Here is a 144,179-nt window from a genome sequence, read left to right on the forward strand (position 1 = left end):
TGACCAAATCTACAATAAGTTAAACAATGAGTAGCGAATAGCTGTAATGAACAGTTTGAGAAACAACCTGCAGTCTGAAAATTATCCAGTTTACAAGTGTATTAGTTACAAACAATTGATATATTTGCAGATGACAAATCAGGAATGGTTTGTGATGCAACAAGAAAAACAAAAAGCTTTGGCAATTAGGTATACAGGTCCTACAAGGCATGTGAGGGGAATCACCCTGGAGCCAGCTCTACCCTATACTGGGGTTATCTCTGAAAATGCTTATGGGAACGGGAATGTGGTCACTGAGGGAGGACGCGGACTCAGGGAATGTGTTGACATTTAGAATAATGGCCATGCTGCTGATGCTGGCTTTAGAGTCAAAGCCAGAGTTTCATGAGCAGGGTGAGCTACAACTCCTCTCTTCTCTCAGTGCTGAGGGATGGGGGGCATAGATCAGTGTTCACATTGCATTCCCCTTCAGTACCCGGCCCAAACTGGGGAAGCTAATGATTCAACCAGTGGACCAAATTCGGTGATGAATCCTGGTCAAGTGCCACCTGAGGCACAGTTGTGCATATGCTAAGACGAAGTGGTGAGGGATCAATGCGGTTCTCTTCCAAAACCAAGAGACCAGGGCAGGCTGGGAAATGTAGTGCCTAATGCAGTCCTGTTGTAGTCCTATGCTGGGACAGAGCATGCTGGGAATGTAAAAAAACCTGCCCTTCCCACAGGGGAGAGACACCTGGAAAGAGGTAGCCTATTTACATGTTAATGGCATCTCCTGGAAGCTGTAGGTGAGTGAACCCATTTCTTTGTTTGTTTGGGTCTTTTTTCTTGACAGTGGGTTTGTGGCAGACGTCTCTGATGAGGGTCTAAAACAATTTTTAAAAAACTGTGGCTACACTCTACTGTTTTTTCCACTGAAATGAAATAAAGGCCTGGCAGAGAAAGTTTTTTTTTCTTTTTTTTTTTCTGTTTGTAACCTTCATTGTCACCCTGCTGTTTTGTTTGAACTGCTATAGGCCTAAGTTAATAATGTCTTTTTTTTCTTTTCTTTTTAAAGAAAGTTTGACACTTCAAAAAGTCATTATTAGTCTTCAGAGATAATATGCCATTGAGATACATGAGGACAGTTCACATTTCTCTTAAAACCACTGTTTCAGATTACCCAAGACAGTGCTATATTAGTTCACACCCAGAAGGTTTACTTTGCAACTCTATAGGACAGTGTGTTTTGTTTTTTTCTCTCTCTCTGCAGAATCATGGATATGTTTGTTGATCTGTTAGTACCCTTCTTTTCACCTCACTTTATAGATTCATTAGAAGTAGATGAAAAAGTAATTCAGTCCTTCTTTACTGGAATAGAACTGGAACTGCACAGACACATTTAGCATGAAGAAAAGAGAGGGTAAGAAATGTTTTAGCTCTAGCACATGTGGGAAAATGTAACTACTACAATGCTTTAAAAGATTCTTTCTGAAGTGTTTATAGAACCCCAAGCACTGGGCAAGCTAGGCTCTGAAGATGGCAAGAAGGCATAACAAAGATATGAAGCCATTTTTTTAAGGGGGCAACAGAGAAAAAGACTGTAATCACTTCATATAAATAAAATGAAGAATTCCATGGATGTTACATTTTGTTAACTATTATGTGTTTACTACAAGGAAAAGAGGAGACAAGAGGAACTCTCTCAGGGGCTTGAGGAATTGTATGCTCCCCATGTAGGTGACACAGGGACATATAAAAAGAGACTGCCCCTAGCTGGACTGTGGGCTGGCTGAATTTTGTGGTTGGACTGGGACACTGGTGGAGTGGTGAAAAAGAAAAATGCCAATTGTCTCTGAAGGTGGGAGGAGATGGGAACAAGGCCTGGTGGACACTGCCTCAGGATGTTTGCTGACCAGAAAAGATGTGACAAAACCACACAGGATTCTGCCAGGGGAGAGGCTGAGGTTGGAGTGCATTCATTGGAGTCCATCTGCCCAATGGCTGAGATACACCTGGAAGCAGGTTGGGGAAGTTTTGATGGAAGCGGGTTGGGGTAGTAGGTAGGTTGCCCCATCCAGTAGTGCTAGGGCCTGACTGGAGCCCCTTCCCAGGGATGAGACCAGGTGTCTGGGGTTTACACTGAGAAACAGAGCATTGAAGGAAGATGAAAAGGAGGTGCAAAGTAGAGCAGTGTTTCTTATATCTGGCCACTCTGTGATAAGGTATTGTAATAGGTGGACAACTAGTCTGGTGCATAGGGCAATTTATATGTTCCTACTTACTAGCATCCTGAAAATACTGAGTCTAATACAGATGCAATTTTCCTGCCTGTGGTAGTTTTGCCAAGTCAGATGCTGGGAATCTTCTTTCCTGTGATGGACAATTATGCCAGCGTGAAATAAAACCCCAGTGTTCTGAATACAGGCTAATTGCAAAATGCCCCAAAGGTTTCTATATTAGCTGAAAGACTTATATTCAATGTAACTAGTTAAATGCCTCATCTGTGTTATATTCTTACATTTAAGGCCACACTGCTACCCTTCATGCAGTGTTTGATTGTCTCCAGGAGCACTCCGTGAATCTCTCACTACCTTTCAGTTGTTAGCTCAGCTTGACCCTGAAAACAAACACTAATTTCTATAAATGTTTGTGCGGTAACTGACAGAAATATTCTACTGTGTTGGCCCTTACAGTTCAAAATTGTCCTTTTAACTAATTCTTTGGAATTGGCTCCAAAGCTGAAAGGGTTTCAGTCTCGTTATAGTTAAATTCTAAGCAAATGAAGAAAAAATACATAGAGGTTGATTACCATTATAAATCCATCAGTGGGTGATGGGTGGGTAAGTAGGTGACTAATACTGGTTATAGCTCATTACTTTTTTTTTAAAGTGCTTCCCGAAAAGAACTCCTCAGACTGTTATGGTAAGTCTTTGTCTCTTACAAATTTTAAAGAAAGTACTAGAAGGAGGCATGTCAGTCTTAGGATGCTGTTGTACAAGGACAGGCCAACCTTTGACCCAGCTAATTCTCTCCTGAGGATGTGATCAGTCTCTTCTGCATTTCAGTTCCACTGGACAGATCATGATCACACCATCCATGGGGGAATCCCCCCACCTTCTATGGAAAGAGGTTCCACCACCTAAGCAGCAGAGTTCATAATACCCCCATGGTTACAGTCCATGTGTTGGACTGTGGGTAACCCCAACAGATCCTGGTCATCAGCAAGCAGGGTCGAACCTGTGACCTCTGAAGCTTAGTGTATGAGCCTTTATTGAATGAGTTAAAGCCACATACCTTTTAGCCAAGGCTGTAGCAGATTCATCAATCTCTAGATGGTCTAGATGCCACTAGAGGGGGACAAATTAGCACACCAACCAGGCACGGGTTACATGTGCATCTTCTTAAGTCAGTGGAGGTTCATCAGGGCTAAACCTAGACCACTGTCCCTATTCTACAGCTGGAGAAACAGGCAGAGATTTATGGAATTATAGTCTGGACAAACTTGTCCCAGTACTTAAAAGTATTCCATTATTTCATGTAGCCCAAAAGCACTTACCATTGTTGTAAACTGGCATAACTCCACTGGAGTTAATGGAGAGGGACTAGCTTGCACCCTCTGTGAATTTGTCCCCATATCATCACATTTAATGGTTTACCAAGGAACCTGAAATGAGTTCTTACTGAGACAACTGTTAGTCAGAGTATATTGACTAAGAACGCAGTTCAATGTCAGTCTAGCAAACATACATCTGGGAGGATAACAGTGTCAGGATTTTATATAAATATCTTGCTCATTCCAATAACGTAGATCTTTCCAACCTGCCTTTTGCAATCTTAGGGTATGTCTACACTACCAGAGTAGTTCGATTTTACTTAACTCGAATTTGTGGAACCGACCTTACAAAGTCGAACATGTGTATCCACACTAAGGACAGTAATTCGACTTTGTGAGTCCACAGTAACGGGGCAAGCGTCGACATTGGAAGCGGTGCACTGTGGGTAGCTATCCCACAGTTCCCGCAGTCCCCGCTGCCCATTGGAATTCTGGGTATAGCCCCCAATGCCTGCTGGGGGAAAAATGTGTCGAGGGTGGTTTTGGGTAACTGTCGTCATTCAACCGTCACTCCCACCGGCGGGCAATCAGTTCGCGCACTTTTCTGGTGAGTGACAGCGCGGACGCCACAGCACTGCGAGCATGGAGCCCGCTGCGATCATCGCTGCACTTATGGCCGTAGTCAACTCCTCGCACCTTATCGTCCACCTTTTTCACAGTGAGATGCTGAGAAATCGGGCGAGGAGGCTCTGGCAGTGTGGTGAGGACATGAAGTGTGAGAGTGGCACAGACCTCTCACAAAGCATGGGACCCCGCGCCGTGGACATCATGGTGGCAATGGGTTATGTTCATGCTGTGGAACAGCGATTCTGGGCCCGGGAAACAAGCATGGACTGGTGGGACTGCCTAATGCTGCAGGTCTGGGATGAATCACAGTGGCTGTGAAACTTTCGCATGCGTAAGGGCACTTTCCTTGAACTGTGTGACTTGCTGTCCCCTGCCCTGAAGCACAAGGACACCCGGATGCGAGCAGCCCTGACTGTGCAGAAGCGAGTGGCCATAGCCCTCTGGAAACTTGCAACGCCAGACAGGTACCGGTCAGTAGCGAACCACTTTGGCGTGGGCAAATCTACCGTAGGGGTTGCTGTGATGCAAGTTGCCAACGCAATCGTTGAGCTACTGCTCTCAAAGGTAGTGACCCTGGGAAACGTTCAGGTCATCATAGATGGCTTCGCCGCGATGGGATTCCCAAACTGCGGTGGGGGCTATAGATGGAACTCACATCCCTATCCTGGGACCGGACCACCAGGCCAGCCAGTATATTAACCAAAAGGGCTACTTTTCAATGGTGCTGAAAGCACTGGTGGACCATAGGGGACGTTTTACCAACATCAACGTCGGATGGCTGGGCAAGGTTCATGACGCGCGTGTTTTCAGGAACTCTGGTCTGTTTAGATGCCTGCAGGAAGGTACTTTCTTCCTGGACCACAAAATAACTGTTGGGGATGTGGAGATGCCTACAGTGATCCTCGGGGACCCAGCCTACCCGCTAATGCCCTGGCTCATGAAGCCCTATACAGGCGCCCTGGACAGTGACAAAGAACTCTTCAACTACCGGCTGAGCAAGTGCAGAATGGTGGTGGAGTGTGCTTTCGGACGTCTCAAGGGGAGATGGCGAAGCTTACTGACTCGCTCAGATCTCAGCGAAACCAATATCCCCATTGTTATTGCAGCTTGCTGTGTGCTCCACAATCTCTGTGAGAGCAAGGGGGAGACCTTTATGGCGGGATGGGAGGTTGAGGCAAATAGCCTGGCTGCTGATTACGCCCAGCCAGACAGCCGTGTGATTAGAAGAGCCCAGCGGGAAGCGCTGTGCATCCGGGAGGCTTTGAAAGCTAGGTTCCTCAGAGAGCAGGTTAACCCGTGGCTATTAAGTTTGTTTACAGAGAAGCTGAACCTGCCCCCGTTTCTTTACCCAGTTAATGTTGACTATCCTCTGCAGTTACATACCCCGTTCACCCCGTTCCCCCCCTTCTAACACACGTTTAAAAATAAAATACATGGAACTTTGTTAATAAACACCGTTTTCTATAGTACTGATTTCGTGGTAAAGGGTTAAAACTGGGACGCAGACTGTGGTGGGTAGGGTGTGTAGTGCTGCAAAGACCGCTTCTAAACTCGAGGAATGACAGGCTCCTGCTCCTAGAGCGGTGCGCGGTGGTGGACTAGTTGTTTCAACAGAGCCTGCCACCCCTCCTTCTCGGGACTCTGTGTGTGGGGGCTATGTGACTTTGTGGCGGGGGAGGACGGTTACAGATCAGCTGCTGCGTGGCTCTGTGATCCAGGAGAAGGACCGCTGCATAAGATCTCTAACCACCCTCCCCAGCCACAAAGTCACATAGCCCCCCCACACACAGAACATGGAAACCACCTCCCAGACTGACCAGGGTGCCTAGTGACTGCGCTGTGTGTGTGACCTGCTGCTGATCCTGCCCCCGTGTCTGTACCCTGGTAAAGGTGACTGTCCTGTCCAATTACCAGCCCCCTTCCCCCCTTCAAACACAGTCTCCTCTAAAAGAACATGACGGAAACAGTAATTAACAGAAAAGTATTTTTTATTATCACCTAGACAGTTAGGGGATGAAACTGGGATGGGGGCTTGGCTGAGGCAGGAAGGAAAGGACTTCTCAGAATTTAGGGAATGAGAGCCTTCCTGTAATTGAGCACTGTGCAGGGGTGGAGTGACAGTTTTCACGGCCCCTGGTGCCCCTCCTTCTGGTTATTTTGGGTGAGGGGGGTATGGGACTTTGTGGTGGGGGAGGGTGGTTACAGATACACTGCAGTGGGGCTCTGTCCTCCTGCCTGCGGTCCTGCAGAACATCCACAAGGCTCCGGAGCGTGTCCGTTTGCTCCCTCATTAGTCCAAGCAGCGTTTGAGTCGCCTGCTGGTCCTCCAGACGCCACCTGTCCTCCCGTTCACTGTGTGAGTGCTGGTACTGAGAGAGGTTCTCCCTCACTGGGTCTGCTGTGCCGCCTTGGCTCGGGAGCAGCCCATAAGTTCAGAGAACATCTGGTCCCGTGTCCATTTCTTTCGCCGCCTAATCCGCGCCAGCCTCTGTGAGGGGGATGCCGGGGCAGGTCGGGAAATAGTCGCAGCTGTGTGATGGGAAAAAGGGAGTGAATTCCTTACAAAGATACATTTTTGCGAACAATGAACATAGTCTAGTCTGTCTCTGTGAACAAGACCATGCACAGCACCTATCTCATGCGCACTCAGGACAAGTTCGAATTTTTGGCCTTCGCATTCATTGCCTGGGGTCTTGCAGTGGAGATCAGACAAGTGGGGCAGGACAGCAGAATTCGTGTAGCAGGCAGACATGGTAAGCCGTAGACTTTTGGCTGCTTAAAACTTAATGTATAGCAGTGCCCTCCTTTCACGCTCAAAGCAATGCTCCTAGCGTTTGCAAGTTCCTGCTGCCGGCAATCCGGAAAGCATGAACTCTGCCCCTGTTCCACCCCCTCGCGGCTGTCCCCGGGAAAGATCCCTGTATGCTGCCCCTCTACCGCCTCCACCACCTGGCTGTAAACCGCCGCTTATTGTTATGTAAAGGAACAGTCAAGCATTCCCAATACTAACATTCCCCTAATTCAAAGCAGGATGCCCTGAGCGAGATCACCCTGAGGAGGATCACTGACAGAGATAGAGACCGCATGCTGCGTGAAAGCCAGCACAAACCAGGGGCCTATGCCACCATGCTCATCGAGTCAATGCTCCCAGAGTACCTGATGATAGCCTGGCGCGAAAAAGTGTCCTACCACGGAGCACCCAATAAGGCCGCTCTCCCCAGGAACCGCCTGCGGAGACTTTTTGATTACCTCCAGGAGAGCTTCGTGGAGATCTCCCAAGAGGATTTCTGTTCTATCCCCATATATATTGACCTTCTTTTCACATAGTTAATATTCCTGCTCTATTAAAAATAAATGTTTACATGTTTAAAGCATGTACCGACTGATCCTTCCCCTGATTCAGGGTCCGGGTTAACAGCTGGGGAGGGTTGGTAGGGGATCTCAGTGAGGGTGATGAAGAGATCCTGGCTGTCGGGGAAATCAGCGTTGTAAGCGCTGTTGACTGCCTCGTCCTCCTCATCTGCTTCCTCATCTTCCCCGTCCGCGAACATCTCAGAGGAACCGTCCGTCGACACTATCCCATCCTAAGAGTCCACAGTCAGTGGTGGGATAGTGGTGGAGGCCGCACCTAGAATGGAATGCAGTGCCTCGTAGAAGCGGCATGTCTGGGGCTGGGATCCGGAGCATCCGTTTGCCGCTTTGATCTTTTGGTAGCCTTGTCTCAGGTCCTTGATTTTCATGCGGCACTGCGTTGTATCCCGGCTGTATCCTCTGTCTGTCATGGCTTTGGAGACCTTCTCGTAGGTCTTTGCATTCCGTTTTTTGGAGCGCAGCTCCGAAAGCACAGACTCATCGCCCCACACAGCGATCAGATCCAAGACTTCCCGGTCAGTCCATGCTGGGGCCCTCTTTCTATTCTGAGATTGCATGGACACCTCTGCTGGAGAACTCTGCATCGCTGCCAGTGCTGCTGAGCTCGCCACGATGTCCAAACAGGAAATGAGATTCAAACTGGCCAGACAGGAAAAGGAATTCAAATTTTCCCAGGGCTTTTCCTGTGTGGCTGGTCAGAGCATCCGAGCTCGGACTGCTGTCGAGAGCGTCAACAGAGTGGTGCACTGTGGGATAGCTCCCGGAGCTATTAACGTCGAATTCCATCCACACCTAGCCTAATTTGACATGGCCATGTCGAATTTAGCGCTACTCCCCTCGTCGGGGAGGAGTACAGAAATCGAACTAAAGAGACCTGTATGTCAAACTAAATAGCTTCATTGTGTGGATGGGTGCAGGGTTAATTCGATTTAACGCTGCTAAATTCGACATAACCTCCTAGTGTAGACCAGGCCTTAGTGCAATAACTCTTAGTGTTGCAGGCTCTCATGCCACATATCTAACAGCGCTAGTCAATTAAAATGTAATATTCAAACCTGCCCTTTACCAAAAGCTCAGCTGTATTATGCATTCTGCTAGAAGGAGATAAATATCAATAATGTGAAACAAATTTGAGAAAGGAAATGTAGCTAGTTTCACTCTGATGTTGAAGATAAGCACCAAATTATGCCCTTACTTCAGTGCAAACACATTTACTTCCATACTTGCTTTATAGACAAAGTCTCCTTCAGTAGGGTTTTGTTTGTGCACCTGAAGATAGCATTTGCCCCTCTGTTCCAGTAACTTATCATGTTGGAGAACTTACTAAATACAGTCCATTTGTGCTGTTAGATCCTGTACATGATGCTGCATGGCATAAGAGCTCAGATTATTGCGTTCTAAAAAAACCCTGGTTTTCAGATTCTGCCCTTCAATTAGTCTGACTTCCACATAACTTCTCAAACAACTTTCTACATTGTTTTCTATATGAATTAATGCAACTTCATTATTGATGCTAAATTCTGGCCTTTTTGTTGTCTCTTTAAGACATGCCCTATTTCTATCTATTGGACCACACAGTGTCTAAATGTCTTATTGCATATTATGAGTTCCTATATTATACAGCCCCTTTCCACCCAATCCCAGAATAAATACTACATAATCTACTGATTGATTGTGCCATGAGTGACGATTAATCTGGGGGGTGGGGCGATGTAAATTCTGTGAGCCAGCAGAGAAAGAAAACTGAATTATTTTCTTATGTTGAAGCTAGTAAAGGGAGAGGTGTATGTTTCTTTGATTTATAGGGGCTGCAGGGATTGGATGACACACTTGTAATTCCTCTATATCAGGAAGCAAAGCTAAGACGCCTTGGTGACTTTTAATTTAAAATGTCATGTTTAGTTTTGGAAATGGATTCTCTTTTTCTAAAAAAGTATGTATCAAGCTGTTTTTATAAAGTGGCCTAAAACACAAGACTGAACAGGAGGTATTCTGCTCAATGCAATTCTGCCCTCTGTAGTGTGGATTGTGTAATTTTTCACATTCAGAATTCTATTCATGTAAAAACCCACCATTCTTTATCTTGACTGAACACAGCTCACCAACATGTACTGTATCGTCTTTTCTAATGCTACTTGAGACTGCTGACAGCACACTGTAATATAATATAGAAACCTGTGGGGAAAGTTATACATGTCTGATTTAGTAGGCATTTTTTTCTGTGTTCAAAGTGAAATTCACTTCACCCACAAAGCAGGGACTGTTGCTTTTCTGTGTTTGTACAGCACCCAGCACAATGGGCCCTCAAGCCTGACTGGGCCTTCTGGGCACTACCATAACATTTAAAACTACTAGTTTTATGACGGTGAACTGCATCTTTATATGTTGAGGAAACAAAATGTGTCACAAACCAAAGCCAGGGCATGGGGAGTCAGTGTGGCCTCTTCCTGCCACTCAGACAGCATGTTAGGGCCACTGGATTTTGGTAGCAGCAGATGCAGTGATTCCTTTCCTGAAAAATAAATCTCTGATGGCCTAGAGACCCCTGTGATACGTTATACAACTCCCCACACTAGGTAACACAGGGTTGAAGAACTCTGCCCTGCCACACTCGTGAAAGATGTCAGACTTAGAAAAGCAAACACGGCACAGGTGGGGGCAGACTAAGAGGAGAGCAGGCTTCTAGACTTCAGTACCTGGAGAAGGGCAAGAGCATCTTGAGTAACTGCTGCCTTGAGGGCCCCCTCCTTGAAGGAAGGGAAGGCCTGATGCTAAACTGCCATTGTGGTTGCTCCAATCTGGCTCACGAGCTAACTAGGAGCCCTACTGTGCCTGTGGGACAGTTCACTTGTGTTTATTGACAACCCAGGAAGGGCATGGTATCTGGGACTCAGCTGGAGGGCTGTTTCTTATGACTGCAGTAGTGTGGTGGAAGGCCTGGATACTGCAGACCAGAGACTGGGTGTGTGCAAAGGCCCCATTTTGGTCCCTGTGGGTGCCTCTGAAGAGGAACTTAGTGATACATGTCCCTTTATGCTGTACAAAGAAGCTCTGGCTTCACAACGGCTTTGGCTATAGTCTCTCTGCATAGGCACCGGAGTGGCCCTTTGCACAAAGATGTTTTAATCTGAGAAAGTGGGTCAAATTCTGCTCTCAATGCATGCAACCTCCGTGCCTTCAGTGGAGCTATATGGATGTAACAATAGAATGTGCCCAATGTCTTTGGCTAACCCATGTACTATTTATAAACCACTACTAATTTAATAGGTTCTGCTTTGCAGGATAAGACGCAGAATGCGATGTGACTATGATTACTTTATACAGTTGCTGTCCTCTTCTCCCTCCCACTTGGGCAGCAGTCTGTGTAGATTATATCTAGGAATTGGCCTCTTGTATCACTATCTTACCAGATAATTTTCTAGATGTTTATTTAACATCCTCTCCCACAGAAATAATTTGGGGCAGCATTTTACTTTTATCGGGCTCTGTTTGATAGGAAGAGCACAGCAGGGCTTATTTTACAAGTTGCAGGCTGCCTTCTGATGTACTAATTTCCCCCAATCTGCTAAATTAATATCCAATAGTCGTTTAATATTTTTCAAAGCCATTCAGTTCAAAACCCTCAAAAGCAGGAGCATGTTATCTGTGCTGGGGAGTGATCTGAACAAAACAGAAGTCCTATGCTTTCTTCTTGCCTTTTCCAGAGGTATAAGCAGTAACATTTCTTTCTTCCAAAGCTACAGTTGAGGGAAGACAAAGGTCACGCTTATATTAGTCAGTGTTTCTCTGTAACACAGCCATTTAACCAAATACAAAATGGGAGACTGACTGAATGACATTTTTAAATGAGTAACTTTTTATATCCTCTGGTTATAAACTCCACCCAGAAAGAAGCTAAATTTGGGAAAGACCAAACCACATGAAGCATGATCCCTTTCTTGGTTTTATATCTAGATCAGAGGGGAGAAGCTTCCTCTGAGAAGAAGGGTAATTTTGCAGGGGAGAAACAATTCCTATGTAAGATGCTGAAAATAACCTATGCTTAGAGCTATGTTCTACCTTGGATTATTTCCACAGGTCTGATGCTAAGATTCATTACATCAGTCTATAAGAAAATCCTTGGCTATTGTTCTGTTATCTGTTTCATGCATTGTGTTTCCAATGGAAGCACACATGCTGTACACCAATTCTCTGTTTGTTTTAAATAAAGCACTTTTCCAGACCTGGGGGATTTAGGAATTAGCCTGCACTTTACACGCTAATTAGGTGCTTTACATAGAGATATTAACAAAAAGCTGGGATATATGAAGTATCTTAAGACTGCACATGGATTGGACTGTCACTCTTCAAGAATTACCACTCCAGCCTAACAGTCTGAGCATCCTCCCCCTTCAAAGAGAACTAAGAATTAGTTTTTTAAATTGCAGATGTAGTAACTATTCCCAAATCTAAAACTACATGAAATGTTGTAACTGTAAATAAAAGCAGTTATACAAATCAAAATGCAGTAACACTGTTTTTGTAAATACTGTACCTATATTTCACTTGTGATGAGCTCTTAGATCTGCCATTCTAACCAAGGCCACAGACAAGTAGCTAGACTCCTTGAGGAAGAAACTATGAATGGTAGGAGTCTTTCATTTGAGTATTCAGGCTTCTAACCACATCTTTAAGAAGAGGCCACCCGTGCCCCCACTATTCTTCTAGAAGTTTCACTGTTTCTTGCATGCTTGCAGCATATCCTTGCTGGTACTAGCTGGTGCTATTAGCTGATAGTTGCCTCCACCCAGAAATAAGACACCATTTTCGCAATGCTTTTAGCTTGCAAGAGGATAAAGTGTAGGGTGACCTGTGAGAAGAGCTAATTTGTACTGTAAATAGATTCATCCTTCACTCTCCTGAAGATTAAAGTTTTCCTTCTTACATTCAGTCACATTTCCCTTTTCCTCCCTGTCTGTAGCCTCCACTTTCCAGTTACATTGTTAGTCACTGCTGTAATAACTGGGCCTACAAATTTACCCTAATTGTGAGCTCAATTGTGAAAAGTGAGTGCAAGTTCATAAAATGCCACAATAATAAATGATGATGGGGAAAGGTGCAAGGACAGACTGAATTAGTCCAGATGAAGAGGTCTACTGCTTATAATTCAAGGATTGTATATGAAGAACATGCCTGGTTAACAAAAACAGTGTGAGATGGAAATCAATGAACCAAAACTGGTGTGTTAGAAATTAGGCCTAACTCATGGACAAAATGAGGGTACGTCTACACTACGGGACTATTCCGAATTTGCATAAACCAGTTTTGTAAAACAGATTTTATAAACACTAAACACATTAAATCGTGCACTGTGGGTAGCTATCGGTTGAGATCCCAGTGCCTGATGGGGCAAAACTCATTTGGTTCTGGGTACAGCCTCACCCCTCCCTCCCTTCCTCGGAGAACTGTGCAGGCGCCATAGCACAGCAGCATGGGACCGGCTCAGCTCAATACCGCAATCGTGGATGTTCAGTATATGCTGAACCAGGACATCCTGATGGTAATGGGGCAGATTCTATCCATTGATTTTGGGGCCGGAAACAAGCACTGACTGGTGGGACCACATTGTGTTGCAGGTGGGCACTTTCATGGAACTTTGTGACTTGCTTGCCCCTGCCCTGAAACGCCATAATACCAAGATGAGAGCAGCCCTCACAGTAGAGCCAGACAGCTACTGGTCAGTCGGGAATCAATTTGGAGTTGGAAAATCGCAATCACTAAGCTGCTGCTACTAAAGGTTGTGACTCAGGCCATAGTGGATGGCTTTGCTGCAATGGGATTCCCTAACTGCGGGGCGATAGATGGAACCCATATCCCTATCTAGACCAGAAAATAACCGTTTGGGGGATTTTGAAATGCCTGTCGTTATCTGGGGACCCAGCCTACCCCTTGATGCCATGGCTCATGAAGCCATACACAGGCAGCCTGGACAGTGGTCAGGATCTGTTCAATTACAGGCTGAGCAAGTGCAGAATGGTGGTGGAATGTGCATTTGCAGACCTCAGCCAAACCAATGTCCCCTATATATTGCTGCTGCTTGTATTTCTCACAATCTCTGTGAGAGTAGGGTGAGACCTTTATGGCGGGGTGGGAGGCTGAGTGAGCTTCATCAATGGCCAGGGTACAGTGTGACTGCTGTGTTTGTTGATGAACACCACTCCCCTTGATTGACTCAGTCCAAATAAAGTCACTCATTTTAAAAGCATGAATTCTTTATTGATTCATTATAATGTGCTTTGGGAGGAGGATAGGAGGGATGGAGAAGGCCATTAAAAAGGAACATGGTGAGGGCTGCAGAGGCACTCTGTGATCTGCTGCCCGTCCTGAAGCTCCACAAGCATGTCAGTTTGATCAGCAGCAGCCCCAGAGTTGCATCCCGCCACCGCTGATCTTCCTGCCGCCACCGCTGATTTTCCTGCCGGTCTTCCTGCCGCCACCTCTCATCTCGGTTGTCCCTCCTGTCCTCACGTTCACTGGCCTCTTTCCTGTAATTTGAAACCACGTCCTTGCACTCATTCAGATGAGCTCTTTTATCTGTGCTAGCCTTTGGGATGGAGGAGGCAGCTGCATGAGGGAGATAAATATTTAGAAAGATACATTTTACAGAACAATGGTTATACTGTTTCACAGTGAACATCACTATTCACCTAGCACATGTGATTTCGATCTCACAGACACATCAGGTCCAGGCATCAGAATTCAGCTTGCATGCCACTGTCTCAGTGATTTACCCCTCCCCCCCCAACGCATGGCTAATACCACGCTAGCTCCCTGCTAATCAACAACTGACCAAACAGAAAAGATCATCGGCATTTCAGGAAAGTGTTTTTTTGCTGCATTTCATAAAAACCCAGTAAAAAAAAACACCCCCTTACTTTTAAATTCTGATTTTAACCCAGGTTATCCTGAACGATATCACTTTGCTGAGGATAACAGAACAAGATAAAGAGCGGATGCTTCTTGAATGCCAGCAGTCAAATGATACCTGATTACTTGCTACATGCATGGCATGGTAAAGTGTCCTACCATGGTGGGCGGAACAAGGATGCCTTGCCCAGAAACCTTCTGCAAAGGCTTCTGAGTACCTACAGGCGCTTCATCGAGATGTCCCTGGAGGATTTCCTCTCAATCCCGGACATGTTAACAAACTTAAGTCCTCAGGGCAAATCAATCATTAAAAAGGCTTGCTTAAAAACACTGTTTGCTATTTGCAGAGCTCCCTTCCATGGCGTCATTCTGTGGAATAGTTTCTTCCTCTTCTTCTTCCTCTTCATCTTCCCGCCTGCATAAATCCAGAGACATGGCAGAGATTAAACCCCACCTCGGAATCCACGGTCAGGTGGTTTTGGGTAGGCTTGTCTGAGCCTTAACTTTCACTCTGCACTGCACTCAGATCCAGTACCTCGATTCTCAGGAGCATTGTTAACTGTGTGCTGATGGCTGTGCGTGGTCACCTGTGATGATGAGCCTCCACGCTGGCCAAACAGGAAATGAATTTCAAACCTGTCTACCTGGCCAGTGCATCCGAGTTGAGAATGCTGTCCGGTCAGTGGTGCACTGTCCATTAAAATATATATATAGGTGCCTCCTAGTGTGTGTTTTTTTTTTTAAAAAAATTTTTTCGCTCCTAAAACCGATTTAAACGCCTAGTGTAGACCAGGCCTGAGAAGATGGGCTATTCTGCCGATCACTTCCCTTTTGGACTCCTCAAAAAAAAATAATAAAAAAATAAAAAAAAAATAAAAGAGACTTTGGGGGGGAGGAAATATGGCTTACTGTGAAGCTGGCTGACTGTGAGACATGAGAAGAGGAAGGAGCGAGCTTCACCTTTGTCAGAGGTTAGGGGGTCTATTACAGGAGTGGATGAGTGAGTGTTCTGTGGCCTGCAACGTGAAGGAGTTTAGATTAGAGTATCATGATGGACCCTTCTGACCTTAGAGTCTGAGTCTGCTATCCCACTATGTGCTAGGGCCCCAGGCCTTTGTCATTCTGATCCTCAGAGATGTCTTGACCAGACCAGGGCAGAGAGAGGGACCCAGATGACACCACCACATCTACTGGCTCTGGCTGAAACTCAGCCAACACCCGGGATATGAGAGTTTGTCCCCTCTCACCCATCTGTTCTTTTCCTTCTCCACTTTATTTCTTCTCTCCTCTTTGTTCCTGTCTAACAAAAAGTCTGGCTTAGCTGGCCAAGGCTACGTACACCTCTGCCCTGATATAACGCTGTCCTCGGGACCCAAACAATCTTACTGTGTTATAGGTGAAACCATGTTATATTGAACTTGCTTTGATCCGCCGGAGTGTGCAGTCCCGCCCCCCTCCCAGAGCGCTGCTTTACCGCCTTACATCCGAATTCGTGTTATATCAGGTTGCATTATATCGGGGTAGAGGTGCATTTTGCAACACTGTTGTAAGCCTTTGACCAGACAAGCAGCTAAAAGCAATGTCCTAAACAGCCCGATGCTGGTACAAGTTTGCCAAGACTCAGAGTGGTTGATAAGACAGTGTGCTGTGCTTGTGTTTCTCAAGCAGCGAGGTCACAAGTAAAGTTAGCACCCGAGAAGCTACATCTTCTGTCTTTCTCTCTCCCTTTTTGGGTGCTTGTTTTCTGAGGAAGCAGGACTGGGCTTGCACAACAGTTGCAACCCATCTCCACTAACTTCTATTTTCCCCAAAAGGGACAGTTATGACCATCTTTGATATAATCTAAAAGACTGTCATGCAAGGGGCTTTTTCCCTTTTAATAACTTTTTCTGGTTAAAGAAAAGGGAACAAGGGATGTTGTTAAAATGAGACCATGTTTAATTCTTTACGTTTCAAATGCTTTAACTGTTTTCCCTTCTTTTCTGTATCTTTAATAATAGGTTAAGAGGATTTCTAATGAATTTGCCATGGTCTGAAGCAGGCTGAGGTCTCTGTATACCAAACCTTAGCACCTTTGACTCTTTAGGCCTATATTTTTCATCTAAATTAACACATCATTTTTCCTTGTTTCTGCTTGCTAGCACTGAAAGCAATGACTGGGGTTCCCTGTTCATTACTGGCTTAGCATCACACATACAGCTCCCTGCCAGATGTTGCTGAATCTGGAAACAAGAGACCAGTCAGCAAACCAACATCTCCCAGAGCATTACTACTGGGTCAGCTTAATAGCTGTGTATCTTGCATATCATTATCAGAAATAAAAGTCTTGAATATTTGGTTCCATATAGGAGAGGTGCCTTCCAAATACTGGGTAGCAAAGACTTAGGGGAAGTTTCTCTAAAATCATTTTGAATTAGGCAAACAAAACCAAAGCAATTCATCACTTGTTGAAATGCAGAGCTGACCTGAACTCCCTCTAAAGGAAGAATGGAAAGTAGTTTCCTTCTCCTAAAGAACTCTTCAATAAATCATGGTCTGATCGTAGGTTTCTTCTTACCCCAACCCATCACTCAACTCATCTGAAGAAAACCCAGGAATACTTACCCCTTACAAATCCAAACGAGGATGGTGAAGCTCTTCGTATTGGGTTGTCAGGTACAGGGCCGGCTCCAGACCCCAGCGCGCCAAGCGCGTGCTTGGGGCGGCATGCCGCAGGGGGCGCTCTGCCTGTCGCCGGGAGGGCGGCAGGCGGCTTCGGTGGACCTCCCGCAGGCATGCCTGTGGATGCTCCACCAGAGCCGCGGGACCAGTGGACCCTCCGCAGGCACGTCTGCAGGAGGTCCACTGGAGCCGCGGGACCGGCGACCGCCAGAGCGCCCCCCGCGGCGTGCCGCCGTGCTTGGGGCGGCGAAATTCCTAGAGCCGCCCCTGGTCAGGTAAGCAGAGTTTCTACGAGCTGTTTCAGAACTAGTCCATCAACTGATCTCTAGGTTTGCCTATTTTCTGAAACCTGCAGTTGTATATTCTCTAAAAGCTGGAACTTTGCCTTGAAATACCAGTGAACTTGCAGATGATACACACTCATTAGGAGTTTTCTTAGGAAATTTTTCTAAGGACCGAATGATCAACTCTATAGCAGGGAGACCCAGCAGAAAACTTACCAAATTTTACTTGCAACCCAACATACCACAGACAATTTGGCCAAGGATGTGAAAAGACTGTCTTTAGTAGTTAGATGAAGATGACAATACAGCATCATCAGAAGAGCCAAGAAAATTCTCTTTGCTAATAAGGGAAGATTTACATTTATTAGAACCACCTATCCAGAATTTTAGATTCATGACAATTGTTATAAGATTGGTTAAGAGGATTTCTTAATTACAACCCTCCCAAGAAATTAATGACAGTAATATCCAATCTTTTTGAGTTGCTTCATTCATCTGCTTACTGCAGAATGCTCCTCATATTTCTCCTGATGTAATTAAAGTATGACAGGTGTTTAAAAACCAGTTACCACTTTGTATACGTGGAATTGCATAAGTCAAGTAATTCTGAATTAATCCTTAGAATACTATTTTATTGAATAGTAAAAATATTTTCAGTACAGTGTTTTCATTCCATTTTCTTTTACATCACTGTATGAAATGATCCCATCCCCTTTGCCAAAATTCAATTATAGTCCATTTTTCAATATGATAATTTCCAGTGCTGAAACAAAACAAGCCATACATAATACTTGTGCATATTTTAAATATGCGGGTAGTGAAGAAAACAAGGACTTATTAGCTGCTATGACATTAATATTAAATCAAAACATCTCATCAACTAACGTGATACTGGGAGCTGTTTTAAGGGGGAATGCAATGGGCAAGTCACACTTTTGGGGGGTGGAGTATTTCTGAAATGAAGCTTTTAACTGAAAAGCCCAAACACGAGGACAGTTGGGATATATCTTGTAGCACTCTTAAATGTGAACATCTTTGTTAACTGTTGCAGAGGTAATATTTCCCCAACTTATCTTATTGAATATTGTTAAATAATTCAGGGACATACTGTCCTCCCTCCTGCAGTGAAACCAAAAGAGCGAGGAGAGACCAGGCCAAGAAACTACGTGGTAAACCTCAGTTTCCACAGAATGTCACACTCTGGACAGAGGAAACCAAAGAGTAGTGAGTACTAAGGAGCTTGGATGGGAGTCTCCAAAATCTGCAGTTCTTGGGAATTTGAGGGTAAAGGAAAGTGAAGCCCTGTGTGGTGACAGCTGGTCTTGTTCTCATCCATTTGGATCCCTCACTCCTTGAGCTGCAAACCTTGGCACCTCTGCATAAGGCTACAGGCAGAGTGGGAGGAGGAGCATTAATTCCCATGTGGATATCCACCCATCTCTGAAAGAGTGAGTGCCATAGGGCATGGCTGCTCCCCATCTCCAGGGAGTCAAAGATCTTGTACAGACTTCTGCTGGCTCACGGGGCTGTGCCTAGGGGCTCTTGCTCTTCCCTTTTGCTGTGACCCATTCGGTTTCATTGGCTTCTTCTCCCTCCATTGGCACTAGGGGAGGGGCTCTTCAAGCCCACTTATCATTGACACTTCTAAGCTGGCTGTTTCCTCTATGAATTCCCTTAATTCATGAGACAGCTACAGTGAGGAAAAATGTTCAGTTTTGAATTCAGTGTCACTATCTAGCTCTAGATAACACATTCGGGTTCCTTTCTGTTCTCAGAAAATGGAGTGGGAAATGCATGCTAAAAGGAAGTCAGTTTGACTTGAAAGTCTGTTTTCACACAGGAACGCATACCAAACATGTGAGAAGACTTCATTCTACATGTTTACCACAGACCCAACGAAGCTGCCGGTCTGTTCGGAGGTCAGTTAGTTCATCAATGGATCTCCAGCTGCACTGACAAGCATAAGCCCGTGATCCCTTCTTCTTCATCATCTTTGCTCTTAATTTACTGAGTTCAGGCATGTTATTCCTGTCAATCAAATAAGTTCACTTTAGTATCATGTGAGTTAGTTTTTTCTATAAAATAAGCACTTAGCACTATGGGGCCAAATTCTGACATTGGATGTGCGTACACTGGGACTGACTTCAGCGGGAGTTGAGTGTGAAGCTGCGAAAAGATCTTAGCCCATGCATTCTGCTGAAACCACTCTAACAGACTAGCTTTATAAAGACACCTTATTACATCTGTGGGTTTTTTACACAAATTTTTAGCATCCTAGGTGCATTACACTTTAATGTGATTGCTAGACAGCTGTTGCTTCTATGGCAGTCGTTATGCATGCAGGAAACTGCCAGTGAGAACAGTAGTGTTACTCCTCTCTAGCTACTCTACGGGCTCCTGGTCCTGTTGCCTACATCTACTTATCTTCTTCCAACCCACAAGCTCTCAAGACTGTTTTTCCCTCTCCTTGCCTCCTTCTTCCACTATCATGAGATCTGAAGTGAGAAATCACATACACTTTAAGAACATGTGTAGTGGTTGTGGTCCTTTATCTGCTGGTGCCAGAGCAGTTGCTAAGAATCCTCTTCCTTACCTGAAGGAGGACCAGAAGCACACAGCCCCCACACCCCCAGTAAATGCAGCACTGCTGCCCTCAGAACCAGTTCCCTGTCAGTTAATGGACTGTCATTGTAGGAGCTTTGACTATAGCTTTTAAAGGCTACCAAAAGATCAAAGCGGCAAACGGACACTCCGGATCCCCTGCTCAGGGAGCCGAGAAGCCCAGGTGGCTGCCCCTCGCTCCAAGTGGGATGCTGCCTGGAGGCTCCTCATTCCCTGCTATAGGGGTGCCGAGAAGCCCAGGAGGCTGTCCCTTGCTCCCAGCCAGGAGCGGGGAGCCAAGAAGCCTGGGGGAGCTGGTTTCCAGTAGGGAGCTGAGAGTCCTGGCCTTCAGCCTCCCACACTATCCCTCTTCCGTCAGTGGAAGCTCTCCTAGTGAGGAGGCACACCACCAACAGAAGAAGGGTAGTGTGGACATCAGCCTCTGCAGTAATTATTGTGGTGACTGTAAGTCAACCTGACATATGTCAACTTAAGTCTGTAGTGTAGACATGCCCTACGTATATTTGTCCTCTGTCTATTCTGCTTGGTATGTAACCGGTTCATTCTCACTTTTAATCCCCTAATTTGCTTTAATTCCAGGTTAGCCTAAATTGCTGAACATCATGTTGAGGATTACACATTATAATCAAATTAGAAATAGTTGATAACAATGCCTTTCATTTGATTAGATTCTTCATTTTATTCATTCAAAATCTCAGGAACAGAATAACTTGTACATTAAATAATATACATTCTTCCCTTTAGTCCATGAAACTCTCTAGTTACAAAAGAGTCATATCAAAAACTTATCAGTGCAGAGTATTTTTAATAATTTGTATTAATAAAAAAAGGGTCTCTATTGTCAATTCTTAAGATCAGAGAGAACAAGGAAGAGACTATTAATAACAAGATGACTTACTAATGTGTTATTATAAGGTGTTAGTGTTCTTTATAAACTACAATACACCCCCTGGTGTTCACACAAACAATCTGAACATCCAATTAGCCTGATCAATGTATTTTAAGAGAACAAAATCTGTTTTGATCAAAAGTTTATCAAAATAAATGGAATGCACTGTATTTAAATTCCCTGTATGAATCAGGAATAAACTTCTTATTTGTAATTACAATCCAACCTAGGAAAGGTTTTAGAGAAATTAGAAGTCAAGTGGCTAAAGGATAAATTCAGGGACTTCAAATCCCCATTGTGGTGGGGAAGAGGGAGAAATACCACAATTTAACAAAAAAAAAAAAGAAAAAAAAATTATTTTGAAAGTGATTGGTCCAAGGTTTTTTCCCCTGGAAAGTCTTGCATTTAGTCAAGCTTCTGCATTTTTAAAAAAAGGCTTTTAAACTGCTTGAGTCTCACTGAACAGCTTATACACACAGCATGAACACAGTACTTAACAGTGGAGAGAAAAATCCTGACAGAAGCAATAAGTCTATGTCACCCAAAACATGGTGGCAAATATACATAAGGACAATCATATTTTTACTTTATTCATAAATGAGACATCCTGCAGTAGAACGCAAGAGGCCAAATTAATCACTAGTGAAAGTGACACTGATTATGCCAGCAATAAATATGGCTCTTTATCTATTAAAATGTACATTTCTGATAAGCATATTACCCCCCAAATACTAATTTCAAGTCTACCTGAGGCATACCTGAAAAAGAGATAATCACATGACTTATCCCATTGGTAGTCATTGTAATGAGACACATGGAAGTCACAGGCAGTACAACGTAGCTGATCACATGTTCTGTTCAAAGTAAAATAATTAAATATCAGTGATTTATTACAAAGATACATTAAGATTTCAAAATCAAGTGCTCAAAGGTGCTCAAAATGCCAGAACTAAGGTTCCCTCTCATGCATAGGCATTCTACATGCTTTAATTGCGTGAGCCCATACCATACCTTCCAATGCCTCATTCAGTGCACCAGCTGGATGGTACGCTGGGAACTAACTAGGTTAATACAGTTTATGTAGTCTTTTGTCTCAACTCCTGCCTCATTTGGAAGGTGAAGGTGGAAGATGTGTAGTGAATGAGGCAGGGGATTGTAGGAAGAGAAAGGATGGTCTCATGGCTAAGGAAGCGAAATGCTTCCCTGGATTCTATGCCCGCCTTTGCCAGAGAGTTCCTCGATGATGCTGAGTATATCCCTTAAATCAAAAATTTCACAGTTGGCTATTGTGTGTTCCTCATTTTCTGGGTGCCTAATTTGCAGAAGTGCTGAGCACTCAACTGATGTCAATGGGAGCTGTGCTTTAAACATACAAAGTGCTATGCAATTCTAATTTCTCTGAAAAATCAGACCCTAGGTGCCTCAAGTTGGGCACTTAAAATTGGTAGACACTTCTGATAATGTTGGTCTTAATCTCTCTGTGCCTCAGTTCCCCACCTGTAAAAATAAGAATACCATCACCTCCCTTCACAAGGGTGCTGTAAGGATTGATGTTTGTGAAGCATTCAGATACAATGGTGATAAGTGTCTAAAAGGAATTATTAATTCTGTATTCAGTGCAGATTTGGATGGTACACAGTAAATAAGGTATGGGACCATACACTGAATGGGAATAGAAATAAATAAATGCTTGACTTGACAACCATAACGTTCTCTTAACATAATTTTTTGCATGTAATTTACTGGGTTTTTTAAAGCAAACTGAACAAACAAATTCCATCCATACTGACCTCCACAGTTGGAATCTTTAGACACACAGCACAAGCACTCTCATTTGAGCTAACAGAATAACTAACTGGCGATAGTAATAATTTTAGGTGGTTATCTGCAGGACAGCCACAAGAGGAGGGTGAGACACATACTTTGTCAGCAGGCTTCACACATGTTGGCTAACAGCAGAGGTCTGTAGGGAATTCAGATTCCTGGGTTCTGCTCCAGATTCTGGAGGAGAGTGATCTCTAGCTGTTACAGACACTTCTATCCAGGGCCGCCGAGAGCGGGTTCGGGCCCTGGTGAAAATTTTTTTCAGGCCCCCCAGCAAGGGCGGACCAGCTAAACAGGGCCGACGAAGCCGGTCCCTGGTCCCCCTTCCAGACCGCCGGGCCCCAGTAATTTGTACCAGCTTCCCCCCTCTTCTTGTCGGCCCTGCTTCTATCCCAGTCCCCAACCATGTCTTCCTCTCCCAGGGGTGCTATTTCTATCTCCACCTGCCCCTGTTCCCCTCCCTGGAGCAGGGTCCCCATTCCCCCATTTCTTATCCCCAGCTCTTCCATCTGCTTCTCATTCCTCAGCACTCGAAACAGGCTGATTCCTCTTCCACACTGCCTGGGCACCAGCAGGGGAGCAATAAGAGCACAGGAGAGAGGCTCCCTGATCTCAGTTGTGGTGCCTGGCAAGTTTGGGTAAATGTTTACAGGGGCAGCAAAGGTACCATTCTGACCCCACCGGGACCATTCCCCACCCTCAGAAACATATAGAGACCCTGCTCTGAATTATGGAGGCATTAGAGCTCAATAAAATGGTGAACTTGTTCTGCCAAATATTAAAAAAAGTTATTTTCCCTTGTTCTCAGAAATGGCTAAACTAATTTTTCTAAATGTAAAAATAAATAAATAAATAAATAAATTCAGCCTGAGGCAGACATTCAACATGGAAAACGTCAGTCTAAACAGTTAGCTTCACAACCAAAAACTGAGTCTTATAATGGAAGGTTTTAGGTAACCCTAACTCAAGGCAGTTCTAACTATAACATTTAAAGACAAAAAGTAATAATTGTAGCTTTTTGAAGAGAAATCCATATATTAAAAGGTCATATGCCAGTGGTCTTCTATTTGGTCTTCAGTTTTATTTCCCTTCACTCCCCACTTAGATGTACTCACCAGTAACCTAAGCCCTTGTAAGATTCCTATGTTTCATCGTGGATGTATGTCCTTACAGTTGGAAACAATATATGGTATAAAAAAATAGAGAGAGAAAGCCTTAGAACTTGCAGATGAAAAATCCACTACCATGTGCCTGATCCTGCAAACCCTCACTTGTGAGCAGTTCTACTGGCCTCAACAGGATGGCCTGTACGTGTAACTTCCAGTGGGACTACTCCTGTGCTTAAAGGTCCACATGTGTTTAAGTACCCTACCAACTTGGGGCTTTTAGGACTATTAATGTAAGAACTGCAGGAACAGGACCTAATATAAAGGAGTTCGTTAACATACTGCTTAACTTTAAACAACAAAAATACCGTAAGCAAGTGAGTAGTTAGCAAAGCAGTTTTGCATTTGCCAACTAATCTGAAGATAGCCTTTTCAGTTTTAAAACTCCTGGGGAAAAATGGATAGTAATATACTTAAACTGAAGTATTAGGTAAATTATTTAACAGTGGAGAATGCTGGTATTTTAAAAGCTTATTTTTTCACAATGATTTTTAGGCTAGATAAGTGGTTCTGAAACGCTGGGTTGTGACCCCAAAGTGGGTTGTGACCCCTTTTTACTGAGGTTGCCAGGGCTGGTGTTAGACTTGCTGGGGTCTGGGTCCAAAGTTGAAGACTTGAGTCCCACTGCCTGGGGTGGAAGCCCAAGGGCTTCAGCCCTGGGTAGTGGGGCTCAGGTTTTGGCTTCAGTCCTGGATGGCAGGGCTCAGGTTACAGCCCCCTCAGGGCTGAAGCCCTGGTGCTTTGCCCCCCCCCCCTTCCCAGGGCAGTGGGGCTAGGGCAGACTCAGGCTTCAGTCCCCGACTCCTGGGGTCTTGTAGTAATTTTTTTTGTCAGAAGGAATCGCGGTGCAATTAAGTTTGAGAGCTCTTGGGCTAGATTGCCAGTTTTTCCTGATGAAAAATATGGAAGACTACATTTAGGCTACTAGATTGTAGACCTATGCTAGTGCAGTGCAGTAGGATAATATGCTGCAGAGGGCTCAAAAGCAGCTGAACTGCTACACATACACTATTACAGGTCACACTGGAAAAGGCCACTGAGGAAGATTGCTTCCCCTGTGCACTAAGGAGCAATACTCCACAATTCCTCTTTCTAAGCACGTTTGAGTGGTTGCATGGCGTGTGTAACCACAACTAAGTAGGTCCACTAAACAAAACTGCCTTTTGAGGTAAGGGGTGTAAAGGTCATATACACAACTGAAGCTAGTGGGCACCAAATTAGCTTTACAGGGAAAGATTTGGTCTCCCACATAAAATCCCTGTGCAAATCCTTAGCATAGGAATCAAGATCTGGCCCATAATTCTGGTTGTGAAGATGCTGTTTGTTATAAGCACTTTAAAAACACGATTTAGAAGAAAATTCCGTTTAGGCTGAAATTTTTTGTGACTTGCTGTAAGTTGATGGGTTTTGTTTTTTTTTAAATGTTACCTGCAAAGGAAAAAGGTTGCCTTACATGCTTTTTCCTTCCTTAAAATGTCTAAAGATGGCCTGAAACTTTAATTGATTTTTTTTTAAATTAAAAATCCAAGTCCGGCCTAGGCTGGATAACTATAACTAAAGAACTAATGAAATGGTAAAATCATAAGAGCAAGCATACCCTACTTTTATAAAAAGGGCCATAGAATCTTTAGTGTCAAGACTGAGCAGATAAACTCTCAAGGGGTCTCTAAAACATACTCAACATGTAACTCAATTTCTCAAAATCTCTTACATGTTTAGGTAAGGTAGGTTTAACCCACTTATTAAAACGCTCAACAGAAACTGTACATAAGCACCTTATCTTGGATCAAGACTGAAATAATGCAAATAGAACAGTATCTTTTAGATTTCCTACCTCTGTGAAATATTTGTTCCTATACCACGTGGTGTAGAGCTTCCGCCAAGATACACTGGACAACAGCTACATGAATTCAACAGAGAAATAGTAAAATTAGTTGAAGTCATTTGGGAAAAGTAGCATAATAATAACCTACGTTGATTTGACCTAGTCTGTCATGTGCCAATGAGCATATGTACCTTTTCAGCAAGTCCATTACTTTCATTAGAATGGCAAAGTACAGTATTTGTAAAATAAGTGTTACTCTATTGGACTTATGCTGAACACCCAGGAGCATATAAGGAGTTAAAGGTTTTTCAGCATGTGCATAAGCAAGAGTCACAGAAACACTCTACTATATGCAACGTGTTCACCAAATAGTATAGGGACTTAAAATAAACACAGAAAAGTAAAACAGAACATTAATTTTGAACTGTTAATGCTTTTTCATGTGGCAGAACATTATTTACAACTGGAGTCATCTTTAGTACTTTAATTTAGCATTAGACAACATGCCTTATACTGATAGACTCAAGGAGCTCAATCTGTTTATCTTAACAAAGAGAAGCCTAAGGGGAGATTTGATCACAGGATACAAGTACCTACATGAGGAACAGATATTTGATAATGAGCTCTTCAATCTAGCAGACAAAGGTATAACAAGATCCAGTGGCTGGAAGCTGAAGCTAGATAAATTCAGAATGGAAATAAAGTGTAAGTTATTAATGGTAATTAACCATTGGAACAATTTACCAAGATTGTGATGGTTTCTTTGGAATCAGAAAATTGTCAAAATGCTGAATTATTTGTCCTTTCTCCTATGAAAGCTCCCCATAATACTTAGTAATTCAGTGTCATCATCGTTTAAATAGTATACATTACTAGACTGATTATAGAATTTACACAATAGTTTATTCAGTTGAGCATTCTTCACATACCTTTTACCATGAGCCTGAATGGAAACACTATTTCTTTCAGATGTGGGACTTGCAGATTTAGATTTCAGTTTCTATTCCAAAAGAGAGAGAGAACCAGGCAGCATTACAACAACATACATAGCTATGCAGTTTGGCTTAAGAAGCAAGGGCCAGAAACCTCTCTGATGGAAGCTGGAATGAGGGTAGAAAAACTGCAAGTTGCCCATCACAGTGATCTGGCTCTTCTCAAAAAGCATCACAATTTTAACAGATACCCACTCGCATTGGTGGATAGGGAACCAGGCTCATAAAACACTTATACTCATCCAATTTCCTCCCCAAATGCAGATTCCCCCACTCTGCAGAGAGCTCTGTGAGAAGCCTGTGCAATGGAGGCAGCAGATTCTGCCCCTCTCCATACAAATCTATTTGGGTGTTGTGGGGCAGGAGGGAATGATGATCTGGCCCAGGATAGTAATCAAATAACTTGAATTCAAAACGTACATCTTTCAAATCCAGCCAACTGGAATTGTGGGTGCACAGCCCCCCCCCCCCACCTTTAAGCACATCCTAGATGTCTCAAGCGTGGCACTGAAAATTAGTAGACACTTAAAAATTGAAGCCTACGTGATTTTCCCAAAGTCATACAGTAAATGCATAGCATAGCTAGGTTTAACTCTGATTCCCAGTTCTGTGCGCTAACCACCAGACAATGCTTCCATGAAACACTAACACACCAAACTGCAACATCAGTTAATAAAATGGCAAAAGGAGGTAGACTGAAGAAGAGAAAGCTTCTGTTTAGACAAGTAATGACAGAAAAAGAAATTAGAAAGTACAAGACCATTTAATTGGAATTTTTGAAGTTTTCCCTAATAGCAGCTCATATAGGGTTTATTTACTGAGTTATTGGATATTCTGATACTGGCCTTGTGACCCAGGGTCTTCTTGGTGCCAAACGGCAGAAGGCATGGGGGATGCACAGGGTTTTACAGGGATCCTCTGGGTTGGATATAAGCATAACAGTTCACCAAAGAGTGGCATGTGAGGTCTCTACCAAGAGCCAGTAGCCCACTGGTCACTGTCATCACTGCAAAAAGTATGTGTGGATAATATTTAAGGTGTTATGTATCTATTCTAAAATATATGTTGTTAAGGTCTTGGAGTTAAGGATGGTCACCAAGAGGTGAAACACCTCAAATAATTTCCTTTCAGACAGGAGGCAGCAGACACCTATCACCCTGGGCTGGTCATTTGTGTATTGCAGGGGTCGGCAACCTTTCAGAAGTGGTGTGCCAAGTCTTCATTTATTCACTCTAATTTAAGGTTTTGCGTGCCAGTAATACATTTTAACATTTTTAGAAGGTCTCTTTCTATGACTATAATATATAACTAAACTATTGTTGTATGTAAAGTAAAAAAGGTTTTTAAAATGTTAAAGCAGTTTCATTTAAAATTAAATTAAAATGCAGAGCCCCCCCCCGACCGGTGGTCAGGACCCGGGCAGTGTGAGTGCCACTGAAAATCAGCTTGTGTGCCACCTTCGGCACGCATGCCATAGGTTGCCTACCCCTGGTGTATTGTATGGCTCACAATGTAGGCCTATTTGCATACTGAGCCACAGGCAAAAGAAGAGATTGTGAAATCTACAAGAGAGGAAATTCACAGGATGAAACAATGAGCAGGGGGTGCCCTGTCTACGAATAAAGACAAGGATGGGACTGATATATCTGGGGGGCCAGAGGGGAAGAACACATGGAATCCTTCATACAGGAGTCAAGCTGACAGCATACTTGTCTCATGAAAGGAGTATCACAGCTAAGCTGGCTAAAAAGCGCTGCAAGGATTTTGGGTGAGCCAAACTCTACAAGACATGAGAGTATCTTGGTAATTAAGTCTAAGCTCAAGAATGCATTATAACTATTTTATATGTAAATATTTGTTCCCAATACTACTTGCTATTACTTGAATCTGTGCTTTGTTAAATAAACTTATATTTGTAGTAAAATCAAGTACATCAAAAGGCTATGTGTTGAGTGGCGAGGTGATATGAGAGAGAACTGGTAAGCTGGTGAGTACTGTTTCTTTGGAAGCAACGAATCTGTGAATACTGCAGATACCAGTGGACCAGGGGCTGGAGGGCTCAAAGGTTGGACTGTATCTATCACTAACCTGTAGAGTAACAGTGGGGCCTGTAAGGCCTAGAGGGGAGTGCTTGTGTTGCCTCTGGCTGGAGGAGTTGGGGATTACCATGGCAGGCACAGATAAGGCAGGTGGTAGCAAGGTGCCTCATAACCCTGGGTATCCCTAGGCAATGTGTCAGGGCTCTCTCAATATCTCCTGCTAAAGAAAGAGAGAGAGAGAGAGAGAATGACTGTGTAGCCTGGTGGTTAGGGCACTCATCTGGGAGGTGGGAGACCAAGGTCCAGTTCCCCTGCTCCAATGACTCTTTTACTACTTATTCATAATGGAACAGCTTCAACAGGAAAGACTGGGAGCCCCACACCAGAATATCGCATAACTCAGTAGTTAGAGCATTTTTGTGGCAGGTTGGAGATACCTGTTAAAATCCTTTCTCCTCCTTTGGCAAAGGCTGGGGGGGAATTAAACCTTGATCTCCCACATCCCAGGCAAGTGCTCTAACCTCTGTGCTAAAAATTATAAACACCATCACTGTCTCCTCTTCCCACCATTTTCTGTGGAACTTATTCCTGCAAAAAAATACTTAGGACCCTAAGGCCTTGGCTACACTTAAGAGTTATAGCGCTGTTAGTGGCTTTATAGCACTGTAACTCACTCCCCGTCCACACTGGCAAGGCACATACAGCGCTGTATCTCCCTGGCTACAGCGCTGCTTGTACTCCACCTCCATGAGAGGAATAAAGAGTATAGCGCTGCTGCTGCAGCGCTGGGGTGCCAGTGTAAACAGGGAATAATCTTAGTACACTGTAACTGACCTCCGGAAGCTTCCCATAATCCTTTTAAGTAAAGATTACTCTCTTTGTTTTGTTGTGATGCCTCTCTTTGTTTTGTTGTGAACTCCGGGCTCCTGAAGCTGCTTATCAAAAAAACAAACACAGCTAGTGTTTGCTGTGAATGGGCAGAGGCAGGCAGGGGGGCTCCCTTTGGAACGCCCACAGCTAGTGTTTGCTTGAAGAGATGGGGAGGGAAGGGGCTTGAGGAGAGAAGCGGCATGGCGCGCGGGAGGGAGGGAGCGGGGGGTCCATTTCAGGGAGGCTGCTTATCAGCTGCTGTTTGCTTTCAGTGAGTGAGAAAGGGGTGCGGGAGGGGTTCGGAACTTGCAAAGCAGCTGCTGACAGAGTGTCGGCTCCAAAAATCCACTCTCTCTCTCCCCCATGCTCCCTGTCACACTCCACTCCACCCCCCCTTTTGAAAAGCATGTTGCAGCCACTTGAACGCTGGGATAGCTGCCCATAATGCACTGCTCCCAATGCCACTGCAAATGCTGCAAATGTGGCCACGACAGTGTGCTGGTAGCTGTCAGTGTGGCCAGACTGCAGCGCTTTCCCTACTCAGCTGTACGAAGACAGGTTTAACTCCCAGTGCTGTACAGCTGCAAGTGTAGCCATACCCTAAGGGTACGTCCATACTACCCGCCTGGATCGGCGGGTAGCAATCGACTTCTCGGAGTTCGATATATCGCGTCTCATCTAGATGCGATATATCGAACTCCGAACGCGCTCCCGTCGACTCCGGAACTCCACCACCACGAACGGCGGTGGCGGAGTCGACGGGGGAGCCACGGACATCGATCCCGCGCCGTGAGGACGGGTAAGTAGTTCGAACTAAGGTAGTTCGAGTTCAGCTACGCTATTTGCGTAGCTGAAGTTGCGTACCTTAGTTCGACCCCCCACCCACCCCAGTGTAGACCAGGCCTAAGTTACTTGACTCCAGGAGATGGGTTTTTAATCGTGGATTACTAGCAGAGATAGGAGGGATAGCTCAGTGGTTTGAGCACTGGCCTGCTAAACCAGAGTTGTGAGCCCAATCCTTGGGGGGGCATTTAGGGATCTGGGGCAAAAAAAAATAGTTGTGGATTGGTCCTGTTCTGAGCAGGGGGTTGGACTAGATGACCTCCTGAGGTCCCTTCCAACCCTGATATTCTATGATAGGTACCTGTCTCTGCCAGAGCAGTATGGTTTAGGACACACACTTCTCCTTAGAATTTCCCATGGGTTAGCATTGCCAGCTCCCTGACTACCATGCTGGCTTCTGTGATCTCCCCAGTCATTGTATAGGGAGCCAAGGTACCTAACTCAGGCTTTGTGAATTGCAGTGTTGATCCTGTGACTTTCTAGATGTCTAAAAGTTAGGCACTACAATGCCTAAATCCCTTTCTGGATCTGGGCCATAGCTTCCATAATTTCTTGTCCATGCTGCACCACTTATTGAGGAAGAGAGTCTGGTTCTTGGACTCTCTGAACCTCCACACAGTTCTCACATCCTGAGCTCCCAAGTTCACTAAACCCACCTACTCTCTCACAATTAAAAAACAAACAAATAAAAACCTCCCCAAAACTCCCTTTTCTGAAAATTTTCTGACTGAACCTCCTCATGCATTTTTCAGAACTCTACTTACCATAGGTTTTTTGGAAAAACTGCTTTCATCAATGATATCTTTAATTACGTCATCTATGTCCTCTTCATCAATGACAGCCTTTGTTAGTATTTTAGCTGATCTGAAAAATGTAGAGGAAAATCCATCATTGTGTAAAATGAGCAGTCAAACTAGTTTCAACGGTTTCAACCATACCTACCTAGGTTTCAAGAAACATTTAAAAAACATTCATCTATTTTCCCTCTAACATATCTTTCATATCTAAGGCATGAAATGTTAGTGGCATAAGAGCAGAGGAAAATTACAGATCAGCCTGAACATTCGCACACACTACTGAATTGTCAATGCAATGTAGAGTATATAAGTCTGTCTGCTTATGATTCCTGACTCTTTTCAGACAGATCAAAATACAGTAGTTTCTGAAGCACAATTTTAATTTGTGTTTCAAAATTTTGATACACAACACTGCATGATTTTACAGACATATTTATAGTATAGTATATAGCTACATATGGAACCATTAATGACAGCTTTGGTGTTCGCCGAATGTCCTTGCTTATATATATATTTGAGACAATACCTTAACATTCAATGCTAAATTCATACCTTGTGTAAACCAGTTCAATTTGCTGTTGAAGACACGGATCTGTGACTGTTTAAATCATGTCTGAATTTGGCTCTAAATTAACACAAATTAAAAAATACAACTACAAAACTTTGATCCTGCATCAAACACAAGTGCTAAACAATGGCTTTAAAACCTAATTATTGTAATGGGTTGACAAAACCTACAATATGAAAGTTCCTTAAGAATATAAATTGAAATGGAAAAAGCAAAGAATAGTTCAGAGTAGTTATGGTACTGTATTTCAGGAAATACAGAATACAGTAATAAGAATCTAACATTAAACCCACTGAAAATCTGCTTAGATTTGTGAATATTTCTATTTAAGGGCTTAAATTATCAATTACAACATTACAGTTTAGCAATTACAGAAAAATAAGGATCAAATGATCAATTAGAGAAAAGGATTTAATGCATTTTTACATCTCTTATCTCCACCATGGTTGCCTCTAGGTTGGCATTTATCACCAGTGGTTGTGTCTCTCTCTCTCTCGCTGAGAAACAAAGACAAACTGACAATCCTTGGTTTAAATGACAATTTGGGAGGTAAGGATGGTGGAGATGAGAGATTAAAAATGCCTATGTTGTTCTGAAGAAACTGAATGAGTTATTTACAGACTCAGTAACATGCAGTCTTGGGTTTTTTTGGGAATGATATGAGCGATTTCAACATTCTGCATACTGTAGAATAAGCTAGTGTTTAACCACTAAAAGTCAGGTTACATACTTCATGTAGACAGTACATACTTCACTGTATATTACAACAATAGCATAGGGATCTTTTTACATAGCTTGCTAATAAATATTGTATTGCTGTAGTTCATATTCATGTTTGCACAGAATGTTTGTTTATTTTACTAATCAAAATTAGGTGACACTGATTTTTGTACAGTTTATAGGCTAGTTAATTTCCAAGTATGGTATCTTGCTAGTCCACTATTAATAATCAATAAAGTATATCAAATAACATTTGTTTACCACAATGCACTGGCCTTGAGTGACACCCTTAGCCTTTGGTTCAACTTCAACTTCCAAATAAGATACCACTAACTTTACTAGTGGTTAGCATCACACTCCAACTTATGTGTTAAGGGAGGGCCCAGAGTACTTTCAAAATCATGGAATGGAGTATTTTTAGTCCTGGTACTTTTACAGACAAATTGAAGCTTGTCTTTCCTCATGTGCCCCTGGGGAAGAGGGTTGCGGTGCAGGGGAGGTATGGGCTCTGGGCTGGGAGTGTGGGCTCCGGGGGAGGGCAGAAATGAGGGGTTCGGGGTGCAGGAGACACCACTGGGCTGGGGCAGGAGTTTGGGGGTCGCGGGCTCCGGCTGGGGGTGCAGGCTCTGGGGTGGGACCAGAGATGAGGGATCTGGGGTGCAGGAGGCAGCTCCAGGTTGGGGCAGGGGTTTGGGGTGAGGGCTCTGGCTGGGGTATGGGCTTTGGGGTGGGGCCGGGGATGAGGGGTTTGAGGTGCGGGCTCCGGGAGGGAGTTTGGGTGCGGGAAGAGGCTCAGGGCTGGGACAGGGATGCGGGAGGGGGTGCGGGCTCCGGGAGGGAGTTTGGGTTGCTGGAGGGGACTCTAGGCTGGGGCAGAGGGTTGGGGTACGGGACAAGGTGTGGGGTCCCAGCAGCACTTACCACAGCTCTCAGGAAGCGTCCGCCAGGTCCTGCAACCCCTTGGTGCATGGATGGCCAGGGAGGCTCTGGATGCTGCCCATGCGCCCACAGATGCCGCCCCGGCAGTTCCCAGCAGTTGTGGTTCCCAGCCAATGGGAGTTGCAGAGCCGGCTCTTGGGGCGGGGGCTGCGTAGGGAGCTTCCCTGGCTGCCCATGAACCTGGGGGCTGCAGGGACCTGGTGGCCACTTCCGGGAGCTGCACGGAGCCAGGACAAGCAGGGAGCCTGGCTTAGCCCCGGGCCCCCACTGTGATGTTGACCGGAGTTTTAACACCCCGGGGCAGGGGAGGCCACAGGGGGCGCGGGCACGCGCGGCGCCCCGGGGACAGGGGAGGCCGCCGGGGGCGCGGGCACGCGCAGCGCCCCGGGGACGGGGGAGGCCACAGGGGGCGCGGGCACGCGCAGCGCCCCGGGGACGGGGGAGGCCGCAGGGGATACACGCGACGCCCAAGGCAGGGACGGAGCCCGGGGCCTGGACGGAGGGGCCGGGAAGCCGCACCGGGCTCTCCAGAGCGCAGCGAGGCGCACCCACTCCCGCCGCTAACCTGTCCCTCTCCCCGGCCGCCTCCTCGCCTCCGCCGCGGTCTCTCTGCCCGACCGCCCCCAGCGCCTGTAGGCGGCAGAACTTGGTCTCCACTTCGTCCAACAGCGCGTCCAGATCCTCCGCCATCGCCGGGCCGCGCCGTCGGCGGTTGCCAAAGAGCCCGCGGGCACGCGCGCCACGGCGGGAGGGGGGGCCCGGGCCGGGCGCGCCTCCGCGGAAAGGCTTCGAGCCCGGCCGGTACGGCTGCCGCCCCGCCTCGCTTCTCCAGCAAACTAATAAAACATTCCCGACCTCCGCGTCACCCGCACGAACAGGGAGGCGCTGCAGGGGCCCCGCCAAAAAAAAGTACTGGCCGCTCGTAGTCGGCAGGATTCGAACCTGCGCGGGGAGACCCCAATGGATTTCTAGTCCATCGCCTTAACCACTCGGCCACGACTACTCATGGTGGTTGAGGCTGGCGTAGCACTATAAGAAGCATAGTCAACACCTACCTTAGTTCCTTTCTGCACTGGCTGGACTTGTTCTGGTTCTTGGATCACTTTGCTCCATTGGGACAGGCCTTTGCAAGAACTATATTGTGTATGGTCTGTAATGTAATTCTTATTTATTTCATTGATTTATTTGTTAATCAGTGGTTCCTGCAGGTTCAGCACTATGACTGCCAGATCATTAGCTATGGGCATGACCCACAAAAGCCTGTCTTCGGTGCTAGTCCCATTTTTGCCCCCCCAGGCCACTTGCACCCGCAGAGGGTTTTTTGCAGCTGTGCCTATCACACATATATTTTTGCCACCTGCAAAGCTGTTTGCACCTACACAGGTATTTTTCTGTTTGCAGCTGCACCTGTCATGTCCATATTTTTACACTCACAAGCCCCATTTATTCATACAAACTTGTTTTTTTTCCGTAGGTGCACTTATCACGCTGGATCCAATGCTCTCTAAGGGGGACAGGACCACCAAATCCACCCCCCATCCAAGACAGCCTTAGGCGGTGACAGTTTTGGCCTTGCCTGGCAGTCCCCTGGCTAGTTCACTGAGTGGAGAATGGTGTATGAGGACTGCAGGTCTCCGTTTCCCTGGAGATGGCCATTGGCTAAAGCATGTGGGGATGAGGAAGGTGGGCCCAGTGAAGTACATTTGGACGGGCAGCAGTGCTGGATGTAGGGTTGCCAACTTTCTAATCCCACAAAACCCAACATACTTGCCCCGCCCCTTTCCCGAGGCACTGCCCCTGCCCCCACTCACTCCACCCCCCCTCCCTCTGTCATGGAGTGTGGGGTGCAGGCTCCAGAAAGGAGTTTGGGTACAGAAGGGGGCTCAGGTTGCAGTGTTGGAGGATTTCAGGGTGCGGGCTCCAGCCAGCCAGCGCTTACCTCAGGCGGCTCCTGGTCAGCGGCACAGCGGGGCTAAGGCAGGCTCCCTGCCAACCCTGGCTCCTGGAAGCAGCTGGCATGTCTGGCTCCTAGGCCAGCATTTCTCAAATGAGGCTACTGTGTCCACCAGGGGCTTTTCTTGTGGCCACAACCTCCTGGGCTATGATTGGGGGGAGGGAGCAAAGCAGCAGCCCTTCCCCCTCCCTCTTGCTCATGGATGCACCGCCTTGGTGTTGATTGCTGGGGCTGCTACCAGAGGTTGGGCCCAGCCCCCATCTGGAAAGACCGGGGGCACAATGCTGTTGGAGCAGGCAACAGGTGAGTTCCCCACCTTCCCAGGGGTGGTGGGGCTCAGGCTTTGGGCTTCAGCTAGGACATGCTAGGAAGTAAGGGAGAGCATTTGGGCCAAACCCAAATTTTTGCTTCCCAGGGGTGCATGACCCCAACTAGTTCTTATTCACTCACTCTCATCTGCAAAACATGGCATCCTCAAAACATAGCATTTGACAGAGGAAGAAGTGTGACCAGCAGGTGAGCACCAATGATTATAATTACAAACTTGTAGAATTAAATCCCTTTTATAGTTATGGACAAAAGCAGGAAGATTAAAATATAAATTGCATCTTTGTGGCTATAAGTTCTGCCCATGGTGCTTTAGAGCAGTATGACTGAGTAGCTTTTGGGGTATGTCTCCATTTAGAGGCAACATGAATCATATAAAATGAATAGTACAGTTCAGTATTTTATATATTGGTCCTTTTAAACTAAAAAATGTGAGCTTTTCATATGTTGCAATTTTGAGAAAATGGTCCAATTTCGCTAAAAACCTATGAGGTTTCACTTGGAATAGAACCACTTTGGGGGTGAAAGTGGGCCCGATCTCTTTAATAAACAGCTATGGTTTTGAGTGAAAATCTCAGCATTTTGAAAATTCATGGCCAGATTCATAGCCTTGCTCTGGCCAAGTTACCATGGTCCACTAGTGCAAAATGGTAGTATACTCCACTGAGTAGGGGAATCGTCTGGTGGTACATAGCCACCACTGCAGTTCCTATGTCAACCCCCTCCTTGTATTTGCTATAAGGGGTATGGCTGTGATCCCACAGCACCCACCTGTTCCCCTGATGCTGATACAGACTTTGTGGCTTACTCTGGGGACCAGGCCAATGCTTAGCAGCTCCAGGATTGACGACTGTAATGGAGGCTTAAAAATGTGATGCTAAAACCATACAAAGTAGTTAAGCACAGGAATAAATTTCCTAGGGAGGTTGTGGAATCTCCATCATTGGAGATTTTTAAGAGCATGTTGACAAACACCTGTCGGGGATGGTTCTGCCATAAGTGCAGGGGACTGGACTCGATGACCTCTCAAGGTCCCTTCCAGTCCTATGATTCTATGAAATTGGCAGTGGTAATCTGGGAGAGTTTAACTACTGATAGTACTTATAATACAATTTTAGAAATTGATACATTTTGAATTGATGGTACCCCCTTAAACACGTCATTTATTTATTTTTAAATAGTTTTTTTTAGAAGATATCTTAAACAGGTGGGGGATTTTTGCACTGTTTTTATCATATTTTTGAAGTGCTTCCTGTAAAAATGGAATATTGCCTATTTCTTTATTAATAAATCCAGGCAAATGTATGTGATGTGAATCACTGGTCTCCCAACATGTGCTGTATGTTCCTCCATCTTCAAACACGCATGGAAGATCAAATGTTTCATGTTGGCACAAGGCCAGTTTGCTCGGTTGTAACACATTAAGAAAAATGATGGAGTTGAACGCTGTATGTTATGTTTGATTGGTAACTCGAGGAAGCAATTTAGAGAGAAAGAGAGAGAAATAAAATAAGCAGTGCTGTCTCTTCTAGCAAGTTGACAAAAAGCTCATTGCTGGCTTCTCTTGCAAGCGCTTTTCAGAATTTGTCAGCCTGTGATGAAGTGAGGGCTACAGTCCTTAACAGCTCCAGGCAAAGCCTCTGGGTTACAAGGTGTTTTATAATTCTCCTGGTACTACAAGTAATGAATTGCAAGTCGTCTTTGAATTCCCTTGTACTTAAGCTTTTATTTCAGAGCTCCATTTTCCTTCCCACACATCTCTGGACTCTTTGAATACAACCAGCTTATAATGACAGCACTGCTGGGAGATGTGTTAGGTAGAACAGTTGTGAGCCTCCCCGTGGTCAATGCTATGGAAGAAATGGAATAGCATTGATCCTGCTCCAGCTCTTTTAAGTAGTCCCTTGGTTAGGAGTTGGTGTCATGTAGGTAAATTTAGTCCAGAAGTGGATTCTTTAGTGGAATTTTTACATTTGTCTTTCACAGCTGTGGAGAGTTTAGACTAATCACAATTCTCCCTGGTATACTATCATCTCTGTAATTTGAAAAAGGATCAGGAGCCTGCAGGCTTGGAAAATCTTGAAGAAACTCTTGTCTTGAAATACATCATCACATGTGGAAAGATCACTTGCTGCACCATCATAAGGAGCTTAAGAATGCTGAAATCAAGTACTTTTCTGGCATTCTTTCAAATGGCCTTAGAAATCTAAGTACATTTTCTTTTGATTGCAAAACAGCTTCTTTCCCCTTCCATCAACCCTGTGGCTGTCAATGTGTTTATCTGTTGTTAGGTGTCAGAAATGTATGGAGTCACTACAGGATAACTATGCCAAAGTCAGGACTGCTGAAGGGCTTCTCTCATGAATCTACTGAAGTTTTGCTCAGTTGAACAGCATTTGAAGGCCTGTTCCTTCTTTTCCAAAATTCATTGAACTGAAGAGATTGCTTTTATAAGATTTCTTGCCTGCTGCTGCCTTGCCATTCTAAACTTGGCCTGCTGCAATCATATAGACCTACTGGGCCACATTAATTACTGGTATAATAGTCAATGGACTTACACTAGGGTGAATCTGACCTATTGGGCCAGATTCCTCATTTTGGCCAAGCTATGCTTGGCACAGGAATGAGGGTATGGGGAAAGGAATCAAGATGGCTTTAAGCCACCTCTGCAATGTTACTCCCAGCATAAGCTGGAGCACCTTCAGGGCTGCTGTAACTTATACTCACAACTAACTGCCATCATGGGTTTTCCACAGCTGAGATAGTCAGAGTGTGGTGTACTTCAGCCATGCCACCACCCTCCCCCAATATGCCTCTGATGCTGGGGACTGCAAGAGAGGATGGTGTAGAGTCATTCTGGCAGCTTTTCTCCACTTATGCAGGGGGTATTTCTTGGGGGGCGTTTCTGCCAAGTTTCTGGCCCCTATACATCACTGGAGTAGTGGTAGGAATAGAGTTAGGCCATTCTAGGTATTTCTTATGTGTCAGTCACTCTGCAGGCCTGCAAGCGACATACCTTATGGGAGAAGGCTCCTTAGTCCATGTGCTTTTGATTGGGGATCTTGAGCAGAATGCACTTCAGACACACTTGCTTTACTCCCTCTTCATAGGAATGGAAGGTTGTTTCACCTTTCACTTCATTGGGGCTTCTGCAGGAAACTCTCAAACAGTGGTCTAAGACTCATATGGTTTAATTAGAAACAGGATTGGGAATAAAAAGAAAATCAGATTAAAACAAAAGAAATGGTTTGTAACATAACTAGACATGGGCCTTATCTATGATGAGTACTAGCCCTTGATTCAAGCCATCAGTGGCCAACAACTTGCATAGCTGGGCTGGTGTGAACCCCTACTATAGACAAAGAAAGCTGTGATTTACATTGATGAAGCTTGCTTGATTTAAAGCAGGGATAAGATCTACAGGTGCAAATCATGGTTTGCGGTGTCTACAGTAGGGGTCCATACAGCTACAACATTTGCTGGCTATTGATGGCTTGAATGGTGCTAATCTCAAGTATAGACCAGGCTTCTTGACAGTGATGTGCACTTAAATAATCATTTCAATGACTCTTCCACAATATTCCTCAAATCCTTTTCCTGATCAGTGGGTCCAATGAATCATTTTGAATGATGGCGCACTTACTTCCCAATAATGTTCCAATGCACAAATGTAAGAAAATTAAGACATAATGCAGACTCTTAATTGTAGACTAATCTAAAATATATATTTCTGTGTTAACTTAATACTCAGTAAAGTATTAGATCTGGAGACTCTGTTCCGCTAAAGAACATTTGTAGCATGGGTAGCAGTAAGTGCAAAATTCCTCATGCCATGCTGTCAATGTATCTCATCAGTGATGCTGAGGGACTAGCACTAGAGATGAGAGGACAATTTAAGTTTGAGGCTGATTCAGTGTTTGACTTGTCTGCCAAGCCTTCCAACAAAGGAGCTGAGCCAGTTGTAATGGTGGATTGTTGGTTTGATTTTTTGGTGCCAACTGAATTGTCCACTGGGGATTAGACTCGGATCAGAAATCTAGGCCATCAAACAGACTTTGAACTGTAACAACTTTCACTCACTTCCCACCTTGATTTGAACCGATAACTTCAAGACTCTTTATCCCATTATCAGTCCTCTGAGCCATCCAGTCCTCCTGAATGTTAAAATTTTCCTAAAAAGTGTTGGAAAACTTCCAAAGTGAAGTGCTGGGTCTGTCTTGCTGAGGAGCTAATGTGTTTTCAAATGTTTAGAGCCACACCAGCCAATTTTTAGATAAGTACGTCAACAGCGTGATAATTCAGGTGTTAGCAAGGGAAGGAAAGATTTTTAAATAAATATTGTGATGCAAAAAAAATCTACCCATTGGGCCATTATCCTTTTAATTAATCTGGCGTAGTGTTGAAAATTCTGCCTATAACCATGATATTTTGATCTCTGTGAGGCATAACAAACATCGTAAAGTAGTTTCTGGAAAATCTGTTGGCTTGTAATGCTGTGTATCAAAAAGGTTGTACTTCCAAATCAACAATAATAATGAGTAACTTCAAATAAACAGTGCATTGCCAGGCACTGTGTAGATCACTGCATCTGTGTTCTCTGGCACCAGGGGTGTCTGTTCCTGTAAATTAGGGTGGAAGGAAGGAAGGAGCGACAAAGCAGATTGGTGCAGAGGAAACATCTCAGACCAAGGAAAAAATGGTTCTATCTGAAAGATAAAAATAATAATTAGTAGTAAATATAATATAATTGGACTGGGAGGAAAGGGCAAAGCAGTGGAATATGAGTTTTATGGAACAGCCATCCAGCACACTGATCTTGAAAAAGACTGGAGGCTCTTGTGGAAAAATCATTCAGATTATCAGCCCACTGCACAGCTGCACTGAGAGAGACCAACAACATATGAGACTAGGTTAGCAGAGGGACAGAAGGGATAAAAATCAAAACAGCGATACTATTACATAACGTAGTAGCCAACACTGGAAAATATTTTCCAGGGATGAGTCTCCAGATAAGCTGGGGGGTTGGGGTTAAGCACCAAACCACTAGAAGATTGTGGGTGTGGAGGGCTGTGTGAGTGGGAGATAGTGGTTCCAGTGAACTCTGCTTTTATTTGTTTTGTTAAAGTATCTTTATTATCAGGCTCTTAAACCAGATATAGTTTTCACACTGTTCTTAAATATCTGCTCTTCTAGCAGACCAAAACACTAGGAAATCCTACATTCTCTTACCCAGCTATTGCCCGCCCCCCGAAGTCTTGTCCTCCGGCGGGGCTGCTGTACAGACAGAGAAGACGCAGCTCTGTAGAAGGGCAGGGGGCGGGGCTGGGGGCGGGCTCCTCCTTTATCTTTCCAGTATACCATACCAGCTATAAATATCTTACTGGTATGGCGTACTGGAACATACCACTGTACTTGCACTACTGGTTATGATGGTTATTTGTGTTAGAGTAGCACTTAGAGGACCCCAAATTACGCTAGGCACTGTACACACACACATAGTAAGAGACAGTCATGGCCCTGAAGAGCTCCCACTTCAAACAGACAAGGGATGGGAGAGGAAACTGAGGCACGGAGGGAGGAAGTGACTTATCCAAGGTCACTCAGCAGGCCAGTAGCAGAGCTGGAAAGAGAACCCAAGTCTCCTGATTGCGTGTCCTCTGGATCACACTGCCTTTCACTGATTAGTTAGGTATTCCCTTGCTCTCTCCTATATAGGGTTCATCCTTCCTGCTCCCAAGGAGTTTTCCCCACTTCCTCTGCTCCACAAAGTGAGGTTGTAATTTCTTCTTTTCTACACTGTGGGGTTCCCTCTTCTTATTCTTCTCCATTGACTTCCCCCTTCCTCTGCCCCAGGACTGTGAGATCCTCCCATTCCTCTCCCTATGTGGGGTTATACATTCCTCTCTTTGCTGGCCTAGTGATATAGCACATAGTGAGCCATTAAGTCTTTCAAACCAGGCCAACCGTTTACGACTACCAGATTCTAGGGACACATAATACATTTAGGACCTCTCATATTCACAGTGTGGATTGTACCTGGTTTGTCCTCTTAGGGGAAAATCAAGCAACTGCCTCTTCAGTTGTCAAAGCCCCTCAGGCAGTGGACACAGTGCAGTGATACTGCAGAAGGGAGTGGTCTGTATAGGGGGGTTCTGTAAGGCGTTCACATCTGCATGTTATGTAGCCCAGCTCTGAAGAGACTCCCTGTTCAGCAGCACACAGGTAGGGGCAGGATATGGGTGATCGGAGGGAGGTCAGTGGTAAAGCCAGAGAATCTGCCACAGCATAGATTCTCCAATCCTTCTCATCACATCAAGGCCTTGTTGAGATGGAATGGCTCCATAGCTATCCCATGGACTTTAGGGGAGGATGTCTCTCATGCCTGTCCCCCAGATTCCTAGCTAGTTTCTCAGGGTGACTGCTGGGCCAAGGATTTCCCCCTGTCTGGACAGAATAAGAAAGTCCTTTTTTTACATGAATAAAAAAAATTAGTAATATTTCTTTAAGTTTTTTTATGGATATATTTAAAGGGCCTTCTGAATAATGTTGTAATCCTGCTTTAAAGTTTTATTGATTTAATTAACTCTGAGATATTTTCCTTCATTTTTTCCTTTCTGGCAAAGATCCTTCGTTATAGCTTTAGCAGTTTAGGATAAATAATTCTGGTTATTGCATCAGGTTCCATATGTATTTCCTTCTTTGTCTTCTTGCATTGTGTTTGTTTGAGTCTTTTCTTCAGCATCTGAATCTTGCTCATTGTATATTTTACAAGGTAGATTAGCATGTGGGTTATGTATGAATGTTGTTTCAAACAAGCTTTTATGTTTAATTAGTTTATAAACATAAAGAGAAATAATGTCTCTGTTCTGTGCTCCCTTCAAATCTGTATCTTTCAATGGGTTTGCACTAGTTCATGTACATAACAAAAGAGAATTATTTAATATCCTTAACAATAAAAGCAATAGCGGGATTATCACTCATATTTAAAATAACTAGCTAATCCAGCTATTTTTTTCAGACTGATAAGTAACGTACTTTCCTGAGAGAGAGAAAGAGAGAGAGAGAGAGAGAGATCCTGACCTCTCTGAAGTCAATGGCAAAACTCCCATTAACTTCAGTGGCCCAGGATTTCACCCTAAAAATGAAAATCCACCTCTTCTCATTAAATAATATCTTGTTTCTTACTAGAAAACACAGATAAATAGGTTTTGTTCAAACTTTAGCTCATCTCTACCAGCAGAGGACACTGCAGGGTGAGATTGTTTTTTAAGGAAAAGGTAATGGAAAGGAAATTGTACTTGAAGCAACCATTTTGCAGGTCTAAAGTTTATTTTAATGATCTTCAGAGGGGCAATGGATTATCTGTAAATTTAAGCCAAGAGTTGTTTTTAGTGAGATTAATATAGGGACAGATGGATAAAGACATTTTGTGGTGTAAGAATGAAGGAAAACAAATTCTAATGAAAACAGTTTATCCTCTAGTGCTGCAGACAGTACACAACTACACAACTTCTATTCCTGTTTCTGAAGGATACTCCAGTCTGAACTGAGAAGGCATGGCTTTAGGCAAAGAGACTCTTGACTGTGTTATCAGCTGTAGAGAAAAGTTAAAAAGGGAGTCATAATGCTTGCCATCAGTAAAAGCAGTGTAGAAAGTAACAGAAAGAGAGAGAGTAAGTATGAGCTATGGTGGAAAGTAAATTGTAATTACAAATATAATTAAAAAAAAAGAAAATAGAAGGAAATATTATAATTTAAACAAAATTATGCTGCACATCAAAGACACAAAGGAATGCTTGGCTCTCAATAAATACCTTGTGTAGATGTGGTTGTAGGAAATAGCAACAAAATAAAGGGAAGATACAAATGTAACATGATAGATGTAATTTAAATGAGAAGTACAGATCAGAAGTAAAAGTAAAGCATGCACGTGAGGATGAGAAGTGTAAACAAGTTAAAGAAAAGAAATATTGGGGAAAACATTTAAAAAATTAAAAAAAAGAAAATACTCAGGTCCCAATTCAGGAAAGCATCCCTTTTCAGGAGAGCATTTAAGGATATGTTTAACATTAAACACATGCTTACGTCCCACTGATGCTTAAATTCAGCAGGTTCTTAAGTGCTGCTCTGAATTGGGGCCTCAATGAATGATTAGGAGGAAGTGTTTTGGCTTCTTTATAAAAACGTTTGTTTAACCTAATAGATATTCTGCTTTGTAGAACAAAAAAGGGCCTCCCTCACAATTTAACACATTCTCTCATAAATCCAATTTAAGAAAAATTCCCAGCATTCCCATGCTGAATACTTAACAGTCTTCTCAAACTTATGCTATAGCAATAAATGTGTTATATGACCATAAAATTAGGGTTATGTGGGCTTGTAACTTTTTAGTTTATGCTGGCTCTGTGAGTCTCTAGCAAATTTTATAAGGTTTACTGTCCTAGAGTTTGCAATGAACCTCAGCTACAATGTAAAATAACAGAAAACAAACAAACAAACAAAAACCCAAACAAATAAAAAACCCAATGAATAACTCATAGGTTTTACCTAGGTGCTTAAAGAAAAAAAAAGCATGGAATTCACTGTTTTTCTAGATCTAGGATCTTCTCAGTGTTGCCTGACTCTTTTTAAGGTTGATAATGTTAGATTAATGACCAATTATTCTGACTGTAGTAAGGTTCTTCCCCCTGAATCAGGCTACATAGAATTCACACTATGGAGTTCAATATTTTACGGGAATTCTGAGGGTGGACAACAAGGATACTCAAACTGAGGACAAAGTAAAACCTTAGATACCTTTATTAAAATAATAGAGAAAGCTAGAAAATATCTAAGGTACATAACAAGATAAAGATAATACAGGATCTGTGGTATCATTCTATGCATAAGTTTTTAGCATTGCATACTCAGTCCTTAGTTGAGGACCTGGTGGTAAGAGACAAAGGACCAGCCCTGTCTCTGGCATGCAGTGTCCGATAGTCCAAGTTCCCCAACAAGTTGAAGGGTGAAGTAGAAAAGAAGCAGATAGCAAGGGGAAGAGTCCCAGGAAAGAACAGCCCCGGACCACATGGTAACTGCCTTGTTATCGGACCCCCGCCAACATACTGTCTTGTTCTGGCTTTTGTTTATTTCACTCAGCCTGCCAGCCCAACAATAGCTTGCTAGAATTGGTTGGTGTCTGATGGTGACCTGAGATGCCGGCTTCAAGATTTGCCAGGCTGAAAATGACCAACTTGGTTTTAAAGTGCTGGCTCTGGTTTGCGAGGAGTTGGTAAGGCCTGTTTACCTTTTTCCTTTATAGCTTGTTCTAGAGTCCGTGGAGGATACACAGCTGCTTGGCAATGCCACAGCTAATTCCTTGGCTGCAAAGTCTAAAAAAGTAAAGCCTCTGATGATGATGCTGACAGGTAATGTACAAGAGTAGTGTACAGTACATATGTACACTGCATACTTATCTGTACACTGTACATAAATATGCAGGGTTTATGAGGTGTTTCATTAATCTTTGGCTAACAAGAAAAGCTAATTTATATAGATAGCAGTATCTCACTGGTCCTGGTCTACACCAATTTTGAATCTGTTCCAGGACCCCCTGCCCTATATCACTGATGCTGTCTAGAGTGAATTAAACTAAAAATCCCTCCAAACCTTTTTTGCATTTTTGTAATTACAGTTTTCTGGGAAACAGTAAGCTGTTGTTCTGAAGCTTTCTTAATTGATGTTCTGATTCCAAATGACTTAACATTTTTCCTGTTTACATTGCTTATAGTTTAACTGGCCACATTTTGTTTTCTCTGGATTATGGTTTTTTATGGGCTTTCTTTTGTACTTTTGCCTGAGCAAACCAGTGGAAAAAATGTGTACACAGAAAAATTAAGAGGGCATGAATTGGCTTGATTGTCATTCCATCCATATCAAGACACAAGAATGGCCATACTGGGTCTCCAGTATCCTGTCTTCTGACGGTGACCAATGCCAGATGCTTCAGAGGGAATTAACAGAACAGGACAATTATCAAGTGATCCACCCACTGCCATTCAGTCCCAGCTTTTGGAAGACAGAGGTTTCGGGACACCCAGAGCATAGAATTGCATCTCTGTCCATCTTCAATAATCCTCCATGAACTTATCTTAATATTTTTTGAATCCAGTTATACTTTTGGCCTTGACAGCATCCCCTGGCCATGAATTCCATCAGTTGACTGTGTTGTGTAAAAAAGTATTTCCTTATGTTTGTTTTAAACCTCCTGCCTATTAATTTCATTGTGTGACCCCTGGTTTGTTGTTATATGAAGGGTTAAATAACACTTCCTTATTCATTTTCTGCACACCATTCATGATTTCAGCGACCTCTATCATATCCCTGCTTAGTCATCTCTTTTCTAAGCTGAACAGTCCCAAGTTTTTTTAATCTTTCCTGTTCCATACACCTACTCTTTTTTGTTGCCCTTCTCTGTATCGTTTCCATTTCTCATGTATCTTTCTTGGGATGGGGCAACCAGAACTGCACACAGTATTCCAGGACTGGGCAGACTCCATACTAAACCAGAGCACCTATTGAAATCTGGAAGGTGGGTGGACGCAAGCCAGCTTTTGTCTGACGGCCTCCACCCCAGCCTAAGGGGAAGAGCTACAGGACCAAGGGTTCAAAAAAATACTGTCTGCTCATAGTCAGCAGGATTCAAACCTGCCTGGGGTGATCCCAATGGATTTCTAATCTAGAACCTCAGCCACTCAGCCACAATTATCTATTGCTAAAGTAGAGCAAACAAGAAGCAGTACTGGGCCAGAGACACCCCGCCCCCTCAATAGCTGCAGGGCATGCACCAGCTGGAGGAACTGTTTAAAAAGGGCATTGGTAGCCTGGAGGCAGGAGTTACAGACTGCACAAGGAAGTGAGACTGATGCCTAGGGCAATTGACAGACTGACTGCAGCTTTGGTAAGGGCACTCTGGGGAAATGATCCATATTTCCACCCACCTTTGGTGCTGAGAACCCACAAAAGGCATTGAAGAATGGGATGTTGTTCCCTGGCAGATGAAGCAGATACTACTAAAACTCTGACCCTGCCTCAAATGGAGAAGCTGTGATGTTATTGATATAAACTGGGACCATATAGAACATGGTTTGCAACCAAGGTCCTGTAGTGGCACCAAATCTTATGTAAAAGGGGTCATATGAGGTGTCTAAGACCAGGTTATGGGTTCCTGGTTATGATTATGCTGTCTGTATGTCTGTATCATTTTGTAGTTGAAGTTATGAGTATTGGCTGTATACTGTCTGTATTTCAAATTTGTGCTTGTGCTTCTGGGGAAAATTCCAGACAAGTTGGTGTTAGCTTTGCCTAGCCTGCTTGATGGCCCATTAAGGACCATCAGCTACACAATTGACCCATCAAGAGGAGGCAGATATGCCTTGTAACTCAGCAGGGTGTGCAGGAACTTGCCCATGTGACTGCAGACTCCATTTTGCTGTAATTTTCCACAGTAAGAACAAAGAAGTGTTCTTACACCTGGAAGAGCCTATATAAGACTGATGCCTCGTCTCCATCTTGTTTTCAATCCTGCTTCTTACCTCTGGAGGGACTTTGCTACAAGCTGAAGCTCTACACAAGGGACTGATGACCCATCCCAGCTGGGGATGTACTCCAGAGACTTGATTTGAACCTGCAGTTTATTCCATCACTGATACAAGCCTGAACTAAGAACTTTGCCATTACTGTATGTAATTGATTCCATTTAACCAATTCTAGCTCTCATCTCTACCTTTTTCCCTTTATGAATAAACCTTTAGATTCTTAAAGGATTGGCAACAGCGTGATTTGTGGGTAAGATCTGATGTGTATATTGACCTGGGTCTGGGGCTTGATTCTTTGGGCTCGAGAGAACCTTTTTCTTTTATTGGGGTGTTGGTTTTCATAACCATTCATCCCCAGGACGAGTGACACTGGTGGTGAGACTGGAGTGTCTAAGGAAATTGCTTGTGTGACTTGTGGTTAGCCACTGGGGTGAAACCAAAGTCATTTTTGTCTGGCTGGTTTGGTTTGCCTTAGAGGTGGAAAAACCCCAGCCTTGGGCTGTAACTGCCCTGTTTGAGCAATTGGTCCTGAATTGGCACTCTCAGTTGGGTCCCGCCAGAACCGCATCGTCACAGAAGCCACAGCCTGGTGGGCAGCAACCCAGGGCAGAGTGTAATTTAGGGTGGATCAACTAGGGCCGCCCAGAGGAGGGGGGGGAGGGGGCAAATGAGGCAATTTGCCCCAGGACCTGCAGGGGCCCCCATGAGAATATAATCTATAATTTTTCAACTTTTTTTATGGAAGGGGCCCCCAAAATTGCTTTGCCCCAGGCCCCCTGAATCCTCTGGACAATAAGTAGCCTGGACATTACAATGCCCCTTTAGGGTCTTAGGTTGGGACCCACTGTAGTGGGAGAGCTTGGGTCCTCATCCCCTGTTCCCCCTCCCCTTCCTTTCTATCATGACTAAGGATAAGATTATGTCAGAGGTCAAGGATTCTGTGACTTTCAGAGATCTCCATGACATTTTCCCTTCAGCCCCAGGACAGCAGGGCCTGAGCTGCTGTGGGTGGTGGGGGCACCTGGAGACCTGAGCTGCCACAGCAGGAGCCATGCAGCTGTCAGCTGTGGTGATAGCAGATGCTGGATCCCCACTCCTTCCTGCACCAGGGCTTGGGCTCTTTCCCTTCCATGGAGCTCTGGCTTCAGTCTTTCCCCTGCTATTCCTCCCCTTTATCTTTTTATCAATTACTAATCTATGAGAAGACCTTCCCTCTTCTCCCATGACTGCTCACTTAGCTTAAAAGCCTTTGCTGTGGGACCTTGTCAAAAGCTTTCCACTGCATCACTCGTGTCCAGATGCTTATTGACACCTTCAGAGAATTCTAATAGCTTGGTGAGGCATGGTTTCCCTTTACTAAAGCTGTGTTGACTCTTCCCCAACATATTGTGTCCATCTACGTGGCTGACAATTCTGTTCTTTACTATAATTTCAACCACTTATCCTGGTACTGAAGTTTGGCTTACCAGCCTGTAATTCCCAGGATTGCCTGTGGAGCCTCTTTAAAACAAACAAACAAACAAACAAAAACAACTAGTGTAATGCTGATTTTTTTTTATCTGCCAGTCATCTGGTACAGAGGCTGGATTAAGTGACAGATTACATGCCACAGTTAGTAGTTCTGCAATTTCATATTTGAATTCAGAATTGAATACCACCTTGTTCCAGTGACTTACTACTATTTAATTTATCAGTTTGTTCCAAAACCACCTCTATTGACAACTCAGTCTGGGACAGTTCCTCGGATTTATCACCTAAAAAGGCTAATTGAGGTGTGGGAATCTCCCTGACATTCTCTGCAGTGAAGACTGATGCAAAGAATTAATTTAGCTTCTCTGCAACAGCCTTGACTTCGGTGAGTGTTCCTTTAGCACCTTGATTATTCAGTAGCTCCATGTATTGTTGGGTAGGCTTCTTACTTCTGATATACTTAAAGACATTCTGGTAAAGTCCACAACTGAGAACAAAGGCTTTGGCTACACTTACACTTCAAAGCGCTGCCGTGGCAGCGCTTTGAAGCGCTAAGTGTAGTCAAAGCGCCAGCGCTGGGAGAAAACTCTCCCAGCGCTGTCCGTACTCCACCTCCCTGTGGGGAATAACGGACAGCGCTGGGAGCCGCGCTCCCAGCGCTGGGGCTTTGACCACACTGGCGCTTTGCAGCGCGGCAATTTGCAGCGCTGGAGAGGGTGTGTTTTCACACCCTGCTGCAGCGCTGCAAATTTGTAAGTGTAGCCAAGCCCAAAGGATGTAATCTGTTGATTAGCTGAAGGTGGTATTTCTGGCCACTGCTCCTCTTTGGGAATCTGGGAGTCACAGCCTAAGACTGCAAACCTCTTTGACAATAGTTTGGACAAATACGCTCATTTGAAAGAGAGTGAACAGTCATACAGATTTTGCCAGTTCCCCACAATGTTTCCCACTGCCAACTGATAGCCACTGTCTTCTATAAATTGAATCTAGGTCAGCACTCACACACATAGTCACGGAGCCCACCCACCCAGAACCATGTACCTCCGTCACTTGCTCAGAGATGGAACCATTCATCATTCCCACTGGTGTGTCATTCATCCAGCACTCTTCTCCATTTACCTTGCTGTGATCCTGATTCTCATCCATGACTGCCTTCCTGATTGAATTGGGATTGAGGCGTTCCCCATGATACTCAATCTCCGACGTCTCCAAACAAAATCTAAGATCTTGAGAATTAGCATTGCTGACTTTCAGTATGTAGATGACTGCATCATTCTCGCACAGAGAGGCCAACCTGCAATGTACCCTAAATCTTTTTGTGGATGCCTATCACAGCCTGGATGTCTCTCTCATCATCGGGGGAAAAACAAGGTACTCTACCACCCCTCACCTGCACAAACTACTCTTTGTACTCCACAAATCACCATCAGCAGGGAGCCCCTGGAAAATGTGGACCATTTTCCATACCTTGGCAGCCACCTCTCCCAAACAACCAGCATTGACACAGAAATTGAATACAAGATCCGCTCTGCCAGCACATCCTTTGGAAGACTACTCAAATGAGTCTTCAATGATAGGGATCTGCCAACAGGTACCAAGATCCTGGTTTACACGGCAGTTGTCATCTCCACCCTTCTCTATGGATGTGAGACCTGGGTAACCTATAGACAACATCTCAAGCAGTTGGAATGGTTCCAGCAGCGCTGCCTCAGGAGGATTTTTAGGATCAGCTGGGAAGACTGACGCCCTAACATCAGCGTTCTCTCTGCAGCCAACATCAGCAGTATAGAGGTGCAGGTTATGAAACATCAACTCTGCTGGACTGGCCACTGTGTACGTATGCCTGACACTCACCTCCTGAAGCAAGTACTCTTCTCTCAGTTAAATCAGGGAAGAAGGGCTTGTGGAGGGCAGCAGAAGCACTTCAAAGACATACTGAAAGTACACCTTAAAAAAGGAGGCATCAACCCAACAAACTGGGAGAAATGACACGGAACAGAACACAGTGGTACCACACCATACACCAAGTCACAACTCACTTTGAGGAGAACAGATGTGCTCATGAGACAGAGAAGCAACAAAAGAGGAAAGAAAGGGCACAACAGTCCAGCCAACAACACTGTCTCCTTCAACATTACACCTGGCACTTCTGTGGGAAAATCTGCAAGGCACGAATTGGGCTCCTCAGCTACTTAAAACACACCAACCCGGCAGACATCCTCGCATCGAGGGATAGCCGAAATAGGAGAAGAAACATCTCGGAACCCATTAGCCATCCTCACACTCACACAAATGCACCTGTTTACTCACTCAGCCACCCTCCCCACACCTGTGCATCCAGTCACTCACTTGGTCCCCTCATCCATGCACTAATGCACCCAGCACTCTTTGATTTCCCCAGATAAACACCATGCACTCCTTGATTCATCTCCGACCCTAACTTGACATACACCTGCACATTCACTCATATCCCTTTCACTCAGCAATACATCCACTCACTCAGCCTTCCAGGCCCTATACAACCACCATAGCAGCATGAATAGGAAGATGTATCTGTATTGGATCCAAAATTGTAGGTGATTGTGTGGATCTGTACCCAGAATCTAAGCACCTGCAATAATTAAGAGGTTTTTATATGCAAGAGGCTAGTTCTGGTGCAGTTTTAGATTTGCCTACATTTAATTGTGCTTACAAATGTTTTTGTTATAGATCAGCTGTGGGAAAATAGGATTAGCCAGGACAGATTACTTGTTAAAACTGAGCTGACTAAGGATAAAACGGTGATTTTTATATATATATAATCATGATGAATGGTGTTTGTTTTCTAGAGAAAAGATAATATATGTAAAGCTGCACCTGCAGCAAGGCTATATTTTTTTGTATGGCTCTGACAGGAAATGTGAATTATGGATTATTACAGATTTTTTTTTCTGGGTACATCATGGGTTTACCATTATTTATTACAATTCCTTAGGATTTAACTGAGGCCTTGAGTAATAAGTGTGCTCGTATGTTCTAGGATTCATGCATACAATGGACAGACAATTTTTGAAAAAGAGAAGTATTTTAGGTGGCTAAACTCTGCAGCCACTGGCAGCTGAAAGGAAGAAAACTCTTATATCTAGATCTTGGTTAGTGCGCCAACTTCTAATTTCAGTTATATCAGTGTAGTAGTGGAGCTACTTTGGATTTATATTGGTGCAAATGAGATTAGAATCTGTCTCTAGACCTAATTCTGCCCTGTTATACTCCTGTTAATTCCTTTGGAGTCCCTGTTCCAAATTCAGTCTAATGTAACCAAATTCAGTGGGTACAACAGTACAGTACATGGACCTATAAGAAAAAACATATATAATGAAAACATTTAAAATTAAAATCCATGTGTATTAAATACCATAAGTCAAGTTGCCAGCAGTTGCCAAACACAGCACAGGTAGGAAATGAAGGAAAACTAATAGAACATTGAGGAATAAACAATAGGCACTGAGCATATGGCATTTCAGAGTTTGCCTTTCCCATTGGTGTGCCTGTCGCCATGGAAGAACAAATCCCATAGGAAAATTATAAAAAAAAAATTTCATACCCTAGCACCACTATCCCTGGCATGCGTTCCATGTTTAGTTTAAAATGTGTTGCATGGACTTACAGTACTTTCTTTGATTTGTTGTGAACATTTACTGAAGCAAATTGAAGAGTTCACGCTCCACTACAGTAGAAAGAATGATAAACTGCAAAAATGCTGTACATTTTAAATATCTATTTTTTTCATAAAAATTCTGATCAACTTTAGCTCATGGATAATGATTTTGATTAAAAGAAAAGAATAACATGAGAAGTGAGCTATTATTACTGCTGGAGCATAACCCAAAGTCAATAACAAGGGTTTCTGACAGTAGTTAGGCAGATTCAAATGTGTACAATACCTGAAAATATATGAACAATGTATTTTCAGTTAATTCACTTTCTGCAATAAAATAGTCTGAGTTTAAGCAGCATATATAAAGTTTTATCAAAAGTTGTATTCAAATAGGCCAAATCTCACTTGCAAATATACACATGAAGCCCAAATAGACTTCAGGACAGAATTTTGCCTCGAGTGGTTTTGTTTTGCCATATTGTTTGCTTTTTGCCAAATATTTTTCACTGACTTTCCAGTGTAGATATTCTGTAACTTATACAGCCGTTTAATAAGTAAAGCCTTCCAGCACATGCTGTTAGAGATGATCCTGAACCAAAACCCTGGATAGTATTAACCTTGAACTTTGGGACATTCGAAATCTAGATTGGGATAGAAATTTTGCTGCTTAGGTGCATCTCTCTACTTGTGAACGGTGAGATTAAATTTCATATTTATTGTTTAACCTTATAAAAATAATCATAATAATGTTGCATAAGTTAACTAATGTACAAGGCAATGGCGTATATTCTGATCCTTTGGAATTAAGTTTGTGTATCTTTGATTTGCGTATCCAAACACTATTAAAAATCCAAGGATGCATAAATTATTTAGTTTGCATTACAGCCAGGTAAATACCATGTAAGAGTATTTGTACAGATTTGTTTTGAATAAAAACAAATGAACTCCAACAGTATTCCCAACCCTTTAAAAATCACTTTCTGTTAACATTCTGATGTGTAATTCTTTATCTGAAAGAACATACTTGTGCAAAATGTGTGTTTGCACAAAGGTTCATGTCAGAAGTGTTTGGGTGCCCATCTTGAAACTTTGATTTTATTTCTGTTCTTAAAAGTGTCACTTATTCAAAGAACAGGTAGAAATAATACTACGTGACTTGGGGAGCCAATTACTGCCCATGAATAACATATAACAAACAGCAGAGAAAGAGATGAAGTGAATCATTTAAGAACAATCTAATCAGTTAAATAACCTTTCAAGTGAATATAGTTTAACAATTATTTTCTATGAATAGTTTGCCTAGCTCTAGATCATATACTACAAAAGGATACTACAGAATATACTTTACTGCCAGACCCAGATATGGATATAGGGAAACATTTACTGAGAACTTAATTAAGGTAGCTGTCGTGGGGTATGCACGCCCAGTCCCCCTTTTGGGATGGGGTAGGGTTGTGATACCACTGCTGTTACAGTCCCCCCCACCCCCAACAGCCAAAAGGGGCCAGAGTAAATTCCGGCAGCCCTTGTGTTCAGGGCAGCGTGGCCTAGTGGCCAGAGTAAATTATGGCAGCCCTTGCGTTCAGGGCAGCACAGTCTAGCCAGTGGTTCTCAAACTATTGTACTGGTGACCCCTTTCACACAGCAAGCCTTTGAGTGTGACCCCCCACATAAATTAAAAACCCTTGTTTATATATTTAACACCATTATAAATGCTGGTGGCAAAGCGGGGTTTGGAGTGGAGGCTGACCACTGGTGACCCCCCTCCCCCATGTAATAACCTCACAACCCCCTGAGGGGTCTTGACCCCCAGTTTGAGAACCTCTGGTCTAGCGGCTAGAGTCAATATAACTGAGGGCAATATGACCTAGCAGCCAGGGTCCATATAACAGCCCTCTGATACAGGTTAATGTGGCCCAATGGCTGGAGTTAATGTCGCAGCCCCTAGGTGCAGGGCAGTGAGGCCCAATGGCCAGTATCCAGGGAGGAGGAAGTGGCTGCCACCAGGGGAGTGGCGGTCCGGGTAGGGAGGCCTGAGTCCACCCGGCCTCGGCCCAGGGTCCTGATAGTGGCAGAGTGGTCCACCACTGGGTCAGCATGGACTCCCACCAAAACATGCTGACCTCACTCAGGTGGGAGGTACCACTCACGCATCCTCCCTGGGTCACTTCCTACTGCATTTCCAGGCATTGTTGGCCATTGACCATCGGGGTTCCCGGACTCCTCAGCATGGGTGATTCCCTGCAGTTCCATCGGCCGCAGCCCTCTGGTCTGGCTTTTAGGGTCTCCAATTCCCACAGGCAAAGGCTGTGACAGCTCTTCGGCTGGAGCCTCTGCCCCTCTGGCGGTCAGCCTAGAATGAGCTGGGCTGCTCCCTTTTATACTGAGGCAGTAGTTGAAACATGTCCAGCATGGTCTGAGGGGTGGGACTTCTGCCACCCATAGTGTGGGCTTACCCCCTCTTGTCCAGTGTGGGGTATGCACACCCCATCACAGTAGCCCAGGAACTAAACATTAGAGGAAATATGACCAATAGATTTAAGTTTTCCATTTTTTTTTTTTTTTGGCTTTTAAGGACTGGAAGAGGATGTAATTGACGGAACTGTGAGGAGAAGGACAGACAGTCAACAGCAAATGAAAGCAAAATATAAACCAGCTTTTGGCAAGTTTAGTTTATTTTGATTTTTAATTTGGAGGAAAGAAGAGGTGCTAGAGACATGTTTTCCCCCTCCCCCCTTTCCATTGTGTAATGATTTTCATCCTTTTTTCTTAGGGCCGGCTCCAGGCACCAGCTGACCAAGCATGTGCTTGGGGCGGCACCTTGGGGCGGGGCGGTGCTTGGGTGGTTTTTTTTTTTGGTTCAGCCAGGCGGTGCTGGAGGGTTTGTTTGTTTGTTTGTTTCAGCCAGGTGGTGCTCAGGGAAGGGGGGCTTGGGCTGCACTGTACTCGGGGGTGGTGAGGGCTTGGGCAGCGCAGCATGGCGCTGGGGGGGGGCTTGGGCGGTGTGATGCTTGGGGGGGCTTGGGCGGTGCAGCGCTCGGGGGGGGGGTTCGGCGGGGCGGCGCTCTTTTTTTTTTTTTGCTTGGGGCGGCAAAAAAGTTAGAGCCAGCCCTGTTTTTTCTTCTGTACTCTGTTTTAATAGGCACATATTACTAATGGTGTGTATAAACTGAAAGCTTTTATGACTTGGCAAAATGTGGCACCTAACTCTGATTCAAATCTATAACATTTAATGGTTATGGATTCACAAGCAACCTTGTTTCTGCAGAGCTTCAGGGTATTCCTCCTCCCATTCCCTAAAGAATGTGTCCTTATCGTCCTTACTTCTTTAAGGTTACATTGAGCATAACTAGTGAATCCACTGGCTGAGCCTGTAATCCTCATGGGACTGGAGTATTTTTGAGGATGTTTAATAGCAATTCTCTGTCAGATCCCCCTGAAGAGCCTTAAATAGAAAATTGTTAATTTTTTTGCATATAATGTACAAGGGAATGTTTATCAGCAATGTAGTAGCCTCTGTTTGACACAGGAAAACCTGCTCCTAGCAGGATATCAGAGACACAGTATTCCCAGTTCTCACAATCTTATGACCGCTCTAGTGATTTTTGGGTATTTTTTACTTGTCACATGAAAACATAATGAAAGGTTGCCACTTCACAAATTTTTCTTTATTTAAAATGGCCATCATCTCCTATCACTGTCAATGGCAAGATGGCTGCCATTTCCCTACAACCATTCATGCACGTTTCATTTGCAAAGAGTGAAGCTGAACACAGGTTAGGTTGAGCAAGAGGAACTTTATTAAAGCCTTCTCTGTCCACGTGGCTGCGTTGCTTCCAGCCTAACTCCCCACTTTTCGTTTTCCTTATGTCTTGTCAATAACATGGGCCCTCTGATTCCAGTTCCACTGATTATGATACATCTTCCTTATTTTAAAAGCATTTTAATGCGCAGGCCCCCACCCCATGTCTTTCAGCCCTAAGTTGCTAGTGCATAGCCAAGTTGGAGTCTTGCCTTTTCCACAGACTCAGCTAGCTAGTCTTTGAGATAGTTTAGTCTCCTCAACAGATGACTACAGTGGGGTGGCCTATCTCTGTCTTCCTGTCACTTGTCTCCAAGTCTAGCCAACTATCTGTGAAGGCTCCCCTCCCTATGGAGTTGGCTTCTAGTTGGTTCTTTGTCTCTTTGTTCTGTTATGATCTCTATCTCTGAAGGCAAACTCTGGGTCCTGTCTGTTGGCTCTTGTCTCCTATTCCTTTGGATCACTTGTTCGTCTTGCATAGTCCTCTTCTTAGCGTATGCACAACGAGCCTCAGGTGGCATGTCACCAGGATTCATCTCTCAATTTGACCTACTGGTTGGATCATTCGCTTCCCCAGCCCAGGCAGGGTACTGACAGGAAGCACAACGTGAATGCTGATCCATGCCCTCCTCTTTCATTGTCGTATGACCTGGGTTTTACCACACTCCTTCAGTCCATCCCTTCTGGTGTCTTTCTAATGGCCAGATCCTCACAGGAATGCCTATCTCAAAGGCTATTAGATCCTTGGCTTACTTCTGTACTGTAGTTCCTGCTCTGCCATCTCTTTTTGATGGTATCTCCATCCTTACAACAGGTGTCCCTTCATTGGTATTGGGTTTTGGTTCTGAATCCCATCAGTGCCTGTACTGGACTGTTTTGGCACCCCTGTGATGGGGTATTCCTATATGCCAAAAAATACTAACAAGGTCTGAAGTAAAAGAAACAACCTTGTGTAACAGTTTCTTATCTTTTCCATAGCTGATTCTACCTTATTTTGTGGGTGTGCTGGGGAGGAGGACCAATGGTCAAACTTCCATTTGTGTTCAAATTCCTTGCAATCTTCCAAAGCAAACTGGGGTCCGTTGTCAGAGCATACCATATTTGGAATGCCATGGCCGCCTTTGTGAGATTTCATTGTGTTAATCACTGAATTGCTTCTTGTATCAGGCAGAGCATTGACCTCCCAAAAGTTTGACTAGTAGCCCACTGTCATCAAGTACTGCTTTTACTTGAAGGTTAAATAAGTCTGCTTCCACCTTTTTCCATAGTGGGCTGAGAAACACATATGATAATGGTCTCTCTTTACTGGTGGGTATCACATGAGTAGCAGGTGTCAACTCCACTCCTGATAGTAGGGTGTATGTATTCATTACCAGACAATAAACACACTCTTGAGCCAGTCTAAAACAGCTGTCAATGCCAGGGTGTGAGGCATGTATTTTTTGCATGTCATCCTTACCTAATGAGGCAGGAACAACAAATCTCTGCCCTTATAATGTGATTCTGTCCTGCACACTCAGTTCATCTTTAATTTGAAAATATGGTTTTGCTCTTATTGGTACTTGGCTTTTGTTGTCTGTCCATCTTGCTGGTATCACTCTCTTGACTGCCTGTCATTGGATGTCTTTTTCTGTAGCCTCTTTGCATTCTGTCAGCATCACTATTGAAACTGGGACATAGTGCAGCATGTTAATGGCTTCAGTATCCTGATCCCCTCTCCACAGCTCACTGATGCTTGCTCAGGGTGTCAGCTAACAGCAATAATCATCCTCGTTACTGATCTCTACTTTGTAACGCTGAAGGCGCATCAACATTGCACAGCAATCCCTTTGGAGCACTAAGCAGGTGCTTTGCCATGTGGAAGCAGGGAAAGAATTAATAAGGATTTGAAGGGGATCTTAATACATGTCAGTCAGTTAGCAAGAGTTAGCCCAGCTGTAACCCTAATGACGTGAAGCAAGGATAGTGTGAGACATAGGGAAAGAACTGTGTACAAAGTTATTACGACCTTGTAACTGATAACCAAATATGCAGGCTTGCTTTTCTTAGGAGTGAGACAAACAAGATAGCAGAATGGCTTATGTATAAACAAAATGCAGTTGTTGCTCTATATTGTCTTTTCTGATTGTTAGTTATTGTCTGTAACAAAAGTATAAAGCAGGGGTGTCCAAACTACGGCCCACGGGCCAACTGCGGCCCGCGGGTCAGTTTTTATTGGCCCGCAGCAAATTCTGAAAATATAATTGAATATGGCCCGCACATGGCGCTTGAGCTCAACTCTGTTGCACTTCTCAGTTTCAACACTAGATGGAGCCAGTCACAGAAAAGGTGCTTCTCCACTAAACAAAATTAAGCAAAGAAAAATAGTTACCACGAGTCACCAGAAATGGCAGCACCGAAGAAACGCAAGATAGCAAGTGAGTGTAGAACAGGGGTGGGCAAACTATGGCCTGCAGGCCACATCCGACCCGCGGGACCGTCCTGCTGAGCCCCCGAGCTTCTAGCCCGAGACGCTCGCTCCCGGCCCCTCCCACACTGTTCCCCCTCGCCCACAGCCTCAGCTCGCTCGCTCGCTCCACTGCCGGAGCCGGCACAAGGCTCTGCTGTGAGCTCCTTGGGCAGTGCAGCTGCAGAGCCCGGCCTGACCCAGTGCTCTGAGCTGCGCGGTGGCGGTGGTGGCATGTCCCGGCTCCAGCCGGGTGGCGCGGCTGTAACCCTGCCCGCCACGGGTGCACCAGGCCGCACGGTAAGGAGGCCGGGTGCAGGGTGGGTTGGATAGCGGGCAGGACAGTCCGGGGTGGTGGTCGGGGGGGGGGGGTGGGGTTTGGGGTGGGGGGTAACTGGGGGTTGAATGGGGGCAGGGGTCCCGGGGGATAGTCAGGAAGGAGGGGGGTTGGATGGGGTGGCAGGGGGCAGTGAGGGGCAGGGGTTCTGGGGGCAGTCGGGGACAGGGAGAAGGGGTGGGTGGATGGGGCAGGGGTTGGCAGGGGCAGTGAGGGGCAGGGGTTCTGGGGCAGTCGGGGACAGGGAGAAGGGGTGTGGATGGGGCAGGGGTCCCGGGAGGGCCGTCAGGAATGAGAGGAGGGGTTGGATGGGGCGGCAGGGGCCCAGGGGCAGTCAGGGGACAGGGAGCAGGTGTGTGTGGATGGGGCAGGGGTCCCAGAGGGACCATCAGGGAATGGGGCAGTTGGATGGGGCAGGAGTCCTGGCCGGGGGGGGGGGGTGGTAGATAGGAGGTGGGGGCTGGGCCATGACCCCCTCCCCTAACCGGCCCTCCATACAATTTACGAAACCCAATGCGGCCCTCAGGCCAAAAAGTTTGCCCGCCCCTGGTATAAAGGCTTGCTGTAATTGTTTACCAGTTGAGAGACCTGTCCAGGACTGGGGCGACCCTGTGTCCTATGGCACTCTCTCCCTCCATTGTAATTACTGGAGAAATAATAAAGTATTTGATTTTGCTGCACTCAAACGAAAAAGCGAGAACTGAGTTTTTCTCCGACAGCCATGATTGTCTCTAGGGGTTTGTGGTCTGCACAATTACTGGGTGGCCATAGATGTGCTGATGGAATTCTTCCACTCCCCAGCCAGAAGCTCTGTTTCTGTTTGAGCATACCCCCATTCAGTCTCTGTCAGGGCTCTGTTGACATAAACAATTGGCTACTCCTGCAAAATAACTACAGCCAGTCCTTTCTCTGATGCATCACACTGGTGTGTCAATGGCTCTTCTGCCTGGTAGTACACCAGAACAGGGGCATCCATTATCATTTGTTTCAGTGTGTCAAATGCTTGCTGTTGGAGATCTCCCCAGTGCCACTCAACATCCTGCTACTGGACAGAACTTGGGTGGAAAATTTATCATTTGTATGAAGTGCTGCACCCCTTGCACTTTCCCTGTCTCTGATTGACTTGACGTTGTTGGGATCTGCTTTTAGTCCCTCTGCTGTGAGCAGATGTCCAGTGTATGTCTCCTCACACTATTTGAGCTGCATTTTTCTGGGTTGCATTTTATGTTTTTGTCTCTGCATTGCTGTAGAAAAGCTAATAGTTTTCTGTCATGTTCTCATTCAAATTCTGTATTCCTGCTCTTTTCATTACAATGAGGATATCATGTGCAATGATTTTCACCTCAGGCATTCTTTCATCCTCTGGTGCTGTGATTATGCCCATTGGCATGGACAGCCATTCGTTGTGACCAAATGGTGTCGGAAAGGTGGTCAGCATGCTGGATTGTTTATCCAGGCTTATGTGCCAAAACCATTCCTCACATCACAGAGCATAAAGATTCTGGCTTTGGAAAGTTCTAGCAGCATGCCATCAATTCTGGGCAGTGAATAGTGGCAGCTTTTCAATACCTGATTCAGTGGCTTTAGATCTATGCAGATGCATAGTTCCGCACCCCCCTTTATTTTTATGACCACCATGCTGCTTACTCAGACTGTATTGGCCTCTACAGGTTCTATGATACCCTTGCTCTGAGGACTTTCAAGCTCCTTGCGTACTGGGCTATTTAGTGTCACTGGAATGTTCCTTTGTGGTAAGCACACAGGTTCCACTGTCAGGTTTTCTTGCAGGTGCAGCTTTTCTTCCAGGCCCTGGTTTCCTTTGAAAATATCCCTATATGCCTTTAAAATGGCCTCCATTGTCCATGGGATTCCAGCTTTTGCTTCTTGAACTGCAACTATAAAATTCTGAGGCTGCACCTTGAGAAGATCCATGGCTTTTATGGCTGTATTGCCCAAGTGGGATTTGTGGCACTTCTATCCACCCCCACAAACATCAGGTTGTACTCTGTTATTTTTTTGGGTTAGTTTCTACAAGGTCCCATTTTCCCATGGGCTGCATGATCTTCTCATTGTACGTTATTAGATTGCATCTGAGTCCAATTTACCCTGAGGAATCACATTTCAGGAGGCCCCACTATCCAGCTGATATCACACAGCGTGTTTCTCTATTAACATTGCTGCATGCATGGAGGTTGGTATCGTACTATGATGCTTTCCTGTCCTGACGGCCTGAACCTGGTATGCTCTTGGACTCAAGGAGTCAAGATATTATCACCTGTCTCATGTACTTTCCTCCTCTTGTACGAACCTGACTTGTGGGGTCTGGGCATTATTTATTTGGTTTTAATATTTATTTTTAAATGTTTGTAAAGTAGGGAAGATGTATCAGATTGATACTAAATTTAAAGTTCTTTAATATGCAGGTCTGTAACTCATCAACTCTAAAAAGTAGTATAAGTTCTATGGACATGTGAATCACGATACATTAATTAGGTCAGAGGTTCTCAAACTATTTACCATCCACCCATCCTTTTAGCAAAGGAAATAAACTAGGAGGGGAGAGAGTGAAGGCAGTAATAGGCAATGGATGGCACCTCCCCTTTCTGAGGGGTGAGAAGGTGGTAAATGGAATCTCTATCGGAGCTCCCAGGGAGAGATGTGCATTAAAGGTTGATCTTCCAATCTGAAATTATCACACGTACATTGGCAGAGGTGTAGAGGGGAGTGAAAAAGTCAAAGAACAGACTAAAAAACATGATTTGAAGGGTATTTTAAGTATCATGATTTTTGGGGCCAAACTCATGATTTGTGGATGCCGGACTCATGATCTTTGATATCTTGAGGGGCTCCAGCTCCTTACTTTTGATCTCTTGAGGTTGGCAATACCGCTTCCACCAACTCCATAATCTGTGTGTACAGATTGATGAATTAGAATGAATCCATTGCTGTGCAGGACTCCATGATTGTCATTTATTCCACATTCAGTGGCTTCACGGACTTCAGGTCATAACTGGTGACGAAATGCAGGGCCCCTACAAGTAGAGCTTCATTCACTGTAGTTACATTAAGGTATATTTCTTCTGTGGGGCAGCCACTAGAGGGCAACAGGGTCTTAAACACTTGGACAGGCTACAGTGGCTCATTGGCATTAGCTAGTATCATATACCATGCGTGTGTACTCAGAGGGGATGAGACTGATTACTAGAGGCTAGAACACCCTGTCTTGTGAGTAGGTAGGAGGAAATCTAGAGGGAGGAAATCTGAGGATTTCTCTCATGAAATCTCCCCAAAATTATTCCCTTGGGAAGGGAGCAAAGTGGGTTTTGTAAAAGCAGCAAAGAATCCTATGGCACCTTATAGACTAACAGACGTTTTGCAGCATGAGCTTTCGTGGGTGAATGCCCACTTCGTCGGATGCAAGAGTGGAAATCTCCAGGGGCAGGTAAATATAAGCAAGCAAGAAGCAAGCTAGAGATAATGAGGTTAGATCAATCAGGGAGGATGAGGCCCTGTTCTAGCAGTTGAGGTGTGAAAACCAAGGGAGGAGAAACTGGTTCTGTAGTTGGCAAGCCATTCACAGTCTTTGTTTAATCCTAAACTGATGGTGTCAAATTTGCAAATGAACTGAAGCTCAGCAGTTTCTCTTAGAAACTTAGTGGGTTTTGCCACCATTGAATTGGCAGCAGTTCCACCCACAAACCCCAAGATCTGGGGTATCTGCTGGGCTTTCTTGCTGTCTCGGAGGCTTCCCAGCTCCCTCCATATGGGATGAGGTGGTCTGCACAGAAGGGCCTGTCCACATTGTTAGTGTTTGAGGATCTAGTGTTAGGGAGGAACTGCCTATTGCAGACGAGGATGGGGAGATACTGGATTCTAGTTCTATGTTCTTTTTCACTTGGCTTTGTGATTAACATGTGACCCTGAGCTTTCTTTCTCCCATACATGGCTTCCAAATTAATCCATTCTTCATTCAGTGTGCACATGCAGCTTCTAGTAATATTAAAGGCTAGTGATGACATAGATACCTACAGAGAGTAGAAGAGATTCCAGAGCCTGCACTTCTTTCTTTTATCTTAGGTACCCACAGAATCTGTCTTTATGGCTTCTAAATTTTGGGAGGAAATAGGTCAACCAAGTAGAAAAAACAAAACAACAACAAAATCTCAACAACACCTAAACCGTTCTGTGACCTTTTACAGTGGGAGTTGAAGAAACCTTAGAAACTGAGGTCATGTCTGCTTTGTCTACACATTAAAGATCCTGTAGTGCTTTTCATAATAGGGATTTACTCCAGTGACCTGCCCAAAATGTAACTTTTCCCCAGAGCTGAGCAGTGTACTAAGCTCTGGTTAGCTGCCATTCTCTACCTCTGTGGTTTCGGGGTGTGCGTGTGCGTATGCGTGTGCGTCCCCTAATCCTACAAAGAGCTTTCCATTTGCGGGGAATCCTGTGTTTGCACAGAGGTGCTTACAGGTCAGGGCCATAGTTTGCAACGTCCTTTGAAATCTTTTATAAATGTCGTCATTATTTATTATTATGATAGATGAATGGCTAGCATTACAAGCTTGAAAGTGCAACACACACTGGGCTCAGTCCTGCAAATACTTAGATAGGTGAGTAATTTTACTCATGTGAGTAGTTCTTTTGACTTTAATGCAAGTGTTTCAAGATCAGTAATTCTTATCAAATGTTTAAACTCACCGGGGGAAATAATTTTGGTGAGAAAATGAATTCATATGTAAATGGTTAAATTTCAAATGGCAAGAATATTTGCCAGCACACATAACTTTAATTCATCATTAGTTTTTGCCAAATGTGTGAATGGATCAGAATTTTGTCTCCCCCCCCCGATTTTTTTTTTGGGGGGGAAGGGGGGTGGCAGGGTGAAGGGGAGAAAAATCATCCTTTAAAGCACTTTGACTCTAGGGACCAAAAGAGCCTGGACTTATATACCAGCTTATACTGTTACACTGTAGCATAGATGCTGAATAGTTGCTGTTAAACAGAAAAATAAAAATCATTCAGTTAATGTGTAATTAATAGTTTGGCATTTCCCAAAGGCTTTACCCAGGACCCTTTCTGTTTCTGCTTTGTATTACTGAACTCCTTTGCTAAGTATTTCCAGATCATATAGATTTAGATAAGACATGTTCCAGAACTTATAACATTTTTTATTTTGACTTTACAGTATGTATTAGTGTAATGAAAACAATACTTTGACAAGTCCCCAAATAAATGGTAATTTTCATCCTGGATAGTAAAGTGAAATGTTCAGTGGCTCTCGTCCATCAGCTCTCCAACCATTCCTTCGTTATACACATAAAAATAATTACAAAAATCTTTTTGCAGATTCCCTTTAACAAACTAATTTGATTAAGGCCCTGATCCTGCAATCTGATCCACGTAGGCGGACCCTTGTACCCATGAGGAGTCCCTCTGAAGTCAATGGAGCTCTGTACGGGTTAAAGGATTGTAGGATTAGAGCCTAAAATATTAATTATGTAGCTAGATATAAATTTAATTCATGTGCTTTAGTCTGTGGCCTAATGTTATCTTGTTTCTATGTCTGCATAGTAAAAATGTGTGCATGGGATATTTAGTACAATGACCACAATTCTTAAATGGAATAACTGGGAAAATAATAGATGAGATTAATGATCCATATGCTTAATAGATTAATAGATTTTAAGGCCAGAAGGATCATTGATGATGATGATATAGTCTGGGCTCCTGCATAACACTGGCCAAAGAACCTCACCCATATTGACATGAACATCACCATTTGTATGAAATAATTATTAGGGTTTCATTTACACCCCTGCAATGTCTCCCAAGTGGGTGCCAGGGACAACTCCTGCATAACAAATGGCAGGATTGGAGTTTTGGATTGTGAAACCTTCAGGGCAGAAGTAGTTTTCTTCACTGTCCGTAAAGCAAGTACCACACTGAGACCATTCAAATAATAAATAGTAATACGCAGTCTTGAGAAGTCAGATTGTGACCCAGTGCAAAAGAGAAGGCTGGCTATGAGTGCAGTGGTTGGTCTAACTGCAGTCTCAGTACATCTCCCCATCATATCAGGCAACACATCTTAGCTCCCAGATCTCTTAGGGTTTGTCTACACAGCAAAGAAAGACCCGTGGCCGTCGGCAGGATCTACAGACTCGGGCTTGTGGGGCTCACACTATGGCGCTAAAAATAGCTGTGTAGGTGTTCCTGCTTAGGTTGGAGTTTGGACTCTCAAACCCGGCAAAAGAGCCCTGTTGCAGTCAGTGGAGCTTTTCCAATTTACATCCCCTGTGGACCTGGCCCCTTGGTGTTAAAGCCAGAAGCGGTCACATTCTTCCCCTCAAATCCTGCATTCTGGTGCTTGGGTTTGGTTTTTACTTCTAAGTCCTGAGAAGTACATAATCTTAGCAAGGCTGATGGGCACAAGGGTGTTTTCTTTACAAGGTATTTTAAATAATTTTCAAATCATGTTTTCCTCTTTGGTGTTTATAATAACCCCTTTTAATCTTACACAGAAATCTATTAACTCTTCCCTTCCTGATGGATCTGATCCTGCTCCCATTGAAATCCATGCCAAAGCATCATTCACTTGGAGCAGAACTGGGCTTGTACATTCACAGTAGTTCATTGTTGTGCTCATATGTGCTGGGATGGATCCTGCATTGTTGGTTTTTTGGCAAGCTTGCAAAAGTAATTGAAAGAACTCCTCCCCCATCTCTTCCTTGCACATATGCTATGTTTCTATATACACATTTGTGCAGCTATTGCTACACGAACACGTGGGGGGGCACAGGGAGCAATTGTGTGGAAGCTTAAGTTTGAGATGAAGATCTGTATCTACAGTATCTTGTTTCTTTCCCCAGTAATTAATAAAGAGGCCAGATCCTCAGCTGTTGTAAAAGAGCATACATAGATCAACACCATCTGAGAATCTGTCTCAGTGACCTTAGAGCTTTCTGTATGCTTTTTTCTTTAATTTTACAAACCACTGAACAGTACATACTAATACTTAGATTACTCTAACATCCAACCTTCTAAGAACAGATTGTGTTTGCAATCTGGGGTCTTCATATCTCTTTGTAAATGCTGTCCAACCTGCAAACTAATTGAGCCTGAATGTAATGAATTTGAGGACAAATTTGTAATCCATTATGTGTACAGCTGACTACCGTATTTGTGTAACATCCAGGTTTTATCGTCTTTCTTCTGCTGATTCTTTGGATAGTACAATGCAAGTGATGACTACCATGTGTTGATATATGGAGTGCTCCTGGGACCTAATGCATTACAGTTCAGGGTGATTAAATGTATTTTTCTATGATTAAGAAGCTAAATGGTAGATCATTCTTATCTACGTGTATGTGAAAGGTTATTTATATTTTTGATCAGGCGAAGGGTTCTTAAGGACCTTAAAATGATTAAGTCCTTAATGTTTAGAGCTGTCAATAGTGCTGACACTTGTCAAGTTCTCTTTTGAAAAGCAAGGTTTTTAAATGTTGTGTTAAAATAAAGGAAACCTCTTTGGGGTTTTCTTTATTAGCACTTTAAAAAAGACCCTGAATTCAGAACTGCACAAGTTCTACCTTTCTTGCCTCATTTTTGCCTTCTAACATTTCCTGACTCTTAGCATAGTGAGACATTTGGGGATGGGGGTATGTGGGGGTATTTGGAGAAGGGAAGGAGACTATGAAGGAGCTGGCCAATGAAAGGGGGCAGAAGAATGATAATGAAGGGGGGGGGGAAGAGGAGCTGCCATTTCCCCCCATCTTTAAAGAGAGAGGAAGTGAAGTTCCCTTCTTAGCAACCTAGCTCCTCTACCCACTTTCTTATGTGTACAATTGTGTGGGATTTTCAAAAGTGTTCCATATTAGCCTAACTCGGTTCCTATTTAAGCCAGCAGTAAAACTCCCATGGCTTCAATGGGAGCAGTATTAGGCAATCCTGAATGCTTCTGAAAAATCCCATCTTTTGTGTGTATTTAAGATTATATTTCCCCCCTGGAATGATCAGACACAAACTAGGATGGGACATTCCCCCCCCCTAATGTTTCAAAAGGTAGAAGAATGACCCACATTTAATGCAATTTATTATGCTTTAAATAGCTCAGAATTTTAAGCCAAATCTCTTCTGTTTTTGTTTTTAGTTTGTTTTTTTGAGGGGAAGGGAGCATATTCATGACTCTAATTCTTGGGTCTTGCAATACTGATATTTTAGCTAGGGGCATAGCTATACTGATGGCTGGGTGTCTTCAGCTCCCCTAAAGTTTCTGTGACCTCAGTGAAGTTGCATTCACATGTCTGTGAGGAGACTTGGATCCATTTGGTGTAAAAGTTGCTGCTAGTGCTGTGCTGGCCTGGGCTTACCTGTGGAAGAGTTGCTGGGTGAGCATGCTGTTAAGGGACATGCTCCTCATGGAAGAGGGAGTCTTGCCAGAGTCAAACTAAAAAGAGAGCCTGAGAGTCCCCTTAGGAAGGGGAAGAGAGGACTCAGAGAAATGGCTTCACTTCCACAGGAGCAACAGACAGTCTACAGCAGTTCTGTATCAGCCACCATGGAGACGAGGGTGGGGAAGGGGAGTGGAGGGGTTATAACTGCTCTGTCTGCAGTTACCCAAGTCTGTGACCACAGAACCTTGCAGAGTGTGTGCAACCCCAACCTATGATAGAGGTGCTTTGGAGCTGCCCTGCCTGCAGATCAGGTTTGTGTAGGGTGACCAGACAGCAAGTGTGAAAAATCAGGATGGGGTGAGGGGTAATAGGAGCCTATAGAAGAAAGACCCAAAAATCGGGATTGTCCCTATAACATAGGGACATCTGGTAACCCTAGGTTTGTGGGTGTTCTGGATTCCTTCTTCACCTACACCTGCATAGCTGCCTGCACAGAGCTTATTTCCTCTGGCTTCAGGCCAGGCTGGGGGTGGTAGGCAGGAGTATACAGGTGGGGAGAGCAGAACAAGAGGTTGATGAGGCAAGATTGTTTCCATTTCAGCTCACATTTTGTGTTTTCTCTTTATTTTATTCACCTTCAAGGAGTGTGTGGAAGAATTGTAGTCCTATGGTGCAAGCTATAGAGTAGAAGTCAAGACAGTGCTTTTCAGGGAAGTTCATGTCTCAGACAGTTGCATGTGCTGTAGGCACCAAATCAGCCACACAATTAAAACAAGTCTAGAGGCAGCCTTAATTTTAAAAACATTCACAGAACAAAATGCACATGGACAAACAGTCAGGTAATTGATTCCCCTCTGGGGTTTTGTTTTTAAAAAGCCTCTCACTCTGGCTCCTGCTCTAGCTTTGCTGGCACTGCCAGGTTTTTTGGCAAGCCGTTCTTTCCACAAGTGGGGTTGAGAAAGAACACATAGCAATAAAAATCTGAAAACACTTGAACAAACAGATGCGTGCTTTACCCCAGCGGCCTTTTCCCTGGCATTCTAATGGCTGACAAAAATCTTTGAGTAAAAAATTACAGCTAAGTACAGAAAAGGCAAGCAACGTGTCGTAGAATCATTCAAGGGACTCGGAAAGAAATTGTAATCCTTGCTTTATGCTTCACCACACCACTGTACCCTAATGAAAACAGTGGGTGTGATGTTGATCAGAGTTACACTTGTGTAAATCCAGAGTAAATTCTATCAACTTTAATGGTATTGCTTTGGATTTACATCTTAGTACCTGAGAATCTCTGACCCACCGTCTCCAATGAATTCTAATCTTTCTTCAAGAGAATTCATAATAGCTCTCGCTGCATTTTCCACCTGTTTGTGATCTATCATCTGAAGAGAAGGCAGAAGCTTGCCCAAATCGTAGTTACCCTAATGAATGCCTCCTTGCTTATTTAAAAAAACACAGAGTTCTGTATATAATCACACTCCTTTTATCTTTAAAATCAATGTAGAAGGCTGCCTAAGTTATGGGCCAGTTTCTGAAGTCTTTACTTGATCATTTTACAGGCAAATTCCCATTGGTTTCATTGAGGTTTTCTTGAGTAAGTACTGAGTAAAAATGGCGATCGTTGTGCTGGGGAAACTGTTCCACATGTAACCATCCATGGAGGGTTCCCTCTCCCTCCCTGTGTAGACGTGGAATCAGCCACCTCAGTGGTACTATTCATCCCATGCCAGGGATCCCATAGTCTGTATTGGCTGCATAGGTGATGGGTATAATAGGCCAGGAAAGGCTCAGCCTTTCCTGGCACAGCCGCTGCAGCAGGATGGTGGGCTGCATGTTTTTACTTATTATTATGCGCTGAGCAGATTCTGGGGCATCTGAGGAGGCGGTATTTATTATTCAGCTTCCTGGGCTCATCAGTAATCTCTCTGGACTCCAGAGAGATTACTGATGAACCCAGGAAGCTGAGTAGCAGATACTGCCTCCTCAGCCACCTGGGAACCTGCATGGTGCATATAAAAAGCTCTGTATTCTTCTGCTGAGCATCTGGGGATTTTGGGAGGGGAGGTGCACCACCTTTCCCATTCTCCATCCAGGGCAGCTGGGCTGCCTCAGCTCTGCCAGCTGGCCAGTGTGTCTGGGGATGGCCCAGGGCTCCTCCAGCCATGGGAGAGCAGAGGTGGAGGGGAGGCTCAGGGCTCCAGCTGTGTGTGTGTACGTGTGCGTGTATGTATGTGGGAGGGGCTCATGCCGAAGGGGCTGGGGGCTAGCCTCCCCAAAGGGGGGATCTGCCCATGATTGGCAGGTTCCAGGATCCACGTGTGGGGAGGGGCAATGGGAGGACAGTAGGGCACAGGGATAATATGAGGTAAATGGTATTAATGGTACATCATTTGAAAAAAATCATATATTTAGGTGGTATTAACTTTTTTTCAAAGAGCCCATCTGGGCTGGAACCCCTTTTTAAAAAGGGCTCTTGGAGGGCATCTTTGGGAGATCCTTGGCACTGTGTGGTTGCAGGGAGAAATGATAGTCAGGGAGCACCAGAGCGGATGGCCTTTGCCTCTGGACTGACACTCCCTGTTTATTTTGACAAGGAAAGGGACCCTGCCTGGACAATGAAAAAATTTGTGGAAAACTCCACAAGGGGGGAATTCCCAGTGTTTTCCTTCTCCTGGGACCTCCTGCCACAGGTTTTCCCATAGAAAGGGGTGATCAGTCTTGGTTCAGGACTTCAGGATTTGCTTAACTGTGCTCTACCCAACCTTGTTGTAGCTGAGTTAATTTTGTTCTGAAGTCTTCTCATTTTAAATATACAGATGGAATGTCTATTTCTTCTGTTCCACATTTTAATGAAGCAGTTCAAAAACTGCAAATACGATTAAAAGCTTCCTGGAGCACAAGATTTATTTTGCTGCAAGGCAGGGGATCCCAGCACTGGTGCACACCTAGTGCTAGATGAAATAGTATGGTAGGTCATCTAAGCAATAGCATGTTTTTCTTACTGTCTGGATGGAAGAGCGAGGAGTGCCTTAGAAAATTCCCCAATCCATTAGCACGTTTTTCAGCATTAGCATCACTCATCACCTATTGTGTCATTTCCCATCTTTTATTTTTTTGGTATGCATCAGTGGGACTTCTGAATGACTGTAGCCTATTGATTCTGAACTGCAGTGGAAGGATTATTGTGACAATCACACAAAATTGCTAATAATAAGAGCTGCAGCAAAGCATTTGCTATAGATTTAAACACACTGGTGAGAGCGTAAGTCTTTATAAACTCACCTTAGAACTCTAGGTGTACTTCTTAATTTGCTAATTGGATTGTGCTGGGCATAGGCCCTGTTTACACTGGCTATGCACTCTACCTGTATTAGAGGTCAATGCTTAACACGCTTCCAACTCAAGTGGCTTGTAATCAGTGATGAGCTGCCAAAACCTTAACAACCGGTTCCCTATAAAAAGTTCTGATTTAAGGGGGGAGAGCGGGGGAGGGGCTGGGGGAACCTCAGCCTCCCCAGCTGGGAATCCTGGGAGCAACAGAATGGTCCAGCCCGCAGACTGGAGTTCTTTGCCCACCCCCTGGCCCTTTAACAACCGGTTCTCCATGGACAGGGCCGGCTCCAGACCCCAGCGCACCAAGCGCGCGCTTGGGGCGGCATTTTGCTGGCAGGGCGGCAGGCGGCTCCAGCAGACCCCCCGCAGCCATGACTGCGGAGGGTCCGCTGGTCCCGCGGCTCGGGTGGACCTCCCGCAGGCATGACTGCGGAAGCTCCACCGGAGCCGTGGGACCAGCGGACCCTCTGCAGGCACGTCTGCAAGAGGTCCCCCGGAGCCGTGGGACCGGCGACCGGCAGCGTGCCCCCTGTGGCATGCCGCCGTGCTTGGGGCGGCCGGATTCTTGGGAACTGGCTCCAGCTCACCACTGCTTGTAATATGTTTTCACAAACCAGTATGGACACGGCTAAACTGTATTAGAGCCATATTTATAAAAGTCTAGGTACTAGAGATCCAGCATGACCATAGCTTAGTCACTTGCATAATAATTTATGCTTTCAAAGCACTAGGCAAGCATTAACTAACGGAGCTTTGCCTCCATCCACACAGATGGAGCAACCAACCCCCCTGGAAGCCATTTTAGCTAGAAATGTGAAAAATGTAAATGGCCCCTTAGACGGGTAAAAGTCCAGTACAGCTGGACCTCCCAAAGGAAAGTTCTTTGAATGTTCTACCTATTCTGTGCAGCTTTAGTATAGGACGTCTGGAGGCAGGGCTAGTGAGGAATGGCTTAAAAGGCACATTCATTTCTGAAAATATAGCCTGAAAGAGAAAATCCTTTGACCTTGATATAACGATTGATTTCTGTTGCCTTCTACATATGGATAAGGTTGAGAATTAGACACTTGATGGGTTCCCCAGCAGAAGATCTGCTAGAGAGCCAAAATAGATGAATCACCATATAGATCAGGGTCGGCAACCTTTCAGAAGTGATGTACCGAGTTTTCATTTATTCACTCTAATTTAAGGTTTCACGTGCCAGTGATACATTTTAACATTTTTAGAAGGTATCTTTCTATAAGTCTATAATATATAACTAAACTATTGTTGTATATAAAGTAAGTAAGGATTTTAAAATGTTTAAGAAGCTTCATTTAAAATTAAATTTTAAAATGCAGAGCCCCCCTGACCGGTGGCCAGGATCCAGGCAGTGTGAGTTCTACTGAAAATCAGCTTGTGTGCCACCTTCGGCATGTGTGCCATAGGTTGCCTACTCCTGATATAGATTAAACCCAAATAGGATATGAATCAGTAGTTTGTCCAAATGCAAAACTGGCTAAATCAGTGGTGTTTGGCAGCCTGGATTGTTGGGGTCTATTCTAATCTCTGTTACTGACTCACTGTGTGACCTTGGGAAAGTCTCAGACTCTTTGGGCCTGATTGTTTCCTCAAGATAATCCACACAAAAAGGACCTATCTATGGTTCTTCCACATCCTGTGAGTATGTGGATAGTGACAGTCCACTGTGTGGCATCAACTCCCAGTTGGATCCCTGTGGAAGGCTTATGGTGGGGTTAGGAATTCTTAGCCCTTGTCTACACTAAAGGGAAAAGTCAATCTAAGCTATGTAATTTGAGTTACATGAATAACGTAACTCAAATCAGCGTAGCTTAGATCTACTTACTGCGGGGTCCACACTATACAATGTTGATGGGAGATGCTGTCCCATTGACTCCCACTACTCTTCTTGATCCAGTGGAGTACAGGAACTGACGGGAGAGTGATCTGTAGTCAATGCATCAATCGCCGCTCGTCAGTCTCCTGGTAAGTGTAGACAAGCCCTCAGTTGGGAAGGTGCTGGCCAGGGCTTGGGAGGAGAAAGTGAGCATCCATGCTGGTATCACCTTGCCTATCTCCTTGGATGTGGTTACTAAGTATTAGACATTGATATTACAGTTGTGCCCGGATGCTCTGATCAGTACTGAGGCTGTATTGTGCCAAGTACTGTATAAATGCATACAAAGACACAGTGTAAAAGCCAGTGGACAGATAATGAAGCCTGAGGCTACACTTTCAGATGAGCCTAAGCCATATTTAGCTACTTAATACCCAGAGCCTGTTTTTCAGAGCTGCTGAGTAGCTACTTGAAATGATCATTTCTAAAAGCCAATCCAGTTTTATTTATGTGCCTAAAAATGGATTTAGGTAACCAGCTTGAGCAACCCAAGTCTGAAAACTGTGATAATAGACTTTGCTGAACTTCATTATATGCAGTGGGCCCAATTTTGCCCTCAGCAGCATGGGTGCATCTCTTATTGGAAAGACCCCAGCATTCCTGATGATCAGCTATGTAATCCTTAGACAACACTTCTTACTGTTGGATGAATTGTAATTCCTGTGCTATTTTTGGAAGTGTACAGTAACAAAGGCAGTTACATCCAGATGGGAAAAATTGGGCTCACGAATATGTGAAGAGAGAGTTTCAGTGATCCAGTTTCCTCATTTATTTTCCGTGAAATAACATCCTCCTCTTTCCCCAAAAACTTCTTAGCTTTTTTGTCAGTCTCTTATTATGAGATCCAAGTATATTTATCAAATTATTTTCATCAGTTTCTTGGCCAGTCACAAGGATTGTTTGTGGAAAAACACCATGATGTTTCAATTTCTTGCTATGGTAGAACATAGGTTGCAGCTTGCTGACATAAGTCAGCAAATTATGCCATGCTGTATGGGACCACAGACAATAGTGGCCAGTTCAGGAGCCACCAAAAGTTCTGTCACTTCAGGAATTCATTGTCCTCCTTTCAACATCAAGAATTGGCTGCTTTAGTTTGACAGGAACATTAAAATGCATTGCAATTTATTTATTTTTTTAAAAATTCAGTTCTCTTCTCCATTTGTAGCAGTAGAGCTCTGCTTGCCTCATGTCTAGTTTGGCAGCATGAGCAACTGCTTGTTTAATGCATCTTTAAAATAATCAGTTGCTGATCATAGCAAGGCATGTAGCTTTCTTTTATGAGGAATAGCTTCCAGACTCAAGAAAGATGCAAGTGTATTAAGTCCGTCATAGAATGTAGTGATCACCAATGGATGTAGCTATGGTCTATTGTTAGCACTGAACTTCAGCAAATCACATAACTCTTTCAGCCTTTCCACCCTTTTGTGTAATGCAAAAGTAACTATAAATCTTGTTGACAGTTACTTCTATATCTATTGGCAGGCAGTCAGTTCTGGTTAGAATAACATGGGAACAATATGTACAGTATAGCCAACACCCATTAATTGTCTCTTAAATTTCTCCTATCACTCATAGAACATATCCCTCTCATGTGATCAGCTTTTACAGACACTAATACAGGATAGTCCTGCATCAAATACCAATAACTTATTAGTTAGTCTACTTTTCAGTAATATCTAAAATGTATTCTGATATATGGACAGTTGATGCTTAAGATGGAAAGGAAATGTAAAAACTATGCTTTTTTGTGGTCTATTCGAGAGGTAATTAAAATTATTCTGATATATTTATGACTTGCATCATCTGCTGAAAGGGATTTTAAAAACTGCATTATTCTCAGTCCATGAGTTTTCTGAATGATGCAAGAGCAAAAGGGGTTAAACTGGCTAGATGAATTTCAGGCATTTCCAAATTCAGGGGTATTTGGAGGCCATCTGGTTCACTTTGTCATTTCAACTGCCTGATCTATTGACATACTTAAGTGTCACTTTGGTTGTGCTCATTCCTGCACATACTTTACCTGTAACATAGTATTTCAGGGAAAGACATTGAGGCAGAGGATAATAGTAATAGGCTGTTGCTGTGATGCCATTTTGGAGCCACATTTTTCTAGATGGAATGGCTGCCTTTTCTCTTTTGGTTTATAACCTACAATCTCTCTAATATCAGAGGGGTAGCTGTGATAGTCTGGATCTGTAAAAGCAGCAAAGAGTCCTGTGGCATCTTATAGACTAAGAGATGTATTGGAGCATTAGCTTTCGCGGGTGAATACCCACTTCGTCAGATGCATACATCTCTCTAATGAGCACCTTTGCTAATCCACACACCTTATAATACTCCCCCAAAATTGGTGGTGGTCTTTTCAGCTCTCTAAGATTTAATAGTAGAAGCTGTAGTGAGGCCTGATATTACTAGGACTTCATGAATTTTTGTTCAGAGATAATGCTGAACTTGTATTAATAAATTATGTGGTATTTTCCCAATTAACTCAGACTAAACTACACCCGTCAAGGTAAAAGCACAAATGAAGCACTATATCTGCCTTTTTATTATCTGTTTGCTTCCTCATTTATTTGTAAAATTCAGTGATTGAGAATACAAGTGAGTTGTGGGTATTTCAGTCCTAGGTTGAGGGAAGTTTAACCCACAATTAGATCCTGAGTTTGGATACTTCAAAATATGTGCTTGTTCAAATCCAAGATTTTAGTTTGGCCCATTCGATCTGGATCCCAGTTCAGAATGTAAGCTGTGTTTAAAATCTGAGGTTTTTGGATCTAGGCTTTTGGGTACAGACCCATCTCTGGTCTTTCAGCCCTTTTTTACTGAAAATACAATATCAAAACTGCTGTTTTTGATACAAGAGGAAATTAACTGAGTGTGAGATCCACATTATGAAACATTTACCTTGTTAATCAAAATCCTGACTTTACAATAATTTATAACTCTCTTTTTCTGACTACTGAACTGTTTAAAGTTTTCTTTCATCTGCTTTCTTATTTGCAGAGGAATCCTGGAAGTTTTCACTGTTCTGTGACTTGCATATACTGTACCTAGGTTTTTAGAAAGGATATGCAGGATCACTACAGAGAATGACACTGCATATCCTTTCTAAAAACACAGGTACAGTATATGCAAGTCACAGAACAGTGAAAACTTCCTGGATTCCTCTGGATCCCCTTTTTTCCTCAAGCAACAGTGAGAAGTAGGGATATGGCATAATCAGCCTACCCCATCAAGTACTGACTTGTCACACTTGCATTCTCTGATGTTGTATCTGACATGGTGGAAGGGAATGTGACTTCAGCAACCCATACAATTGGAAAACAAACCCATCCAATTTATTGACATTGATTAAATGGATCTCCCAGAATCCATGGCTAGCTTGGGTATTTTTCTAGTGTCCATTCCAAATGCCCAGATACCAAAATAATGGCATTTGAAATATTCCCCCCTCCCCCCGCCCCGCCAACCTTTCTGACTTGAAAAATCCAACCCAAGCCTGTTGGAAGATCTGTGAAAATTTAAAAAAGCTGGATGGTACATTGCCAGTATTAACAGTGCTTGCTGTTATGGTATGTCCCCTGTAGCTGTAACTTGAGAACCCCAGCACTGCTGGTAGGATCAGTTAGTAGTACACAAGCTGCTACAGAGTGTGAAGCGGGCTGCTGGAGCTTTGCCAGTAATATAATGTTGGACTTGTTCCTCCATGTGTGCCATAGATTTATTTCCCACAAGACAGTGCATGTGCGTTACCAGACTTGACAGATACTGTAATAGAAAATGACCAGCAGAACATAGTATCTGACACCCCCTCCATGTGCTACACTGCAGTTTTGCTGCAGTGCCAAGGACAATAGAATTGAGTTTTGCAAACTTTCTCTACCCTGGACCTCCAAACCAGCCATGACCTATTATCCCACAGTCCTTTGCAGTCACATACAACTGTCCTTGTGGCTGTAAAAGGGTGGGTTTGAGGTTAGGAGAAGAAATGGTGCCTGTTTTTTGGGTGCAGGGGGCAGAGGCTAGACTAGGGGATTGGCACTGGGACCTTGTGAAGGTGCTGACTGAAGGGTTATGGGATGAGTTGGGTTATGGAGGTGTGTTTAGGGTCCTCCACCTCCTATTCCATGCCCACACAGAGTTCTTCCCCAGGAAGCTCCACTCCAAGATAGGGATGAACCAGGTGAGCACTGTGAGCAGCAGAGGCCACAGGATGCAGATAGCCAGCTTCACCACTTTAAGTGAATGATAATGGATCAGATGCTCAGCTGGCGTAAACTGATGCAGTTCTGTTGACTTCAATGGAACTCTGTCCATTTACACCAGCTAAGGATCTGGCCCAGTAAGTGGTGCTTTCCTGGCTCAGTGCCTAGGGTGGGCAAAGAGGAGAGGAAAAGGAGGGGCTGCAGTTGGGAAAGGACAGCCTTCCTCGGAGTATGAGGGAGCAGATAATCTCCTTTTCTTTTAGCTTGCTCATCTAAGGTCCTAGTGGATGCCAAGACTTACCGTGACCTCCCTCACCCGATTTTCTTGCAGCTTTTCTGGGTGTCACAACCTGCCCCCTCAGTAAGAGAACTCCTCCTTCAGTAGAACAAAAGTTTTCTGCAAAGAGTCTAGGAAGCTGCTACAAGGCTGTTAGAGTAATGCTGGCCAAAGCATGATGTCTTGCTGTATCTAAAGGTATGTCTCCACAGCAAATTAAGCTGTGATTGTACTGTGGGTAGGTATACCCATGCTAATATAATTTAGCAAGAGCAGATAACAGTAGTAGTGTACATATGACAGCACAGACTTCAGTGTGGGCTAGTCACCAGAGTACATACCACAGGCAAGACATTTCACAGTGACGTTCACAATGAATCTTTTTGCACCTCTATAGCACTTTCCACCTGAGAAGTTTAGGGAGGCTTACAAATATCAATGAAACTAGCTCCATGGTATTGTCTTTTGTAATAATTCTCAGGTAAGGAAATATTGTCCCTATTTTACAGCAGAGGAATCTGAGTTTTAAAGAGAGAGTGATTTACCCAAGGTCACACAAGAAGGCTGTGGTAAAGCCAGAGCCAACATTATCCAGCCTTTCTGTCTGAAGCCCACACACAGGCAGCTAAATAAAAGTGGCCAGATTTTTTTCCCCCCAGGGGTGCTGAATTCCCACAGCCCCAGATGTACTCCCTATGAACTGTAGGTGCTTAGTACCTCTGGAAATCAGGCAGACCTTATATGAGTGTGTTGTTCTAAGTATTTTGGTTCCATGTGCTTCCACCACACTCCAAAGAGTTGTTCATGCTGCATTTGCTCTTCCTTATGGAACCTAATTGATTCCTTTTGGTGGATGGGTGGGTAAATGCTTTTTAAAAATAGCAAAATGCACTATTAAATCAAATCCTTCCATGCTGATACTGGCTTAGATGAAGGTCAGATCTAGTAAAATAGTTATTGCAGACTTTAGGTGAAATAACTGATATGCAGTAGCTTTCTCAGCTGTATAGGCCTGCCGTAGATTTTCACACGTATATCTGCTAATGTATAATTGAGTCCCATTGTACATGTAAACCTCTAGTAACCTTATAAATCCAGGACATCCTCTGGAGATATTTTGCTTGATAAATCTTTTTGGCAGCTTGGGATAGATACAATCTTGCTCCTATATGTTAAGTGGAAACTGTAACTATTGCCATTGAACTATTAGGCTGAAACTTCAAATGCGAAGAAGTATCTTGCAGCATGAATGAACCCAGAAATATATATGAACATTATCTTTCTTAATTTTAGACTTTAGTGTAAGCCAAAAGTATACATTTTTCTTATAACTACTCTTGAACTCTATACTGCATGTGATAGCGTCCAACAAAATAGAGATACCATTTACCTGAAATATGAAAGAGGTTGCAGCATTTGGTAATATGAGGCATATATACCACATACTTGTTTTTGGCTTAGGTATTCCTCGTAGCTTGTGATATGCACTGCTTTCTTTTTTTCTTGTGGCGTGCAATAGCAGAAAAACATGGCTATTGCATCCCTTACATATTACATACATGCAAAAAAGATACATCCTGTACTTGTTTCTTTTAGACCCTAATATCTGGTAACAGTACATGTGTCTAATGGAGGATACAACACAGGAAATACATGACCTTTGGTCTTTTTATGTTGGATAATCCATTATGAAACGATATTTTCACTTATCTTTTGTTACCCTGCTTTTCTAAAACAAATATAAACCTTTCATATGATGTTAATCGCAGTTCAGACAATAGTCTGTGTAGCTTCAGGTTCAAAAATAATTAGTAAAGCCAGTCCGTGTTTGGCAGCAGAATCAGAAACTAGATTAACACATTCTTATATGTAGCCTCAGATATCAGTTGGCTGAACACTGACCATATGTTTAAGCAGTACAGGGGCCCAAATCTGCCCTCCGTTACATGGGCACAGCTCTCTTGACTACAAGAGGATTTGAACCTCTGTGTCTGAAGGCAGAGTGGGACCCCAGAACTGGAAATTCCTTCAAAAGCCTGATCAACAATTTGAGCTCCATGTGGCTGGGATGAAGTACTGGATTGTTTTTCTAATGTATCAGGAACTCATATGTAAAGTGGGCAACAGGAAGTCTACCCGTGAGTCTCCCTGGCAACAGAGTTTTTAACTTCATTAAGCACCCAGAGATACACATTTGTCTAATGCTTCATTATGCACCAGCCTGTTTGCAGTGCATAAAGTGGTGGATTCTGTATAAATTTAAAGCAAGTCAGAGCTCATTTAGCAGAAATTGTGGGATTTTGGTGTCCCCTCCATGCTTTGTGTAACTCCCATTACTGTCAGGGAGAATTCCATGCACATGTTCAGGGTCAAATAGATTCTTCTGCTTTTATATTGAATACATCTAATAATGAGATTCTTGCCCCCCTTAACATACCATTTTATAAAATATAAAAGGCACATATACATTATCACAGACATAAATTTTTAGAGTATAAGACCACTTTATTTTGCTTATAAACATACTGTAGAACTTATGTTAAATTTATGAGACGTGCAACAGAAAGTTACAGCGTTATTGAGCCACCACTGTTTTACAAATTTGGCATCCTTATTACTTGCAAGACTGAAATGTTTTAAATTTATTTACACCCTGCAGTTTCCTTGGGGAACTGTTTTCCATAAGCTAATGAGGCACTGGTGCAAGTGCTTCACTGTTATTTCTGGCAGAAACCACTTAGTCTCATAGACATACTTCACTTTTTTTTTCTTCAGTAGCCCAGTGCAAATAATAAATATGAGGAAATACATCATGCCTTTTAATATGGGAGCCAAGCTCTAGGACTGCCAAAGTTAAAACAAAGCAATGTCATGGTGGAATCCATACATGCACTGTACCTCATATACCCATAACATTTCATATATTATCCTTTTAACCTATTGAAAATTCAGTTTCTTGGAGTCCATTAGAAACAAAGTCAGGGACATTACCAATAAATAAGTAAAAAGGCAAATCAAAAATCCAGCTCAGCATTTCTGAAAATGATTCTTGTGACATTTCATGAGCTGACCTTTTTCTTTTCTTTTTCTCATTCCCCTGTTTTTTGCTACCACAGATGGAAAGATATATGTATTATATTGCACAATGGATATTTTTGCACCACACACTGTACTTAGCCAAATGAAAGTTTGAACATTGCTGATAAATAAAGAAGGCTCTAAATAACAAGGGCTAACTTCATGCTTCATTACATTATATTCATTCATTCATTCATTCCATGCATAGCTTTACTACTGTGAGTACTTCCATTGAAATCAGTGGGATAACTCATGTTAGTAAATTTAAGCATGTGTGTAAGTGTAAGATCAGCACTTAAGGTATGTCTACAGCGCAATGTAAGCCCAGGGTTAATGCCATTCAATTCAGACTCTGCTGCGTTTGAAAGCCCAGGTCTTGATTGCTCACACTGGTGACTAGGTTAAGTATTTTTGAGCCCAGGCCCCACATCAGGGCCCCAGTGTAACCACTGCCGTATGCAGACTTGAGTTCAGCCACCCATATCCCAGACTTCTTAGTACGCTCCTGAAACATGGCTGCTCTGGCCTTTTGTTCATGATGCAGTGTGGGAAAACTTGACTGTCCATCCCGCATGTCACAGGAAGTTGCTGCAACCCACCGACGCATCCTGCTGAGCTATAATTTTTGTGTTTGCTCCAGGCAACCTGAGATATTAACATGGAGGAGTCACTAGTTTTCAATAGGCTCTCTTGCTTGCACTTTTACTCCTGTTCCATGAGAGCTTCCATGAGACACCGGTAGACATTTTGATGGCGTTTTCTGACCCACAAAGGCACCTCACAAGGATGAGGTTGATACGGACGTGAAAGAATCGAACTAGCTAATGCTGCTCATGACTCTTGGCATAGCTGCTGATGGCCTTTATGGTAGAATGGTGCTTCTGTAGCAGGCCACAAGCATAAACTGGTGGGATGACATTTCATGCAGACCTGGGATGACCAGCAGTGGGACCAGAACTTTTATATGAAGAAAGCTACATTTTTGGAGCTGTGTGAGCAGCTTGTCCTGATCCTCCAGGGTCAGGACACATGCATGAGGATGGCTATATTGGATCAGAAGTGGGCTGCTATAACCATCTGGAAGCTGGCTGTCCCAGACTGCTACAGGTCCATTGCTAACCAGTTCAGCATTGGAAAGTCAAGCATGGGTAAAGTGGTCACAGAGGTCTTGGAGGCAAGCAGGTGTGTGATTTACCCACAGCTGTTGGACATAAACAATATCCCTGAAGTAACTGCTGATTTTGTGAGACTATATTTCCAAACTATGCTGGGGCCAGTGATGGGACTTATGTGCCCATATGTAAGTGGGGGAATGGTCCTGCTATTTTGGGGAACTTTTGTGGCTTCTGCATTACCCCCAAGGAATTGGATAGCAAAAGAATCTGAGTCCTTGATCCAATTCCCTTTACCCGGAGGCCTGCCTGACCTTGAGGACTCCCCTTCAACTCTCCCATGCAGCAGAGTCCTCATAACCCTGATGAGACTGGGCCCAAGATCCCTAGGAGGCTCTACTCCCAGTCTTGTCACTTGAAGAGGGGTTAGGGCGTCCCCACTCTGGGTACTCTCTCCACACTGGCCACTTCTCTGACCCACTGATCGCTACATTGAGTTTAAACCAAACAAAATTTATTAAACAGCAACTGGAGTTAGACACCTATGTTTTGAGGCACCTATATGTGAACATTTTTGGCTGCTCTTTTTAATAAAATGGAAGAAACACTTCAATCTTATTTTAGTTATTTACACTCATAAGTAGACTTGAGAGGATTACATTTTTATTGGTAAATGTCAATAAACATCAATTTCACCATACACACACCAACTGACAAACCAAATATTTCCATCAGTAATCATCAAAATTTACAACTAGGCAAAGTAAGAAAAATGCTGCTTGAGAACTTATTAGAGCTGGATTTAAGGGTATTTACTTTGTATATTTTGACAGGTGATGTTGACAATTTGTGTGTTAACATTTATAAAACCTTAACTCTTTGAATCTCAACTTATACCACCATTAGATAATTGTCTGAAGTGCCCCCATAATTTCCTGCAACTATGAAAATGCAAACTGATAAAAATAAAAAAAGCTCAAAATTATAAAAATTGAAATCTGCCAAGCCTACTCCTAGACCATGTTATCTAAGAGACAAATCCTGATCCTGCTGCTTCATGGATAAGATCCCTTCCAGCCCTACATTTCTATGATTCTGTGCTATGACTGTATAGCATTTAGTTAATTATATGAGTCAGTATTAAGAAGAAAGGGAGACAAGAGGAATATTAAATAAAATCTAAGGCATCTAGGGTCATATCCTGCAGGGTGGGCAGGCCCCTTAACCCCACTGGCCCAACCAAACTGGAAATGATTACAATACAGTGTTACAAAGCATGGAGTAGCTTATTAGATACTCTGCAGGCAGGACTCATTAAGGCACAGAAGAGGGAAAGGAGTTCATGGAAATGAGCTTCCTCCCCTTCTGACCAGCCCTTTACTGATTTTGTAGAAAAGCCTGCAGAGGGGTACATCAGTCTAGGATGGAAGACTCAGTCACAGAAACATGCACTTGTGTGTTAAGGACAGATCTGGATGGATGGATCTTGCTTCTCCATCCCCAAATGCCCATGGAGCAGAGTGCTTGAGTCCATTACCACCAGTTTACCCATCGGGGGGTGTCACTTGGCACCACAGCTTTCAGCTGCAGACTTCTTATTCAGGGACTTCGGATAACACACTTGCTCCCTCAGAGGTCACACCCCAGCTGCTACTAAAGGGGATTGTCCCCCACAGAATCTGGCGAACAGTGCAGGGATACTGCAGAGCTATGTTCATGACCCATTAGGGTGACCAGATGTCCCGATTTTATAGGGACAGTCCCGATTTTTGTGTCTTTTTCTTATATAGGCTCCTATTACCCTCCGCCCCCTGTCCCAGTTTTTTACACTTGTCTGGTATTTAGACACCTAAACAAACACCTGATTTTTCAGAGTTTCCCTTTGACTTCAGAAGGAACTTGCAAGAGCTCCTTTGGGGCGGGGTAAGGGAGGGGAGAAATCAGACTGCATGTTTAGGTGCCTTAACGTGGATTTAGGAGCCCATATTTTTAAGTACTCTAGTTTCAGTCTTTTGGCTAGTGTGTACTTGGTTTTTAATATCAAAAGACTAATTTTTTGTCTTAAAATCAAGTTGACAAACCTGGACAAGTTCACCTAGGATTTTATCACTCTCTTTAGGCAATTTTAGCGTTCTTGTCAACAGCGAATGCACTCTGAAGCTTGAACTACAGTATTATAAACTTGTTAGCATATTTCAAATTTCTACACTTTCATGCAACATAATGTAATAAAATGGAAGGAAAACACTCAAAGAATTCAATGATAGTAAAGAGACAGGTATTATGAAATAATCTGGCTGCAGTTACAAATATATAATATTTAAATTTACCAATCTGAGTGCTTATATCTAAAGACCACTATTTACTTTTTACATTAAAGGGCTTTACATCATGCACACATAATAAAGAAATGGAAAGTCTGAATTGCTCTACAAATGTGATACCTCATCACCTCCTAAGATTTAAAAAAACAAAGTGTAGTGGAAAATTAAAATGTTGGCTTCTAGGGTGTTTCAGATGGAAGATTTAGTGATACATATCGAGACAGGGATAGCATTTTAAACAATTCCCCTTTGTACAATATGCTTCAGTTCACCAGAATTAAACAATACTTAATTCTACACTTTCTATAAAGCTATTCAGGAGCATCATACAATGTATTGACCAACAAAAGCTGATCTGAACCAAGAGGTTATTTTCAGTTTAAAAAATTAATATAGCTTGCATGCTTTCCAATGTAAATTTCAGTTTTCACAGACATGGATATGTATATATTTTATATGAATGATGCAGACAGGGATGTGATGCACCTTATGCATTTCTACAGTTCCTAGCTAGAACTTTAGGTTCTCCAGAATTCCTTGGGAAGTTTTTTTCTAGGTATCAAATATGTATTGGCTCCTAATATTTTGTTTAGTGTTCTTCCAGACAAAATGCAAATTTTAGTAAGGTAAACGTTTACTATAAGCAGCTGTTAACAAGCAGGAAACAGCATATGCTCACACAGTGGCATGCCAGTTTACTTCAAATCAAGAGGCACTGAAAGGAAAGATAAAAAATGGCATTAGCAGGTCTAATGAAGCAATTCAATGGAGGATAGTGAAGACTGAAACAAAAACAAACTACCCGCTTTAGAACTTTACCCTATTCAAAAACACTATGACATACGCTGTACCACCTCTGTAAAATAATGGTTTCCAACATGTGTTGGGAAGTACAAGGGAGAAGGATGGTCTCATAGTTAAGCATAGGACTTGGAAGTCCAGAGATTTCTTTCTATTCCCCACTTTGCCACAGACTTGCTGTGTCACCTTGGACACGCACATCACTTTCTATACCTCCTTTTATGAGTCATCAATGTGATGCAGCTGTAAAAAGGCTAATATGATTCTGCGGTATATTAAGAGGAGTGTTGTATGGAAGACACAAGAGGTAATTGTCCCACTCTACTCTGCACTGGTGAGGCCCCAGCTGGAGTACTGTGTCCAATTCTGGGCATCACAATTTAGGAAGGATGTGGACAAATTGGAAATAGTCCAGAGGACAGCAACAAAATGGATTCAACGTTTAGAAAACCTGACATGAGAAAAGGTTGAAAAAATTGGGCATGTTTAGTTTTGAGAAGACTGAGGGATGACCTGATAAGTCTTCCAATATGCAAAGTATTCAAGTTTATAAGTCAGTTTTTACCGTGAACCCTTTTTACAAATGTCAATATTTCATTTTTAAATACTCCAAGGCCTGATTTTAAATATGGGTACAATTAGCATGCATGCAAAAATCCATACATACAGTAAGTAATTACATATTTGACTACACACTTTTATATAAATTTATTAGTTTTATTAAACTGGACCCACTTTTCAAACTTGGGCGTCTACATTAGGGTGTTTAATCCCTTTCCAGACACCCAAATCTGCTTTTAGGCACCAAGATATCCATTTCAGACCTCTAAGGGTATGTCTACACTGCAGTGTAAGCCTGGGCTCAGACTCAAGCCCAAAACCCTCTTCTGTCTACCCACAATTTTCTCAGACTGGGACCCAGGCTCAGGACCCAGGACCCTGAAGGTGTGGAGAATTTGAGCCCAGGTCCAAAAGGGGCTCAGGTCCAAATCCCATCATTTTGCAGTGGGGGCACAGCTCAGAGCCAGGCCCCCTGGACTCAGGCCCTGAGAATCCGGGCCCACAATCCCATGGGCTGGTGTTCTTTGCCCTCTGTATCCCACAGGTAGCCAACAGGAAAGGAACTATCCCTCTCCTTCAAGTACTGTAGCTCAGCATTTAACCCTTCCATTTTGTTCTTATTGCTGAGTTGCAAACACGTCAAGCTTTCTCCAGGGCCAACCAGAGGATTCAGGGGGGCCTGGGCAAAGCAATTTTGGGGGCCCCTTCCATGAAAAAAGTTGCAATACTATAGTAACATGTATTTGGAAATGTAAAAATAACCAATGAAATACATTCAAAAATAAATTTTTAATAAATTGGAAAAACACAAAATACGTTATTTAAAACATTAGATGCTTTAATGGTATGTATACATTTGCAATTACATAATGCTTCTTATGAAATTGTTTTTTTACAAATTGTTCTGAACATTAATTATACAGCTGCAAATTTTTTCCTCGCTTTCATTTTGGCGAACTCATTGATAATGTCATCAAAACTTATGTCTTTGGCCATTTCATATTCTATGCTCAAAGTGAGCAAATGGTTAAGCCTTTCTTCCCCGGTGGTTGAACGCAAATGATTTTTAATCAATGTTAGCTTACTAAATGCATGCTCTCCTGATGCTACCAACACTGGCAACACTGTTAGTAGGTGTAAACAAATACAAATCTGTGGAAACACATTTTCCAACCCTTTTTTGAAGAGAGCATTAAGAAGTGTAAGTGCAGAGGTTATATGTCCATCAACTCTTAAGTTGGAATCTTCTTTTATTTTGTAAAAGATTCTAAGTTCCTCTTTAAGATCTTCTCTCTGGAGGTGTTTTGGATATGCTGTGGCCAAAGTGTCAACAAAATTTTCTATAGAAGATTCATCCACTTTATCTGGCGGACACAAAATGGGTGAAAATAAATTTGAGTCTTCAGCCATTCTTTTGCCAAGACCTCCTAGCTCTGATAGAAGCAAATCCATTGTTGGGAAGAACATCTGTACTTTGAACTGAATATCGGGAGAGTCAAATGTATAGTCTGCATCCCTTGTGTCATCAAAGAATCCTTGAGTCACTTTTCATTTTTGAATCAATGCCGAGGCTTGAAGTGACTTGTTTGGCTTCTTCAAAAAAAAATTGGCCAAGAATCTTTCATTGTTTGAATTTTCTTGACTAAGTTGCTCACGTGTTTAGCTCCCTCTTCCATTGTTAATTTGGCGCTTTGTAGGACCTTATTCTTATTATCAATACACTGAAGCACTTTAAAGCATATTGTAGTAAGAAGTACAAATTCAAATGACTTAAGCCACTTAATCAAACAGTCAACATCTGCCTGGATTTCGGGAGGTAAATGAAGCGCCTCTTCAATTTTAATTAAACTTTCCAGCACACCCATGTAATTTTTGATTAGGGGGTGAACAGCATCAACTCTTGCGCTCCACCTAGTTTTAGATACAGAGTGAAGAGATATATTCGCAGTGGTCTGCAAAATTTTCCATCTTGCAGGGCTAAGAGCAAATACTTTATAGAGTTTCTGAATATTTCCAGAATATGTTTTTACCTCTACACTGGTTTCCATAGTGTGGGTGCCACAGAGGTTCAGCGTGTGAGCGCTGCATGGAGAAAAATAGGCTTGGGCATTTCTTCCAAAATTCTTGTCTTTAATCCCTGAAATTTTCCTGACATGTTAGAGGCATTGTCATATCCTTGTCCTCTGCACCAAGATAGTTCTAAGTCACATTCTTTTAAAAACCTCTTTATCTGTTCTGCTATATCTGTGCCAGTCTTCTTTTCAAAATCTACTAGTTTAACAAATCTTTCATGCACATCCCAATTTCCGTTTTTTTGCATCACATATCTGAGAATAAAAACTAACTGCTCTGTGTGTGAAACATCAGGTGTACCATCAACAACAATGCTGAAATATTGGGCTTTTCTTACCTCTTCAAGAATAGAATTTAAAACTTTCTCCCCACACAGTTTCAAGAACTCATTCTGACTACACCATGACAGCTCGTGAGCCTGCATTCTTCAACCAGACTTTCTGCATTGAGCTACCATCTCTAGATGTTGTTTCACCTCAGTATTGTACCTGCCCACAAGCTTCAGTGTTGACTAGAAAAGCCCACAGTCATCATAATCAACAGTAGAATGGCTACCATGAAATGGCAGATTATTCTTTGCTAGTAAAAGAAGTACGTCAACAACGGCAGTTAATATTTTATGCCATTTTTCCTCCTCCTGTTTAATACTATGCTATAATGTTGCATCAATGCCTCTTTTGTCACTGAGTGTCTGAAATAATTCCTTCCACTTAATGTAATTGCTCAAATGTAAAGCGTTTTCTTCATGACTCTTGATTTTCTCGTAAATCTTTTTCAAATTATCGGCAATTCCACCTTCGACAAATTTTGAATGATGTAATTGGTTAGTTTGAGTTTCACTTCTGTAGAGACTGCAGGGAAAACAAAATATTGCTGCAGCATCTTTACTCCACACCATCCAGTCTCTTTCAATACATTCGCCATTACTCAGATGTTTAGAAAAAAACTGTTATTGGCAATTTCCTGCCAAAAGAATCACGAGGAAAGTTTTCGGGCTTATGTGGTGGACCCTTCAATACAATAAGATTTCTTTTCTTTACATCTAGGTACTTCCAAGAGGCTGGGTCATTACTGCACAACTCTTCTTCGCCATTCCCATCTACAGCAGCAGGACTAGTCAACTGTACCAGTTTCTCAGTTATAGCAGTGTTACCACTGTGTTCTCCATTGTCTATCCAAAGAGGCTGGTTTTCCTTCTCTTCCTCTGCAACAACCATAACATTGTTTTCTGAATGTGGTAATATTTTGGATTCCTCACACACTGCCTTTTCTTTTTCTTTTACACCACCACTTTCACTTCCCACCTCTGAAGAGCCTTGCATGTCAGCATCACTCAACTCAGTCAACTGACTTAACTTGGATTGTACCTGAAGAAATTTGTGAAGAGTTATTTTTCCTTTTTCTTTTTGTGTCTGTCTAGCTCCTGCCGCATAGCCCACTGGAGCTCGCAGCCCCGCTCCCTTACCATGCGGCTCTGAACAGGAGGAGCTCAGGTCCCACTGGAGCCACACCACTGCAGCGCTGTCCAGGGCTGCTCCTGGACATGGCGCGCTGAGGCGCTGGGGTATGGGGGAAGGCGGAGGTGGAGGCGGGGCCGAGGGGGAGTCTCAGACATTCTTGTGGGGGCCCCTGCAAGGCCTGGGGCAAATTGCCCCATTTGCCGCCCCTCCCCGCCCCTGAGCGGCCCTGGCTTTCTTTGTGTTTGCAAAGGCCAAAAATCCTTTGCCAAGTGTGCTACTTCCTGAATCTCTGGTGTGAGGCAAGCAAAAAGTTTAATTTTAGCAAGGGTTCCAGGAATGATCACTAAGGCTGCGAGTCTGTCACAGAGGTCATGGAAGTCACGGATTCTATGACTTTCCATGACCTCCATGACTTCTGTGGTGGCGCATGATGGTTCAGGGGCTGCCTGAGTCGGGCAGCCCCTGGGCCAATTGCAGCAGTTTGGGTGTGTGGGAGGGGGCTCAGGGCTAGGGGCAGGGAGTTGGAGAGTGTGTGTGGGGGGAAGCGCTTACCTCTGGGTGGGGGAGGCCCTTGGAGCTTCTAGGCAGCGGAGGGGTTGGGGGTCTCCGCTCCGCATGCTGCCTGTGCCCACAGGCCCTGCCCCTGCAACTCCCATTGGCTGTGGTTCACGGCCAATGGGAGCTGCGGTAGCCGGTGCTTGTGGCGGGAGCAGCGGAGCCCCTGTCTCCACCGTCTAGGAGCCCCTCCAATGCCCCCCCATACCAACGGGGCCCCAAGCCACCTCCCCCAGCACCTGTGGTGCCCCTGGACCATCCCCCCAGAGCACCCACGGCCCCCCACCCATGTTTTAGTCAGGGCAGGTATTTTTAGTAAAAGTCATGGACAGGTCACGGGCCTGTGAATTTTTGTTTACGGCCCGTGACCTGTCCATGACTTTTACTAAAAATATCTGTGACTAAAATGTAGCCTTAATGATCACGCATCCCAGGAAATAGTGAAGAAGCTGGCTATACAGTCATAGCACAGAATCATAGAAATGTAGGGCTGGAAGGGACAAAGCCACAATATTTACAACCAGGGCTGGCTCCAGGCACTAGCTCAGCAAACAGGTGCTATGGGCGGCCAAGGGGAAAGGGCGGCATGTCGGGCTCTTTGGCAGCAATTCGGCGGCGGGTCCCTCGGTCCCTCTTGGAGGGAAGGACCTGCCACCGAATTGCCGCTGAAGAAGAAAGCGACGCGGTGGAGCTGCCGCCGATCGCAATTGCAATCGCAGCTTTTTTTTTTTTTTTTTTTTCGCCGCTTGGGACGGCAAAAACCCTGGAGCCAGCCCTGTTTACAACAGCCTTCAATAAACCTTCCCCATTTTAAGGACTGGGAAGTACAGCAGGTTGAGAATTTATCAACAAAACATTTTTGCCGGAAAATTCTGATTCATTGAAACCAAAACTTTTTACAGGGAAATGTCAATTGCAATGAACTTTTCAATACAAATGTCAAGGAAAAAAGTTTCAAAATTGTTGAAATGTTTTATTCTGCCATTTTCAAAACAAAAACTTCCGGTTTTCTGGTTGGAAATGTTTTGTTATGAAATTTCAACTAATTATAGTAAAAAAAAAACCTTGAAATTGAAAATATTGAGAAATTATTAAAACAAAGTGTTTTGATTGACCAAAACAAAAAATATTTTTGGATTTTTGGATCGCAAAAATTTGGAAGAGTTTGATTTTTTGTCCCAATTCAGTATAAGATTTTTTTTTGATATCTCACATTTTCATGGGATGGGAAAACTGTTTCCCATCCAGATTGACTGGGAAGTATTGTAGTAGGAATGTAATGCAGAAATATTACATGTGGAAAATGGGTGGGAGTCTGAGGAAAGTGTCCAGTAAATCAAAACTGATGACTGCTGTGGTTCAGAGAAAAAAATTCTTACAGTTTATCTTTGTCAATTGCTTAATAGAGCAAGGTATTTCTTGACATTTGCTGAACCAAAGCCTATTGAAGTCAGAGTCTTTCGTTTAACTTCAGTGGAGTTTGAATCAGTCATGTAAAGAGGCCCCACAGTTGGATAGGTGTTCTGTAGTGCCCAGCAGGGCTAAAGTAAAGTCATGTTCTAAAGAATGGTACTTGTAGGTGCTATTACAAGGAGAATTGACATAGCTGGGAACAAATAAAGCAAAAAAGAAAAAGAAAAGAAACAGTTCTGATAAGTGGTCACAGTGGCAGCTTTACTGGATATCTGTGTTTGTCTGCCCATGGTCGGTCTGTATCTGACTTTGACCAGTATGGTTTAGGCACAGTTTGTACAACCAGCCTTCAAATTTACTGTGCCTTTCTGGGGTCAGAAAATTTGCCCCTGTGATTACCATTTTCACCATGATCTTCCACGCAGCCTCTTGTTTTCAGTGTCTCCAGTGATTTGCACTGGTGGTTCAAAAACCCTCAAAGGTTTATCCTCTGCTGCAGGTGAAGTCTCTCAAATTTGCAGTCAGATAGACAATCAGGTTGATCTTCATTTTGGGTACAACCCTCTTTGTTCACCTGAGTGATTCTCCATGAATTCATAATGCGGAGTAAAGATTTCTTCAAGAGGCTTTGTCTCTGGCTATGAAATGTGGCTTATTGTTTTGAGGGCTATAGTCTCCCTGCAACAAGGAGGATAAGATGCTGTATAATTATACCCTTGAGAAACTGTGCATCAAAATAGGGTTTAGACATGATCGTTCCATGGGAGAGGCCTAGCTAATTCACTGGTCAAAGGTAGTAATGAGCTAATTTCCAGTGCATAGCTGATGGTAAGATTAGAACCTGGATTTTATGTCTTTTTTTTTTTAAATGTTTGGTAGTTACTGCCATTAGGTTTAAAAAAAAAATCAAACAATGCTGATAGCCACATCTGTGGGTAGATGGTTTTATAATACACATAATAATAGAAGGCAACTTCTTGCCAACATGTAAAGTCATTTTTTTTTTCAAGCTAGAGAAGATGTTAGTTTATAATGCTGCTTTCTTAGCTGGAACAATTTAGTGAACCAGTATCAATGTGAAGTGCAGTACACATATTCACATGCCCATCAATCATCTCCTGTGGGTCACAGACCAAAACCAGAAAGAATTTTGCTCTCCTGTGGTAAATTAATCCCTTCATTTCTTTGCACAGAAGGAGCAGAAAGTGCATATCTTCAATTACTCAAGAAACAGCCCATGTTAAACTGCAAAAAACCTCCAAAAAACCCCGCCCATCAGATTGTGGGCCTGATTTTCCACTGCCTTGCATTTAGTACAGTCATTTAAGTCTGTGCAAAGTAGGTGTAAAATATAGCCATCCAGATCTGGTAGCATTTTACACCAATGCAGCACAAGTGTAAATTACTCCACTAAGCAGTGAAGAATCAGACCCTCTGCACAAGTGTAAATTACTCCACAGTGTTCTGCACCTTCCGCAGTCATTTAAACCAGTACAAAGTAAATTTCTACCATCGTTATATTTGTTGTTCAGTAGAACACAGTCATTTTAATTTTAGTACAAGTAGATGAAAAATAATGAGAATTACCTATCTACATCCAGAAAAAAATAAAGGACCGCATTCTAAGATGTGTTTGGAACATTTTTAATGTAAATATCATGTTTTGTGTATATAAGAAAGAGTACAAGTAATGATTTTTCCTCATGTGTAAGAGATACTTTTGTGGAATTGTTACATTCCTTTTTTATAACAGTAGCTAGAGACCTCCAATTCATGAGGATATAATTGTGAGAGGTGTAAACCAGCAAAGAAGTACTCTCTCTTGCCCTAACAATGGCCTGCTGTACCCTTAATAAATGAGAGGGGAAAACATCAAGTGGATGTTTGTTCAAAAAGCAGGCTGCAAGTTACTGCATCACCATAGAAACAGCTGTTGTGATCTTGCATACTTATTTACCTTGCTATTCAACCCAAAAGATGTATGGCCTTTACCCTGAAGTCACATGTGCACATACTGCTTCAGATAGGTGGACCACTTTCTTAAGAAAACAAACACATACCAAGACGTATGTCATGTGAACACCTAGTCATTTTACAATGTTTTGATGGAAAAATATCCATAAGGATACTGACATCTATTCCCCCTGCAAACAAAACAAAACAAAACAAAACATTGCTGTTTCTAGTTCTGGTGGCAGAGGACCCAGGTGCTGGGAGTGGCCTTTCTTGTTGCCTCTCTTTTCTTGAGTCATTCAGTTTGTTATCACTGTGACATGTTTGTCAGGGCTGATCACATCCTGTCTTTCCCCCAGTTGTGTGGTACAGTGTAAGGCAGAAATGTGCGCAAGAAGGGAATTTTGTACTTTATTGTGCAGCCTTGGGCTGAATGGACCCTGACAGTATCACCCATCACTATGCGTGGAGCAATGCCAGCTTAGTTATGCTTTGAGGTGGTGCACAGGGGACCAGCACATGGGCCCTTACAAACATTATCCTGAACAAGGACAGCCAGTGAAAGGATGTGCCATCTCCCTGGCCATGCATGAGCTATAGGTGCATTAGGCAAATGATGTTTTGGTCTGCTAAAAGCATGGTTCAGTTCCTGCTCTGCATAAACTTGTGCACTGACCAGGTATATTAGCTCAACTGTTGGCAATGGTGATCAGAAGCCACGTGGTATTTTGGAGCCATGACTGGTGTAAATCCTGTGAGAGCTTATGTTGGCTGTGATTTTTGTTTTATTTAATTTGGGTACCTGCTCCCAGCCAACTGAAGCAGGAGGTGCAATCACCTTGTTTCTTTTAACACTCACAGTTTGACCCTCTTGTCATGAGATTTTCACAGAGGTGATTAGTTGGGTCCCTGATGGACCTTAGCAATGGCACAGAATACCACATAAATAAATATTTGGCCAGATTTTCTTTTCCTCTCCAAAGTAACTCACCTACGTCGGCTGCTATGACAGTTTGTGACACATCAGTGCTATCTGTATCTTCCAGGATGTCTGATTTTACTTCTGATGTCAGTGCTCAGGGTCTTCCTGGATGTGTATGACAAGATGATGATTACACTGTGCACGACCACTAGCTGTTCAGCAGTGGGTAGAAGGATGTGGAGCTGTGATGAGTGCAGGGTAACTCCTTTGAGCATAACATGCTGTCTGTCAAACAAACTGGTTACAGTGGTGAACCAGCTAAATTTTCCATCATTTTTCTATTGCTTATCTGTCAAATGTTTACTGCTTTCCTGGCTCCGCCTGTGATTCCTATGCTCTCAGCATGAAGATGTATTGCACAAAAAGCTTTACTATTTGTGCATGTTTTTTGCACAGCCTCAGCCATTTTGCACTTATTTCTATGTTTTGAGATGATTGGGACATAAGCAGGGCCGGCTCCAGGCACCAGCTTAGCAAGCAGGTGCTTGGGGCGGCCACTCCGGAGAGGGGCGGCAGGTCCAGCTATTCGGCGGCAATTTGGCGGAGGGTCCCTCACTCCCGGTCGGATCAAAGGACCTCCTACTGAATTGCCGCAGATCGTGATTGCGGCTTTTTTTTTTTTTTGGCTGCTTGGGGCGGCAAAACCCCTGGAGCCGGCTCTGGGCAAAAAGGGTATCCTTCTCTCCTGAGGCTGCTTATTGGTGGTTAGGATTCTCTCTCATTCAGCTACCTGTCTTCTTTTGTTAACCTTGTCAGTACTAGTGTACACCCAGCACACAGTCAGCTCTGTCTCTCTGTTCTTCAGTTATTATATACCTGGTCAGTAATATTCCTGGGCTAACCAGAGTGAGTTATTGTGACTTTAGAAGGAAATTCCTTTCCAGTCTCCTTGAGATTGAATTCAGTTTAGCAGGTAAACAGAAATCTGGCTAAGAGGTTTTCTAGAAGTCCATATCACACTTGGCTGGCAGACTGCATGCTATCATTCCAGTTTTCTTCATCTGTTTGTAGAACTTTAAGAGGGCAAATTTGATTTAATTTAGACAGTATTGTTATGGTGGGAGTCACTAGATGGCACTGTCATACAGACTAACACAGTCTTTTTCTTAGAGTGAGGACTGTTCAGATTTTGAAAAAATGCTTGTATTGTTGATGTTAGTTTTGGGATGTAGAGATCCTTTATGAGGGGAGCTATGGCAAGTAGCAACAGAGTTTGCTCTAATTTCTCTAACTAGAATCAATTCTTGAGGCAGAGTTGTTTCCTAGATCTGGACAGTGGTGTCTTGGCTGAGATGCTTGAAAGAGGGGGTTGCTTGCATGCTGTTTGTGACCACATCTGTTGAAGGACTGATGTGTATATTTAGTGGGCAATAAAAAAGTTGCACTGAAAATAGACTGGGACTCTGTGTTGCTGATTTCTTCTCTAATGAGAAGCTGACTTGCAAGGCCTCAGCATCGCTATTGCTTGACAGAGAGGTGACAGTACTTATTTTGTTCTTTTTAATACAGCAGTGGTGTGGAAGGAAGCCTCAGAAACACGTATGTATTTATAATGTATGTGTAGGACTATATATACAGCTACAGCATGTGTGTGTATCTATAACTGAGTTTAAATGGGTGTCCTCAATAGACATTTGAATAATACTTTTAAAGTAACATTTTTTGACCCCTACTAGTAGAATAGCACTTTCATTTGAGACCAGGTTTTGATATCTTCATCATATTTCTGTATAGTGGGTATTTTTTGCTTCTTACATTTGCTTCTTAAACTTTGATGTGCATAGATTTTAGATGTATAGGTTTTAAGACCAGAGGGGACCTTTGTGGTCATGCAGTCGGACCTAATTAGCATATTGCAGCAGCAAAACATCACTGATTGCTCCTATATCAGTGTCATCTTGTGAAATTGCTACACTTGAACTAACCTTTCTCTGAATAACAAGAGGCCTGATTCTGGAGCCACCAGGGACAATTAGTGCCTATTAACTTCAGTGAGGATGACTTGTACTCAACTGCTGCAGAATTTGGCTACATTAATATAGCCCCTTTCCCGTGTGCTCTTTAAAAAAGAAAGAAAAACAGTTGAGGAAAAAAACGTAGCCTTTTGGGGAAAAAGGCAGATTTTGTCTACTCTTCTCTTAGGGGAAATATAACACCAGGATTAGTGTTACTAGGTGTGGCTTAATGAAGTCAACTGGCTCAAAGCTGGATAGAATGGTGCATCACTGGTGATCCACTGAGTCAGCACAGTGGTCAATTTCCTTTAATGTAAGAACTGTGCAAATAAAACAACAAGGATTTTTTCCCCTTTCCATTATTTAGCAAAGTTATTTGGATTTAAGCAAAACTGCATTGAGTATGTAAGATCTCATGTTATAGAGCTAGGGTCAAAGCTGATGTAATGTCTTTTATTTTTCATACGCCTGTTGTCACCTTAGTATCAAAGCCACCAAACATTGACGTCCCTGGAAATATACGTATGAGTAAGGTGAGGCGTATTTGGCCCTTTTGCTCCCCTTCTGCACTTGCAGAAGCAGGACGGAAATTACTCACCCAAGTGGCGGCAATATGCTGCGTCCTACATGCTGCCAGCTTCCTCAGTAACTTCAGTTACTCCTGAGCTAGAATATTATATATTAGTTTATAGAGCCTCCAAATGTGATAGGTGCTTCCATAAAACATCAAAGGGCAGGTTCCCTGCCCCAAGAACTTATATCTAGGTCAGTGTTTCTCAACTGGTGGGTTGCAAGCCCTATTGGGTCACAAAAGGCTATGGGGTGTGTGTAGATATTTGTGAGGCATTGAACATATCATAACTATCTAAAGCAGTCGTTCTCAAACGTTAGTTACCTGAGGACCCCCATTTTGATTTAAAATTTTGGCATGGACCCCCAACCCCTCCCACTCAGCCCAAGGCACCGCCTCCACTCCACCTCTTTCCCCAAGGCCCCATCCCACCTCTTCCCACCTCTCTCCTTCCCCTCCTCTTCCCTGACTCTTTCCACCCCCTCCCCAAGCACCCCATCCCCCCTCCTCCCTCTCCCTCCCAGTGCCTCCTGCACGCTGGGGAACAGCTGTTCCCCGGCATGCAGGAGGTGCTGGGAGGGAGGGAGAGGAGTTAGTCAGAGGGCCTGTAGACCCCCTGGAGTACCATCACGGACCCCAGTTAGAGAAACACTGATCTAAATCAAAGAAAACGCCACTCCCTGCAGAACCTTACCCTTCATGGTCAAGTATTCCCCATCAACTTCTGGAAGTACACACACATTATATAGGCTTATATTGTTATTAGTGACCCATTTTTACTCTTATTTTTATAGTAAATGTATGGCGGGGGATCATGAACATTTTTGACTTTCAGTAAGGGGTCAACAATCTGAAAAAGTTGAAAAACACTGATTTAAAGGTCAGGGCAAGATTGACTTCTAGTCGAGTAGGGATGTCAAGTTATGTGCAAGTAAGCTCATCTCTTGCTAACACATTCTTCTCCCAGTACTTGCCTTCTCTTTTTCCTTTTGTGGAGGAGACTGAGAGAGGAGGGAGGGAGTGTGCTGGGTGAGGATTGATCAGCTGTGCCTCTTGCACATTGGATAGGTTGTGGAAAACCTCTACATGCCACTTCATTAATTTTTTTGTCACCTTTGCACTTGTTAAACTTTCTAATTTATCTAAAAATAACTTGAGTGTAATTCATTGACATTTGGAAAGAAATATGGGCTTGATCATCATTTCTATGTTCATTCATATCTGTCTGTGTTAAACTGCCCTTGGTGTGAACTCTGTGGATTATGGATCTAGGAATTTGTTTTTTCATACAAATAAATATTTCTAAATTTTAAGTTCTTCATAGCAAGACCTTTGTCTTCATCTCTATGTACATTGACAAGCAAAGTGGGCCCCTGATCCAAACAGGGCCTCTCAGGGTTACTGTATGATAAATATTTAATACTGTAGCAGGCTTCACTTGGGGGCTGTCAGGCTCAACATTCAAAGTCCTGGGATGGCCTTGCTGGGCACTCAGAGGGCCTGGAGGCTGAGTTACAGTTGATTGTCCCCCAGTGTTCCCCAGGTTTCCCTGGTTGAGCAAAGAGGGAGAGATCAGGAGGGGGATCCAGGCCATCCCTCTCTGCAGGGTTCAAGGGTGAAAGAGATGAAGAGTGTCTCAGTCCCCTCTTGCTGATATCCCAGACCAGACTTCCCTGGGCCACTTCTTATCTTTCGTGACCTCTCTTCAGTTTGGGTTGTGGTCACAGCACTCTGCTTCCCTCCCAGCAGAGGGTCGCTCAAACAGTCTCAACAATTCAGACAGTCAGTTGGGACTTGCCAGCTCACATCTCAGTGTGCAGTTATTCCCCATTGTCAGGGAGAAAGGCAGAGAATAAGGGTCATGCCCTGGCCTCCTGATCTTACTCATAATGCAGACCTTTCTCTGTCTCATGAGCTACAAACTCCTTCCCGCACACAGCCTCTCCTTCACTCTCCCTCCACCTGTCAGAGACCCCTTTTAAGCAGGTCCTTCATTTGGAGCATGCTCTTCAGCTGCTGAGGAGTGGGGCCTTGTTAACCCAGTACTGTTCCAACACTCCCTTAGCCTTAGTGTGGGATCTGTAAACCCCATCACAAATACCAATAGAACCAAATTTTCCAACATGTGAATGTACCCACAAAAAACATGCATGCACCTCTTGAGCCTACAAAAACCTATATCTGTGCATGTAACTTGAATGGACAACACTAGCCACAGACCTATCAAAATCTGACAAATTGCCTTCAGATGCATTAATCCGTCTATTCCATGATAAGAGGTCCTTTCAATCTGACCGTCACTTCATCCATCTATTTCTAACGCACCTATCTTCAGGGTACCCAGGTCATTAAGGTTAAGATTGGGATCAACCTTTTGCAATTGGGGTCTAGAATTTTCTGCTTAAAATATGGTTTGAGTCTAGTTCTAGATCTGAAGCCCTGTATCCAGCATACCAAATCTTTGGGGGAATTTAGAACTGAACTTCACCATGTGGGGCTTTCCTGTGCAGGAATAAGTGGAGAAAGATGACTCTGTATTAGGCAAAACTAGCACACTGAATCTGAAGTTTAGTTAGGTGATAGGAGAAGAGTCTAACTAAATAATGACTGTAAGACAGCCTGGCCAAAAAGACCATTGGACCATAATGCTTCCACAATGGAATAATGCTGTGTAAACATATGTCTTGAACTTCAAGTATCTGCCCAAAATATTTCTACTATAGGCACACTTCTCAAAGAAGCTACCGAGGCTACCTGTGCCCTGATGGAATGGGTTGTGACTCTCCTAAGGGCGTCTACATTAGCTCACTTATAACATTGTCTAATGCAGCTTGTAATCCGGTTAGAAAGTCTTTGGGTCAAATGTGTTGACCTGTCATTTCTTCTGCATAAACTACAAATAATTTAGAGGTGATTCTAAATGGTGTAGTTCCATTAATGGAAGAGGAGGTGGAGAAAATGCATGGAGGGTCTTGAGGAGCAGTTGTGGAGATGGCAGGATTTCAGAGCCTTCCAAACTATTGTGTCTGCTCATGTACCCTAGAACTTCATTTACTCATTTGCTGCCACAGTGCACTTGTGGTTGGTGAGTTGTCCAGTGTTTATATTTTGTGCTTCTCAGAATCAAGTGTATTACACTGCGCAATATCAAGTGTATAGAGATAACTAAATCTGAATATCCTCCAAAGCAGGGACTTTCCCTCCAGGTTTCCTTTCCTTACTATTCAGCCAAAGATCCTCCCCTTACCTCAAGCTATGTTCTGTGGTGATCCAGTGGCTTTTTACCACCTTTCCCAGACAGCTTGCCACCTCTTGGGTCTTCAGGTCATCAATGCAAAACTTCTCGATGCTGATCTTCTCCCACCCCCCATTGCATCAGGTGCTGTCCCTTAAGTACCCAGGTCTCCCTGACTCCACCATCCTTGGCAGAGTGAAGGTGCGAGATGGCAGCTTGGTAAGCTAGTAGCTCTAATAGATAGGGTCTGAAAGGTAAAGACAAAGGAGCTTGTGTCTGAGGTAGAGGACAGGGAGCCAGTGGAAGGTTGCAAAGATGAGTGGTGATGGAGGTGATGTCACAGCAATGGGCCAGGAAACAGCAGCATTTTTAATGGACTTATGGGAGCAAAGTGTCAGGCACTTAGGCCAGAGAAGTGTATATTACAGTAACGGAGGTGCAAGATATTAAAGGCCTTTGCAGTCTGGACAGACAGAAAAGGCTGAATCTTTGGAAATATTACATAGTTAGAAGTGGCAACACTTAGATATGGTGTGAACGTGAGGGTCAAGAGGACTGAGTCAAAGATGAGACACAGATTATGGGCCTGATTGACTTGGAGGAGGATGCTGGTATCCACATCTATGGTGGAGAGATGGAGGCTTGACTGGTTGGGAAGGGAGATCAAAAGCTCTGTCTTGGCCATGTTGAGCTTACGTTGTCAGCTTGAGAGACACAAAGTTATGTCAAAAAGACAGGCCAAGGTGCAGGAATTAATGGAGGAAGATGGGTCTGTAGTGGACAGATAAATTTGTGAGTCATTAGATTAAAGATAGTATTTGAAGCCATACATAAGAGCATCCGGAGTGGGGTGTGGTGAGAAGAGAGAGAAAAAGCCAAGGACTGAAAGATGGAGAGGAGGAGCCACAAATAAATGCAGACTGTTGTAAGTTATCCATGGACAATTCATGAACTGAAAAATAGGTTACTTTCAACAAATACAAATTATTCACTCAGCCCTAAAAGCCAATAAGTTTAATTTACAATTTATTTCCTAGATAATTCCAGGAATTTGCTGTTATGTGTTGGCAGGAGTTTCAGCATTCTGGCAAAAATACACTCTATAGCTTATCTGTTCAAACTTTTGAATTGCAGATTTGCTGAATCCTTTCAAATAGAATGTCTTCCTTTGAGTTATAGCAGCTGCATCTAGTTAGTTCACTCTTGTTGTGACTTGTGGTGCAGCAGTGAAACATCATAATGACACAAAATGAGGCTACTAGCACTCAAAGGAGAGCATAGTTTTCTGGATCAAAATGACTTACTGAATCTGTTTTGGTAACAAGTTCCCAATTAAGGTTTATTACAGGAGATGCCTGTCAATTTTATGAGACAATACTGAATTAGTTGGTTCTGGAATGGTACCTTCTTTTCCCTGTATATTTTTAAAAAATTTAATGATCACAAAAGGTGCCAGATTGACACCCCTGAAATCCGGTATCTGCAGAACTGGTGAAAAAGCAGCAGCAGTGCCAGTGTGGCTCAATCCTGATCTTGAGAGGCCATCTGTAGGGAAAGAGGATAATTCAGTCTCCAAGTCTATTTGATTCTTGGCCTGTCTGAGATCCCCACCAAGAGGATCAGTTGCTGTGGTGTCCACGAGTCCATTAAGTATAGACACTGACTTGTGTCTGCAGAATGAAACTTGGACTAACATACTTTACCCAGGCACCATACAGCCATTGGATGGTAACATTTTTTGAACACTGTCCATCTGAGCTGCCTTCAAACCAGTTTTCAGAAGGTGAAAGGCTCAAATTCCTTGTCAATCTCTTGTGCCATCCAAGGCATGAGCAGTTCCTGTGTTTATGTACTTGTTCTAATATCTTTTTGTGGGATATCGAATATACATCTTTCCATACATTGCTGTCCAGCTAATGAAGCCCATCAAAGAAAGTGCACTGAGTAACACCAAATAATCACTGAAAGCAACCCAAACAGAGGTAATTTTAAAGACATAAACAATCTGTTGGCCATGTGGCAAGAAAAAATGCAGAACTAGGACTCTGGTTTTAATAGCTTTGCAATGAATGGCAAATTTAGCAAGGAACGCCCAAAGAGGACATAAAAGTGGAATAGGAGCCTTTCAGGGATGTTTGGTCATATTTAGCCTGGATCGGGGCTGCCTTCTGACACTTTGTCCTATGGTAGAATGATGCATTCTGTAAAAAGTGTAACTATCACACTTGGTTTAACTTGTGTGATTTTCAAGGTTTACTTAAATTAATTTTTAGAATATTTGTATAGAGTTCCATGGACATAATCTCCCATTTTGCCAGAATTAGCTTTTATACATATAAATGGTATATGTAAATGTCCATCTCCTCTTGGCATTATCTCCGTCCTTCTGGCTGCAACAGGTCTCTCCTAATTGGTAACAGGGTTTGATCCTTCATTCCATCAGTGCCTGTGCTGCACTGTTTTGGTACCCTTGTGATGGGGTATTCCTGTGTTCCAAAAATGCTAACGAGGGGTCTGGGTGTGCTGGGGAGGAGGTGTGGTGGTAAACTCCCATTTCTGTGCAAATTCTTTGAATTCTTCCAAGGCAAATTGAAGTGCCATTCAGTTTACCAGTCAATTACTTGCTTGTTGCCTCAGGCAGGACCCTGACCTCAGGTAGTCCACTGTCATCAAGTACTGCTTTTCCTTGAAGATAAATAAGTATGCTCCCACCTTTTCCCATGGTTGGGTGGGATGCTCATGTGGTAAGAGTCTCTTTCTGCCAGTGGTTATCACACAACCAGTAGGTGTCACACCCTACTATCAAGGAATGGAGTTGTATATTTATTCCCAGCCAATAAATGCACATTCAAGCCCATCTAAGACAGCTGCCAAAGGCTCAGGTGTGAGGCATGTATTTTTTGCGTGACATCCTTATGTAATGAGGTGGGGACAACAGCTCTCTGCCCTCAAAATATGATTCCATCCTATACACTCAGCTCATCCTTAATTTGAAAATATGGTTTTGCTCTTAGTGGTACTTGGCTTTTGTCTTCTGGCCACCCTGCTGGTATCTCTGTCTTGACTATCAGTCTTTGGATGTCCTTTTTCATAGTCTCTCTGATTTCCATGAGCTTTGCTGCTGAAGCTGGGAGAGAGTGCAGCATGTTAATGGATTCAATGTCCTGATCCCTTTCCTTCATCTCACTGATGCTGGGTTTTTATGCTGTCCTCATGGTGTCAGCTAACACAAATAATAATTGGATAATATCTGATATGTACCTGGTAATGCTGGAAATGCATCAACATGCGCTGCCATCTCTTTGGCGCAATAAGGTCTTTGCTATGATTGTCTCTAGGGGTTTGTGGTCTGATTACACTATTATTGGGTGGCCAGAGGTGTACTAATGGAGTAGCTCCACTCCAAATATGCCAGCCAAAAGCTGTTTCTATTTGGGTGTGATGGGTATACCAGGCCTTTATGGCCCCCTACTGGAGGCCCTGCTGCTCTCCTACAGCCTGCCCAGGAAATAACTTTCTGAGAGGAAAAGAGCTGTTAGTATTAGACCCCCAGGCTTGCCCAGAAAAGCCATTTTGGGAGCTATTGAGATCTGGTCCTCTAGCAACTAGAAGGGCTGGGGATCAGCAACAGCTAGTCAAGGCCGAGCAGGCTGAAATAAAAGGAGCTGCCTGCTGCTAGCAAGACAGTTTCTGGCTGGGGCCTCTGGAAGATGAGGAGAGATGATCCTTAGGCCACAGCCAAAGAAACCAGGTCAGGGTGAGGGCCTATTGGTGGCCACAGTTGGTGGCAGGAGTTCAGGAGGAACCCTGCTGATTTAATTCCAATGAGGGAATGAAGCCTCAGAAGGGTAAGAAACCATTTTATTTGTAATTGGCCCCGAAAGGCAAGGAACTTCTTCTATTTGAATTTCTTGTACCCCTGGATGGGGCTTGAACTGTGTGATCTGGCTGGAATGTTGAGCCATAGAAGACCCACAGAGGGAGTCAGACAGCTTGCAGGGGGTGCTGGGAGCTGAAGAAAGCGGCAGCACCATGCCTGGACACAAGGGGGAACTCAAAGAGGTGAGTGCAACTGACCACAGGGTGTACTCTGTTCAGTCTCTGACTGGGCTCCGCTGGCAAAGCATTTGGTTCCTTTTGCAGAAGAGCTACATCCAATCCTTTCTCCCATGCATCACACTGCACCATCAGTGGCTCTCCTGGCTGATAGTACTACAGGAGAGGGGCGTTCAGTAGCATTTGTTTCAGCATGTCAAATGCTTTCTGTTGGGAAACTTCCCAGGCCCACTCAACATCCTGTCTTTTGAGATGGCATATGGATCCTGCTACTGCATCCAGGTATGGACAGAACCTGGACAGAAAATTTATCATTCCTATCAAGTGCTGTACCCCTTTCACGGCCCCTGGAGTTGGCATGTCTCTGACTGCCTTAATCTTGTTGGGATCTGCTTTCAGTTCCTCTGCTGTGAGCAGATGTCACCTCATGCTGTTTGAGTCACATTTGTGTGTGTTGGGATTTATGTTCTTGTCCCTTCATCACTGTAGAAAAGCTTGTAGTTTTCTGTCATGGTCTCTTCTAGTTCCGCTTCTGTATAATTGCTCCATTCCTGTACAATGAGGCTATCATCTGCAATTATTTTCACCCCAGGCAGTCCTTCCAGTATCTGGGTCAGACATGTACATCTCTGGTGCTGGGCTTATGCCCATTGGCATGCACAGCCATCTGTAGCAACCAAAGGGTGTTGCAAAGATTGTCAGCACACTGTACTCTTTATTCAGGCCTGTGTGCCAAAACCCGTTCCTCACATCAGACTATAAAGATTCAGGCTCTGGAAAATTCTAGCAAGATGACATAAATTGCAAGCAGTGGATAGTGATGTCTTTTGAATGCCCTGTTCATTGGCTTTGGGTCTATATAAGTGCATAATTTGTCTGATGTTTTTTACGACTACTGTGCTGCTTGCTCAGGCCTTCATGGCCTCTACAGGTGCTATGATACCCATGCTCTGAAAACTTTTGAGTTCCTTGTATACCATATTACGTAGTGCCACTGGAATTTTGCTTTGTGGTAATCACACAAGTTCCACTGTGGGGTCTACTTCCAGTTGCAGCTTTCCTTTGAGGCACCTGTTGCCCTTGAAAATATCCCCATACACTTCTAAAATTGTCTCCATTGTCTATGGGACTGCCCCTTCTTGCAGGTAAAAATTTCTAATACTGCACCCTGATCAGATCCATGTCTCATAAGGCTGTATTTCTAGGGTTGCCAACTTTCTAACTGCAGAAAACCGAACACCCTTGCCCTGCCCCTGCCCCACCCCTTCTCTGAGGCCCAGGCCTTCCTCACTCCACCCCCCCCCCCCATTGCTCACTCTCTCCCACCCTCACTCGCTCATTTTCACCGGGCTGGGACAGGGGGTTGGCGTGCAGAAGCAAGTGAAGGCTCTGGCTGGGGGTGTGGGATTTGGAGTGGGGCCAGGGATGAGGGGCTTGGGGTGAAGGAGGGGGTTGGGGGATGGGGCAGAGGTGTTCAGAGTATGGGAGGGAGCTCCAGGTTGGGGCAGGCGGTTGGGGTGCGGGAGGAGGTGAGGGCTCTGGCTGGTGGTGCAGGCTCTGGGGTGGGTCTGAGGGGTTCGGAGTGTGGGAGAGGGCTCAGGGCGGGGGCAGGGGATTGGGGTGCAGGAGAAGGTGTGGGGTGTGGCCTCCGGGAGGTAGTTTGGGTGCAGGAGTGGATTCTGAGCTGGGGCAGGGAGTTGGGGCAGGGGAGGGGGTTTGGGGTGTGGTCTAGACACTGACATGAGGCATCTCCTGGGAAGCGGTGACATGTCCTTCCAGCTCCTAGGTGGAGGGGCGGCTGGGGGCTCTGCGTGCTGCCCCCACCTGCAGGCACCGTCCCTGGAGCTCCCATTGGCTGCGGTTCCCGGCCAATGGGAGCTGTGGAGCTGGTGCTCAGGGCAGCGCCTGTGGGTGGGGGCGCCACATGGAGACTCCCCTGGACACTCCTCCACCTAGGAGCCGGAGGGATATGCTGGTCGCTTCCTGGGAGCTGCACGGAGCTGGGCAAAGAGCCTGCTTGCCCCATTGGTGCTGCGGCCAACCAGACTTTTACCGGCCCGGTCAGCTGTGCTGACCAGAGCCGCCAGGGTCCCTTTTTGACTGGGCGTTCTGGTCAAAAACTGGATGCCTGGCAACCCTATGTATTCCTCAAGTGGGTTTATGGTGCGTACTATCCACCACCACAAACTTCAGTTGGTGCTGTCTGTTATTTTTTGGGTTAGTTACTTTGAGGTCACATTTTCTTATGAGCTGCATTATTTTCTCATTTACATTATTAGATTGTGCCTGCTCTTTGTACTGGATGTATTCAAATCCAATTCACCCAGAGGAATCACATTGCAGGGGTTCCTGCTATCCAGCTGCAATTGCACAGGACATTTCCCTATTAATATTTTTGCATGCATGGAAATTTGTATTATCCCTTGTTGCTTTTCTGTTCCAACAGCCTGAACCCGATATGCTCTTGGACTCATAGAGAGAGTCAAGGTGTCATCACCATTCTCTGATGTACCATCTTGATTTTAGTAAGGCTTTTGACACATGAATTCTCAAAAGCTAACTAGGGAAATGCAGTTTAGATTAAATTACTATAAAATGGGTTTAAAACCGGTTGAAAGACTGTACTCAAAGAGGAGTTATCAATGGTCTGCTGCCAAATGGGGAGGGCATATATAACGGTGTCCTGAAGGCGTCAGTTCTGGGTCTGGCACTATTGATTATTTTAATTAATGATTTGGATGGTGAAGTGGAGAGTATGCTTATAAAATTTGAGGATGACACCAAGCTGAGAGGGGTTGCAAGCGTTTTGGAGCCCAGGATTAGAATTCAAAATGATCTTGACAAATTGAAGATTTAGTCTGAATTCAATAAGACAAAATTCAATAAAGATAAGTGCAAAGTACTTCATTTAGGAAGGAAAAATCAAGTGCACAACTACAAAATGGGGAATAACTGGCTAGGTGATAGAACTGCTGAAAAGTGGATCACAAATTGAATATGAATCAACAATGTGATGCAGTTGGGAAAAAGGTTAATATCCTTCTGGGGTGTATTAACAGGAGTATTGTATGTAAGACGCCGGAGATAACTGGTGAGGCCTCAGCTGGAGTACTGAGGCCAGTTCTTGGTGCCACACTTTAGGAGAGATGTGGACAAATTGGAGAGAGACTAGAGGAATGCAACACAGATGATAAAAGGTTTAGAAAAATCTGATGTAGGAGGTTAAAAAAACTGGACATGTTTAGTCTGGAAAAAAGAAGACTGAGAGGGGACCTGATAAGTCTTCAGATATGTTAAGGGCTGTTAGAAAGAGGACAGTGATCAACTGTTCTCAATGCCCACTGAAGGTAGGACAAAAAATAATGGGCTTAATCTGCCGCAAGGAAGATTTGGATTAAAAACCAGGAAAAACCTTCTACTCAATAAGAGTAGTTAGGATCTGGAATAGGCTTCAACAGGAGCTTGTGAAATTCTCATCACTAGAGGTTTTTAAGAACAGATTGTACAAACACCTGTCAGGGATAGTCTGGGTTTATTTGGTCCTGCCTCACTGTTGGGGGCTGGACTTGATGACTTCTCAAGGTCCCTTCCAGCCTTACAATTCTATGATTCTGTGATCACCCTCTTGTACAAGTCCGACTGATTCTTTTGAGACCTTCCTCTGCTCTTGCACACATTTCTAAAATCGTTCAATGTGCCACATTCCTTGCAATGCTGTTGTAGTGCAGGGCATTTCTCTCTTACCTGCTCGTGCTGTCTCCTGCAGTAAATGCATCTCACTATGGTATGGAAACCTGGCCACCTGCCCACCTTTGCTGTTGTCTCACTGCATGCACCTTTGCTGATGTCTCACTGGGGTGTTGTGCTTCTTCAGGCTTTCATCTTTTCTCTTGAAGCTTCTGTTGTATATCCCATGTCTAACCATCTGTCTAATGTGAGATTGCCTTCCTAGAACAGCTGCTCCCACAGGTGGTGAAACCAAGTGCCACAGACTATCCTGTCCTGAATTAGGGTGTCTGTCAAGTCCCCAAAATTGCATGTAACAGCCAGTGTTTGTAAAGCTGTAACACAGGAGTCTATCCCCTCCTCTTTGCACTGGTCCTTAATGAAAAACCAGTCACTTCACAGTTTTGTTCTGCTTTGGTGAGCAGAGGTCTAGGACTGGAACTGCTGTGAGGCTCGAGGCAGCGGTGGAATTCTGAGTGATGCAGACCTGTCTGTCTTGTTCCCCAATAAGGTAAAATAATAGTTTTACTTTCCAGTTGTTGTTCTCCTGCATGGTCAAATCTGTGTTACAGCTCAAACGTCTCGCTTCACCGGGTCCATTGCTGGGCTAGGTTTGTGTCCGCAAAATCCAGGACTCTGGGCGGCTTCAGACCATGTTTCATGGTTCACGCTGTCAGCTGCTGCACTGCAGAGAACTCAGAGATCAGATGCTGCCACCATGTTTAATTTGCAGAGAGTGAAGCTGAGTGTGGGTTAAGTTGAACAAGTGGAAATATATTAAATGTTTAGTCTGGAACAGACTCTGCTTTATCCACATGGCTGGACTACTTCCAGCCTAACTCCCCATGTTTCCTGTTCCCCTGGTGTCCCATTAGTAACAGCTCCCTCTGCACCTCCCGCAGGGAACATGGGCCCTCTGACTCCAGTTTCACTGATCATGATTACGGCTCCGTGTCTGTCACAGAAATCACAGAAGTTACGGATTCCTTGACTTTATGCAACCTCCGTGACTTCTTCAGGAGCCAGTGTGCAGGGCCGGCTCTAGGCACCAGCGAACGAAACAGGTGCTTGGGGCGGCCAATGGGAAGGGGTGGCATGTCCGGATTTTTGGCGGCAATTTGATGGCGGGTCCCTCAATCCCTCTCGGCGCGAAGGACCCGCCGCTGAATTGCCGCTGAGGAATGAAGCGGCGCAGTAGAGCAGCCGCTGAAGTGTCGCCGATTGCAGCTATTTTTTTTTTCTCCTTCGCCACTTGGAGTGGCAAAAAAGCCTGAGCTGGCCCTGCCAGTGTGGCTAACCCCAGGGCTGCCCAAGCAGCTGGCTCTGGGGCCAGCTGCTCAGGTGGCCCCCGGGACACCTACACAAGCCACTGCTCCGGTGGCCCCCAGGCAGCAGTCCCTGGCCCGGGCAGCTGGTGCTGCTGGCCCTGGGCGCCTCCCCAGAAACCCCTCCCCTCATGTGCCCTCTAAGCAGTGGCCCCATTGCCGCCTCCCCCCCCAGATTTAATCATAGGTATTTTTAATATAAGTCATGGACAGGTCATGGGCCTGAATTTTTGTTTATTGCCCGTGACCTGTCCAGGACTTTTACTAAAAATACCTGTGAATAAATCATAGCCTTAATCATTATGCACTCTGCATCTATTAATCTGACAAATATTTCCGTTACCCAAGAGAAGTTAAAGTTTGGCCATATAAGATATGTTGCTGTCCCATTATAAAATAGTTACACTTGTAGAGACAGATTCTTCTACCTGACTCACACTGAGTATTCCATAAGTCTATGAGGACTTCTGCTGAAGTCAATTGAGCTACTTTCAGAGGAGGAACTCTGTGTGTAAACTGGAAGAATCTCTCTCCCTAAGGCCGCCAAGAAAGACTCCTCCTCCCCAAACACTTTGAGCATCTGTTGCAATCTTCTGTCTACCCAAGACTCCCTGAGTTCCTGTGTGCGTACTTCTGGGGCTGTCTCATGGAGCATATGCTCATTTATAATTGTAAAACAGAAAAGTTTCCCCTCTCCTCCCTGCATGGTCCTGTGTTGCTGATGCTCCTGCTCTTGCATTCATGACCACTACAGGTCATGTTTTAGATGACTTATTTCTATTATATATTTTTCTAAATCCAAATCTGATTATTCTGGAATCACAGGACTTCAGAGTTTGTGAACCTAAAATGGGAGGACTTCTCCAGCCTAATGTGCTCTGGCATGCCTCAGGCTGCAGCATAGTTAAAGGATGGAAGGAGCAGCAGTGAGACCCAGAGTAGTATGCTGGATCCCACTTCTGTAGGATCAGGACAGGTTTTTTCCCTAGAAGAAGCCTGACAGGGGGACTTAGTGATGAGCAAGTCTTCTCCAAAGCAATGAGCACAGAGAAAATATACAGTGACCACCTGAAGATTTAAGAAAGGGCAGAAGACACACAGCCATTCCTGAAGAGGTCGGGGAGAGGGCAAAAGCCACTGGACCTCACAGAAAATAGTCTTAGCCAAGCATGGAGCTAAGGGGTGAAGAGGGAGAAAGAAAATCTGGCATGGAAGTTCCTGTTTTGGCGGATATTCAGACTTGGTTATCTGAATGTACCTGATACTGCACATTTTAATCCACCTGATTATGAGCCCAAAATCCAAATGCTGGACAACTCGCCCACCGCACGTGCATAGTGGCAGCAAACAGTTAATTAAATTATAAGGTAAATAAGCAGAGAGATAATAGTTCCACTATTGGTATGTTTACACCGCAGCTGGGATCATGCTTGCCAGCATGAGTAGACAGACACGTACTAGCTCTGCTTCAGCTATCGTACTAAAAATAGCAGCATAGCTGGAGGTAGACTAAGCGGAGGCTCAGGCTTGCTGCCGGAGTATGTTCTAGGGGGGGTCTGCATGCGTTTGTATGCAGGCAACTAGCTCTACCTGCTGCTCATGCTACCCCCAGCTACACGGCTCTTTTTAGCATGCTAGGTTGAGCAGAGCTAGCACATCTGTCTATCCATGCTGGGACGCATGCTTCCAGCTGCCATGTAGATGTATCCTATACTAAGCGCTTTGAGGGACTGTCTTTAGTACAGTTACCATGTGTTAGAGCTCAGGTGTTCCTGAGAGGCTTTGAAGTTCTAGCCATGTTTGTAAAGGCTCCTTTGGTGCTCACTCCACGTTCACCCAGCCCCTCCTCTTCTCGGTCTGTTTGATGATCAAGCCTCAGCTCATACACACACCAAGAAACATTGAGAAAAGGTTCCCACCCGGCTGCTGGCTCAGCCATCCGTGTTTGTTATGTCATATGAAAGCTGGTTGAAGCTAAGCAGGAGCCATGTTTTTATTTCTTTAATAAATGTAAGTACAGACCCTTTACATGAATAAAAGTAAAAGTCAGTCCTTGGAGGTTTTTAAATCTTCCAGAAATAGTCCCCAAATCTCAGCCAAAGTTAATGCAGCCAGAATTTCCATGGAAAGCATCCTCAATATGGAGGAGTTTGTGCCAGCGAGTGTACAAATAATGACTGTTCAGTCCCCTCTTCTCTTGTACTTCAGCAGCTTTGTGACAGGGCTTGGTGGGGAGGGGGAGGCAGTTGTGAGGCTTTGAAATGATGTCATAAACTTTGTTCAGGAGACGATCACCACAGCTTTCCAAAAGCCTTTGACAAAATCCCTCACAAGAGGCTATTAAGGAAACTCAGCAGTCAAGGGGCGAGAGGTAGAGTGCTCTTGCACATTAGAAACTGGCTAAGAGTAAGGAAAAAATGATCTATTTTAAACATGGCAGAATGGTTAACAGGGAGGTTTCCCAAGGATCTGTATTGAGCTTGGTTCTGTTTAATTTATTTATTGATGATCTAGACCAGTGGTCTCCAAACTTTTTTGATCGTGCACCCCTATCAGTAAAAAATTTTTGAGCACGCACCCCCTGCCATGCTGGCTCTACCATTTTTGCTGAAGCAAATATATAAGCTGCTCGGACTTCCGCCTGAACTGCCGAAGGAAAAAAAATGCTGCTCGGACTCCCATCCAAACTGACGAAGCAAAAAAAAAAAAAAAGCGCTCCTCCTGCCACCCCCCCCAAGGATCTTCTGTGTGCACCCCACTTTGGAGACCACTGATCTAGACAAGGGGGTGAACAGTGAGGTGAGGGACCTGACCTAGCTAGGTGAATGGGCAGCACAATTGCAAGGGAAATCCATTGATGACAAATGCAAGGTAATGCCCTTTGGAAGGTATTATTTACACACTGGTGGTTTTAAAATGAGTGTTAACCATTCAAGAATAAAATCTGTGGATCACTGTGGACAGCTCCATGAAGTCCTCTGCTCAATATGCAGCAACAGTCACAAAAAGCACCCAAATGTTAAGATATATGAAGATTGGGATAGAAAGTAATACTGAGAATATTATACTGCCATTATGTAAGTTTATGGTATGCCCTTACCTGGCATAGTGTGTTAGGTTAACCACAACTAATCTCAGAAAGAACGTACCAGAAACAGGAGGAGCAGATTTGGAGACAAGTAATGAGAATAATTAGAGGAATAGAAAAACTTCCATTTGAAAGGAGAATGAAAAGTCTGGGACTGTTTAGAGAGGACATGCTTAGGTATTATGATGCTCAATTGCATAGAAAACCCCCTAAAATTGATTAATAAGAGGGGACATGATAGAGGCATATAAAATACTGAAAGGAAGAGAAAGTAAATCAGATATCAGAGGGGTAGCCATGTTAGTCTGGATCTGTAAAAGCAGCAAAGAGTCCTGTGGCACCTCATAAACTAACAGACGTATTGGAGCATGAGCTTTTGTGGGTGAATACCCACGATCCATGCATCCGACAAAGTGGGTATTCACCCACGAAAGTTCATGCTCCAATAAATCAGATAGTTTGCTTACTCTTATCAAGAACAAGAGAACTGCCAATGAAAATGAAAGGCAATACATTTAAAGCTGATAAAAGGATATATTACTTTTATACACAATGCATATGTAACTCTTATGTATGTGCAACTCTTCATCACAAGACGTCACTGATTCTATGATCATAGCAAGATCCAAAAAAGGATTAGGGACAGATCCTCAACTGGTGTAAATCAATATATCTCCATTAGAGTCAATAGAGGTGTACTCATTTAAACCTGCTAAGGATCCTTGAGACTTTCACAGAGAATGAAAACATTCACATTAACATTAAATAGAATAAAAACAAACAAACATCAGATATAGGATGACCACTAACTGATAGAAGTGAGGAAGAAGCTAGTTCCCTTTAGAATACCATCACTGGAATTTTTGTATTTTCCTCTGAAATTTCACTGGCCGTTCTCAGAGACTGGATACTGGACTAAATGGATGATTGGTTTGATCTAGTATGGTGGTAATTATATCCTATCACTGGGCAGAACCTCAGTAAGGCCTGGGGTGGTATAAATTACAACATAAACCTTCTCACTGGGTAGGTTGCATAAATCAACTATAAATATTCTGTCTTTAAAAGGAAAATAAAACAAACTAAAAAAATTGGTGATTTTTAAAACCTGCAGTGTGTTCCTCCTCCCTGACTAGAACATTGTAGCTGAAAGATGGAGGTTAACAGGAAAGAAAATATCTGTACAATTTTTCCTGATTTTTTCCCCATATAACTTCTTATAGAGACTAATGGACCTGGTGTGACAGATTCCGCATCTGTGAGTTTCCCAAACTTTCACACCTGGCATCAGACATGTATAAAGCCTTGTTTCACACAGCACAGATGCATCACTTAAGTCAGTCATGAGTGGGATGAGGTGTGGGGGACAAAGAGAATGTTTTACAGAAACTTGGGACTTAGGGAAAATATTGGACATGGAAAAAGAGCCATGATGGACTGCACTTCTCTAGCTGTCGAATGTGGCTTTGAAGCTGCTATGGCTTGGAAGTATACCAGGACGTCCAGAAAGAGCAGTTTTTCATATCCAAGTACTAACTTTTTTTCTGATGAGTTTTTAAGTCTTTTAAACGTCATCCCTACAAGAAAAAGAGAGTAATTTGAAAACCTGCTTTTTATAAACAAAGTTCTGTTCCTTACCAACCAGGGCAACTGTAAAATTGGCTAGCACCAAGGAAGCTGGAGGGGTTGCAAGTGCTTTCGAGTATAGGATTAAAATTCAAAATGATCTGGACAAACTGGAGAAATGGTCTGAAATAAATAGAATGAAATTTAATAAGGACAAATGCAAAATACTCGACTTAGGAAGGAACAATTGGTTGCACACGTACAAAATGGGAAATGACTATCTAGAAAGGAGTACTGCAGAAATGGATCTGCGGGTCATAGTGGACCGCAAGCTAAATATGAGTCAAAGTGTAACACTATTGCAAAAAAAGTGAACATCATTCTGGGATGTATTAGCAGGAGTGTTGTAAGCAAGACATGAGACATGAGAAGTAATTCTTCTGCTCTACTCTGTGCCGATTAGGCCTTAACTGGAGTGTTAAGTTCTGGGTGCAACACCTCAGGAAAGATGTCGACAAATTGGAGAAAGTCCAGAGAAGAGCAACAAAAATGATTAAAGGTCTAGAAAACATGACTTATGAGGGAAGATTGAAAAAAAAATGGGTTTGTTTAGTCTGGAAAAGAGAAGACCGAGAGGGGGATATGATAACAGTTTTCAAGTATGTAAAAGATTGTTACAAGGAGGAAGGAGAAGAATTGTTCTTCTTAACCTTTGCATATAGTACAAGAAGCAATGGGGACAAATTGCAGCAAGGGAGGTTTAGGTTGGACAATAGGAAAAACTTCCTAACTGTCAGGATGGTTGGCACTGGAATAAATTGCCTAGGGAGGTTGTGGAATCTCCATTACTGGAGATTTTTAAGAGTTGGTTAAACAAACACCTGTCAGGGATGGTCTAGATAATACTTAGTTCTGCCATGAGTGCAGGGGACTGGACTAGATGACCTCTTGAGGTCCTTCCAGTCCTATGATTCTATGACTGTATTAGGCGCAACGCAAAATAGCAGATAGTCCAGCCCATAGTGAGCTTACAGTCTAAATAGACAAGGCAGGCGAGTGGGAGAAAGTGTTACAGTATCTAAGCCAAAGATTGGAAGCTGAGTCTCAGAGAAATTAAGTAGCTTTCTCAAAGTCACCGAGGAAGTGTGAGCTGGGAGCTCAACCCAGAACACCTGAATCCCAGTGCATTAGCCACATGACCAACCTTCCTCCCAGAAAGCAAGAATGCCTAAAACTAGGTGCTTAATTCCACATGCACCTACATAAGTGCATTTTAAATACGATTTTCCACATGTACTGAGCACCCACCATTTCCCATTGACTAAATCAGAATTGTGGGTGCACAGCACCTCTCAACAGCCGGACATTTATCCAGGTGCCTGCATATGTATGTAAGTGCCTCACTCTAGGTGCCTATCTCTGAAAAGTCTGCCTTATCTGTTCTTTCTCTCAGCGTAGCTCCCTCGCAGTTGGCAGCTCCTTCGCAATTGGAGGAAGAGAATATTTTATTCCTTCCCTCATCTCCCACCACTGTCTTTTTATCAGTCAGTACATTTAAAGTTTTTTTTACTTGCTTGTTTTGTCCCTTCTTCATAGGTTGCAGCATTGCTGTTTTAGTTAGCTCTCTAAGCTGACACTATTTGGTAAAATTTCAGGAAATGTCTGGTAAATTTTTTAGACCACTCCCCTGCTTAAAACCCCAGTTGGCGCCTGTGGCACCCCATCAAATGCTACATTCTGAGATGTAGAGATTATTTAGCTTCTCTGTCCAACAGTTATACTAGGGACAGTGAGGAATACAATGGGTACCAGAACACTAAGGAGGGGGCAACCAATTCTTTTGGTATTTCAGCCACTAATATCAACTACTTAGTGATCAGGCATGTTCAACTTCTGTTTGTCCTGCTTGCTCACACTTTGCCTTTTCCTTTGCTTGCCAACGTTATTTCATTGCTGTCCTCAGATACATGAATGACGATTAGGCTTTTCATGGTAAAAGGAACTATTGTTTTAACTTCTTGGTGCCCATATTTCATTTTTAAACTTATCTCTGAGTCAGAGTGATTTTTCTTTTGGCTTTACTCCCTCACTCGCTTTGCTCCAGCTTCTGAGCATTACCTGATGATTTCACTTCCTGCAGTTCTTGCAGCTCAGCAGTGTTTAATTGCAAGTCTTTTGTGAGGCCATTGGGCAAAGAGAAGCAGGAGTCTGGATGTTTTAGGCAAATCTTCAAGAGCATTTATCAAATCTCTTTTGTACAACTTGTATCTCTGTGGATTTGAGCAATTGTGCCAGGAGGCAAATTAGACTCCTTAGGAGCAGAAGGTCTAGCAGATTAATGCTTTGGTCTGCTGAGCCCTGTACCAGTGAGTGCATACATTTTAAAGAGGACTATAAACAGAGCTCGTATTGGCAATATGGCAGTCAGGGCAGATGTATTTAAACTTCAGAAGACAGTTGGCTCCATTGGTAGTACCCTGGGCTGATGGCCAGGAGACCCAGGTTCAATTTACAGTTAAGTCATCTGTGTTTATTTCTCACAAAATACATATTTAAAAAATTCTGAAATTAAAACATCATGGTTAAAACACTCTACAGTAAACAGAGGCCTTAAAGGAAGAATGGCTGCCAGCTTTGCTTTTTGTTAAAGCTGTAACAGATTAAAAGTTTATTTTATACCCAAGACACACAACTGTGCCTGAGACAGTTCTGCAGAAGGAGCTGCACGTCTGTGCAAAGGCTGGCCGAGCACTTCAGATCATGCTGATTCTGGAGCTGACACCCAAAAGATCAACTCAAAGAGAAAACAATTATTTTGTGTGCTGATCTAGATAGATACACTGCACAAACACTTTTGCTAAGGTGATGTACAGGCTGCAGGCACATATCAATAGCTTGAGTGCGACATAAAACATTTCAAAAACATTCAGGCCAGAGGGGGAAAATTGTCAAATCCTAAAATCTCAGGACATGCCATGAAAGTTGTACTTTTCAAACTAGGAACCCAAACTATTAGCATGTCTACACTGCAACCAGAGGTGTGACTGAAGCACCTGTAGATGTACCCAAGCTTGCTTCAGTCTATTTAACTTTAATAACAATAGTAGTGAAGCTGTGGCAGCAAGGGCTATTACAAATGCACCTGGGACCCCTCCCACCAGGTATGTACTTGAGTTCTTAGCCCAACCAGTGCTGTTGCAGGTTCACCACTATTGTTATTCGAGTAATTAGCTCAAAGCTAGCTTGCGTAATGTCTACATGTATTGCAGTCACACTTCTGATTACATATGAGAGAAATTTGTAAAATTCTTGTATGTGATCTGGGTGTGATGGTAAGAAAATCTGTAAAGCAGAGCAATCACCACACAAGAGAACATTTTAGTTTTTGTAGTTATTTGAGAAATTAACCTCTCAGTTATGGATGGATAAGGAAATATGAGAGTCTGATTTTCTCAGGCACTATTACAAGTCAGGATTAAAATAGTTTAGGTGCCTTGTTTGAGAAGTGCAAACTTGACTTTGCATTTGTTAAGTTTCTACCTTTTTTTTTAAACTCAAAAGTTCTCAAAAGCTAATTTGCACTAAAATCTGTTGTAACCTTAACTTTACCTGAAAGATGTGTGTGTTTGGGGAGGGAATTTCCTTTTTTCTTGTTAATGTAATTAGGACTGCTGGAGAGGAACCCTGTTCTTCCAACCCCCAGGAGCTCCACAGGCAGAAAGCCTGATCCAGCAGCGTTCAGGAGGTCCAGGGCAGTGAGGAATATCCCCTTTTCTGTTGACCACTAACTCTCCTATCCACAGTCCTCACACACCATCCTGGCAATGGAAATCATAGAATATCAGAGTTGGTAAGGGACCTCAGGAGGTCATCTAGTCCAACCCCCTGCTCAAAGCAAGACCAATCCCCAGACAGATTTTTGCCCCAATTCCTAAATGGCCCCTGCAAGGATTGAACTCACAACCCTGGGTTTAGCAGGCCAATGCTCAAACCACTGAGCTATCCCTCCCCCCCAGGCTGATGCTGCAGATCTCCTAAAGTCTGCAAAAAGGGAATCCCAGTCCTGCAAATCTCTGTAAGTCCTTGGGATCTGAGCTTCTCTCCTGTAAAGCCTGGGAGGTGTGTAGGAGTGTGACTCCCTTCCTGTTGACTTCCTATTGTCTGAAGAACTCGGGCTGTCTTCCTATGTCTTAAAAGAAGGGGAGGAATATGGCTGATAAACAAAGCTGGGTGGGAAACAATCCACCTACCCTTCCTGTTGCTCCCCAGCCCAACAGAGGAGATCAAGGGGTACAATAATAACCCCCTTCCTGCTGCTCTTGCAGCATCCTGCTGTTCCCCAGATGCCTTGTAGGGATGCTTACTGAGTGAAGAATCCCTTCCCTTCTCCCTCATTGCTTTGAATCTGCTTGTCAGCCTCCGAACTCCACCCCCGATAATCTTATGAAGTTTGTCAGAGTCGGCTCTAGCCCACCCCTCACACATACCCCGCACTCTGCAATCCATAGAAGCTCAACAGCTCCTGCTCATGAGCCTCAGGGGGGATTGTGCTCTCCTCACCCCCATGGAGCTTGGATGAGGATGCTCATCAGGGCCCCAGCAAACCTGAGTAGGCACCTAAGTCTTGCCACGGGGGGCTGTCAAGCCTTTTAAGGCTCACTGGGGGTTCTCTCCTTGTGAAGAACTTAATGGGCCCACAGGAAGTGGGGAATGATTCCTTGCTCTCTCCCGAAGCCCTCTGTTCTCTCAATGCTCCTCCCTGCAGATCTCATATGGTTCACAGAAGCAGGATTCCTTTCCCACAGATTTCAGAAGGTCCATAAGCGGGACAAATGGGTGCCAGCAGGGGACTTCATGGGAACTTTGTGATCGGGGAGCATTCCAGCCCTTTCTGCGACCCTCACTGACTCCTCTCATGATTCTTAGGGGGGTGATTGGGTCCCCTACTCCTCTGGGCCTTAGGAAGCTTGGAAACTCGCTTGTGAGTCTCTTGGTGGAAAAAAAATCTCTCTCTGCCATTGATCTGCCTCCCTAGTCATAGGTTATATTTTATGACTAATCTCTTTAGGAAATGGGGTTTTGAGTTGTTTCCCCCTCTTTTTCTGTTAGATGAAAGCTTAGGTCTCCAGCAGTAATTCAATGTGCTATTACTAAGGACAGCAGAGCAGATGTTCCATAGGGAGACTATACACAAACATTAATAACTTTAGAATTTATTTTTTTATCCTGGGCACTAGTATGCAGCAAAGAGAATCTAACAAATTAAGTTTTATCTCACCTATTCATTCTGTGTTTTTGCTACAAAATGGCATAATAATCAGACTTCTTGAGCTCTAGGGACCACTTCTGTTTTTAGTGTTTCTAACTCACTTCAACCTTTGTAGAAAAATATAGGTTAGCTCCAGATCTGCCCTACCAGTTGTGAGGCCAATAGGACTTTTCTGGATGTTGTGGGTGTTGTGAGGATGGAATCCATTAAAGATTGTGAGGTGGTCATATACTACAGTGATGGGGGCCATATAAATGCCTAGAGAGATTGATAATGGAACCTTGATCACAAACATAGAGCAAAAGCTGTACTACTATAATATAAGGACAGAAATAATTGATGAATAAAGTATATGCCATGGATCTATCGGCTGATAGCACCATCATTTACATTGTGTATTATATATGTCACACAAAGAGGGAGCTTCCCTGGTGAGTGAAAAACCTTCATTAATACAGCTTTGTTACTATAAATACATTACTGAGAAATGACCCTGAAGATATCAAAGGATTTTGCTACACATTTGCTTTGTAAATAAATACCCTGTGGACGTAGGGAAAAAAAAGGGAAATAGTTTGCAATGCACAAAAAAGCCCATTACTTGAATATAAATAGTTTTCCCAAGTCAAAAGCTTAACAAAAATTGTACAGAGGTATAATTCTTTTCACTGAAAGTTTACTCCCATGTCTCTTTGGGAATGAATTCTCAACCAATAACTTTTAATTAATGTACAAGCCAGATGCAGTGAGATGCTAAGTGTCTTCTGCAGAGGACAGAGGGCAGTCTCAGGGTCAGGTACATGTAGAATAGCCGTAAAATGTGGCTGTTACGCAAGAGTGCTGAAAGCAGTGACGGGCCCAATCCTACACATGCTGGTGTCAATAGGAAAACTCCAATTCTCTTCAATAATACAAGATCACACCCCAAACTCTGTACTTTTAAAAGCCCCAATTCTGCCCCCTTAATCACACTGGGTAGCATCTCGGTGAGATTAATTGTAGAGTAAGGTGCTACTATGCAAGTGCTTGGGTAGCTGAACTGGGCCCTTTGGCAGGGCCCTAACTGTTGTTTTGTAGGCAATGGCTCTATCTGTAGTAATGAAAACAGTTTATACTGCTAAATGCATTGTATTCTGCATTCTTTGTGAGGGGTCCTTAGTGCTGAAACCTGCTCCCCCACTTTGTCTGCCAGAGCCCAGATTTATTAATCTCCCAGGCACTCTGCAAAGTTCATCTTTCCCCATCTTTGTTAAGACTGTTGAGGGGTGTATGCGCTGAGCCGGATATATGTATGCAGGGCTGGCTTTAGGCCGATTCTCTGAATTGGGCCCCATGCCTAAGAGGGCCCCGTGCCCTAAAGAAGAGCATCTAATTTTTTAATTTTTACTCACCTGGTGGTGGTCCGGGTCTTTGGCGGCACTTCGGTGGCGAGTCCTTCACTTGCTCCGGGTCTTTGGCGGCATGTTGGCGGCAGGTCCTTCAGTGCTGTGGAAGACCCGGAGCGAGTGAAGGACCTGCCGCCGAAGTGCCACCGAAGACCTGGGCCGCTGCCGGGTATACGAATCGGGTCCCACACTTCCTAAAGCTGACCCTGTGTATATGTGTAGCCCATTGTTTATTATCTGATTTTTTATTTATGGGATTGGCACCCAGAGCACCTAGTGATAGGCACCCATAGTTGCATTTTATACATGTGAATAAATACAAATTTACTGAGTGTACATATTTTTAAAAACCCTAGCATGAAGTGCAATTTAAAAAGGTTAGATGCAACAGAACCAATACACTGCACCAAGCTCCACTGAATGGGCTGTGTAGTGAGGCGGCCTGGCTCCCAGCCGCACCTGAGAGGGATGAGCCAGAACAGCCGCCTCAGTGGGCGGAGCCACCACCACCTGTCCCCACCCCCCGGAAGTCAAGGGGCGGGACAGGAAGTATAAAGGCCCGGGCCCAGCGCTCAGTTGGGCCCCGGCCACTGGAGAGGACAGACGCTGGTGCCCGAGCTCCTGCTGAACCAAGCCTGCCCCGAGCCCGGTACCCTGAGGAGGACTGGCCGAGCCTGCCCCGAGCCCGGTATCCTGAGGAGGAGTCGAGCCCTCCCGTGCACCCGTATCCTGAGGAGCCGATGCTGGTGGACCCCCCTGCCGAAGCCCCGACGATACAGGTACCAACGGAGGGGGAGATTGGAAGTGGCCCGGGGATAGCCGACCCCAGTCTGGCTGTAGCCGACACTGAGCCTATGTCAGTGTGTTGCGGCCAGGATCCCCACTGACTGCAGTGGATCCACGCCGCTGCTAGGGCCCCGGGCCGGGACGCAGTGGAGTGGGTGGGCCTGCGTCCCCCCTGCCACCCCTTACTCATGGGTGGCAATCTCCCCCTCACCCCAACGCTCAGGCTTAGAAGCCTGGACTTACCTGTGGTTTGCTCAGCCCCTGCCTGAGGGTCTGAGCCCGGTATCTGTGTTGCTGCCCCGCCCTGAGCCAGGGCTTGGGCTCTACAAACTGAACTGCTGCTCAGCCCTGCCTGAGGGTCTGAGCCCTGTATCTGTGTTGCTGCCCTGCCCTGAGCCAGGGCTTGGGCTCTACAAACTTAAACTGCTGCTCAGCCCTGCCTGAGGGTCTGAGCTCTGTACCTATTGCTGCCCCGCCCTGAGCTAGGGCTTGGGCTTTGATAAACTGAACTACTGTTTGTTTGCTCAGCCCCTGCCTGAGGGCCTGAGCCCGTGAACTACTATTTGTTTGCTCAGCCCTGCCTGAGGGTCTGAACCCAGGACTACTGCCTGTTGTCCCGCCCTGATCTAGGGTGTGGACTGTAAGACTGAACTGCTACCCAGCCTCCGGTAGTGAGGTGGCCTGGTTCCCAGGCACCCCGAAGATGAAGAGCGACCCCTCACCTGACAAAGGGACCCGTACACGGACCCTTACAGGCTGGAATATAGGATGTAGAGACCCTGGCATGGCATCCACGCCCTATGACTGGATGATGGATGTGGTAGGGCAGATGTACTTGAGGATCCACCAGCCAAACTCCCTCATGGAGGGTGTATGTGTGCAGCAATCATGGGCAATAGACTTGAGGCTTCAGTGACAGCCACAGAGTGAGGCCCCAGGGAAGATTCCTTCCCCTGGCTCCTCTGCAATTGCCTTTCATGCAGCTCATTTATTCAGGATCCCCAGTATTTGACTCTTCTATCTATAAGAGGTGTTCTTCACTGCCACCCATCAAATAGTTACAGAGTATTTGTACCTTCTCCACTAGATGTCCTCTCTATGTGCATAACATCACTTTCCTGTAACGAGGCCCTTTATCAAATCGTTGAAGCTCTTGTCGTTTGTATAATCCCAAACCTCTGCTTCTGCATGAGAAACACTGTCCATTTATCCCAATAACACTGTCTACTAGTTGAGTGGAACTGATTCCTTGGGAAACAGAAATTTCCGTTACCTATGCTAGGTATTATAATGAAAACTCTACAGACGTCTCATTCAGCTGGATGCTACAATGTTACATCAGGTAAAGAATCAGACACCACAGTAATCTCCTATTTCTAAACATAGGCAATAAGATTGTATGATAACACTTTTTAAATGGGTACCACTGTAGTCATAGAATGTAAAACAAAAATATAAAACCCTTAGAAAGGAGGTATTTTCAAAATAATCAAGTACTTTAGTACTGAGCCTTTGTTGTCAATAGCTCTCCTGAGGTTAGTAGTAATGGTTAGAATTAAAACACTAGATTAACTGCTTTTAGGAACAATGCAGTCATAACACCTGTATTCTGGTGTCTCTAGCAATGGGTTAACTCTAAAATGTTTGGTAGTTTCGTTTTGAGTTGGGTGAGACCTCCCTCTCCCCCCGCCAATATTAGAATGTTTATTTGAACATTCTGCTCATTATTTCTAGATATGAGTCAAATCTCAGAACAATTTTCCATCTGCCAACTTTGGGAGATTAATATAAAATGGAACCTAGATCCAAGCCACAGCAGCTTTAGCTTTTGTAAAATCAGAACCACCCTTCGTTTTGATCATCTCTGTTTGAAATTTAGAACCATTTTCATTCCTTCTTCCCTCCTCCCACCATTACTCTGAGGATTTGTACAAAACGGGACCTAGATTCAAACCACCATTGCATTTGGATTTGCAAATCCCAAACCCAAAGAATGAGATGGTGCAAATCCAAAACCACATCTGGTTTTGCCCATCTCTAATAAATACATTTTCAGCTCACTCAAAACAATATATGTTGCTATTTAGCATAAAAAAGCCACTAGCACTACATAGGAGTGGAAGTGGTAAATTATATTCCATCCCTGAGGCAAAGCAGGGCCTAGGACTGAGGTCTGGAGTTTCCTTCACTAGGACCAAAAGAATTTCAGCAGGGAGATTAGTGGTTTCATTGGCTATGTAGTAATCATAAAGGATTCAAGCTATGAAAGAGGTGTTTTTGGATGGTCCTTTGCATCCAAGGAAGAACTATTACTTTCCCAATATATTTACTAATTGATACTCTCTGATGAAGAATATGCTGATCAGGAATTCCTGGGGGGAATTAGACTCTTTGGGTAGAATTTCACGTGCTGATTTACCAGTAGTTTCAGTGTGCACAGGTTTTCCACAGCCAGCTATTGTGGACATTTCTCCTTTTTCATGCCTTGGCTCATATTAACTAGCTTTGGTCACACAAAACCAAACTTGAACTCAGATATCAAAATGGCTTTCCTGTAAATATGTATGTCTTATAAAGTGTACTAGCTACAGGATTCAATAAATATTTCTGTTCTGTATTTGGGGAAAAGCCAGATGATGTATTCATAACATATGATGATGAAATACTTTCCATTCCAGTAGTAACTAAGGAGAATGTTAAACAGCAACTGCTAAAGTTAACCATTTTTTAATCAGCAGTTTGGGATAACTTGCACCCAGAGGTTTTAAAAAGAGCTGGCCGAGGAGTTGTCTGGGCCATTAATGTTGATTTTTCAGTAACTCCAATAACTCTTGGAACACTGGGGAAGTTCCAGATGACTGGAAGAAAACTAATGTTGTGCCAATATTTAAAAAATTTGAACAGTTTGACCTGGGAAATTAAAGGCCTGTCAGGCCTGATGTCGAACCTAGGCAAAATAATGGAACAGCTGATATGACAGTCGATTAATAAAGAACTAACTCAATCAGCATGGGTTTATGGAAAACAGGTCATGTCAAGCAAACAATAGGTATTTCAAAATGACCAAATGTAAGGTCATATATCTAGGACGAAATAATGTAGGTCATATTTACAGGATGGGGGGGCTATTGTGGTAGTATCCGGCAGCCCCAGGCAGGATTTGGGTGTCTTTGTGCTAGCCATTGAACAACCATATGCAAAGGCACAATCCTCCTCCTGAAGAGTTGACATTATAAGAAAACAAGTGACATACAAAAGGTGGGGCAGAAGAATGGGGATTAAATATATACATATATGCATTTGCAGTTAAATACATAGAAAAAATAAGTGCCAACGAAGCCCATCTGCTCTTCAAGTGATCATTAATTAGCTGATTTCTTACAGGTATCAGAGTAGAGATTAATCTTGAGGAGAGACTGAAGGAGGAACACTAGGGGTATGTCTATATAGCAAAAGTTGTGCATTGGCTACCTGAGCTATCCTGAATCCAGTTACTACAGGTAACAATAGCAGTGAAGATAGCACACTGTAGGCTTCAGCATGGTAGTATAAACCTGGGTATGTAGTCAGCAAACTAGCTCACTCTGAAGCTGTCTTACTAGCCCGTTCTGAAGCCCATGATGTGTTAACTTCATTGGTACTGTTACCAGCGCTAGCTGGATTTAGGCTAGCCAGTGCACAGCTTCTGCTGTGGAGACATACCCTTGACTAGAGATTGTTCCTTGGAATTCTTTAGAAACTCTGTACTGATTTTTATTTTCAGGAAACCACAAAGTTTTTAGTTAACTTGACATTTATAATAGTGAAAAATTTGTCTGAAAAACTAAAAATACAAACCATCTTGACTGGCTAGTTTGCTCTGAGTATATCCAAGCCTGTCCATAAAGAAGAGCGAGTGAATGAAGGCACTAGTGGAGTGTTTAGTTCTGGCTTAGCTATGAATCCCATGAATCTGAGAGAACCAAGACAGTAACAATATTTTGGTCTGATTTTCCAAATATATAATTTCACATATTTATTTTTTCTATATCTGTAGTCACCTTCAGTGTCTTGGCATGGCTTCTGGCCAGTAGAGCCAAGTTAAACTGTTTTTTTACTTGGCTCTACCCTCTAACTTTCTGGCATGCCTACCTCTACCAGGAAAGTTGGCTAGCAGAGGAACATGTTAGTCTCAGTTTGGATGCAGCTGTCTGTTTGCTACAGTCAGTACTGAGGAAGTCCATTTAAAATAAGCTGATAAAAAGAATAAAAATGAATACATAGAAAGTTGAGCAGTACTCAGGAGATATTACAGTACATACTTGTATTTCAAACAAATTAATGTGTGGGCCCTACAAAACCAGCACCATAACAAATTTTTGTTTAAAGTTTTCTAAAGTGTACAGATGTTAGAGTGATGTCCTTAGATAACATTTGCTTGAGTAATAAATCTTGAATCATTTAGAATAGGAATGTGGCAATTCCACTTCTTTTAACTCTGTTGGAGATGAAATAATAGCTCCCACAGCATCCATATAGTGGATAAGATTCAATATGCAACAATATATTGATTTTACAGTATCTCAAAAAACAGAGATCATAAGATATTCTTCCACCAACAAACAGAGATACCATAGCAGAACAGACTGTGCCATTAAATTGGAAGGACCTTCAAGAACCTGGCTAAGGTTTTGATGAGGGGCTCATTGCATCTCTAATGGTGTAGAATTTTAACTTTTCCTAATTTGTTTGTATTTCTGCACTTTTAAGGGCACTAAAGCTGCTGGCTGTATCACTCTCCTACTGGTGATATTGGTGATATTGACATAACTGCCTTGCCTTGAAAAATTGCTTTATAAATGTTGGAAAGAGGAGATGTAAGAGAGACTCTGTAGGCTCCTGCCATGGACCACAGGTCTTGAATGCTGGTCCACAGGCTCTTACGTCCTAGGCAGTCTCAGTCTGCCACCCAGTGATCTTCTAATAGATTAGAATAGCAGCTGAACTCTAACGGAGGACTCCAGTCCTGGGCTCTGATTGGTGGAATCCTGGAGGTCCTGATTGGTCCTCAGCCTCAATTTAACCCAAGCACAGGAACAGGAAGTTGTCCATGTGACTATCATGGTGGTATGATTATGACATAATTATGATGCATTTTGAACAAGATGTGTCATGTGAGGTGTCATTGGAAAAGTTATGATTTGCTGAATATGATTATTCTATTTGTGTGCATGTATCATTTTTGAATGTGAAGTTAAGAATATTGACTATGTATCTGTATTTCAAATGTGCTTACTTTGTGTAATACCCACAACTAGCCTTTCGCATTCAACAATGAAGAAGCTAGACAGTGCTGATGGCTCATCAACAAAGACAATGGACCATGGAAGAGATTAGCCTTCCCGTGAATGTTTCAGCCAGCCTATGAGTAATAGCTGCTATGATCCAGCAAGGCATCCAAGGGCATGTGACCAAACCACATGACACTGAACTCCCTTCCTGCCATAGGGAGAGACTATATAAGGTGGAGACTGACATCAGGATTTGTCTTCACTCCTGCACAACTCAACACCTGAAAGAAGCTCTGAAAGACAAAGGACTTGGAACAGGGGAGGGGAACCCTGGCTGCACAGCAATTGCAGTCTGTGCCTTAAGAATCTGCAAGCCTGCTTGTATCATCAGTCAGGGTAAGAAATTGCTAATTCAAATTCTATCTATCTATTATATTGAGCTTAGTTTGCAGTTTTGTTTATTTGCTAGGTAATCTGCTTTGATCGGTTTACTATCAATTATAATCACTTAAAATCTATCTTTCTGTAGTTAATAAACTTGTTTTATGTTTTATCTTAACCAGTGTGTCTTTAAGTGAAGTATCTGGGAAAATCTCAGCTTGGTTAACACAGGCTTGTGTATATCTTTCCCACATCAAAGGGAAAGCAAACTATATTAATGAGCTTGCATTGTACAGAATCCCTGTGCAGTGCAAGATGGTATAATAGTGGGTTTATACTCCAGCAGGGGTGCAAGCCTGGAAAGCTGGGAAATTGGCTGGTGCTCTGTTGTATAGCTATGAATGGCTTAGGTAAAGCACTCAGGTAGCTCAGCTGGGTGTGTGGCACCACCTGCTGTCGTGTTGGGTGATAACAGGGCCTGGAGAGACTGGCTGAATCACCAGCAGAGCAGTGTGAGAAGGATCAGCCCAGCTGGATGGTTAGAGGGCCCAGCGATTCCACCCGCTCCCACATTGCCCCCCGGGGGTGACAACCCATCACAGACACCTCCTCCCATATTCTCCTTGACAGAGATTCCTTCAACTCCCAAGACAGCATAACTAAAAGAGACCATGAGAGTGGGAAGGCAGAGGAAAAAGATGTCAGGAAGTTGTTCCCTCTTTGATGGTATATTAGGCCTGGCCTACACTACGAGGTTAGGTCGAATTTAGCTGCATTAGGTTGATTTTATAATGAATGTGTCTACACAACCAACCCCATTCCACCGACCTAAAGGGCTCTTAAAATCAACTGGTGTATTCCTCCCTGACGAGAGGAGTAGCACTAAAATTGACCTTTATGCGTTGAATTTGGGGTAGTGTAGACGCAGCGCTGTGCAATTCGATGATATTGGCGTCTAGGAGCTATCCCACAGTGCTTCAACGTGACCTCTCTGGACAGAACTTTCAACTCTGATGCACTAGCCAGGTACACAGGAAAAGCACCGGGAACTTTTGAATTTCATTTCCTGTTTGGTCAGCGTGGTGAGCTCAGCAGAATAGGTGACCATGCAGTCCCAGAATCGCAAATGAGCTCCAGCATGGAGCGAGTGGGAGACACTGGATCTGATTGCTGTATGGGGAGAAGAATGTGTGCAGGCAGAATTCTGATCCAGCAGAAGAAATGCTGATATATATGCCAAAATCACACAGGACATGGTAGAGAGAGGCTACATCAGGAATGCACAGCAGGGTTGCATTAAAATTAAGGAGCTCAGGCAAGTCTACCAAAAGACAAAGGAGGCAAACTGTCGCTCTGGGTCAGAGCCCCAGAAATGCCGCTTCTATGATCAGCTGCATGCCATTCTAGGGGGGGGACCCTACCAGTACCCCAACACTCTCCGTGGACACCTGCAAGGTGGCAGCCTCACGCAACATGGAGGAGGGTTTTGTGGATGAGGAAGAGGAGGAGGAGGATGCGCAGCAGGCAAGCGGAGAATCCGTTCTCCCCAGCAGCCAGGACCTTTTCCTCATCCTGGAGCCAATACCCTCCCAGGGCCTATTGTTCCTGGAACCTTATGGTGGAGAAGGCACCTCTGGTGAGTGCACATTTGTAACTACACTACAGGGGTTAAAAACAATTGTGTTTAATGTTTGATTTGCTCTGAACAACTGGGACGCATTCGTGGCCAGTACAACTAATGGAAAAGTCTGTTTACATATCTGGGGATGGAGCAGGAATCCTCCAGGGACATCTCCATGAAACTCTCCTGGAGATACTCTGAAAGCCTTTGCAGAAGGTTTCTGGGAGGGCTGCCTTATTTCGTCCTCCACGGTAGGACACTTTACCACGCCAAGCCAGTCGCAAGTGGTCTGGAATCATTGCCGCACAAAGCATAGCAGCAAATGATGCTGGGTTTTGGTTGCATTCATGCAACATTCGGTCTTTATCTTTCTGTGTCAGCCTCAGGAGAGTGATATCATTCATGATCACCTGGTTGAAATAGGGGAATTTTTGTAAGGGAACAGTAATCCCCTCTGTTTGGTGATCCCCGACACATTAGACCCCGGACATTCTGGGCTGTTTGCGCTTGGCTAAAAGGGATCATCCCGGAGAATAGCTACACGGGGTGGGGAGGGGTGTGCTGCACATCCACCCCAAAACCGCAGCCCCTCCTTTTAAATGGCAACCGCAGCCCCTCTTTTTAAATGCAGCCCCTCCTTTTAAATGACAAACACAACTGACATTGGTTGCTATGGAAAGGAGGGCGCTGCAGTTTGAAAGCATTCCCACATGTTATGAAAGCGGAAGAAGCCAACCCCACGTACCCTTTTGCTTACCATGGCTGCCTGGAAACCGAATTCTGTTGCCCAGCTGTGTGTGATGCGTCACCATACCGGCAGGCGCTCAATATAAAAGGCAAAATGCAACCTTGTACCTAAACACATGTGCTGTCTGCTGTGAATTGCTTGATTCACTGTGAAAGAGTTTCCATTTTGTTCTCAGAAATGTATCTTCTGTAAAGTCTACTCTCCCTTCCCCCCAGCCCCTACAGCTGCAAATGTTTCTATGCTCTCCACATCAGCTCCATCTCTGAGGTTATCGCAGATTAGAAGGTGAAAAAACAAAACACACTTGCAATGATGTTTTCAGAGCTCATGCAGTCCTCCCTCAGTGATAGGGCACAGCTGAATGCATGGAGGCATTCAGTAGCAGAGGCCAGGAAAGTATACAGTGAGCATGATCGTAACTTGCAGGAGGAGATGCTGAGGCTAATGGGGGAGCAAACGGACATGATGAGGTGTCTGGTGGAGCTGCAGAAAAGGCAAATAGACTACAGACCCCCGCTGCAGCCATTGTGTAACTGCCTGCCCTCCTCACCCAGTTCCATATCCTCCTCACCCAGATGCCCAAGAATGCAGGTGGGGAGGGGAGTCTCCGGGCACCCTGCCACTCAACTCCAGGAGATGGCCCAAGCAACAAAAGGCTGTCATTCAAACAGCTTTGATTTGTAGTGTGGCTACAATAAGCAATATGGCCTTGTCCTTCCCTCCTCCCGCACCCAACCCTGTTATCAAACCCTTTGTACATCCGGGCTTCCTTTTACTAGTCAGCATTGCCAGTGATCTCAAGTTTTTTTAATAAAGAATGAATGGATTCAGAACAATAGGGACTTTATTTCCTGTGCCAGCTGTGGTTGAAGGGGGGAAGGGGATTGGCTTACAGGGAAGTACATTCACCAAAGGGGGTGGCTTTGCATCAAGGACAGACACATACAACTGTCACACCATAGCCTGGTCAGTCATGAAACTGTTTTTCAAAGCCTCTCTGATGCGCAACGCACCTTGGTGTGCTCTTCTAATTGCCCTGGTGTCTGGCTGTTCAAAACTGGCCAGCAGGCAATCTGCCTCAACCTCTCACCCTGACATAAATGTCTCCCCCTTACTTTCACAGATCTCAGCAAACTGCACCAGCGCCCTTTTAAATGCCCAAAGGCACGTTCTACCACCATTCTGCACTTGCTCACTTGCTCAGCCTATAGTTGAACTGCTCCTTACTGCTGTGTCCAGCAGTGTGGACTCCTTACTGTCCAGGCTGCCTGTGTACGGCTTCATGAGCCGTCGGAGCAAGGGGTAGGCTGGGTCCCCAAGGATAACTATTGGCATTTCATCATCCCCAATGTTAATTTTCCAGTTTGGGAAGAAAGTCCCTTCTTGCAGCTTTCTGAACAGCCCGAAGTTCTGAAAGATGTGAGGGTCATGCACCTTTCCCGACCATCCCACGTTGATGTCGGTGAAACGGCCCTTGTGATCCACCAGTGCTTGCAACACCATTGAGAAGTACCCCTTTGCGGTTTATGTACTCTTTGGCAAGGTGATCGGGTTCCAAGATAGGGATGTGTGTTCCGTCTATTGCCCCACCACAGTTAGGGAACCCCATTGCAGCAAAGCCATCCACTATGCCCTGCACATTTCCCAGAGTCACTACCCTTCTTAGCAGAAGGGTATTGATTGCCCTGGCTACTTGGATCACAGCAGTCCCCACGGTAGATTTGCCCACTCTGAATTGATTCCCGACTGACCGGTAGTCAGGTGTTGCAAGCTTCCACAGGACTATCGCCTCTCGCTTCTCAACTGCCAGGGCAGTTCTCATCTTGGTATTCCTGCGCTTCAGGGCAGGGGGAAAGGAACTCACAGAGTTCCATGAAAGTGGCCTTATGCATGCGAAAGTTTCACAGCCACTGGGAATCATCCCATACCTGCAACACTGTGTGGTCCCACCAATCTGTGCTTGTTTGCCGGGCCCAGAATCAGCGTGCCACTGTATCAACATGCCCCCCAATGCCGCCATGATATCCCAATTGCCACATCCCGTGCTTTCAGAAACGTCTGTGTCCATGTCTTCACAATCTTCCTCGTGCTGGCAGCTCCTAGCTAGGCTCTGCACATACTGCAGGATAATGCATGAGTTGTTTACAATGCTCACAAAAGCAGTGTACAGCTGAGTGAGCTCCATGCAGACGCCATAGCACGGCAAGCATGGATAACCCAGGAAAAAAGGCGTGAAATGATTGTTTGCTGTTGCTTTCAAGGAGGGAGGGAGGAGGGGAGACTGATGACATGTACCCAAAACCACCCGTGACAATATTTTTTGCCCCATCAAGCATTGGGAGCTTAACCCAGAATTCCAATGGGCAGCAGGGACTGTGGGATAGCTACCCACAGTGCACCACTCTGTGAGTCGATGCTAGCCACGGTATTGAGGAGGCACACTGCCAACCTAATGCGCTAATTGGGGACATGCACGATCGACTGTATAAAATCTGTTGCTAAAGACCGACTTCTATAAAATCAACCTAATTTCATAGTGTAGACATGCTCTTAGATTGACTAGTTGATACCACTCTCTACCCTCTCTCAGAAAAAAATGACATTTAAAAGATTCTGTGGAGGATGGAACATTTGATTCCTCAGAGCAAGAAACAATGAAAGTCTGGGTTGGGCAGTAAAAGGAAAACCACGCAGTCCTCCTGTAATGGGGCAGCTACCCCACTGCTGGAGAACAGGTGTTAAAAGCAGCCAAGCTAGGCTGATTGGGGAAGCAGTCACAGCTGTGGCCACCTCAATAAGGGCCCAGCTGGCCCTTATAAGAGGGCTGTGGGCCAGAAGTTGGAGGAGTCTCTCTCTCCAGCCTTGGAGGGAGAAGGACTGGGCTGCTTGGGAGCTCAGGGAATGGAGAAGGGCTGAGGAAAGGCAAGGGGAGCTCCAGCTTGGTAAATTCCCAGGCTGAAGGCCTTGCTAAGGCGAAAGCTGGTACAGGGGTTGCAGACGTGCAGCCTGGGCTTAGGCAGAGGCAGCTGGTCTAACTCCCTTGCCAATGATGAGTGGCCTTTTACAGACTGCTGTTTGCCCCATTGAGCAGGGGCTAGATCGGGGTCAGCAACCTTTCAGAAGGGGTGTGCCGAGTCTTCATTTATTCACTCTGATTTAAGGTTTTGTGTGCCGGTAATATATTTTAACATTTTTAGAAGGTCTCTTTCTATAAGTCTATAATATATAACTAAACTATTGTTGTATGTAAAGTAAATAAGGTTTTCAAATGTTTAAGAAGCTTCATTTAAAATTAAATTTAAATGCAGAGCCCCCCATACCGGTGGCCAGGACCCGGGCAGTGTGAGTGCCACTGAAAATCAGCTCGCGTGCCGCCTTCGGCACCTGTGCCATTGGTTGCCTACCCCTGGGCTAGATGATGACTGGCAGTAGCCACTGAGGCAAGGTGGGGATAGAGGGTTGGGGGTTCCCCTGGGAGGGGAGACCCAGACTGTGGGTTACTGCTGGGGGCAGAACCCAGTGGAAAAGAGGCACCGGGGTCTGGGAGGGACAAGGGGGCCCTAAGGCAGGTGAGACACTGGCCTGCAGAGGGCGCTCCGAGCTGGACAAGAGCTAATTCCTAGGATAACCAGCAGGAGGCACCGCGGGGGTGAATCGTCGCTTTCCTACACCCCCCATCCACTGACAGGCTGGGATGCTGAGCCCAGTGAACTACAGGCCTGTACTATGTCATTAGAGGCCTGAAAGTTAAGGCAAGCTTATGCATGGCTATCTCAAGGAATAGCCATGCATAAGCTGAGCAACCTCCCTGTCTTTATTCTTATTATTTTATGTATTAGTGTTGCAGTAACATCAACGGAACAATCAGGATTGGGATCCCATTGTGCTAGGTGCTGTGCAAGCACATAGGGATGGATCCTAATCTGAAAAAGTTACAGTTTAAGACAACGTGAAACATGTGGGTGTAACAAACAAATGTAGGGAATGAGGGAGAGAGGATGAGGGTAGTAATGCCAAGAACTCATCGTTTCACTAACTAACATGTGCACAGTACCTTAAACATTTTAAGATTAAGCTATATAGAGTATAGGGCAAGTGATCACTCACCCTAAAAAGGCACATTTCCTTTTTTGAGGGGAAGGACTTACTGCCAGCTGAACAAACACTGGCAGTCTCTCTCGCATATGGGATCTCCAGAACAACAGTCTATAGATGTAGGTGTAGGTCCATAAGCTGTTTCAAGTCTTCCTCTGTGATGGTCTGGATATCATCCAATTCACCTTTGAATCTGTATTTGGGGCACTGTGTTATGTGTTCGATGGTTTGGATGTTCTTACTGCAGTTGCACAAAGGGGAGTCTTTGATTTCCCCATTATGTATCAAGTAGCTGCATCTTCCATGGGTTGTTGGGATGTGGTTCAATGTGGTACAGTGATAATGTACTTCTTTGGAATGGTCGATGAGTTCCAGACACTTTGCCATTCCCTGGCTGGATCAAGAGACATGGGGTGGTCACGCGTAGTTTATAGGGATTTTTGTGATTTTAGATGGTGTTGAGGTATGTTATCCATAATCTGCTGGATGGGAAGTTCTGGGTAGTCTTCGGCACATTTAAGTTCTCACGCTATGGCTATATCTTGATGGATAGCTGGAGGTTTGATGTTTGCTAATACAGAAAGCCACATCAGAAGGGTTGATTTTAAAGTTCACCTGATGATTTGCACGCTCTGATTCAGCTGCAAGTTGGGTGTGGCAGCTTCTTGTCCACACTGGTGCACAGTACACTGCAACTGAATACACCAGGGCAAAGACCGATGTTCCTAGCACTGGGGCAGTTGATCCCTAGCTTGTTCGGGCTAACATTTGAATAATGTTGATGCGAGTCTTCGCTTTAGAGGCTAATTTCTTGAGGTAATCATGAAAGATGAGTGTGCAGTCAAGAATGACACTGAGGTATGTTGGTTTTGGATCATAACACACAGTTTCACCACAAAACTCAACAGTTAGTGTTTTGTGTGATTCTGTTGTCAAGATGGAAAGTGGACACTACCAGTTTGTCTGGGTTTGGTCTCAGCTGCCACTTTTGGAAGTACTCCTCCATGATCTTAAGGTCAGATGCAAGGGTCACTTCAAGTTCATTTCAGGCATTTTGCTCATGTATACATTGAAGAGTGTCAGAGCAAGTACAGATCCTTGTGGTAGCCTATTATTTGAAGTGTGTGGCTTTCTGGTTTGACTTCTGAGATATGAGCATCCTTCGCCTGCTAATTATGGTGCTCAGCAGCCTGAGAATCTGCACACAGGGGATCACTTTGGCTAGTTTCAGTAGCAGACCATCCTTCCAGGCTGTGTCATATGCTGCTAACAGATTAGCGAAAGCAGTACCAGTCTTGAGTTTTCATTGGAATCCAGCCTTGATGTTTGTAGTGAGGGCCAGGACCTGGTTGCAGCATCTTCTGAGTGGTGGAAAACTGGCATGCTCCCTGGGTAGGCTGGCACCCACAATGCGCCCAATTTGGTTCAGAATTGTAGGCTCCATCACTTTGTAGGTGTTGCTTAAGAGGGAGATTGGCCTATAACTAGAATGGTGATCTGCAGGTTTTCCAGGATTTAAGAGTGCAATGACCTTGGCTTCTCTCCACAAGTATGAAAAGCTGCAACATCCATTTCCATGCCAGCGAACCCAGGTTATATAGGAACTCAGGATAGCAACCATCTTTTCCCACTCCTTTTCCCAGTTTTGTGACTGCAAAGTTCATCAATCTCCTTACTTGAAGGGTCCTGATTATTGGGATGATGGAGGGCATATGGACATCACCTGCTGGAGTTGATGCTGGACTTGTCTGTGATACTGTTTGTCCACTGGCTGTTTTGATGTTCACAAAAGTTTAGCAGTGATGGCATTGGTTTTCACTTGCAACCTAGTGGCACGTAGGGAATTTGCAGCCCCTAGGTGTCTCACCAGGTTGCAGGTGTGTCTGCTTGAGTGTGTGCAGTTCAGACTTTCTACACATTCAAGACACCATTTCCACCTTGCTACATCCAGTGACGCAAGGGGGTCTTTTCCAATTTCTGGGTCACTACACTCATCATATTTGTGGAGGAGTTCTTGGGTCTCTGCCCCATCTTGCAGAGTGGAAAGTGACACACTGTTTTGCATCAGAAAGGATGAGTATATCATTTGCGGATGCCCCGTGTGACAGTTCTTCGCCTGCAATGTTGTTTGTTGCATAGTCCCATTGTGTGTGGTGACTATTAAAGTTGTCCACAAATACAGCAGGGTCCTGTGCATTCTGCAGAACTGGATGAGATCAGTGTGCCTAAATGAGAATCAGGCCCATGCAGTTGTATAGAGAAAAGAATTCGGCGGCACGCCTGCAGACCGGCAGAGCGCCCCCCCAGTGGCTTGCCACCCCAGGCACTCGCTTGGCGTGCTGGTGCCTGGAGCCGCCCCTGCTGAAAACATGCAAGACAAGTATACTGTCTTAATGCCTCATCAGCATTCAGCATTCATTGTATGCTGTAGGTAGAAAAATATAGGTACATAAAGAGAGTAGATGATTATAATAATGATGCTTATTAAATATACATTTCTATAGTGCTCATTAATAAAAGCTGAACCATGAACAACAGACAGGAAGAAAAATTTCTTAGCTCACTTACTGCTGGTATCTGCTACAGCGCTCTGTGGGCCACAGACATACCAAGTAGCTGGGGCAGAAAATGTTTTGTCCCACTTGCCTAGTCCATTAAGCAGCGCTGAACTCCAATTTAGACTTTCACCTCTTCTGCTTCTCTAACAGATTGCTTTCACACTCTGCTGAAACTGCAACAGCTGGCATGGAGTGTGTCTTGCTGATGGATCTGCACTGGCTTACACATGCTCAAATAGTTCAGCTGTGTTTGAGATCATATTTGTTAGCAAAACAATCTGCCTGTGACTTTTACTCTGTAATACAAAGTAACCAAGTGATTATGTAATTCTGCTATTTCTGCTAAGGAGAATACTTATTTCATAGGGTAGGGTAACTCACCTTGGGAATGTTGTTCTGTTAATGCAACTGTTTGGGGTACTACAACCTTTCTTGCTGTTAGAAACTCATTGTAGACTGTTGACAGTATAGCATACATGTCCTATTTACGGTATAACATGCTCCAAGAATAGGGAGTTAAATTCAGCTTTGGTGTGAGCAAGTGAAACTCCATTAACTGTTGCGGGTATTTTTGACAGGTCATGGAACACCCAGGACTGAGCGCCACCTTGGTGTCCCCGGCTTCCAGAGTAAAGCAGTCTTCCTTGTGGTAGCTGGGTACCAGCAACCTAAGGCCACCAGCCTTTCAGCCACTCAAGCACTCTCCTCTAGGCTATACCCACCCTAACTTTGATTTGCAGGTTAGCAATAGGTGCACCCCAATCCCTGAATCCCTTTGAATTCTTCTCATGTGATATGCATCCCCAGCCACTGGCTACTCACAGAAATCGCAGCTCCTCTGCACCCAAAAGTGCAGTGCACCCAGTTAACAAGCACACAGAACAGGCAAACAAAGAACAGACAAAACAAAGCCTCCCCCCCGCCCAGATTTGAAAGTATCTTGTCCACTTATTGGTCCTTCTGGCCAGGTGCCAGCTAGGTTACCTGAGCTTCTTAACCCTTTACAGGTAAAAGGAATTTGTGCCTCTGGCCAGGAGGGATTTTATAGTACTGTATACAGGAAAGTTGTTACCCGTCCCTTTATATTTATGACACCAGAGCACCCAGGTGTTTCAACCTTTTCTATAGTATTCTCTACCCAACCTGGGCGAAGCCATTTAATGACCCATAATATTCAAACCAAACCTGGACCTAATTTCAGAGAAAACCCACAATCTCTTCCCCGGAAATTGAGGAAAACTGTGAAGCAAGATGCTAGAGCTGAAAGTAACTGAGGAGTCATTTAGTGATTGGAAGAGCCCATTAGTGCTGGTTTCTAAGCCCAATGGGACCGCACAGATTTCAGGAAAGTCAACACCATATCAAAATGTAATGTGTACCCTATGCCTGACTAGGTGAGGCGGAGTACATTACCACCCTGGATCTGACCAAGGGGTATTGGCAGATCCCCCTCACACCTGAATCCTGTGGAAAAAATGGCCTTTTCCACTGTCCCTGGGTCTCTTCCAGTTCCAGACAGTACCCTTCAGATTACATGGGGGCCTAACCACGTTCCAGTGACTGATATTCTGGGTCCTCCGAACCGTTACAATATCACCTACGTATGTAGCAGCATAATCTACAGTTAAAACTGGCAAGACCATCCAAGACATCTAACTGCTGTATTACAGGCCCTCAAGGGAGTCGGCCTGACAGCAAACCCTGGTAAATGTCACCTGGGCAAGAGTGAGACAACCTATCTTGGGTACACTTTGGGGAAAGGCATGGTGTGACTCTTGGTGAATAAGGTCCAGGCCCTCCAGACATGCCCCATGCCCTCCTCAAGGAAACAGGTATGCTGGTTTTTAGGACTGGCAGAATACTACCACCAATTTATTCCTGGGTCCTCAATTATTGTGGCCCCTCTCACAGAGCTCCTAAAAATAACAGGCCAAAGAAGACACAGTGGACCAATGCTTGTGAAGAGGCTTTTTGAACCCTGAAGGCCTGGCTGTGCTGAGAATGAGTCTTATATAGCCACTATTTCACCAAGGAATTGGTACTACAGACTGATGCTTTGGATGTGGGATTAGGGACCATTTTATCCCAGGGAGTGGGAGGTGATGAGCACCCACTCCTCTACATTAGCGTGAAGTTCTCAAGGGTGAGGACTTATTCTGTAATCGAAAAGGAGGCATTGGGAGTGAAGTGGGCTACCCTCCTGGGCACTCATTTCACCTTAGTCACAGAACATACCCCTCTACGGTGGCTTCATGCCATGAAGGACACTAACCCCCAAATTATCAGTTGGTACCTGTCCCTCCAGCCTTTCTCCTTCCATGTCCAACACTGTGCTGGAAGACCCCACTTGAACACAAGATGGAGGAGAGCTGATGGGGGAGGGGTGTATCCCAAATTGGGGGAATAAAGGAGAGGTTGTGTAATGAAATAGAAAAACCTCACAGAAGCATTAAAAAGGTTAAAGAGAGTCTATGGGCTGAGGTAGCCGTGCCCTGCAATACCTGCAGCCAATGCCAGGCCTGGAGGGGGAAGAAAAGGAGAGAACCTGGCTCATGTCAGGGCTGACTGGCGAAGAGGCAGGAGGTTTGTTGTAATAGTCCTTTTTCACCTGCAAGAAGTTTGGTGGTGCCTCTGATGGTTTGCCATTGATAGTTTAGGAAGGAAGCGAGGTTGGTCAGTTGAGCCTTGCATTACCTTGCTACCTGATTAGGGAGGAGTGGCAAATCCCTTTTGCTTAAATGAGCCATCACCCAGGCACCTCCTGGTGATTAATTTCTACTGCAAGTCCATAAAACACACTTTCACTAGAAATATTTAATATAATATTCCACATAATATCTCATACTGATTATGAGTCTTGACAAGTTGCAAGCTTTCTGGAGATAGCTCCCATGATAGCCCTTATGTATAAATACCCTGCAAAAGATGTTTTTGGTGTAATGAGTTGGTCAGGTCTGCGGAAAGAGCTGTTTACAAAGAACAGTGAACTCTTTACCGAGAGGGTCTTTGTGTCACAGTACTCCCCCTACATGAGGTCTTATTCTTCTCCTGCAGGATAGGAGTGGGAACTGATTTTATGGCAATGATTTTTAACCAGAAGGAGCATACCAGGAGAGCAGAAGGATTGGTGGAAATTGTGGACTGATCCTGCTGTCATTGAACTCAATGGCAAAACTCCTGCATTGATGTAAGACTGGACCCTTGGGCTCCAGGGCTGAATATGTCCCATCATCTATAAACCATAAAGTAGCTGAAACCATGGCCCATGGTCTGCAGCCATATTCGACTGGGGAGGCTATTGATGTTTAAGGGCTCATAGTATTTTGAAGCATGCTGTTCCCTCATGAACAGAAAAAAATCTTCTCTGCCAGGGCTGTACCTTCTATTGATCATAGTTCAAAGAACAAAGTCAAGGGTATTCTGTGACAAGCAAAGCTTAAAGTCATGCTAGGAGTCTCTCTATCCTATTGGTAATTCAGAGATAAACATTTGGGCAGCAAATATAGTTATAGCCACAAAATATCTTGGCTACCCATTCTCCATCATCTGTTTTGAAAGCTCTTTTAACTTTAGCAGGGGATGTGGTCATGCATAAAAAAACAAGACTGGACCTTGAAAATGTAGAATAACCTAGTGTCCTCATGTTGATCTGCCAGATTTGGTTTTATACACATCATTCTGTCACACATAAATGATTAATTTACTTTCTCCTTTTCTCCTCTCCCCCACACTGGAAGAGGTGGCTGGCCGGTGGCAAATATTAACTTTCAGGAGGATTTTGTCCCTCAGATCTAACTAGGCACCAAAAGTCTTCGATAGCATCTGAACTTTATTTATTGATAGGCTTTTCTAGGGTGTGTATCTCTGTAGTGTCTGAGGGCTTGTCCACATAGACACTTAGTGGATGGCAAACTGAGGTGTAAATCTACAGCACTGTAGCTTACCACTCACAAGCTTTGTGGGGTTTATCTCCATCAGCCCTTTTGAAACTCATCCATCGCTAGTAGAAATACTGCAAAATGTTTCATTTAAAGCATAGCTGCTGATACATGAATCAGCACTGGCTGAGGAGGGAGGATGATTATAAGATCATTTGGCTTGATACATCATTAAGCCATTGTATCTAGAAAGCAGTTTGAAGGATACAGTGAATAGGATAGGTACTAAAAATGATACAAAATAACTGGCTAATCATTTTGACATGAGCAGAATAATTTATACATGAAACTACATACTATAATCTGTTGCACAGAGAATGAAAAACAATGTTTTCCCTTGCACTACAAATTTTACTATCTAAGTAAGCAGGAATAAAAGAAAATCCCTTAAAATTTCACATGCTGTTCACATACAAAACTTGTATCATTTGTTCCCCTCCTCCCAATTTGAGAACATCAAAAATTATTCATAGTTTAAGGAAACTCACAAGAGAGAAAATATTATTTCTGTCCTCAAGTGTTTTTTTCTTCATTGCAGTAAGCACAAACCTAGAAATTAATTTAAAAAATATCCAGAACTTTCACCTCTATAATTACCTTTTCCTTTCCTCTTACCCCATCCTGGTTATTTTGCTGAATCCAGAGTATGGAATGTGGGAGCAGTTGTAATAAATCCACAAAATAATTACTCCTCATTTGCTATATTACACTTTATTTATAGTCCCTAGTTGTTAGTTTATGTTAAACCTGTGCTCCCCTTGTTATATTGTAATTCCCACCCTGTAGAGTGGACATGCAATATGTAACCACTGTTGCCACATCATTTTTTTCCATAGCATTTTGACTCAATTACAGTTATGAGAGCCTCAATATTTTTCAGGAGACATGGCAAATTTTGTCAATTTCCCCCCCCCCATAAAATTGTGTTGGTGTGGGAACAATTGAACTGTGTGGCAGATGGTCTTCAAACTTCACAATCTGTTGCCACCAAAGGTAAAATTAACATTTCAGGTATTATCCTAGTAGCTTCCCTGTAAAGCCTAATAATTGTTTAGTTTATAGACACAGGTAACATCACTCACTGCATCATGCCTCTGGAAAAATCTGTGGGAAGGGAAAAGGCATCTGGCAATTCCACAAGGTTCACCTCAGATTGGAGGTATGTCTGAAGCTAGATTATAATGATTATTTATGTATTTATTGTTTGTAGTGGCAGCCACAATGTGGCTTTTCAGAAACTAAGACGAGATTGTTCCTGCCCCAAGGAACTCAAAGTCTAAGGACTGATGAAATAGGTCAGGGAAGGGGAACAATAAAAAGACTTTTCTAAACAAATCAACAATATTCACTGTAGGCAGCATGTCAGAAGTGGGTTTTTAAAAGGTGCTTATAGGTAGTCAGGCTAGCGTCCTTGACAATTTGCTCGGAGAGGTCAAACCATAGATATTTCCATTCTCTACTATTTATCCGTCTCTGGGATGATACCTGCCTTTAGATGCCCACAGACAGTTCCCATGATTATGTTTTTTTCTCCCATTCAGTTTAGACCTTACTGGTAATGTCTGAATTTAGCAATGGGGTCTGGGCAAAATCCTTCATCATATCTAAAGAGCTTATCACCATAGTACATAAATGCAGCACATTGATTATAAACACACAGGGTGATATTTGCTCCTGTTCAAAGGGCACCTCTTAAGTCCCACTTAAACTTGCAAAATAGTACATAAGTGGGACACAGATGGTGTATTGTCCTTGTGCTGGTCTGCTGCAGAGGGGTGAATTTTGCATTCCATGGGTTGGCTAGGTGAGGGGTGATTGTTTCTCTGTCTTACTCTGAGTGTTTTCAGCATCCCTAATATCAGTTCTCCAGCTTACACTAGCTTCAGCCTGGGCCTTCTGTCTGCCCTGCTAAATGTTTTCTGATTCTGGTTATTTGGAGATGTAATATTGAAGACTTGTCTTTTATATAAAAATTTAAACCTCTGGGTATGTAATGAACACAAGGGGACAAATTCAGCCTCTGTGTCAACTCCATAAGCTTCCGTCAAGTAACATAATGAGGTTGACCTATATTAAAAAAAGTTGATATGTCTAAAGTTTTGAGCTTACTAATGATAGAGGAGAGAGTGTAACATAATGACTCCAGGAGGCAGAGTGGGAGTAAAAATGGGAGGAAGTTATACCCTAGGGGAGTAGTTGTATTAAGCACAATATGGAGCTTAACTCTGTCAGGTGATTCATACATGTCTCTGCACTCCTTTGGTTGCAGTCCCAAGGCAGTGATAAGTCCATCCGACGAAGTGGGTATTCACCCACGAAAGCTCATGCTCCAAAACTTCTGTTAGTCTATAAGGTGCCACAGGACTCTTTGCTGCTTTTACAGATCCAGACTAACACGGCTACCCCTCTGATTCTGGAATTTGTGTACACCAGTTGACCACAGAGGGACTAGGAATGTCATTTTCTGGACCACCTTCCCAGAAAATGATATCTCAACAGTGACTGGGATTAGCCCAGCATGGGCCAGCACTAGGCTAGTTTGGAGATATGCTGAGTCAGTACTTCTCACAAGTGGCATCTGCCAGTGTGGCACCAATGGGGCCCTGGCTGGAATTTAAAGGTGCCTGTCAGGAGATGTATACCCCAAAAGGAGCAGCTATCTTCATAACATTGATTAAAATCCACACAGAAGAATCATTGTACCACAGTTCTGTCCAGGAAAAAATGAAAACCCCCTATATTCACAGGTGTTTCATGAGGTAAATGGCATGGCTTAGCCAAGTTTAGGCATGGCTAACAAACAGATAAAAAAATAGTGTTGCTAATTGCACAGAACCTGATTAAAACTTTCCACTTCTGACATAGAATAACTTCTGCTCACAGTGGGTTCTACTGCATTGTTTGGCTATTGTACATTTTTTTGGCTATACACCTCTGCTGATTTGCAGTTAGATAACTATCTGGCTTGATGCCAGACAGAATTAAGATATAAATGTTTTGATACATGTGTTTTCAGCACATTTTTAGAAAGGGTTGCCAGAATTTGGCTCATGATGGCTAGTGGGTTGGATATATTATATTATTTTATATTGCTAAATTATTATTATGGATAATGGCTGACATAGTGAGAATTCTTATGTCATAGGGCAACTGGAAAGTTAATATAAAATAATAAGCCAGGCAGTCATTTTGCATAAAATTCTAACTTTGAGCATAAATTTTATATAAATGAGAGTAATGATTTTAAGGCATAATGATAGAGCTCTGATACAATAAGAACACCTCCCCAGAAAGTGATACCTCAAGCTGGACCTGAAACAAACTTTTTCTGAGGTTCAAAAATATGGATCACTTTGTAAGAAATACAGTTTCCATTTGTGTGTGTCCCTTCCCTTTTGGTCTCCAGTTCCATGAGAAATATTGTTCTTGTGGTACTTCCAGCCCAAACCCAAGCAGGAAATATTATGAATCTTACAATAAATCATGTTTTTATGAGCTTCCAGCCCAGTGTTGCAAGCTCAAAAAATCTGGATAATAAACCCAACCTCACATGTTCATCTGAATCAAACTTCTGAATCTCTTGAGGCTCACCTTTAATATTCCTGAGTCTCATGATATCTTTAGAGGCTTTCAGCTGCCTTATTATGGTTGCATTGCTTTGAAACAGATGTTTCTATAGCTAGATATAGATAGATATGCAGGCAAGAGGAAGTATCAATCACATTTTCTTTCCATTGAAAAGTCAAACCACACTTTATTGAAACTGTTGCAAAACCATCAGGCCTGTGTGATTGCACAAAAAGAGTTTCAATATATTTTGGACAAATTTTCATTATTGCTCTGTTTTTAAGTAACAAGAACACTTAAAGAACACTTTCTGGGGTCAGAAAGGAGTAATGGATGGAAACAGAAAAGATCAAACCTCTATACAATGTCCTGCAATAACACACACAACCTGATGCCAGTTGTGTAATCTTTAACATTTAAGTAGAGCTGGGTGGGAAATATTTTTCACATCCCAAATCAGGATGAAAAGTCAAAATCGTGAAAATTCTTGCAAATTGATATGAATTTTTTTTGGATCAGGTCACTTGAAATGTTTAATTTAGATAATTTCAAAATGTTTTGTTTCAATTTTGACTTCTTACATTTTTTAACCTTTTTACTATAAATTAACTAAACTTTTCAAATGAAAAGTTGTTTCAAACCAAATAATTAAAATGTTTGGTTTGAACATGTCAACAGTTTGAATCTTTTTTCAAAAATTTTTGAATCAGGAGACTTGTTGAAACTGACCTTTTCCTGCAATCAGTCTCAGTGTCAATGAATTGCCATTTCAATGAAAAAAATATTTCACTGGGTAATTCCCAACCAGCTCTGCTTGTAAAGACTCTGTCTACCCTAGGGCGACTACCAGTTACTGACAATAGTTGTTAGCAAAGGTTCCCTTGCTTCCCATCAGCTGATATTGAAGATAGTGAATATATATGGGACCAAACCCTTTTGACCACTCTTACAGAAAGTGTTATTGAGCTCTGGGATTTTTGTATCCTTTAAACTGTTGCTTAACATATGCTATTACTGGATGATTGCCAAACTTGAGAACTACCCATGTAGTAACCTTCTAGGTTCTAGTAAGAGAACAAAAGCACAACTCACCTTCTTGAATTTCCGCTCCTGCCATTAGAGCAGGGGTTCTCAAACTTCACTGCACCGCGACCCCCTTCTGACAATAAAGTTACTACATGACCCTGGGAGGGAGGGGTCAGAGCCTGAGCCCCGCTGCCCCAGGTCGGGGGACAGGGGGCTACAACCAGGGCTGGCTTTAGGCCGATTCCCCTGATTCCCCGGGGGGGATTTAATTTTTTTTTACATACCCGGCGGTGGTCCAGGTCTTCGGCGGCACTTCAGCGGCGGGGGGTCCTTCACTTGCTCTGGGTCTTTAGCGGCATTTTGGCGGTGGGGGGTCCGGAGTGAGTGAAGGACCCCTCGCCACCAAAGTGCCGCCGAAGACCCGGACCACCGCTGGGTATTCGAATTGGTCCCTGCAGTTCCTAAAGCCGGCCCTGTCCACAACCCATTAGACTTGCTGGGACCCAGGACTTCAGCTTCAGTCCTGGGTCCCAGCAAGTCTAATGCTGGCCCTGGAGACCCCATT

At 43.9% G+C, this 144,179-nt stretch overlaps 1 protein-coding gene, 1 long non-coding RNA gene and 1 other non-coding gene across 3 annotated transcripts; 1 reads left to right on the plus strand and 2 right to left on the minus strand.

Annotated features, from left to right (window-relative positions):
* Nucleotides 1-17,986: 17,986 nt before the first annotated feature.
* Nucleotides 17,987-34,301, minus strand: C2H8orf37 (chromosome 2 C8orf37 homolog). Its single transcript, XM_039525493.1, has 6 exons — nt 34,042-34,301; nt 31,217-31,316; nt 26,638-26,708; nt 25,718-25,783; nt 21,652-21,747; nt 17,987-19,410 (listed from the first exon to the last, which is right to left on the minus strand). The coding sequence occupies exons 1-6, from the start codon at nt 34,164-34,166 to the stop codon at nt 19,251-19,253; spliced, it is 618 nt and encodes a 205-aa protein (XP_039381427.1). The 5' UTR covers nt 34,167-34,301; the 3' UTR covers nt 17,987-19,250.
* A 96-nt stretch (nt 34,302-34,397) lies between these two features.
* On the minus strand, nt 34,398-34,479 carry TRNAS-AGA. The gene has a single exon. It is a non-coding gene; the product is annotated as a tRNA-Ser (tRNA).
* Nucleotides 34,480-35,542: 1,063 nt separating this feature from the next.
* Nucleotides 35,543-55,081, plus strand: LOC120398253. Its single transcript, XR_005594278.1, has 3 exons — nt 35,543-35,733; nt 44,896-45,028; nt 55,016-55,081. It is a non-coding gene; the product is annotated as an uncharacterized LOC120398253 (long non-coding RNA).
* The last annotated feature ends 89,098 nt before the right edge of the window (nt 55,082-144,179 follow it).

The sequence above is a fragment of the Mauremys reevesii genome, linkage group 2, assembly GCF_016161935.1.
Source record: "Mauremys reevesii isolate NIE-2019 linkage group 2, ASM1616193v1, whole genome shotgun sequence".
Lineage (NCBI taxonomy): Eukaryota > Metazoa > Chordata > Testudines > Geoemydidae > Mauremys > Mauremys reevesii.

Coding starts and splice junctions, on each gene's coding strand:
- C2H8orf37 (XM_039525493.1), bottom strand. CDS start 34,166: ATGGCGGAGGATCTGGACGCGCTGTTGGACGAAGTGGAGACCAAGTTC. Junction 31,317..34,041: donor GCGGCCGGGGAGAGGGACAG/GTTAGCGGCGGG, acceptor TACATTTTTCAG/ATCAGCTAAAATACTAACAA. Junction 25,784..26,637: donor ATTCAGGCTCATGGTAAAAG/GTATGTGAAGAA, acceptor GAATTCATGTAG/CTGTTGTCCAGTGTATCTTG.